This window comes from Rhea pennata, chromosome 7, assembly GCF_028389875.1.
Source record: "Rhea pennata isolate bPtePen1 chromosome 7, bPtePen1.pri, whole genome shotgun sequence".
In the NCBI taxonomy this organism is placed as follows: Eukaryota; Metazoa; Chordata; class Aves; order Rheiformes; family Rheidae; genus Rhea; species Rhea pennata.
The window spans coordinates 3,451,695-3,595,873 of record NC_084669.1 but is presented as its reverse complement, the minus strand read 5'-3'; the positions used below and the strand labels follow the sequence as shown (position 1 = coordinate 3,595,873).

General features: G+C 37.7%; 5 protein-coding genes across 10 annotated transcripts; 2 read left to right on the top strand and 3 right to left on the bottom strand.

Moving 5' to 3' along the window:
• Positions 1 to 36,594: 36,594 nt before the first annotated feature.
• TEX36 (testis expressed 36) lies at positions 36,595 to 41,810 on the bottom strand. Its single transcript, XM_062580376.1, has 4 exons — positions 41,592 to 41,810; positions 40,765 to 40,896; positions 38,115 to 38,195; positions 36,595 to 36,843 (listed from the first exon to the last, which is right to left on the bottom strand). The coding sequence occupies exons 1-4, from the start codon at positions 41,808 to 41,810 to the stop codon at positions 36,595 to 36,597; spliced, it is 681 nt and encodes a 226-aa protein (XP_062436360.1).
• Positions 41,811 to 46,652: 4,842 nt separating this feature from the next.
• EDRF1 (erythroid differentiation regulatory factor 1) lies at positions 46,653 to 75,229 on the top strand. Of its 3 annotated transcripts, XM_062580557.1 has the most exons (25): positions 46,653 to 46,737; positions 47,323 to 47,531; positions 48,934 to 49,000; positions 50,430 to 50,555; positions 51,109 to 51,233; positions 51,710 to 51,869; positions 53,743 to 53,844; positions 54,132 to 54,253; positions 55,263 to 55,374; positions 56,110 to 56,257; positions 56,341 to 56,449; positions 56,751 to 56,862; positions 59,452 to 59,712; positions 61,205 to 61,276; positions 61,398 to 61,548; positions 63,709 to 63,897; positions 64,984 to 65,184; positions 65,554 to 65,772; positions 66,911 to 67,134; positions 68,746 to 68,904; positions 69,160 to 69,309; positions 69,969 to 70,122; positions 70,326 to 70,441; positions 71,423 to 71,586; positions 74,385 to 75,229. In XM_062580557.1, the coding sequence occupies exons 1-25, from the start codon at positions 46,669 to 46,671 to the stop codon at positions 74,554 to 74,556; spliced, it is 3,693 nt and encodes a 1,230-aa protein (XP_062436541.1). In that variant the 5' UTR covers positions 46,653 to 46,668; the 3' UTR covers positions 74,557 to 75,229. The 3 variants fall into 3 exon arrangements, with proteins under 3 accessions (XP_062436541.1, XP_062436543.1, XP_062436542.1); XM_062580558.1 differs by lacking the exons at positions 46,653 to 46,737; positions 47,323 to 47,531; positions 48,934 to 49,000 and adding an exon at positions 50,162 to 50,227; XM_062580559.1 differs by lacking the exons at positions 53,743 to 53,844; positions 54,132 to 54,253; positions 55,263 to 55,374; ... (1 more) ...; positions 56,341 to 56,449; positions 56,751 to 56,862.
• A 5,399-nt stretch (positions 75,230 to 80,628) lies between these two features.
• On the bottom strand, positions 80,629 to 104,313 carry UROS (uroporphyrinogen III synthase). Of its 3 annotated transcripts, XR_009958895.1 has the most exons (11): positions 104,246 to 104,313; positions 97,891 to 97,980; positions 97,052 to 97,135; positions 95,001 to 95,097; positions 93,032 to 93,106; positions 92,283 to 92,357; positions 87,212 to 87,295; positions 86,623 to 86,708; positions 84,411 to 84,509; positions 81,901 to 82,587; positions 80,629 to 81,368 (listed from the first exon to the last, which is right to left on the bottom strand). XR_009958895.1 is itself a non-coding variant. In XM_062579589.1 (10 exons), exons 2-10 carry the CDS (start codon positions 97,951 to 97,953, stop codon positions 82,450 to 82,452), a joined length of 801 nt encoding a protein of 266 aa, XP_062435573.1. In that variant the 5' UTR covers positions 97,954 to 97,980; positions 104,246 to 104,313; the 3' UTR covers positions 81,774 to 82,449. The 3 variants fall into 3 exon arrangements, 2 of the variants coding, with proteins under 2 accessions (XP_062435573.1, XP_062435575.1); XM_062579589.1 differs by lacking the exon at positions 80,629 to 81,368 and having other exon boundaries at positions 81,774 to 82,587; XM_062579591.1 differs by lacking the exons at positions 80,629 to 81,368; positions 81,901 to 82,587; positions 84,411 to 84,509; positions 86,623 to 86,708; positions 87,212 to 87,295 and adding an exon at positions 90,861 to 91,028.
• BCCIP (BRCA2 and CDKN1A interacting protein) lies at positions 104,301 to 114,374 on the top strand. 2 transcript variants are annotated; one of them, XM_062579588.1, is made up of 7 exons: positions 104,301 to 104,464; positions 106,120 to 106,194; positions 106,858 to 106,938; positions 107,434 to 107,523; positions 108,070 to 108,257; positions 109,680 to 109,857; positions 110,973 to 111,274. In XM_062579588.1, the coding sequence occupies exons 1-7, from the start codon at positions 104,342 to 104,344 to the stop codon at positions 111,000 to 111,002; spliced, it is 765 nt and encodes a 254-aa protein (XP_062435572.1). In that variant the 5' UTR covers positions 104,301 to 104,341; the 3' UTR covers positions 111,003 to 111,274. The 2 variants fall into 2 exon arrangements, with proteins under 2 accessions (XP_062435572.1, XP_062435571.1); XM_062579587.1 differs by lacking the exon at positions 110,973 to 111,274 and adding an exon at positions 113,412 to 114,374 and having other exon boundaries at positions 104,305 to 104,464.
• On the bottom strand, positions 114,052 to 140,047 carry DHX32 (DEAH-box helicase 32 (putative)). Its single transcript, XM_062579586.1, has 11 exons — positions 139,778 to 140,047; positions 134,911 to 135,104; positions 133,058 to 133,430; positions 130,978 to 131,223; positions 128,632 to 128,731; positions 128,373 to 128,531; positions 120,588 to 120,779; positions 118,462 to 118,611; positions 116,350 to 116,540; positions 115,314 to 115,495; positions 114,052 to 114,244 (listed from the first exon to the last, which is right to left on the bottom strand). Exons 1-11 carry the CDS (start codon positions 140,045 to 140,047, stop codon positions 114,052 to 114,054), a joined length of 2,250 nt encoding a protein of 749 aa, XP_062435570.1.
• Between the last annotated feature and the right edge of the window lie 4,132 nt (positions 140,048 to 144,179).

Below are 144,179 nucleotides of genomic sequence, written 5' to 3'. Positions count from 1 at the left end.
TGACAGATCAGACCAGGCCTACAGAAACTCTGAAGACAGATACTGGAGCTTAGACCTTTAAACATTATAAAATCCCACAGAAAAGCCTAAATTCAGATCTTAACCTTATGAGGAGTTCCTTAGGCCATTTCAGATCTTGGGGTCTAATTTACAGCATTCCTTTTTAACACTATTTTGCTGCTGCTGCTGCAAAAAAAAAAACAACCCTCGAAGTTCTACTTTTAGACATGGAGTAAAGAATAGGAAGCAATAGGAACACATTTTAGCAGCTGGAAAAATTATGCTCAGAATTAAACAATAAAAGTGGACGACACAAAGCATGGGCTGTTCTTTTCAATATGCCTCATTTTTTAAATGCCACAGAAAGAGCCTTTATTGCAGAACCACATTCCACCTCCAGCAATGGATGTCCATTTGCATCTTTTAAGAAATATTGCAGAAATACATTAACACTGGGATTAAGTAACTGGCACAATTTGTTGCCCTTAATTTTTGAATTCTCATTGGTTTTCAGCATTTTCTCTCCCTACCCCCCAACAGAACAAGATAATTAGACAGAAGCAAATAAGATGTACAGAGCTAGAAAACAGAAGAGCCTGACATGTGTAGTACATGCTGTCAGCCATATGGCATTCTATATATATTGTTACAGATGAAAATTGCACCACACACTGCGCTGTACATTAACACTGGAATGGTATACAGTAATTCATGTGCATAAACTGATACTATCCACTGTGTTGGCTCATAGATTTTTGAAGTTTTCTGCACAGCATTTTATTTTAAATGACAGTGTTTTCTATTAATGGGTGGGCACTGTCAGTTACTTGACCCTGGCCAGGAAGGATGTCTTTTTGTTCAAATGGCAGCCATCATTTCTGTGAAGTGATGCATGTAAAAAAGCCAGTAAATGCGATTCACCTCACACGCGGCTGTCACTCAATTTGACATCTACATGTTGGAGTATTTTCTCAAAGTTTCCTCCATGTGACCCGCAAGTTAAAGATCAGGGAGGTTACCTTCATCCAGCCCATCCATGTGTCAATCATCCTCACCTAAAAATGAAAGTTGCAAATAAACTGCGGCTACTATTTATACTCTGCTGCCTGTCCCATCTTTTCTGTGTCAATCTTGCCGTTTCTCGTTTCTTATAGCTACATCATGCTCCCCCCCCACTTCTTTGTGTATCGCAGATTAAGTTTCTTTGTCTTTCTGCTGCTATCCTTTTGAGTGTGTAAAATCCTTAAAGCCTAGCTCTCTTTTCTTCCTCTGTGATAACTTTGAAAGGAAACTTAGACAGATATTAGCAGTAGTCTTTTAAGGAAATGCAAGGCTACAAGTCAAATACAAACTCTATCCTCCACCGGACGCACAAGGCGCCCAGTAAGGAAATACAACTCTGCTGCCACCTGATCGAGGACTATCCTTTCTGCCCAAAGCACGCAAAGCCTGTTGTCCGAGCAAATCAAGATATCTGAGAGCACACAGAGCCTTGGACCTATCAAACATCCTTGTGTGGGATACCTATGGACCTCCCATGTCACAAAGTCTGCTGCCTGTATCAGGGGAGATGAAACGGCTGTCCGTACCTTTTGAGTCCCTTTTCCCAGCAGCTCCCCATCAGGTCCTCACAGAAAAACCCACTTACAAAGGATCTGTGTAACAGGGAGCGGAGAAGGAAAGGCTCATCAGTGTAGGCAGGATAAGATTAAATTTGACCCTATGTGAGAAAACAGCCAGTTCTATCATTTGAGATCCCATGAGGCTTAAACTTTTTGAATTTTGAGGTCCTAAGTAAAAAAAAAAAAAAAAAAAAAAAAAAAAAAGTGTTTGCCTCTGTCATTGGTGTATTATTGTTCCTGGCCATTTGAAATGAGGCATCTTATATATACAAAAAGTTACAGTTGGAAGAAAATTACATCAAGGAAAAGAAAATGTTACTGAAGACTACCTCCCTCAAGGACATTTTATACAGCTTGGTCCGGTGTAATGTTAAATGGCTTATTATCAACAAAGCTTCCTTTTCTTCTCTTGGGAGACTATTCCAGTTTATTACCCATCACTGCCAGAAAATCCCTCTGAAAACTCAAAGTTCTCCCTGTACTCTCAAGTAATGTTTCATAAAAATATGACCTCTTCTAATTCGACAGTCAACTCTGTTCCACAACCCTTGAATAGTGAAACCCCTGGAATATATGAGTTGGCCTGATTTGTTCCCATTTACGGGAAATATCCTTAGAGGGTTAGCCTGAATTTTTCATCCCATTGCCTTTTATAGTGGGAAGAGCTTATCTATGGCCGAAGGAATGAATCTGCAGATTGGGGCAGACTACATTTCCATAGCCTGTGATAATAACAAGCATTCTTCTGAACCCACCTTTTAGGCTCATCTCTTGCAGGCTGCATTGATGTGTTGAACTTGTCAAACTGGACAGCAACACCAGCAGAAGATGGTAGAGGATGGTAATACTGAGGTTTGCAACCTTCCACTCCATTTTTGCATGGTGGTCTGACTGTGAAAGGCAAGAATGCTCCTGTCTCTTTCTCCTGACTGAGTTAGAAGTCCAGCGTCACCACCTGAAGTCAGGTAGAGACATGGATCTCCAGCAGGAACAGAGGAGGAACCACAGAAGGGCATTCTCATAGTATATGTGAGCATATCCAGCTAAAGATTGGAATTTCTATCTACATGCAACCTCATGACCCTCTGTAGTGAGAACAAATTATTTTTAAAAAAATCAACCTTTGGTTAAGAACATTGTCCAAAAAAAATTTAAGTCATATTTTGAAACATCAGAAATACTTGGCGAGAAAAAGAATAAGACTATTGTTGCATATGTTAATACTGTAAAATCTACAGGAATGAAACAGAGCACAACATCTAAAAAGAAAAAAAATCAACAGTTTTTAATTATCCAGAACCTTACAGGGCAATGTTTGCCTCTCCTAAAGCTGAGAAGAAAGTTCATCAACATTCAACTGCTATATTCAGTCCCCACCTATATTACGTCCCCACTTTCTTCTTTGCTTTCAAAGCATTCATTTAAAAAGGGGGGGAATGGGAAAAAATTTTGTTTGATCAAATCTAGTAATTCTCTCCAGCGTTTTGGCGTAGCTGCCAAATTTGGGGTGGGAGAGAAGATATCCCAGCCAGATGCACATTATGTTCAGTCTGCAGAGCTGCTCTGCTGCATGCTCCCAGTGGAGATTCTTCTTTAGGCCTGCCAGATGGAGCTTCAGATTGTCCACTAAAAACTTTCACTCTATATGCCAAGACTTACCCTGAAGCTGTACATGGCCCCAGTTCTGCTTCAACTCATAATCAATAGAAACACTTAGAATCATAGAATCATAGAATCGGTAAGGTTGGAAGAGACCTCTGGAGATCATCTAGTCCAACCCCCCCTTCCCCCGGCTCAGCAGGGTCACCTAGAACGTGTTAGACAGAGTTGCATCCAGGCGGGCCTTGAAGATCTCCAGAGAAGGAGACTCCACAACCTCTCTGGGCAACCTGGTCCAGGGCTCCGTCACTCTCACAGGGAAGAAATTCCCCCTCACGGTCAGGCGGAACTTCCTGTGCTTCAGTTTCTGCCCATTGCCTCTTGTCCTGTCACACGGGACAACTGAAAAGAGTTTGTCCCCGTCCCCTTGACACCCTCCCTTCAGGTACTTGTACACATTGATCAGATCCCCCCTCAGCCTTCTCTTCCCCAGGCTGAAGAGGCCCAGCTCTCGCAGCCGTTCCTCCTAGGGCAGGTGCTCCAGCCCTCTGACCATCTTTGTAGCCCTACGCTGGACTCTCTCCAGTAGCTCCATGTCTCTCTTGTCCTGGGGAGCCCAGAACTGGACGCAGTACTCCAGATGAGGCCTCCCCAGGGCTGAGTAGAGGGGCAGGATCACCTCCCTCCACCTGCTGGCAACAGTCTTCCTAATGCACCCCAGGAGACCATTGGCCTTCCTGGCCACAAGGGCACATTGATGGCTCACGGTAAACTTGTCATCCACCAGCACTCCCAGGTCCTTCTCTGCAGAGCTGCTCTCCAGAAGGTCAGCTCCCAGCTTGTACTGGTGCCTATGGTTATTTCTCCCTAGGTGCAGGACCCTGCACTTGCCCTTGTTGAACCTCATGAGGTTCCTCTCTGCCCAGCTCTCCAGCCTGTCCAGGTCTCTCTGAATGGCAGCACAGCCCTCAGGTGTGTCAGCCACTCCTCCCAGCTTGGGATCATCAGCAAACTTGCTGAGGAGGCACTCTGTCCCCTCACCCAGGTCATTGATGAAGAAGTTGAGCAGGATGGGACCCAGTACTGAGCCCTGGGGGACGCCGCTAGCCACAGGCCTCCAACTAGACTCCACACCACCGATGATGACGCTCTGAGCTGTGCCTTTCAGCCAGTTCTCAATCCACCTCACTGTCTACTCACCTAACCCACACTTCCTGAGCTTACCTAGGAGGATGTTATGGGAGACAGTGTCAAAAGCCTTGCTGAAGTCAAGGTGCACAACGTCCCCTGCTCTCTCCTCATCTACCCAGCCAGTCATTCCATCAGAGAAGGCTATCAGGTTGGTTAAGCAGGATTTCCTGTTGGTGAATCCATGCTGGCTACTCCTGATCACCTTCTTTTCCTCCATAAGTCTGGAGATGACATCCAGAATGAGCTGTTTCATCACCTTTCCAGGGATGGAGGTGAGGCTGACCGGCTCATAGTTGCCTGGGTCTTCCTTCTTGCCCTTTCTGAAGACTGGAGTGACATTGGCTTTCTTCCAGTCATGATGATGGAGATGATGGAGAGCAGCACGGCAACAACATCCGCCAGCTCCCTCAGTACCCGTGGGTGCATCCTATCCGGGCCCATGGGTTTGTGGATGTCTAGCCTGCCCAGAAGGTCTCTAATCCTTTCCTCCTCAACCAAAGGAAAGTCTTCCCTTCTCCAGACTTTCTCCCTCATGTCCAAGCTGCAGGATTCCTGAGGGCTGCCCTTAGCAGTGAAGACTGAAGCAAAGGCGGCATTCAGTACTTCTGCCTTCTCTGTATCCCTTGTCACCAGGGCCCCTGCTCCGCTCAGTAGCGGGCCCACATTTTCCCTAGTCCTCCTCTTGCTGCTGATGTATTTGAAGAAGCCCTTCCTGTTGTCCTTGACATCTCTTGCAAGACTCAGTTCCAGCTGGGCCTTAGCCTTCCTCACCGCATCTCTGCATACTCTGACTGCATTCCTATAATTCTCCCAAGCAGCCTGTCCCCTCTTCCACATTCTGTGTACTTTCTTCTTCTGTCTGAATTTGGCCAAGAGCTCCTTGCTCACCCAGGCAGGTCTCCTGCCCCTTTTGCTGCACTTCTTACTCAGAGGGATGCACCACTCTTGAGCTTGGAGGAAGTGATGTTTGAATACAAGCCAGCTCTCCTGGACCCCGCTTCCTTCTAGGGCCTTAACCCATGAGACTCCACCAAGTAGGTCTCTGAAGAGCCCAAAGTCCGCTCTCCTGAAGTCCAGGGTTGCAATCCTGCTTGTTGCCTTACTTCTTTCCTGCCGGATCCTGAACTCCACCATCTCGTGGTCACTGCAACCAAGGCTGCCCCCAACCTTCACACCTCTAACCAGTCCCTCTCCGTTGGTAAGGACAAGGTGCAGCAGGACACCCTTCCTTGTAGGCTCCTCCACCATTTGTGACAAGACATTATCATCAATGCATTGCAGGAGCCTCCTGGACTGTTTGTGCCTTGCTGTGTTGTCCTTCCAGCAGATGTCAGGGTGGCTGAAGTCCCCCAGGAGAACCAGGGCCTGTGATCTTGAGTCTACCTCCAGCTGTCTATAGAAGGCCTCATCAACTTTCTCTTCCTGGTCAGGTGGCCTGTAGCAGACACCCACAACAGTGTCCCCCATGCTAGCCTGCCCTTTGATCTTTACCCATAAGCTCTCAACTGCCTCCTCCTCCTCCATCCCTAGGCAGAGCTCGATGCATTCCAGTTGCTCTCTCTCATAAAGAGCAACTCTACCACCTCGCCTTCCTGGCCTGTCTCTCCTAAAAAGCCCATATCCACCCATGGCAGCATTCCAGTCACGTGAGCTATCCCACCATGTCTCCATGATTGCAATGAGATCATGGCTCTGCGATCGCACACAGATCTCCAGCTCCTCCTATTTGTTCCCCATGCTGCGTGCATTGGTGTACAGGCATTTTAAAGAGGTGGTCATGCCTACAGGTTTCCCAGGAAGGATGTGGGGGGGGGTCAGCCATAGCCATGTCCCAAATGCACATCCCCAGCTGCATGCACCCGTTGGAGGCCTCCCAACCCTACTTGTGTTTTGTTATCTACCCTGTCTGTATGACACCCTCCCTCCCCCCTCCTACCTAGTTTAAAGCCCTCTTTACGAGGCTGGCCAACCTGTTTGCAAAGGCAAATGTGCCCCGCTTGGTGAGGTGAATCCCATCTCTCCGCACCAGTAGTTAATCTTCAAACCATGTTCCATGGTCATAGAATCCAAAACCCTGTTGCCAACACCAGCAGCGTAGCTAGTTGCTGATTTGGAAAATCTTCCTACTCCTCCTCCCGTGCCTCTCCTTAATCGGCAGGACCGATGAGAAGATCACCTGGGCTCCCAGACCCTTGACCACCACGCCCAAGGCCTTGAAGTCTTGATTGTTTCTAGTTTGTTCTCTGTATCGTTAGCACCCACATGAAAGAGCAGCAGAGGGGAGTAGTCTGATCAGCAAACAAGCCTTGGTAGTCTTTCAGACACATCTCATATCCTTGACCCTGGCAGGCAGCAAATCTCTCTAGAAGAGGGGTCAGGTCGGCAGGTAGGCACCTCAGTCCCCCTCAACATGGAATCATCCACTACAACCACTTGTTGCTTCTTCCGAGTGGTCATGCAAGGCACAGGGTCAGACAGCCCAGTTGCTTCCCTTGAGGCCAGGTCTGAGTTCTCCTCATCTTGGAGTGCACTAAACCTGTTCTTCAACTGTAACTCCAAGTCTACAGGAGGATTAGGGGCCTTGCTTCTTTTTAATCCTTTTTCTTCTTAGAGGTTCTTCTAACTTGCTCCTACCCCAGAGCAGGAACTTGAGCTCAGACTTCCTTTCCTCCTCTAATTTATGATGTTCTGGATGAGGCTGAAGTTCCTCTGTTCCACTTGCTGATCTCAGAGGAGTTTAACAAGATTTCATCCCATCAGTGACATGGCTCAGTTACCTCGCCAATATGCATGCGCTGCTCCAGCCACACCAGAAGACAGTTTGCAAGGATGCAGACTGATTAGCCCATAATATTTCACATTCATGTAACCACACTATGCAGCAATAAGCTGAATAAATCAAGTCACCACTCCTTCTTTGGTCATTCCCACCTAGTCCAATGGGCTGCCATCAGACCTGTGGTTTGCAAAATGGTGCCAGGAACAAGCTGTCCTAAATCAGCTTCCAACTGTCAGAGAACAAGATACCTCTCTAGAATAAATGTATACAATGGACACCTAATGCCTATTAAATTGCAACACCCAATCTCACTTCTTCACTTGCTCAGTCCACTACCAGAATTTCTGTGGAGAAGGGAAAAGAGCCACCTGGCTTCAGCTTGCCTAGTGTTAAGGGTAAATCTCCTTCTCAGCTAAGCTACAAAATTTGAGGAATTCTTCGTGTTTTCTGGCTGATATGAAAATGCTGTCCTTATTGGTAAACTATAAGGTCATTTGTAGAAACTCTGACTGCCTTAAATGACATAATATTTATTTTACAGATATTTTTACTGCATTGCTGTTTACATTTCAGGCTTACAAACCTACATGAAATGTGCTAAATTTATCAGCTATTGAAAGATGGACCCTGGAAATCAAATCAAAATTTGGAAGACATAAGATTTGAGCTTACATTTGCAGCCTACACTCACTGACCAATGGGTCTATGCTCCCCTGTATTCACATGAAGGTTTAAGCACATAACTCGCAGTGGCTACCTCCATCATTTTCTTGTGCCTCAGCTAGAACACAGAGGGAGGGACTGAAAAAACAGGAGTAAAATACCGCAGTGAACTTTTAAACTAAAATTGCAATAGAGAGTTAGATAATTAAATGGGAAACCAGACCCAAATGTCAAATAAGGAGGGAGACACCAAAGAGAAACAGCAATCTCCGATAAAGATCAAGAGACAAAACGAAAATTTTTATGGCATATGCTGACAAATGGCTGAAGTAAAATACAACAAAGTAACTTGGTTTAGCAATATTCCTGCAGATTGTCTGAACTACACTGCTGCAGAGATCAAAGGATAGAGTTAGAAACAAAATACCAAAAGAAATGACACACTCCTCTTTTACCTCCCCCTCTTTTTTAAATTCATATTTCAAACATAAGACTCAGAGGCTGAAAATTTGTAAAAGTTTCTGGAAAGGTCAGCTGAACAAGTAAGAACTTTTTATTTGAAATTACTTTTCGGTATCTTTCTTTTCTTCCATTAGAAAGGTGTTCATAAGGCAGGTCTAGCCTCTATCTGGCTCAGAGCTGCTTTCAGCTAAATACCAGATTGCTTTCCAGGATGCACAGTTCTTTGGATTTTTGTGTGTGACTCAATCACGTCTTCAGCAGATGGGTTTTCTGTACTTTCCCCAAGAATGTTCCCATTGTTGTTACTGAAACTTCTTCTCCTGTGTTGAACATAGACCTCATTATTTGATAGTTCTGATGACTGCTCTTCTCTATCAACAGTTGCAATTCATGTGTACCTTCTACAAAGAGAATAATCTCTTATTTATAGTCTCTCTTGCTTTGTGGACTCATTTATCATTTAATTGTATATTCTAGATAAATATCTTTGTCAAGCAAGGCATTTCAAACATTTTATTAATAAAAAATCAATTTATAATTTCTTTAAAATTTATTTGCAATGGTTACAAATACATCACCACCTCCAATTATTTTTGTTCACCTTTTCCAATTATTTAAAAATTAAAACTTAGATTTCATGAAAGAAAAAAACCCTGGTTTGTTCTCTTTTAGTTGAAATTGAGCCTTCAAGATAGCCTTTTGAAAAGCAGCTAAGAAAGAAAGATTATCTGTGATTATATTTTCCTCCTTCAGGAGAACAAAGACTATTTTAATAAATGAAGCTCAGGCTCTTCCTCCCAAATGAAAAAAAGGAAAAAAGATTGCACTCAAAAAATAAGATAGCCAGGTAAAGTCCAGGAATTTATGTTACGTGGAAGACTAAACCAGCTCTAGTGACCTTTTCTGGCTTTAACAAAGTAACAGATTTGCAGGAGGCAGCATATGGGCCATACACTTTCTGCAAATGTATGATACTTAAAAGGAAATTGCATATACATTGGAGGGCAAGGTTTAGCCATTTGAGAGGAGGCATGACTGTTGACACACAAAGTGGTTTAGCTAGTTTAAAATGTCTACGTAGTTTAAATACAGAATTACTCTTCAGTCAGTTCTAGAAAGCTGGAATATAATAGAACAGCATTCTGCACCAAAAAGTCTGTGCAAAATCCTGCAAAGTCTCTGGTGTAGTATTTCTCATTTTCCACTGGACCAGTATTTCACCTTGTCTGGAGAGTTTTAGTAAATACCACTTCCTATCACTAACTACCCAAGAGGAAGGCAGCTACAAGTTAAAGACAGATTATGGGGCCAAACTCTGGAGAGCAGGAAGAAGATGTTTATTTCTACCCCAGGCATCTCCATTCACAAAGGAGATGTGTTCTAGGCAACTCAGTTCAAGATTAAAAGAAACAGCTACTCACTTTAAGGGGGCTGTTCGAAGCCACAAGTTTTAATTGCAGTTTAGCAAACGTATGTACCATGAAAGTAGAAGCAATAAATCGCACTGGTGGAAACTGACCACAAGAGTCGCCAATTCAACCTTTATTATCAAATGCTAACAGTGATGAAGCGCGTGCTACCTCTCTTCAAGTCTTTAACTTACACGCTTGCCATGAATAAAATTTAGCAAAATACACTGATAGCTTTAAAAGCTATTTGTCTGCTACATATAATATATGCTGACATTCCTTCCCTGTTGAAATATCTCTTGTCATTCAAAACACTCATCCCTGGTGTTTTCCCTCTGATGTCTTTATATACATTGTTCTGTTTTTTTGTTCTGTTTTTTTTTCTATTTTCTTCATTTTCCAAGGATCAAAAATGAAATGCACGGTGTCAGAAGTGACAACTGCTTTTGGGTTTCTCCAGGCCTTCCTAATCTGCCTTTGGATCCTCTTCACTTCCTGGCTAAACATCTCCCATTCCTTAATAGATCTAATTCCAAAATATGTCGCAACTTACATACCTTGGGTAAATTTGCATGATCTTAGCAGGAAACTGCAAAAACTTACCAATCAGTCCCTGTAACTGTTTGCAATACCACTTTGCACCACCCCGGTTACTTTACCTTCCCACAAGGAAGTGATCTGGTATACCCACTTTTTGCTTTTGAGAGAAGCTCTCTTCCTTCTCATTTAGCAACTCTATAATAAAGATCAGTGTTTTTAAATATTAGGATGCTTCTGAGCCTACTTATGTTATTGAAACATCCTGGTATAAATCCTTCTTACGTCACTTGACCAGTACGAACCTGGGTTTATACAGGGTAAGATCAAACTTTGGCAACATAGTGCTTAATCACAAAATAATAGGAGTTAGAGGGACCTTTGGAGGGCATTTATTTCACTCCAAAACTACAAACAGGATCATGATACGTAATAATTTCCGAGATCAAAAAATTTCCACAAATGGAGACACCACAACCTCTTGATAATATCTATTCCAATGCCTAGCATACCTTTCTGCCTGTACAGCCCCTGTACATTTAAAATGATTTAAAATAAAGCTTCAAGTGAAGTCCCTGTAGCCCAAAATAGACAAAACTCCTACAAATTTGAAAAAGACTTTGGTCTGTGTGAAAACTCTTCTCTCCACTCCTGGTTGTCTACTGGCAGAGATGTTCAAACTCTAAGAGCATGAAAAAGTTCTTTGTTACTGACGACAAGCAATGAGCATTCTTTGCTATTCAGAACAGCTATCTTTTTTTTTTTTTTTTTTTTTTAATTCCCCACGGTTCAAGACAGTATATCAAATGTTTCTGGTTTCGTGCTTCACTGCCATACTTTATGTGAAAACAGAAAAGAGGGCATGTAACAATACACAGTTTTACAGGGTACTTCTAATGGACACATGAAGCTAAAACAACTGTCTGAAACTCCATGGAATGTTTTCTACTCGATTTCTACACGGAGCATGGAGTTTAGTATGTGTTGTGCTAGGGAGGGATAAGTGGTGGGAAATCATTGCTCAGTTATAGTAATTTATTTTCTAGTTCATAAGGCAAGTCATTATCAAGTGTTGATTGTTGCCAGTGAAAGAATGAATATGGCACTGTATCCAACTGAGACTTTAGAAGTTCTAGTAAGTTCAAAACCTTATAAATAAACTTTTTTCTGTTCTTCTTTTCCACCTAAACATTTGGAAGAGAAGCAACACACCTGAAACAGATGCTGATCTCAGTTCCACCAACATAAATAATTTTAATATCAGTGTGAATAAATACAAGACAAATCTTGTTTTCTGATCAAATAATCACCACTGTGTGTCCATCAACACATTTACTCATCCAATTCATCATTGATTAACACTGTAGTCTCACCTCAGCTTTAGCTATTTTTTATTTTAGGCAGAAAAAAAAATTAAGCCGCTTTGTTTCACATACTAGCTATTCTTTGGCTAGATGGGGATTTGTGGTTTCATATTGGTGTCCTTCAACATCCAAGGCTATATTTGCATGAATTGTACAGAGTTTTAAAAAGGAAAAATACCTAAAAATGAGCACTGTGAAGCAGAGAAGGGAGAAAGGAAGAGAGAAAAAAAATATACTGATTTTAGGAGATTTCAGAAGGTCTGATATAAGGCTTCAGTGTTTTCCAGAGCTTTGCTCCGTCTGTCCTATGTTCAAAGTTCACCTGGGAACTTTCAATGCAGCCTGGCTGGCCGTACCTGTAACCAGTTATGAAAAGTTGTATCGCTGGTCTGCTTTCTTCACCGACTCCAACAAATTAATGATAAATACGAAGGCTATCCAGAAGCAAGAATTCTGACTCTTATATCAAGGTTACATTCTAGAGATCATCCCCAAGCCTAAAGATGAGGTATCTGGCACAAAGCAGGGCAGAACAGCTATCACAACCCCAGCAGCGTGCTTCTGGAGTGTAACCTCTGAAAGCTGCGTTTATGGGCCAGTGAGGGCAAGAGAGGCTGAATCGTCTTACATACACATATGCATACAGGTAACCTAGGACTCTGGCTCATGACCCTTTTAGTGGTTGATTTGCTACCCTTTAGGGTTGGATTTCCAGTACTACTTGGATCACCCAACCAGAGATGCTCAGACAAAGCAGAAAGGACAAAAAAAAAAAAAAAAAAAAATCCATGGAAAATGTTCCAATTTAATTTAGACAATATTTTGCTGGTTAATTTTCCACCAACCACGGTATATGATACAGTAGTCGTTCATTCAAGGCAGAGCTGGTTTGTGGTAAATAATTTGGGTGGAGCCTTAGGCTCAGCATTAAGAAGCCTGCTGGACAGAACGCAGCGTTGTCAAAGGGAAGGGTGCAATGAGCTCTGCTGGGGTTGGCAGGGAGGCGGGCTGGTTTATTGTGCAGCTCCTAACAGTCTCCTGGCATCTTATTATCCAAACAGGCAGACTGCCTTTTCAGAGGGCCTGACCGTCACAGGTCAGACACACAAGCAAGGGAGGGTGGGGAACTCTCCCTCTCCCTCCCTCTCCCTCTCTCTTTTTTTAAAAAAAGCCATTTATAACACTTGTGTCTATTCAAATCAAGACAATAATAAGTATTGAGTCTCATGCTCCAGATGATCACCTAGAGGCCTCAGAGAAGAATTTTCCCACACACCAAAGCACAGAACCGGTGAACAGCCTATCAACGCCATGGTTTGCCCGAGCTCTCTTTTCTCCCTGCGTGAGACACCCAACGAGAGCCCTGCTAGAGGCTGGTTAGCAAACTAGACAGACCTGTAGTCCATTGCAGTAGAGCTGCTGAAGCTATATACTGAAGTCAGAAATTTAGTATTGTATTTGATGTAAGTTACTCCAAAAAGCAACTCTGTTCACGAGACTGCAGAACAGCTGTTAGGTATTAATTACTGATTTGATAAACTCAATACATCAGGAAACAAGCATACACAGGAACTAAAGAGTAGTAATTAATTTCCAGCAACTCTCATCAGAACCACTAGCCAACAAGCAGTTCAGAGGACTTGGATACACATTTCCAAAGAGCACAAAAGAGGAAAAGCCGCTGCATGCGTGTGCCATGCATGCGCACACTCCACGTCCCTTCTACTCATAAGACAGTAAGCCTAAATCAGGTCCTCAAAGACACATGGCAGAATTTTTAGTTCTTTTATTTTTCTTCTGTTTTGTAGGCCTTTATGCTAGACCCTTCTCCACAGCCACATGGATTTTATTTCCTCTTATTTTATTGAATAAACATGGAGACTCTCAGGAATAAAGCAGAAGCGGCAGACAGTGCAAGGCTTGCAGTGAAATGTGCAAGCACTGCCAATACTATGATTTTCTTTGAAGACATAACGGCAGGCTGCTATGCAACGAAGAGGGCACTGAGGCAAAGCCAAGGGACACATTCCAATGGAAAAAAAAAGATATCCAAAAAATAACAATACAAGGCTTTAGGTTAAGAACTTCATCTAAAAATACAGAAAACACTTCACAAGTAGCATAAAACAAACACAGGATACAGATAAGCTTTTGACTCTGATTCTTACCATGGGTAAGGATTAACTTTGATTATATAATGGCGCCATTACTATTAGCAACTTGCTCACTCGCCAGTTGCAATAAAAACAATGCAAAAAATATTTAGTTAATTTTGACACCAGAAATGCAGCCACAGGGCAGATATTTAACAACAGCTATAGGAAAAGAGTCTCATTTTTTATTATCTTCCAGAAGTAGATGCAGAGTTCAGCTTGTACTAAAATCAATGTCGCTATGCACACTCCGCCTCTCTCTCTAACAGCTTCTAGACTGCCTTTAGATTCCTTCACCTCTGTACGTCAAGCAAAGCAGACGTGGGATTAAAGACAACCCATTTAGCACCTTCTCCTTCCAACTGAGCGTCCTACATACCCACTTAGAGACCTGCTTCTACTACTGTTCACTGGACTAATAAAACTTGAACAGGAAAAGTGAGTAATGCTCCTGTCCCACCCCTCTATAACTCAAATAATCTATTTGAGAAATGATATTTAAATTTCCATATTCAAAGGAGGAAATGCAACCTACATCTCTCTATTTATGTGACATTTCACGTTTATTGCATCAGTACTCCAACTACAGCTATTTGCAAGATATTTTGGCATTTAGATCACTTCTCTCCTTTTGATGCCCCTCCATCCTTCCCTGATTACAGCTCTGAATCTTTCTGAGGGATCAGGTTTGAGTTATGTTTGGAGCAGTTTACTCAGTCATGTCAAAGCTGATACTCAGATTAAAGAGAATTTTCAGACAGTTAGCAAACTAAGGTAAGAAACAGAAGCGTCTAAAGATTTGGGCATTTTCAGGTCTAAATAGTCAGAAAGTTAAAAGTTCTTGGGAACACCACTTTGGAGCTAGTCAACAAATTTCACTGAGATTAATTTTTAGGTGCCTAAGGGTAGAGTATGACAGCCAGTTGAAGCCAACTTAAGACTACAATAGCTCAGAAAGGGGTGATCCCAACCTTCTTTCCATCCTAAATGTGAATTTCCAGCACTTTTTTTCCCCCACCTTTAGTGGTCCGTGCAAAAATATTTTTCCTTTTCCTTTTTCAGAATGCGTTTTCAACAGAATCAGCTTGTTGATCTGAGCAACCGCATAATCATTCTAGCACAGTTGTCAGTGCTAGACAGTATAGGACCACGAGGCTGAGAACCAGGAAAAGGCCTAGACCATTCCAAGGCACCACCATGGACTTAAAACATTTAATTCAATTACAAAACCCCATTCTTAATTAATACTCTAGAATTAATTTCACTGAAGATATGCAGAAAGACACATTCTGCAAAGTCTCTCTTTGGTATATTGGCTGCGTAAATTTAAAGGAGTAAAAATCCTACAGGTTTTTCAACATGGGCAGGTCTCTGCTCTGAGGACTCAAGGGCCATTCAGTACAAATGCATACATTTGCCCTGATGGTCAGTACAAATACGTACATCTGTTCTGATGGAGCAGCTTGTAAGGTCAAGGTCTGAGGTGATACCAGCTTGTAACATGTGCCATGCTCTTTTGCCAGAATTTGATTACTCGTCATCAAAAAGCATCATGCAACGAAATTAATTTCTGAATAAAAGTCCATATTTCTGATTCAACAGTCTTTTCTCATCAGGCTAGTGCTCCAAATGGCTTAGCACAACTACACCAGTAAAAATGAAAGGACTGATTACAAAATGCCTTCTTAAGGCACACCAGGACAGATTTTGCTGGGGTTTTGTTAGAATTAAGAAGGAAAATACAGGAATATTCTCCAAAGAATGAATGGCAGAATTGTAAATCGGGAAGAAGGAGGTGAAAAATAGGATTGTGCTTTGGCTTTTTACTTAATTAGCCTCATTGGACTGGGCATCTCAGAAGAGGTGGGAGTCCAGCTGAGTTTCAGATAGAAGGTTTGCTAAAACTGAGGCATGACAGGGCCTTAGTAGTATTTACTTAAAATCTAAATATCATGCTAACTTTACAATAATTATGAAAGTCTGATTAAGGAGACACTTCAGTGTCTACTAGCTGATATATACTTTGCTCTTCCAAATACATCAAATTCTTTGAGGCCTCAAGGAAGAGCTGGATTATATTCTGCTGATGGAGTACAGTGTCAACATCTTCATTGACTAGCCAGAATTTTAAAAGAAATATTTAGATACTGAATAGACAGTTTAATTCTTTCACCAGGATTTTATAATTCTCTTTCCTTCCTCATTACTTGTGTGGCCAAGATGGAAATTGTTACTGTTAAAATATTCAGAGAAAAAGCACTCAGGAAGAGAGCTTGAACTGGTGTCATTAACCTCACATCTTTGCCTCAGACTGGAATCACAGAAGAGTTGTAAATAATTACCTTTACAGAAATCACAGAGGAGCACTCTAAGTACAGATACTCTTGAAGCCCTCTATGTTTTATTCTGCACCACACACTGAAGATATTCAGATACCATAATTAAGTGAAAGGGAACAAACATTGTCCTGTTTTTTCCCTGATGCACTACTATAGATTGATGAATAGCTTGTTTATATTGATTTTAGTGACCAGCAAAGGAAGTCTTTCTCTAAAGGCATCAAGACTCATGTCTTTCTAATCTCAAAGAATGGAGCTAGCTATATTCCTAAGTAACTTTCTGCATTGTTTCATTTATTAATTGGAATAAGTAACGGTAATTACAGTGCTCATAAAATATTTTGCTAAGCTAAGTAAAGGAAGATAATTGTGTCTGCAATCTCTTCAGGTTGAAGTCTCTCCTTTGGAAATCTCTGATAAACATACATGTCTTAAGACTGTGCATGTGTAGGCACAAACTGCCCTCTTTGTACCTACCAAGTGATGGCTTGAGTTATGCAACAGTTTACAGCAGCACCATCTACTGGCGAACTCATTAAATCATTTGTACTGGATTTCTTTTGCATATTAAGAAGGTAAAGAAAAGTTTTGACAAGAATTTCAAAGGGTAAACATTGTCCATGCTTGTAAGTGACACTCAGAGTGGTTCTCATGAAGTCAGTACCATGTAAGGATCTCCTCTCTCCTTGGTCTGCTACATGCCATTGGACTACTTCTTGGTCTTTCTGTTACCAAAAATGAGAAAACAGGCAAAGCTGACACTCCTCTCCTGGCAAGCAGGGTATGAGAGAGAATCCTTGCTTTAACTGCAAATGGATGTTGGCTGGGGTAGATATGGTCTCAGGCTATATATTAGTGGCAAGAAGAAAGTGATATGGAAACATCTGGTATTAGCACCTTGCAGATTTGGTTCATTAAGAGTTCATATACTGTGGCTTACCTTTTGTTAAACTGATATAATATCTACTTTTTTTTTTTTTTTTTTTTTCCCCAAAGTCACACTTGTAAAAGTGTATGAGACCTCAGATTTAAAAAAGACTCTGTGGAGACACCTTGGGAACAAGTAACAGACTTGGGTTCCATTCTGGTTTTGCCAAACACTCTTCTTTTGATTTCAGGACAATCATTGATGTTCTGTGCCTAAAAATTTACCTTGTGTTAAAGAGCATTAAATACAACCAGTAGGCTGCAGATCTCCAAACATTAAAACCTCATAGTTGAGCTAGAAAAAACAGGCTGCTAATAGTCTTCTTTTCCAAGATATCAGTCTAAGAACTAAGAGAGACTAAAGAATTTGCGATATAGCTATATCAAGAATTCTTATAATGTACACCTAGAAATGCATCTTCTTATTTAAGGGATCTAACCGTGCTGAAAAAGAAAAGGCATTCTTCTAGGACAAACTGTCCTCCACTTCGTATAAAGCTCTACTATTAAAGTTCAAAAGCAGGAAGGCTGGTCTTTAATCACAGATTAATCTATCTATTTCTCTGTTCTTAAATAACTGTTGAAATCTTTTTTCAGTGTGAACAGGAGCAGTCTATAGAATGTTTGTAACCTCACGCAAGCAATGTGATGCCTGATTCTTTTATATGCTTTCTAAAAGTGCAGTCTTTTCTGGTGAGATTACCAGGATTAATTTAAGGATCACTAAAGGACAAAGTCCTCCTTAAAAATGAAGCCAGACCAATTTATCTTTTTGCTGCCAAGAAATACGTTTAGGAAAAATCAGCTACTTTGCATTTAGAACATGAGATAATTTAGTAATGTCAAAATGCAGCAAAATGGGCAGAAGTGTTTAAGTGACTACTGCCATTGTGTAATTAAGACTCAAGTCTTACAGGTTATAAAACAGATATACCTGTATTCCACTGAGGTTGATTCTACTCCACTGTCTAATTATTTCCTAAGAACAATGGCAAACCCTGTCAGACATCTTGCTGCTGATTTAATAACATTAAGCTTCCAGGAGACAACCTCTATCTTTCAGTTAAATCTGAAATGGCAAACAGAGCATTTAGAGAAAGGAAAGAAAAAATTGCAGCTATTTCCCTTCCTCACACAAATATTTCAAAGTACATAATACAATCTACAAGACATCAAAGAATCAGTTTGAAGGAGTTTAAATATATATGCACTCACACACAAAAATGTCATGAAAAGTGCATGGTTCTTTTATTTACTAAATAAAATTTACTACTTTTTATTTGAATTATTTTAAAGGATTTTTGTCTACTTGAATTTGTAATTTATTATTCTAGCCCTTTGGGAAGTTTTTCCCAGAGCTGTAATCATGATAGGTCTTCTATTTCCACTAAATCTTCTCAGAAACAGGTTGATCAAAATCAAGTAAAGCAATTCAGGTAATGCTGTGCATGGAATCTATATGAGGATAGTTTAACAGTTTCATTTTACTTTTATGAATTTCTTGAAACAGCTTTGTATTTAATTGGTGCTGCATATTTCCAGAAAGGTTGTCCACTACTCTTCTTGCAGTGACCCCCAGATCCTTTTCTTGAGAGTCTGGAATTTATTTAGAAATTACCTCTCTCATGAGTTCTAATGATTCTTTTAAACACTTTCAATGCAACTTTGTCAACTCCCCCTTTCTTTTTTAAATGATACCCAAACATATGTCATTTCCTGCAGAGTTTCATCCATTTCTCTGCTCTTCAGTAATTTGCTAATTTGTTTCATTTGTAAATTTTGGTATCTTTTCACTGACACCTTCTCCTAAATATTAATAAATTGAGTGAGACGTGACACAAACCCTTGGGATACACCTGTGTTCACTTTTTGTCATGTTAGAAATTGACCGTTGTTCTGGTGTTCTTTTAGATTAAAAAGTAGTTAAGGAACTGAAAAAAGATATAGCTCTCTCCCTGACAATTTAGTTCTACTAGCTTATCAAATGCACTTGAAAGCCTAAATGTATTATCTAAACTAGTTAATCTTAGGAAAAAAAAATCTAGTAGACTAGAAAGGCATGATTTTCTAAGAAGTTATCATTTTTCAACCGCTCCTAAATATCTTATAGTACAGTTATGACTAACCTTGGTTCGAAGGAGGACTCTTCCACAATAATTAAAAAAATATATATTGAGAGGAAAAACAGCATTTAATTTTCAAAGAAGAGGACCCTGGCAGTGATACTGGGGAGCCCGGCAAAAGCTGAAATTTTTCAGTGGAGAATATACTGCTTCTGCGTACATATATGCAGAATTTCCTCAAAAAAAAAAAGTTTGAGTATTCATGAACAGACACCTCAGAATTTTATTTAAGATACGCAGAATTCTTCTTAATCTCCTCTCATATTGCACTCTACATAGTGATTAGGAAAGATCACTTTTTACAAAAAACAGAAAACAAAAACAGCTCAAATATTTAGATCTTAAATTCCATCTAGTTTTGCTTTCCTGTTGTTTTTCAATTTTTTGGTTTACTTCAAGCCTGTCATTTTTTCAACATATCAATATCCAGCACTGCATTTGTCTCTTACTCCCTGCTACTCTTACTTTTGGTATGTCTGAATTCATTTGTTTATCTTTCCACCTTCAGTTATTTGCTCTTCAATTTCCTCCTTAGTCTTGCTTGACTTTTTCCCAGAAGAGTATATTCTTTCTATTGGATCCATTTGGGCAGAATTTCCATTTTCTCTATTTGGCTTGAATAACCTCTTAAACTTTGCTAGCTGAAGAAAAATCAGCTATTCTGACTGAGCAATTAAGATTCTTTAGGCATGTTAATGAAAGGACACTGACAAGTGACTGAGCTACATATAATCATGGCCTTTTAAAAAGTGTCACCAGAAATCCAGTAAAATAAATTTACTAATACTAGGTCTTTTAAACCCCATTAGAGAGCAAAGTCTATGAGACAGTCTGAACATCTCATCAGGTCGTCCAGGTTCTTTTCTGGTTTTATTTTCATGATGAGCTTCTCATTGCCATATATGAACTTTCCAGACGAGATTCACTCATCTGATTATTTCCCTGAGGGATGGGAAGAGCATAGCCCTAATTAGCACTCTATTTTGATATGAAATAAATATTAATTGCCTTTTTTAATCTGAAGGTATCTACAGCCCTTGCCTTATACTATTAGCAAGAACTGCATATTTTTTTTGCTCATTTTTGACATCTTTGTTTTGCTTTTACTATTAAATATGCCTTAAACTTGACCAGGCAATATATTAGAGGTTTGCATTGTGCTATTATTGAGAAAGCACTGGGGTTTTTTTTAGTCCCTTTCAAGGTAGTTTCAACGCAGATGTGCCACTGTGTGCCAGCTTATGTCACTGGGCATTATATTATGTTTGCCTCATCCATTATGCTTGTTGTATTTCCACTAAAAAGATAGCTTATCTAGTGATGATAAATGGTCTGGTTAGAAGCAGCTGCAAAGACTAGAAAGTGTTCAGACTTGAGTCATCATGAAGCCTACTGTTCTGATCACCTGCAATTCAAGATCCAAAAATTCATCATGTATTTCATAGTCTACTTCCAGTGCCCAGTACAGAGTTTATTTGCCTGCTAACTACGTATTGGGAGGAGGGGGGTGAGGAGGGTAACAACCAAGAATATATCATTCAAAGTATGAAGTACATACACAAATCTCCTTCAAAAGAGAAATGAAAATTATGACAGATTATGCCAGTCATTTCACTTAAAGTGTGACTCAAAAACACTCAGATACTGTGGCTATAAGGTTGATACAAAATCACAAACTAACAAAAAATTTTATCTTCTACATTGTTCAACTAATATTTTAAACTACACTTGGTAACAAACACCTGTTACTTATTACTAAACAGGAAAAAAAAATCTAGAATCTCTCTAAAATATTAGGTTTTTTTCCTCCTCTTTCTCATTTAATACAACCCTAACATGGAATGATATTTATCCTGTATTTTTCAATTTTCTGATCTCCAGAAATAGTTGTAGGATTATATTTTTAAAATAACAACCAAATGTAAATATTCACTTGAATTCTTTAATATCCACTGTTCTTGGTCTCTTTTTAGATACAATATATATTTTTGACAGATTGTTAAATACTTCTTAAAATGTTTAAGAAATATGAGTTTACCCTTGTAAAATACATATCTGGAATTAATCTAACAAGTGGCTGTCACTACTGCCCAACATTTAAGTGATAAAGCATCACTTATCAGGAAGTCAGAAAGATGGCTTTCTGAGAAGGCAGTTAAAAGATATCAGTGCAGGGGAATGATTAATACTAAACACAGGAAATGGGGTATGGGACTTTGCCTTGGTGTGGGGAGTAGGGGTGGAGGAAGAAAAACATGCTGTATGCAGAAAATGAAACTTCTCATTTCCAGCCTGGTGAAGCTTTTTCTAAAGTGGCTCTGTTTTCTGTGCCAAGCTTTTCTTTTAAGAACAGTAAAGAAGCTTCCTTATACAACCTCTATGAAAATTGTCTTCCTGTAAAAAAACTCAGGAATACAGGATAAGCTTTTCAGCTTGCCTTCTTCAGTACAAAGGGAAATGGCAACCCAGCAGAAATAAAAGGCAGGCATGAAATTCAAGAGAGGATTTCTTTTGTTATTATCACACCTTCGCATCTGAAATAATTCCAGGATTCAAGCCAAGATCTTTGACACAAGCATTTATAATATTGAGTTAAAATACCAAACCAAAATGCAGTCAAGCTCTGTTTGCTAAGTCAGAAATCCTCCTTCTAGATATATCTGTCTTTAGAAGAAGAAAGAAAAAAAGAAAGAGAAGTTGTTTTTCCTGAACTGATTCTGTTTTAGGATTGAGTTTGATCTGTAGATAGACATTTTTGCAAGGCTTTTTATTCATGATATCTCAGCTATTTCAGTCATGAAAACTGTTTCACTTGAATGTTTTATTTATATAACCACATGGGATTTTAAAGTTTGCTAAAACAACCAAACACATTCTTCAAAACAATACAACGAGTCCTTCTTGTGAAAGCAAAGCTAATCAAATACAGCATCCTGTGCTATTGATGTCAGCCAGCAAGCCATTCGTGGCACTCCTAGATACTCCCTCTGCTTTTAGGCCAACAGGCATATCATGGACTGTTTTCTCCATCTGTTCTCAAAACAAATGCCAAGATGGTCAAGGTGTTAGAACATCCTCCTGAAAACAGGATCAAAGAACTGGCCTGAGCTGCACTGCCAGAACTGGAGTCTTTGCAGATGCAAAATCTGTAGATACAAAACATGACAACAAATCTAGAAAATATGTATAAGATACTTCAATAGGGAAAATTCTAAGTGAACTTTGAGACTTTCAAGCAATCCAAAGTTTGCAATGCAAATGCATCGATGAAAGTAAAAACAAAAAGCAAAGAGAGTTAGTCATTTTACAAGGCAAAGTTAAAAGCAGAAATAGTACACTTATCAGTGTAGTGATAAGAAAATTAGAGTTCTGAAAATATACCTTTTAGATTTATTGTTAGTCTGCTACGGAGACATCCAACTGTCCCAATGAGGTCAGAAGCTAAATGCTGTACTGAAAACTATGCCGTACAAACACCATTGACACTGTTCCATCTAAACACCTAAGTAGTCCAAAGACCCCTATCCCTCCACTAAAAAAACAAAAACCCGGGTGGCTAAGGAAGTAGGTAATACAATCGGAGAGCAACAGTTATTTCTCTGATAGATATGTTAGCTAGCTACATGGCTAATTAGCTCTTTTTAATCTAGCATTAAAGATTTTCTCATTATAGAAAGGAATGAGAAAGCTGGAAGGGGAGATACAGATAGCATGGGTAAACGAGGTGGCACAAACCCTGAGAGGAGGCAAGAACTGAAGAGGAGAGGCATGCTAAGGGAGGAGGCGACTGGCTTGGATACAGTACGAGGAAGAAAGCAGATGCCTGACAAAGAACATCCATCCTTTCCTGGAATCAAAATCACTCCCCGCGAAACCGCAATGGACATTAGATAAAACCTTTCTTGAGAGTAGCATGATTTCTTAAAGGCTGGCCAAAATTACACTTGGAATAAGAACAGGTACCTGAAAATAGAGCCAGGAAGTACTGAAGAGATGGACACATGCGGACTTCGTATGTGTACCTTTTTCCTCCATTTGTGTACGTGTTGTAGAGGCTGTTTCTTAACTGTGGGATGCTCCATCCTCTTCACCTGGTCTGGGGGACGCTGCAGATGGCGCAAAGCTCAACACCGAGCATTTACACTTCCATCTGTTTTGCCACCTCTAAGAAATCAGGAACTGAACAAGTTCTGCCTAAATTTTGCCTTCCTGCAGGAGCCTGGCCAGCTCAGCTGTATCTCATAGCTATCAGAATGGTCCTATCTTCTTCTGAACACAGGTATCTAGTGCAGCAGCTGCCAGAAGTGTCAAAACTGGCATAAGCAAAGGAGGCAGCAGAGCCCTTGCTAAGCCAGCGTTACTGACCGATTTCATCGCCTCAGGAAGAGGTGCCAGAACACACGAGGTGGAAGCTACAAGAGGAGAGGTTATCTTCCTCTCAGCAAAAGCAGATGCTACCGCACCACTCCTATCCCACTGATTACGGTAGGAACAGCAAATCCAAGTGTGTAGGGCTGTCCATCTCTCTCTCCTTCCTTTCACTTCCCTTACATAGCAGGAGAAACCAGTCTCTAACATCTCATTAGAGATGGCAAATTCGATTTTACCAGTACTGCTGAAGAAGGTGAATGAGCTCTTTACAGTGCTCAATAAAAGAGTTTAAAGAGATTGCAAGTCTAGATTTTCCAGGTAAACATTTAAGTTTTTAGTAAATTTTCCTCTGTAGTGATAGTCAGAAAATGCCTGTGGATTCAAAGCTTCCATTTAAATGTAAAGCACCATATTTCCCTGACTGACCAGAACAGGCTATTATGATTGGTGTATTAAAGCCTTGTGTTTTCCACCTATCGAGTGCATAAACAACAGTTTAACCTTTATCCCAAGGCATGTACACCCTTCTACTCCTAGAAAAATGAATTCATGTTAAGCAGTCAAATCAGTATCAACCTGACCTTTAAACACATCAGTGTTTCTTGGAAAAATATTATGGCTGAGATGCCTACTGCGGTAAACAATATTAGCTGCTCCAACCCATTGTTGAGTCGTGCTGTGCAGAGGCTTATCAAAATAAGGGGCTGGAAATCAGCAGGGACCAAGATCTTCTGACAAACTCCACAGGATATGAAGAACAATGTAAATGTAACAGCACTGGCAGATATATTTCTATATTACTGTTCCAGAGATAACAGCTAAGGTGAATCATTTCCCACCACCTACAGTACTGAATTATTTCAAATTCTGAAGGGACCATATTTATTTCATTGGTAGGTAGCAATTTACTTAGCTGAAGATCATTATATTTATGTGTCTGTGAAATCCTCACAATAATTATATATTTGAGATGTCTCAGAAGTGCTATATATATTCTCATTACTCATGTACTTCCAAGGATATTATCATTCTTTTTCCTTCAACAACCTTTGCAATCCGAGTGTGAAATACCGTACTGTATATGAACCTAGATTCTCATAGTTTTCTTAAACTCTAGTTTAATCAAACAGCAGGGTGGCCTATATTCAAATGCAAATGTTAAGCGTGCTATGAAGTATCTTCATTTCCTTAAATGACTGCACTGTAGAGCTTATTTAAAACAGATCACACTGTGCAACAAAACAGAAGAGGACATGGAAAAAGAGTCCTCTGTTCTACATTACTTTTGCAAAAGTTCTCTAAAAAAGGTCATGAAAGTGTTTAGAGGGGGGTAAGGAGATAAAGACAAGGGGACTATTTGGTTCCAATCCTACCTTTGCCAAGCAGTTAATTATCTGTCTCTAGGGTGAGGAGAGGTCTATTTAGTCTTCTCAAAGGCATTTTGGAAATCTCATATGAAAAATATTTTAAAAGCACAAAACATCGCTGTACTAGTCTAAACTAAATGTAACTTGTAGTCCAGGTAGCTAGAGATTAATGAAACCAGCTAGTGCAATTCCTTGGAGCTGCAGCACAGACTGATGCTGGAATTCACAGTCCTCATACCTGGATGGGAAGATCAGGCTTTCCTTCACCCCTTACCTTCTAACCTTCTGTAATGCTTCCTGGTCTCCCAAGATCACCAGGCAATTTTCTTATTCCCTCCTTTTTAAATTTAATTCCTGCTTGTTATTAAAACGGATGTGCCATATTTCTTCAGAAAGTTTTGTCCAAGAAACCCAAGAGGTTTAAAAATATTAGTCACTTAAATCATTATCCTCGTTCTGTCTAATTTCTTATTTATTTGAATACCTTCCACAAGTAATAAGAAAATGCAATTGGTTTTACTTTCCTCTTCCATTCTTGCCAAAAAACAGAAAGGCTTTGTAGATTGTTTTTCCTGATTTGACTGATGGATTTTTCTTTCCTTTCTTGAAGACACTTCAGCACAAAAAGATGTAGCAAAGGAAGGGTGTGCAAAGCACACCAGATCATGACAATTACTCGTTAGCCTTAGAACAAATGAAATGCTGAATTATGGTAAAAGTAAACAACAAACATACACAGAAGGCATAAAATTTTATCTCGTGTATATAATGTAACAAGTGACCCTGAACAAAGTAAACACAGCCTATTGTAAGCTTATTTTAGTCCAGCAGTAACGCTTTACTATAACCAAAATCAGGGAGGAAAAGGTTATGGGTTAAACTCTACCTCAAAGCATAGAAGCAAAGGTTGAAACAAAGATAAGCAGTTCGACCTCTTTTTGCTGGCTTAGGAAATTGAGTAGTGAGTGAGATGCTGAGAAGTGTATTGCCATGTTCTCTGGAGCGTTGCTAGCGCACACAGGTATCTTGGCAGAGCACACTGCTGCCAGAGCACACTGCTATTTGAAAAGAATCACAGTTAAGGCATAGACAGGTGGGCAAATGTGTACCAAGCACCAGGCAGCAGCAGTAATGCAATTTAAGTCACTTCTAAGTGAAGAAAGTAAGTTCTGCAGTGTCAAGAGACATTTTGGCTTGCAGCACTGGTTCCTTTTAATCATCTAACCTCTGCTGTAGTAAGCATTATTCTTCCCTCTGACAAATATGCTCCCTTGCACTGGCATTTGCCATAAAAATTAAAACTCCATCTTAAAGGAAAAGTTTTAGATCAGATCACTAAATAATCAATAAAAAGCCTATCTACAAAGTTTCCCTTAAATCATCCTTGTAGTAAACCTAAGTCAAGAAGTAACTCACTTCCTGAAGAGCTCAGTGCTCCCCTCAGTTTCTGTACATGACTTCAGTGGGGCTACTGCCACTAATAATGAAGCAGCTAGACATATGATCTGTCATTTCTTTTCTGGTGAGCACGTATTCCCATCAAAGGAATGGAAAGCTTTTTTACACTGACCTCCATGGTTATGAAAACAAGCAATGAGCAAATGTAAATAAGCCTGACTTGGCAAATACACATTTCCATTGTGAAGGCTATCTGCATCAAATACGCCTAAAAGACTCTCACAGTTTGAAACTATGCTTCCTAATCTATGATAGCTGCCACATTTATTTTATTATGATATAAAATGAACATCACACCTTTAAACTTCTCACATTGTTAATAAATCAGCTCAGAGGAGATGACTCTCACGAGAGGATCCTGTCAGTGCTTACCAGAACCACATAGATACACAAGAGATGCAATTATGCTAGAATAGCCAATTTTACAGTTCTGACACTGGTTATTATTTGACTAGCAAACAAGGAGAAGTCTCATTGGTTACATCAGGAACTTACTCAACTTAATTACAGCCTAGCTTTTCTATCTAGCTTTTCCTCCTCCTTTTCCTTAACTTTGGCTTTAACATAATTTTATCTTATCTCCTTTGGTTGCTGGTGTTGTTCCTGTTTTTTGGGTGTGAGTGTTGTACTTAGTATGGATACGCACAGTTTCAGAACTGGATAAGCAGTAGTTGCTGAAAAGATTTACTCCATTCCAGCTCACTTGTTGGAATTTGTGATTCAGATTAAAGGAATTTGCAGCCTTAAACTGAGCCATGCATTGAGACAGTTTAATTCTGTGAAATTACTGAATCTTTTGTTTTACTCTTAGCTATATCTTCAGGCAATAATTTTTCCTACATCATAGCATATGCATGTTTGATAAGGGATTTAGGGCAACACTAAATAAATTGCAATAACCATTTGTATGATCTGTTAGCATGTGAAACAAACTGAACTTCGAACAGGTTTAGAACCAGTGATCCATATCCTACCTGAAGAGATACTCACCCTGTTCAGTAAAGTTGAATATACTGATCACTAACTTAGCCATATATCAAGGACACAAACACATGTTGTCTCAACATCACTTTTGTCCCTGTGTAGTCCAACACTTTAACTGCCACTACACAAAACAAACAACCACTAACTAACAAACGGCCCTGGCACAGGGCCTGAGGATCCTGCTGCCTGTGTTCTGGTACCAGTGGGAAAGTGGATAGTGGAGCAATTGCTTTTGCCAAGAACAGGATCGGGCCTTTAAAGCTCAAGTAATTACTGGCCTTGCAGAATTAGACACTGCCTTTAAAGTCAATAAAGTAAACAAAAACTATCAGAGATCCATCCAACATTTATCTTTTAACTTGTCATCTGACACATGAACTCACACTGTTTATATAGCAATGCATAAAATATTAAAACTAAAAAGCTCAGGGACATTTGAGAGGAAAAAAGGCAAAACTATTTTAGATACAGAAACATTTCATCAATATGTAGTGAATCTGCATACCGGAATCAGAGATTCCTGATTATGCATGTTTACTGATTTTGGCTTTTTTTGATTAATGATAAAACTATGACATATCTTGAGAGGTAACAAGGCTTGGCAGAGCTTAACAAAATATGAAAGATTTGTATTTTTAAGAGATCTCAGTTATGCAAATATGGATACATTCACATGCATTTTACTCAACTATGGTTGTAACAAAGCTCTAAAAACATTCTCTTGTATGCTCAGGATAATGTAGAAGGCATGCTTAATACCAAAATGCTGCATAACAATTACTTTTTTCTTCATTATGAATGATTTCCATTACACCTCCTTGGACACAAGAACAAGCTTAAATTCCCACTGCATCTAATTTATTATTACTGCTGAACATATTGTCTTGTGTCAGGGTGCATGCAGTATTTCTAGAAATACATTGCAAAAAAACCTACTGGAGGGAGTTAAAGAGGAGTGGAAAGAGATAGGGAACAAATAGCAATATATAGCTGGTTATAAAAGTTTTTGCATCTTTGTAAAAGAACAATGTTAGCCAGTAACGCCATTCAGGAAGAGCTGAGAGGAGTTTTCATTATACAAAAAAGCTTCAGCTACTCTATATTATGACGCAAAGAAAATGTGAAGACAGGCTGCCTATATATAATGTACTACAGAAATCAAAGTTGTGACAGTTTTTGTTCATCTCTTGGTTGCTAACATTCAGATCATACACTAGAGAGCAGGCTGAGATTACTTTGAATACATTTAAAAAGACACATGCACACCAACACAACTAAAATTATCAGACCTGGATTCTGATGCAGACATTTTTCTTACAGATTTCAGCAGGATCTTTCCTCTCATGCCAGCTGCCGTATTGGTTTCTAATCTCTGCTTTGGCAATAAGATCAGAATCTAGGTATCTTAAATAGAAGAGCAGCCAAAGGATAAGGAAGAGAATGGAGGTGAGGAGGATGTCTTTCTCCTATGGGTATAAGATAAAGCATACTTTTTAGGAGAACTTGATAGCCTGAAGCTGCATTATGATACAAAGACACGGAACAAATGTTTCTGCTTCTGCAGACGAGGGCTGACCATCAAAAAGTGGTAACAGAGGGAAACAGACTCTCCACGACAGCTTATCTTTCAGAACTCAGGAGGGTTCACCTTCTGTGGTCTGTTGGGGCTGGGGACAAGAGAATATCATTCTTTCACGTCATGCTACTGTGACCTATGAACATTCACTTGCATATCAATTTAGAGCTCCCTCATGTTGCAGCAAATTTTGTCTAATCCCTTCTGCAGATGCTATTGTGTCTTTGGAGAGAGACTCAGCCACTATTAGAGGGAAGAGGTAGGGTCAGCTGAACAGCAAGCAAGGGTCAGGCTGCCACACAGTTATTCCTGGATCTGAAAGATTGGATTCTTCTTAGAAATTGTGCCTCTTATTGTCTTCACTGCTTAACAAGTCCCATTCTACTACAAGGACTTCATTCTGAAATGTTCACCTTACTCTTTCAGCTCAGGATGTTGGAAATTTTTCTCCGTTTTTAGAAGAAATGTTATTACCCATTGACAGCTCTAGTTCTACAATCATTAAGTGATAACAGTGAGGAAAGCAGGACTCTTAGATTTCAAAACAGTCTGTCTTTATGAACTCAGTTGTGTTCTGCCCTTTGGTTCTTTGGGGTTGGAAACAACAGAGCAAAACGGACAAACTAGGGACATCCCAACTATTTTCCGAGATGTCGTTTCTGAATCTAACCCTCTGTTCCTATTGACCTCATCACAAGCTCAGTGCTTAGGTCTTGTCCTGGAACCCATCATTGTAACGTGATCCATTCTTCTAATTACTCCGAGAGAAGTAATTTCATCTAGCCCTCAAGAGTCCACACATGCTTTTTCCTCTAATAGAAAAAGCTTCATTCATTTTTCCACTCACTTGAAAAGGCAAATATGCATTGAAAAGAGTTTCAAATTCTAGATTTCATTTAGCTAACCTAGAGGCTATTGGATATTTATTATCCAGAGGCTGGATATTTATGTCCAAATTTAACTTGAAGCATAAAGAAATGGTAGTGCAAATTACCACACACTGAAAACCTGAAGCTAGAAACATAATAAAATATTGAACTAAACCTTAAGCACAAAAGAACTAACTTCATTAATTTACTGGATATTATCATTCTGATTAAAGTAACTGTACCCAGATTAAAGTCTCTCAAAGGCAAAAAAAAAAACCCTGCAAGCTGAAAAGTCTTTGAACCTTGTAGCATCAAAATGAGCAACCACGAAAGATGCTTATACCCATAAAGACACGAGACCTACACATTTCAGTATGTGTCTGAATTAAATTATTGAATTTCTCTGTCATGATTCTGAGCTAATTAAGACCAGTGTAAATCAGGCATCATTCTACCCACTACAATAGATTTTACACTCACATAAAGCTTACATACTAAAATAAAGGCATTCCACAATCTGCCCTCTTATGGTTCCTAACTGTATTACATGTTACAAATATTTTTTAAGATGAAATGTTAATTCTATTCCAAATGATATTAACCTTGATTTAGAAAGAAAATTGACACTGCAACACAGAAAACTTTCATGGTAATCCTTAATAGATAGTATAATGTTTAAAGTCAGTAACAAAACAAGGCCTAGAAATAAATATTTTTTATCAAAAGTGTCATTATCAACAGTCTTTCCTCCTTTATCTCCTTTTTTATAATCTTTAAACCTACTACTTAATTCCATCCATGAAATATTATGCAATATGTTGATCATGCTGTTTTTTAATTTCAACTCAACTGAAAAAACACTGTTAAAAAGAATCACTATATCCCAGGGGAATCAGGAAATTAAACTTTATTTATTGGGTTTTGACTTTCCCATAAGTAGGTACAGCCATATACCATCTGATTACCATCTGAGGAGAGGCACAGCTTGAAAAAGAGCACTGCCAATGTGCCACTGGGCCATTGATTAATTAAGCAATAAGATGAGAAGGTCTGTCGCATAGGGTCATTAATGCATGCCTAAAACACCATTTGAGGCATGAATGTCTGGTTAGTACTATAGGGTCTGATCCCACAAGAATTTACTTCTGAGTATAGTATTTACTGCTTCTGTTGGTCTGTACACATAGTAGGCATTGCCATTTGTAGGTATCAGAATATGCTGGGTAATCTAAGTCAGATCTTTATTTTTATGGGGATAGGAAAGGGAAAGAGGAAGTTAATTGTAATTTGAAACACACTTCCATTATGGAAATAGCATACTTCCAGTTATAAAAATTGTCTCTCATTCAATATTGAAAGGCATCATAAGCACATACAAACAGCCATTAGTTTCTTCAAATAATAGAGTGGCAGGCAGTAAGAACTCTAATGAAGCTCTAATGGTAGTATATAGCAAATCTATGTAAAGGTAAAGAAGTGCTGGTTACAGCAAAAGTCTAGGAGTCTGGACTCCATTTTATAGTCATGGCTCTTGCTGCTGACTCTGAGTAATCACCATCACTATAGCATGCCACAATTAAAATATCTGTAAAATGAGTACCACTAAAGTACTTCATGGGGCTGGTGTAAGGATTAATTCATTACTATTAGTACAGCACTTTATGAGCATCATTTTACTATTTCTAGACATCCTACAGCAGGGGAAAAAAAGATATTCTTAAGATTCTTATGATTTTCTGAGCTGTTTTAAGTAGTCTGGAAAAGAGACCCCTCTGTACTCTTTCTGTGAAAGCTGCTACATTTTGTATGAAATGGTTAAACATCGATCGGGCTTCAAAGAAAGCACGGGGCTTTCTCTAGTTCAGTGGTTTAGGCACTCATATACAAGTAGACAGACCTGAGTTCCAGTCCTTGCTTCAGTTAATGCTTATTTTAAATTTAACAGTCGTCAGCCATACAAGGACCCTGACCTAGGCAACCCCTTCTCCCTGGTGGGTATCTTAACCCCTGGGCCGGAGAAGCATGCTCGTTTATGTACATATGTGCACATTCTCTTGCCGATCTAATGAACATCTAAATAGTCCGTGCATGTGAAACAGCTTCGATACGAGGAAAGAATAAACAAGTAAAGAAAACTTGCACCATCGTGTATTTATCTACAACCTTCTCCCTGAAACAATGCAAGAATAGAGGAAAGAAGAGAACCTATTTTAAATGGGCAGCCTGTCACGGCTTGAAGCACAGCTACAAAGATGATGCAGCCAAACTCTTTTTGGTAGTGCCAGATGTTGCACTAGAGAAGCTGTGGAAGCGCCCGCCTTGGAGGCTTTCTAGACTCAGTCTGACAAAGCCACAGCTTGAGCTGATCCTGTGCTGGCAATAGTCCCATCTGAGCAGGAGGCTGAACTAGATATGCTCCAGCTGTCCCTTCTAACATTTCTTTGATTCTACTGGACTGAAACTTACCTCTTATTTCAAACTACATTGCTTTCTGTATTCAAGATTTAAGAAAGGATAATTTGAGATATTTCACTTTCAGGTCAGTATTACTGAAGTAAAACAAACTGGGATCAGAGGAGAGGGCAAGCTGACAACACGCTTTTCATAAATATTACACAACTGCCTGACTGAATCATAAACTGGGTACTTTCACTCACACCCACTATTGCTAAACTTCCAAACTAAGGCCAGTTAGGATTACTTCCCTGCTGAATAGACTTCCCTTTAACTAAACATTCTTTAGATAATGTTTTAACAGCTCATTACATTAATACTTTTGAGGGAGGAAGGCGTAACACAAGAAATTTGGGATGAGACAGATTTGTACAGTCTCTTCTCATTCCAGTCAAATGGGTCTCTATGCTTTGTCAGCTAGTGCTCATAGATAACACAGCAGAAACAGGGAGAAATCAAGGACCAGGAAGGAAGCTTGCAAGGACTCCAATTTAAAGACATGCCTAATCCAGTTTTCCACTTATGTTAGAAATTCTGTTTCTATCAACCAGCACAGCCACTAGAGCAGCATACGCATTTCTATTAGATATAAGTCTATACTTTTGGTTCAACATTATCATCATTACAGTTACACCAATATTTTGTTTGGTTAGGGAAAAGCTAAACCAATATAAGAACATTTACAGAATTTCAATATTATCCACTCTAAAAGGACTGTACTTCTTGAACCATATCATGGTACAGAAATCACCACACGTCTTGGGTTTAGACAGATCTCCAGCAGTGTTGCTACTATATAACTATGCAGCTTGAGGATGTATAGGACTCATCTTCATTGCAACATCTAGATCAAGTTACTTCATTCAGTCTAACCTTGAGAGCGCAGGCTAAGAAGCAACATTGGAGCTACACAGAATGATTTGATTATCAACACGGAGTGATCAGATTAGCAGCACACGACTTGGAACTCAAGCTGTTGCACCCCCATTGAATTACTAGCGCCAAGAGCAGCCACCCACCTTTCCTCACAGGCCACGTAGCTCAGGCTTTCAGCATCCTCTTACCGTGAGCTTTTTCAGACTGGCGGCTCATTAAAAACTTAAGTTTTTTGCCTCACATGGTAACAAAAACAAACTCATCTTCTACTATACCATTTCAATAGCTTGCCCATCAGGGTCAAATGGCTGTTAGAAGTATTTCATAGGTTACAACATTTTCTATGGTGAAACAGCTAGAAAAGGAGAGTTGACATTTAGCTCACCAGGAAGCCATCTGGTCCAGGAGAAAGCAGCATTGAGTGAGACCATTTTCCCAGATGCAATGATCACCAACTAAGGTAGGGAGGAAAAAAAGAAAAAAAGTGGACATAATTATGCAGCTATAAATGTAGGACTGTATTCCAACTCAGCTGAACTAAACCTGAGAAGTAGGCTGTCTTAAACCAGGGCCTGGAGCAGTGAGTGGTAACAACGTCAGTCTTCAGCTCAGCCATATTAATTGATCTCTCTTAGCCTATTACCATGGTTCAGCTGATGAATATCAGCAAAGAACCAAAGGATCTGTCCATACCCTTGGCTTAAGTTTCTTTAATCAGTTTTGCTTGAATTTTGTAAATTTAGCTAACCTACTGAAACTGCTTTCAAATTAACAGGAAATAAACAACTTAAGAATTGTACAACTTAGCAAAGTTAAAGCTGTATAGACAGTCCCTAAATCAATGCAAGGCTCAGGAGGAAAAAAAAAATAAAAAAGAGCTAAGACAGCTGCTTGTTCGGAAGGACTACAGTATAACACCTGTTGTTTCTGCAAAGAGATTCTCACAGTGTACAAATTGTTGGGAACTCTGTTCATGGAAACTTTTGTAAGGAACTCATGTGCTTAAAAAAAAAAATCAAAAAACCCCGTCTTTATCACCAATTTTCCCTCTGTAGAAAGTCTAAGAGGTTCTGAATGGAAAGGGAGCAACAATTCAAAGCATGACCTAGAGCATGACATCTATTTTTCTAGAACAGTGTTCGGTTGTTTTTACCAAAGTATGCTTATGGTGCTGAGCCAGCGTACGCCCATGTGATCTTAACTAACTGCTAGCTGGGTGTGCTTTCCTATACTAACTCAGAAGCCTTTATGGGAGTTATTAGCCCTTTTCCACCCTATCCCAGAACCTAAAGGGAGAAAAAAAAAAGAAAAAAAATGTTTAACTTAGTAGGGCTTTCTCCTAAGAAACATTATTAATTCAAGATGAAATAACACTGATTCTGTCTATCCAAAGTATGTAAGGCTAAGACTTTCCACAAGACGTGGCTTTTTGTCATTCATTTCAAAATTCAATGTATTGTATCTAATGTTATTTACTAAAAAAGAAAAACAGCTGGAGTCTGTGATACTTGGGAATCACTTTTTTTTGTTCAACCCACCACAGTATATAGTATACATACACTATTTAGTATACATACTATATATAGTGTATATATATGCTATAGTATACAGTTTATATAGAAATTTCATCAGCTCTTCAGTTCCTCTAGAATCTTCATCGCAATACGGTTGAGAACATACAACTAATTAACCCACAGTTGCTTTAAAAAAAAGCATGCCTGAGTCAAAATGTGAGCAGAAAAAAAATGTGGAGAAGGCAAAAAAAAAAAAAAAAAGAAAAGAAAAGAAAAAGAAAAAGAAAAAAAAAGTAAAGAAATCTGGAATCTTTCTATTACTGTTCTAAAGCATAACAAACTAGAGCAATGTATTCACTATATCCAGCTGTAATGTTAAACCACAGATAAACATTACCAATGTAGCAAGAATGTGTTTCTCCCTTCTGATGAAGATCCAAGATTGCCCTCTTGAGTATGCCAAACAGCATGGGGTACTTCATTTACCATGTGATTGGCACACACTTTAGTTTTGATTCACTTTGGAGATGAAATTGTTGGCTAAAGCTTTGGAAATTCTGATTCTAGATCACTCAAGGCAGGCTGTCTTTACTTTGAAAAAGAGTAATTCTTTTTAATAACACTATGTTACTTGGCTTTATCTGTTTTTAACATTGTTTAATGATGTTTTGCATTTCTACATATTGTGCAACTCCCCAGGAACTTTAGTAGAGGAAACTTCATAAAAAATTGTTTATTATTTCAGCATGTGCTAATAAAATTGCTAAATGTTCAGTGAAGTATTCTAATATAATATCTTTTGAGGAGATGCAAAAAGGTCGCCTATTACATGCTGGTACAAAAATATACATACGTTCATTGAAAGGCAGAAATCATTATTTAACATAGTTCATTTTCATGGCCTCTCTGGTAACGCAGTGAATTCAACGGGGTTAGAGATTTATGTTGAGCTTATCTTGTAAGCAAAGTAAACTATCCCTTAAGCTTATGCTTTAAATTTTGTAGTCAACATTATTTTGCACAGCAACAAGTATATTTATAGTATGTGTCAAGATACAGAGTTTGGTTTATTATTTTACTTATATTAATGGAAATGATCTGGAAGTAGAAAACATTACTTTGAGGCCTGACTCTAATACCTTCCAAATTCTAAAGACAGTAAGTGTTCTGAGAGCAGAGTGCTTGGTTGATAGCTTCTGAATTCAGTTCCTTAGGGACACGTACTTATAAATCATTAGTCCTTTCTAGACCCAAACCACCTTAAACTCAGTCATTCACACAACATTCTGTAAGTTTTTTCTTGACTTACTACTATGCATGATGCAAACATACATAGACACACGCAAATATACACTTGAAAGATTACTGTACAGGCATGCAAAGACTGTATGCAGCATCCTTTCTTTGTTTATTTATACAACTGCTGTGTTATAACCAAACATTACAGTTATTTTGCACAGCAGTCTACTATTCAGCTGCTCTGTTATCTAGTTTCCCTAATGGCTAATAACCTGTGTTCATATCCATAAAATCTTTCAGCAAAGTTCATTCCATACCTGAATATGGCATTTTGGTAGTGAATCCTCAAGGATCCAGTTCAGTAAATATATCTGTCAACACAGACGCCGTCAACTCCTTAAGGCAACAGCCATGCCATCGATTCTGAAATTGGAGCTTTCATATCAAGATGAGGATCAACTAGGATCAACACAAGTATAATCACTACTTCTGTTCTTGTAATACAGCTATTTCTAAAAATATGTGCAAGCGTACTTTTCCTCATAATGCTCTTCATTAATTTTTGTTATTGTAATAGTTGTCTTCAGAGAAATCAACATGATTGCTAGTTTCAAATGAACTTTCAACTGCACTACCACATTCACTTTACACAAATGTTTATTTCATCATGTGTTTGAGTGATGAGTAGTTCAGATCCAAAGAAAAGGTGCTTTTGTAATTAACTTGACTTGTTTGGCTGCATGTTTTTTTCATCCTCAGTAATGGGTTTGTTAGTGTAACACTTTTCTAAGTGGTGTTTTGGATATCGCCTACAGAATGAGCACTCAGTATTTTGATCTTTAATGAATGACGTTTGATAAATGGTAAAGCCATCATCACTGCTAGGAACAGATTCATGTGCCCATAGGCAGAAGTTTTGTGAGTTCTGTTGCCTTCTCTCTGGTTCAACTTTCTTCCGTCCAAAACCCTACAAAAAAGATTGTAACAAAAATTCCTGTAAACATATGACTTAGGATGACAGTTTCATAGATGAAGCTTGCAACAGTCACTACCCCATTGGGAAGTTAATGAAGCTGTTACCACAGTGATTTCAAGAACTCATGGTCAATCTAAGCTAAAAATAATACTGCCTGACTTGCCTGTCTGAACATACATAAAGAGAAATATATTGACTTTTCACCTATTACTACTAATGAATCACTCATACTTAGCATCTCTGCAGCATGCTATATACTCAGAGTAACAGCTAGATTGATCTTCAGAGTAACAAATAATTAAGTTAATAATGTTATGTTTGGACTCTAGTAAAAAACTGAGACAGACTGAAAACCGGAATTTTTTAAAATATCCCTTACTTATGTGTCCAGTCACAGGAAGATGGAATCTGATTTTCACACTACGTAAGTTTCAGGAAACTTACTGGGAATTAAAGTTTATCAGTACCATCAAATCTATGAGACACTGAGTGTCATACAAAGTACACAGAAATTGAGGTATTCAATACTAGTGAGTAATGAATACCTAAAAATCTAGGTCTAAGGGAGCTCACATGTCAGACAGACATTCAATATGACAATTCACTTCCTCCTCCTCTATTCATTATCTTGTAAATTGTGCTATTTTTTTTGCTGCTTAGAAAGATGTCAACGATCTAAGAAGAACTGAAAAACATGAAACTGTTGCAAATACAGAAAAGCCAAACACAGTTTAAAAAAAATCAAAATTGTGGCTTCTGCTACATAGAGATAAAGAGATGTGTATTGGAAAATAATACATTCAGAAGATATATCTGGGATGTCCTATGGATTTCGTTAAACTTTTGAAAAAGGTGTATGAAAAATCAGTATGTGCAACTGACTTATGAGTGGCTGACAAAAGCTCAGTGCAAAGGCAATCACTTCTAGCAGAGTGATAGCACACGTAACTTAGTGCAAAATCTTAAGTCTTGCCCAACAGGAGCACTGGAAGATGCCTATCAAAGACCTAAATCACGGGCATTTTTGTTCCCCTCAAATTCTGCCCCTCTCAGTGACCATCTGTACTGCTGTATACCTACATCAGCCTGAGAGAAGTCACATCCCTATGCTAATAAAGGGTGTGTTTCTTTGTTGCTTATATTTCTCCCTTCTCACAGCTCTGAGCATCTATGATTTTTAGAAGGGAGAAAAATGATGTTGTCTTTAATCTCTAGCAGACTGAGAGATGCACCTTCTGATTTTCTCAGCGCTGGGTACTTACAAAATCAAAATATTCTCCTACATTCTGTAAACAATGTCTGTTGTCATGAGAAGAAAATGGGAAGTTGTTGTTCATTGCTTTCTGAAAAAAGAAGAGATGGGGGAAAAAATCTGAATTTTCATATACCCTGTCTTGCACACATACACACTAGTCTTAGTTCTTATATTCTGACAGATGCTGAAATTATAGTTGTATACCTTCTATCACTGGTATCATTTTCATATTTTTAATCTTAATTGCACATCATTTTACTGGGGCAAAATGGACTTTTTTCTTTTCTTTTCTTTCCTTTTTTTTTTTTTTTTTTTAACCAAAAAAGTCATCAGGAGGATGGGTGTTCCCTGACTAACTAAACATATACATGATTAATATAAAAGTATGAATTTTCAAATAAGAAATGCTGCATTCCATCTACAAGAAGCAAAAATTAGACATATGTCAGGATTGCCTTGTTTGATTCACTAGTAAGCCCAAAGCTAATTAAAATGAACTGCAAAAGGGGCCTCCAAACTGAACTAATCTATGATTTATGTACTAAATGTCATGTACACTGCTTGTTGCAGGGGAAGTGGAAGAGGTATTAATCGCATAACTAATTTATAATCTCATTTTTTAACATAATGTTCTTCCAGTATGTAAAATGAAACTACAGTTTTAGGAGAAAAGGGCATCTGCAAAAAAACCCTAATCGTTTAAAAAGTAATTAACATATTTAATTTTTTAAGCTAAAATGTGAAACACTAAAAACTCTTTTGGACTATTAGATTCCCTTGATTTCTCCTCCTGTATTATTTTTCTGTTTCACATTGGAAACATTTGGTTTTTTTGTAACTGATCTAGTGCTTTTTACTTTTAATATTGTGGAATAAAGTTTTCATCTTCCAGCTATGATATTCACCTCCATACAGAAGAACAAATTTTAATGTAATACAATTTTTAAAAACTGTTTCAAGAGTAAGTGGCTTTTATGAGATATACTCTGAATCAGTTCCAAAGACAAGATATCACAAGAGGTCTGATCCAGCAAGAATAATCAACAAATGAAAATCTGCCTGCATGCAGTCAGTTGCACAATCATATCCTACAGTATTTGGTACACTGGCTGAATTTGTTTCATTTTTGGTAGGTGCCCAGTTCACATAAAAATTCAGCCAGACTGTAGCCCAATAAGTGCAATGGATACATTCTTATACATGGGCTTAAAATTAAGCACCTTTTATGTTGCTAAAATGGTGATCTACTAAAGGACTCCACTGCAGTTACAAGCAAACCTTAACAACCTAGGAACGATGTTTATTACTAGTTCTTACATGTTGCAGGAAAATTGATAGCCAAGATGTTACATATTGAATACTCTCTTGAAATGATTCCATATATTAATTAATGTTTTTTAAAAATCTATTACATCATAAGACTATCACTAAATAAGAAATAAGAATTAATATAAGCTTAAAAAATACTACACTTCTGAGAAAATTAATTAACCACACCGCCAGGGGTTTCCTTTGTACAAGGAGATTAAAGACAGCTGCACATATAGCCAGTTTCAACAATTCTTTATCAGCAGTTTTTAGAAATGTCACATACACAAACCTTCTCAGATCGTTCATGTGACATCACATTTTAGCCTTTACTGCATCTTCATACTGTCATTGCAGACCTTTTACTTCTTCATTAATGAGAACTCGAAATTTCACTAGTTCTTGCTAACAGTGAAGGGTAGGTAAATGGACAGTGTAACACGAGATAACAGTCATGCTGGTGTTGATAAAAGGCCTATCTAACCTGCTTTTCCTTCTCAGAGGCTGAGGTCAGATGCTTTGCAGAAAGCTGTACAACCAACATAATATACTATAATCTCCTCCTTTTCACTAGCCCCAAGCTTCCATTTTAAGCATTCTTCCCAGCCAATTTCTGCTCTTGGTAACACCAAAATTTATGACATGAACTCAATATAATGTTATGCCTATTGGAAATGAAAACAGAAAATACTGTGTGCACAAAGTGTTTGGGTAAAGCAAAGCTCAGCATGACCACAGAATTAGGACACAAAGATATGCTTATGAAATTGTAATGTAATATATGCTCAAATTTTAAAAGTACTGTGTTTTGATTGTTTCCAAAATTGGCCCAATTTTCTCATTTTTAAGAAAGCCTTAAAGATATTTCAGATACGAAGTTTCTGATTTTTAAAGAAATAATTGTTTGCTTGAATATACAGAATGTCTGCTATTCAATTCAAAACAGCTGATCAACTTTTAATGGAATGCTCTTGCAGGGCTATTTTGCACATGTATTTTAGACTAAGATAGATCATAATACATTCTGACATACAGATGTGTCTCAAATAGCTATTACAACCAATGAAAGGGGAAAGTAACCGATACTGGAAACCAGCAGTAACTACAGGAGGACTTTGAGTACCCAAAATTATAACTGAGTAACAGTATATCATGAAGTACCTTTTTCCCTCATCGCAGCTGGCAATCATTTTAGACCCCAAGGCACAACGCCTGTCAGTGTGCTGTGACTGCTGCGTCACTGCCAAAAATGTAAGCGCTATTCTGACTTGTGTACCTTAGCAAGCCTTCACCCAGCAAAACCTTGCAAAAAGGGGCTTCTGTAAATTAACTGCATTCCCACAGCTCACCTGCTCCCGAGCTCTGTACCCTGGCGGCAATCTCTCCTCAATATACTGAACTTCTTTGGCGTTTTGCGCCTGTCTTAGCGCAGAGCCTGTAGCTGACTCAGGCTGGCTTTGACATAGTCCGATATGGGCGAACTGGAAAAACATAAAATTTTGATCCGTGAAAACAAATAAACCCAATCAGAAATGTGGACAGAAACTGTGGTTTGTCACTTTTTTTTTCATTGTTGGTGTTTCACCCCCACCTAGCGGCTTTCGGGAAAATCAGGCTCCCTCCGTATAAAACACAACCCCTGCCTTAAAAAACTTAGGATGTGGATGAATAAAACAGGTAAGAAAAACGGCACAGAATATTATTTCCCCAGGAAAGTCATTTGTATAACGGTAATTTATCTATTAGAGGCACTGATGCTGTAATCTCTTCTTTTTTCAGGCAGCTCCTGCTCCTCTGAGCGCAACGCCGCAGGCTTTCACGGCGGCCCCGATCCCCTGCCTCTGCGGTACCCGGGCAAGGACACCGACTGCTACCAGACTTCCCGGCTTGCTCTCCTCCCTCTCCCTGCGCCTCCTTTTTTTCCTCAGACCAGGAATGTGGAGCCTTGTTTTCCTTTGAAAATACCTCTGTCACCTACTGAAGCCTGGGGGCTTCCTTGGCAAAAGGAGCCTCTTCCCCCCACAGCCGCCTTTCCTCAGGAAAGGAGATGAGCGTTGGCAAAGTTTCGGGGCGGTTTCTTTGGAGGGTTGGAGTTTTAAAAGAGCCGAGTTTGGGACAGGAGCCCCGGGAGGTGCCAGCGCCGCGGCGACCCCTCCGCCCAGCCACGGGTCCTCACCCAGGCGCCGTCGCGCTTCGTGCAGGGCTTGGCCGACCTGCCCTTGGGCATGGCCGCACCGCCTCGCCTCGCCTCGCCTCGCCGCCTCGCCTCACCGCCTCGCCTCGCCTCGCCGCCTCGCCTCGCCCCGCCACCCCGCCGCGGTTGCCACGGTGGCTGCCTTGTCCCGCTCACAGAAGCTGCAGCGGAGCAGCCTCGAGGAGGAGGCGGCGCCGCCATTACGCGGTGGGACGAGCCCCCCACGGCGGGTGCCGGCGCCCTCCTCGTGAGGAGATAAACCCCCATCTGCGCGGTGAGACCCTTGCTTTGGGCGTGAAAAAGATCCCTCTGGAAATGCAGGCCTGCTCGCTCCTCCTGGCGTGGGGGGAGGCCTCCCCACGGCCCTCGCGGCCGCGTCTTTCTGAGGAGGGAAGGGAGAGGCGGCGGCGCGAAGGCTTCGCGCGGGGTGGCGGGGCCGGGCTGCCCGGGACCCTCCTTGCCCCCGCCGTCCCCGGCCTCCCGGCAGCAAAAGCTTTTCCCTCAGTATTACCCCTAAGCAATCAGCTCAATGACATTTTGCATTCTTGCTCTGAAGAAAGGATTTTTGACAAAGCCAAAAACGGGGACACCAGGTATATATATAATTTCTATTCTAAAATTCCTTTACGAAAACACACTTCTTAATTGTCTATACAAACCACGGTTATTAAAAAGGTCTGGCAATACCTTACGGATATTTTTGCTTTCTATTTTTGCACCTGTTGCACTTGTGTTTAAGTTGCTATTTATAAATAGGAAAAGGATGGAAGCAAGATGTGTCAAAAAACAGCATTACTCCAGGAGTTTAAGAAAAACACTATCACAACTGAAAACTGTGAGAGCTGGATATGCCTCCTTGGTAAAATAATAAACATTTGCAGAGTATTTTGCTATATTTTGGCCTACATACTCCATGCAAGTGGTGGCACAAGATGCTTAACACCTAGCACTGTGTTTTAAAATAATTATTATAAAAGCTGTCAATTAAGACTATAATTACTCCTCCTGTTAATATGGAAATACAGGGGTGTGGGTTGTTATTTTTTTCACAGATAGTTAAATCTAGGCAAACAATTATTTACACTTCTGTGCTGTGAGAATAACATTAGCAGGTTTAATGGCTTGGTGATAGCTACTATCATCATGCATCAAGAGCGATTACTGCCTCTTTTACATTAAAAGGTAGCAACTGTCTTCTTAGTGTGAGTGTGGAATGTTTTATTCATTGTTTGTTTAAAATATTTCTTTAAATATTTCCCATTTCTTTCTAACTTAAGAATGTTGTCCCCTACAAATTGAATTTTCATCAACCTACTTCTTCATTTTTAAGAATGCAAGTATATTTCAAGTATTTGAATAACATAAACACGAATCTAAAATTGTCTTAGTGTTTTTGATAGAATCTTTTGATTCACAAAACTAAAGTTCATAAAATTAAAGTTGTGATGCACATTTTAAACTTTATATTCAAATGTAATAGTCTTTCATTACTGTATAAAATCTGTTCCTGACTTACTAAATTAACTTGTAATTCTGTGCTATCAGCTATAAAAAGTGATTTCCTTGTATGGAGCTGTACGGGCTAGTATTACTAAAAGCAGAGAAAAAAAAACCCTGCTGATACGGTAGAACATCTTACAGTAGGCAATGATCACTGCCTGCAGCTTAAAGAAAATTGTCCCTACCTTAATAGCTCCAAGACTTAACTCCATCAGAGATGGTTTAAGATATAATTAGCATATTACTTGTGATTTAATTCCACCACTGCGAAAAATATGGAATCAAATTATGCTTCTGCCCTTTAAACCTGGTGTTAAAAACAAAGTCTTGGTTTAAAATAGCACTTTGTATTAGAAGATGGTACTTCTGGGTAAGTTACTCCTGAAAAGATACTAAATAAAATGCTAAAGACAGTAATTCTGTGGTAATACAAAAGGGTTAACACAAATACCCCTTTCTCTCCTAGGATAATCACCCGAAATATAAGTGCTAGATCCTGAAATTGTCATTTACCCTGTGCAGTACTATAAATAAGGCAAAATTTTCTCTTAAGGTTCTTAGTCAAAATTAATAATAGTTTGGGATAAAACCAAGAAATTATCCAGAACTCTTAACTACAAAACTGTACTTCTCTTCCGCCAAATAGTTTACCTGGTGTACGGCTTGCCTAAACAATTCTTACCCTACCCCTGAATATCAGAGGTACTTGTTTGTCCATTAGAATGTAAAGAATTCACATAATTTGAAATTCACAGTAGCTAAACTGTGCTAGACTAAACTAGGTTGTTAAGTAATATAAAACTAATTAAGGCTAAAAACAAATTCTATGGAAACTACAGTGAGACTTAATACAACTACATAAATAATGAATATGGTGACTTCAGTCTTGCACAATGTAAGCAGAAACACACCGTTACTCTGCACACTCCCTGCCAGCAAGCACGGCTCACACGATGCTGGGTATGGTCTAGGAAAACCTATTAGCAGTTCAGGAGCGGATACTGTGTTTGAAGGCATTCAGCTTTAGAGCGTGGAGACAACCTGCACTGTGTCATTTGCCTGTTGGTCAGAAAACTATTTGGTCTATAAATTCGTATTATAGATATAGTGCCTGAGATGGATATGGCAGCCATTTTTTTACAGTATTTTGTTAAAATTTTTTAATGGACAGGGGAGTGGAAAATGATCATTCTCTACGTATTTCACAGAAAGAAAAGCTGAGGCATGGTGAGACAAAGCCATTGCTTAAAATGTAACAAACTGTAGGCAAGACTAAACTTCCCCCTAATTCAAACAGAAACATTTGTTTTAAAGGAAATTTCAAAGCTCCTGCATGAAAACAATCTCTAGTTTACCATCTTACTATTAGACATAAGTAATGAATGGTATTTCAGAGTACAAGCTGCCATCAGGGAGTTTTTCAAGGCTCTCTTCTAAATGGCTTACTTTTTTTCTGCGGATATGTATTGGAAGTTTTGGTAATATATATAAGAGCAGTGGTTTGGATGCTGTTATTATTAACAATGCCATACTGTAAGTTACCTTCAAGTATAACAGCAGGTAAATGACTTGGATAAACTACTTTTAAGATGATTTACAGAGGCTAATATAAAACATGCTTATGAAAAATAAGCTGTTTCAGATAATGTAGTTTTGATTAAGAAAAAAAAATCCCAAACTGTAAACAAGCTCATGTTTTGAAATGGTTTTGTGACTGTATTGTCATCTTAGCCTTGAATGTGATGAACTGTACTGTCTAAATGTGCCAGGATCACTTCAGAAGGCTGTGAAAATAACTCATGTGATTTTTAAGATGGGGGAAGTCAGTGACAGAACTAGAGAAGGATAATAAAAAACATGACAGGCAAGAGGAACCTACAGTTTGCTTTTATTCCATTCTACCTATTTACAGATTCAATAACCTTGAATATATTCTTGCAAACTCAAACATCCATTTGGCTTTAAAAGTATTACATTTATAGATTTTTTTTTTCCCTGAAGGACTGCAATACTGTTTTGCGTTTACTGCTGTAAACAGACTTAGAAAGGTCCCTTCCTAACACCACAAAAGGATTCCAAAGGAACGCAAGCAATAACTAACTGAATCAAGATTTTGGCCAAAGTCTGCAGGGGCAGTAGGAACAGGTCCAATATAATAAAAGCTAGACTAAAAGTGCTTTAAAAATAGTATCATGTTTTTTCTTAGATTGTATACATCCATTTTCCTACCAATAGGCATTGCTCTATTTTCAATTTTGTTATTGCTAAGACATGCTTTATATTAGTAAAAATATGCAAAATTGGAATATTTTAGCTTCATTTACAAAGGAAACAAGGCCTGTGCAACTGCACCTTCTGTCAAGCCACCTAATGATTTTCAAATTTATAGACCACTCTGAATTGTGAAAAACAAAAAAAAATTGAAGGCAGTTAAGATCGTAGAAACTTAGTAAGAATCAGTGACAGGATAGGAAGTTGCCCCATTAAGAGAGGCAGACCACACTCAGTTGCCATATATTCAGCGCAGGACGATCATGCTGGCCAGCCTCCACTCGCAGGATTTCCTGGCTAGCCACAGATTGTACTGTCTCTCTTGGCACAGAGGTGTAACAAAGGAAACTTGTGGTTCTGAACAAAGGGCACCATGTCACAGGAAAACATTAAATGGTAAATGTTAAAATTAACTTTGTCACTATACATGGAACAATCTGTTTGCTTAAAACCACCACATCTGAGACTTTTGCCAAATTCTGTGCCTAACGAGGCCAGTATGCCCAAGGCATTTGTAACCCTGTATTTTAAGGTGCCCATCACCAAGTTTTTACTGTTGCAACCGCTCAGTATGTGTGAAAATCAGGCCAGTAAGCCCTACGGCCTGCTCCAGTATTCAATCCACCGTAGCGACGGGCTCCTCCCGGGTAGGGGCGCGGCAGCGCAGGCCGCCTCCCGGGGCCGGTGAGGCCCAGCGGCACGACGCCCCCTCAGTCACGCAAGGACGGAGCGGGGCGGGTGCTGACGGCGCAGCTCCCGGCGCCCTGCGGACGCCTCCCGCCCCCGCTCCGCCCTTGCGCCGGCGAAGCCCCGCGGTGCGCCCCGAACCGGGCCGGCAGCCACGGAGACAGCGAGGCGCGGCGGCCCGGCGGGCGGCCCGGCGGGCGGGCGGCTGCTCCACGCTCCCCTCAGCCGCACCGCGGCACCGCCCGCTGCCCCGCGCCCCTCAGCGCCCCCGCCCCGCCCCGCCCCCGCGCCCAACCCACCGCGCTTCCCCCATTGGCCCCCGCCCGCTGCGGGCCCGCCCCTCCCTCCAACTCGACCCACCGCGCTTCCCCCATTGGCCAGCGCCCGCTGCGGGCCCGCCCCTAGCGCCTGCAGGGACTTCGCGGGAAAGCGCGCGAGAGGTGGCTCTGCCGGCGGCTCCTCCCCCCCTTCCCCGCGCTTACCGCTTCCGCCGGCGCTGACGGCGGCTGCCGCCCCCCGCGGGCCCGGCGAGACGGAGCCTCCCGCCGCGGGGCCGCGGCCGCCGCCCGGCCCGGCGCCGCCGCCGCCAGGCGAGCGGAAGATGGAGGAGCCCTGCGCAGCCGCGGGGGCCGCCGCCCCGCCGAGAGGAGAGGCGGAGGAGCCGCAGCAGGTACCGGCGGGGCCGGGGGCAGGGAGGGAGAGGAGCCCCCTGCGCCGCGCTGCCGCGGGCCGGCTCTGCCGCGGGGCTGCGCCGCGTGTGGCACTGCTGCGTTTAAACGTGGCGTGCGGGAGCGTGCCCTGGATCCTGCGCCGGCCTCTGCGTGCTCTTCGTGGGTGTCCGCTCGGCGGCCGCGAGCGTGGCGGCCGCGTACCTCACCGCGCGGGGGTAAGCGTGGCCCTTTGAGGAAGGCGTGTCACTAGTTTTAACGTTGTTTTTCTTGTGCGCGTTCAGCTGCAGCGCTGGTGTGAGCTGTGCTGTAGTTTCAGGCCAAGGCGTGAGTAATCCCCGGTCTCGGGGGAGCTGGGCTGCCCTTCGTTTCCCGCAGCGCTGTGGCGCTGACTCTGTGTGGGAATTGAGGGGACTCCGTGCAGCGAACGTGTGTTAAGAGCGGTTGAGCAGAGTTGAGAGCGAATGCAGGGTTTTACCCTGCAAAAATGACTGATGTTAACCACAAGTGCACAGATATAAAACAAAATCTCGTAGCTTTAATTCGTATTATTATAAACAAAAGACTAATATTTCCTTGAATACCAGGGGTCGCTGTTGTTTCTCGGAGGCAGTGAAGTGAAGAGCAGCGCTGTGGTGAAATACTCCTCTGCCCCACCGCAAGCAGCGTTTGCCCGTCTTCAAGAGAAGACTGATTTGAAACTTCCACCTGCGAACTGGTTGCGTGAAAGTGCTAAGCTGGGACCAGCAGGTACAACTATTCTGGGCAACAACAAGAAAAGTAAACCCTTTTCAAGGTAAATGCGTCAAGCTCTATTTTTATTCCAAACTTTTAAGAATAAATTTAACAGTGAACTTGGACCCTATGTAATTCAAAATATTATACATATTTTGTATTATACCAAATATGTGTTACTTTTTCTTCACCATTCCCGCTTTTCTTCTTCTGTGGTTTTTGCCTGTATGTTATAGTCTTGTTTTCTATATAGATGATTAAGGATGCTAGTAATGTTGACCTTCATGTTGGTCTGTGATTGTCTGTTGTCAGTTGGTCAAAATCAAACCAGACTGGTTCAGCTAGCCATTTGGCTTTTGATAACATAAGAAATTGGAACAAACATAAATCTTCCTGACACTTCAGCAGCTGTCTTGGTAGTTTTAATCTTTAGAAATCAGAACTGGCTAACTAATGGAAAAAGAAACTTCACAGTCCTGTCAAGAATATGCATGGCAGTTAAAATAAGTGGCAGAACTAAAAAGCAGTAATATCTTTCAATATGGATGTTTGTTAATTAGTTGGATGAAGCAAATTCTGTGTGTTCCTAAATAGGAAATCTAGCTCCTGTGCTGAGCAAGCAAAAATCATACTCAACTAGTTAGTGAAATTTAGCAGTGTGCCAAAGGCTTGTGTTTAAATCCTTGTAATTGACAATAGGGGACATACTTTTTTTTTTTGAGTGGAGCAACATGTTTCTTCTCTGGGCTTTATCAACTTTTAAATACTATGTTTGTCAGATAGCAGCTGGCAGTTTGTTTTTGTCAATTTTTAAACCTAATAATGAAGGTATGAGTTCAGACATTTATATATCATATATTTGATTATGTTATGGCACTACCTGGTTTAATTTGAAAGAATGATCTGCATATTGAAGTATTCCGGTTTAAATAGCTTGTAATTTAGAGAGGCCTTAATAAGGGCAGATACAGATATAAGGATGTGCTTATTGAAATAATTAAGCCAGTTTTGTGTTTTGAAAAAAGAAGAAAAATATTGTTATAGAAGCAAAATAAAATGCAGATGCCAAAATTAAAGAATAAAATGTGCTTCATTTCTTTAAAGAGAGAAAACATTTGAAAAACTGATTTGCTCCTTTTTAGTAAAAAGGCAAGGAGGGGAGTCATTTCGTAGAATCCAGTTCTTCTATTGATGTGTGTGTTAAGACAGCTTATTTTCTTATTTCCTTGCTTTTTAACAAAAATTAAACTACTTTTGGGCATGTCTTGAACTTTGATCTAAATAATTCCAGTGGTATCAGTGGAAAACTTGTGGAACTTCAAAATGATTTTGTTAATTAAACTCAGATCTCATTATAGCTAGTAGGGCTTAGCTTTCAGAGGCTGAGCATATTTTGGAGAACAAGTAGCTGTATTTTTAATGTCACATTACATCTATCTTAACTTGTAATATTTTCTAAATAGCTTTGGAATGGCTTATGACTTCATTGACTCAATTGGAAATGATGTGGATGTTGTGTCTGATTCAGAGGTATGTATAACTTTCAGTTCCATGATTCAAACATTTATGGTGTATAAATCTCATCTTAAGACACTGTCAAAGAATGATCTTTGTGTCTTTTGAGGAAAAGTCCCCTAATGAAATACAAACAAATGATCTAATTTTTGCCCTGTCATCAAAGGGGGTTGTGATCAATGAATAAAAAATGTAGATAAAATCATATTTCCAGTGCAGTTTTACAAACAATCTTCAACTAAAATATGCAAGTCTGTGAATGTGATATATCAGTTTATAATGTAGGTAAGCCTTGTGTGTGTGCAATACAGTTATTTGATGCAAATTATTGCTGCTCTTAGGATTTGTTTTCTTCCTTCTCATCCGGAAGAGAGAGACTTCTTCCACCTTCAGCGCAATCTTCTTTACTTTTCTCTGACTTTACCAGCACCAGAAATGTTGGTGAATCTTCTGTGTTAAATTCAGATGAGATTATTCAGGGGAGGAAACATGCATATTCAGTTATCTCTATATTGATCTTGGACAGATTTTTACTAAACGTAGATTGATCGATAACTCTCTATTTACATGTGTGTATATACACACAATGTGTCACTTCTGATAATGGGTTGTGAGGATCCAAAGAGTGATCATGTTTAATCGTTGCATAGTATTTATACTTGTTCTTTTTTCTCCTTTTTCTTTTTTTCTGCTTTTTGATCAATATTGATCAATATTGTTTCACCGCTTGCTAATTCCTTCTGCTGTATCTGTCTGTTTCCTGTTTCTTACTAAGCTGCTTGATATAGGAGTGGTGCTCTTGTTTTCACACAACCTAATGCAATGAGACCTAATCAGTGACTGCAGTTTTACAGCTGGCTTTTTCTTTTTCAAATGCACTGTTTGTGTAGGAATGAGAGGTGTTTATATTCCGTAGTGAATGCATTTATTTGCCATTAGAGCAATACTGGAAAATAGTGAGTCTTCTGTTGCTGTATAAGTTTAAATCCAGTGGCTTTAATGACTGGCTTCAACAATATTAATGAGTGAAAACATTTTTAGGTGATGGCAGTCAGTCTGATGTTGCTTACTCAACTGTACAGATCCAAGTGTAAGCACGCATTTTAAAACCTGGCAGTGTTCGTGCAAATGAGTGAGGAAGAGAGAAGGAAGAGGAGAAAAATGTTGTTTCTTAAGATGTCTTTTGTCAGTGATGGATGTGAAGAAAATCACTATCTGAAAAACTAGCTTATTGCAGTTATGGTAAGGGAGTTGACTGCGCATGTTAAACATCCCTAAAGGCTGGAATGGCCTTCTTAAAAAGTCTAGCTTTTTAAGGTTTTATTTACCTGCCGGTATCTCTCTGATGTTCGTGCTGTATTCTTGATCTATAGCTTCTGAAGAATTATATCTTAAATCCAGTATAGTTATATGGAATGTAATCTGTTTTCTTTTCTGTTGTAAGAATATTAAAAAACTTCTGAAGATACCTTATAGCAAGTCACATGTGAGCATGGCAGTACATCGAATTGGGCGGACCCTCTTGCTGGATGAGCTAGATATTCAAGAACTCTTCATGAGATCATCTCAGGTTAACCATTTGTTTTTAAGTATGTCATATAGTCAAAATGTAGTATTTCAAGAATGGTGTAGGGGCAAGCATATATATATATATATATATATATGTGTATATATATATATATAAATAAAAATTATGTATATATCAAAGTGTGTGCAAGTACAGAAAATCTGCGTGAAGCAAATGCTGCTATTGTACAGCAATTGGTTTATCTACAAACTGCTACAGAGAATCTGATGTCCTTTTACTTACGATACTGTAGGATTGAAATTCCATGTCCCAGTTCCCTGTAACTGCTTCAGTATTGTTGTACTATTTTAGAAATTTTATTAATAATAAAATATGTAGTATTAATTAATCTCTCACACTCAACTTTTTGTGAGAAAAGATGGTAATGTAACTTTGTAGCTAAACTCTTAAATTGGTTATTTGTTGAAAACATTGATGCCTTCTAAAAAAACTTTCTGCCATTTGCTGGGGATGAGTATTCATAAGCTAAATTAGGGACTTGGTTTGTTTTGTAGATGTTTCTTCACATTAATTTCATATTTATGATATTACCTAGACAGGAGACTGGACATGGCTTAAAGAGTTTTATCAAAGGCTGATTGATCAGAAGTGGCAGCGAAAAAAGAAGAGCAAAGAGCACTGGTATCAGAAGGCTATACTTTCCAAATTTTTGTATTACAGGTAACTTCATGCTTTCATCAGTTTGAATTCTGTGCCACCTTATTTTTCCCTGGCTCCTTATCTTGAAATAAATGTTAGAATTGCATTGTGGTCTGTCTTATTTACTGCTTTATTCTTTTACAGAGGAAATTCAAAGTTGAGATCAGGAAGTAGCTAGACTATCAATGTTTTAATAGAAATTAAAGTATTTTAAAGTAAAGTGAAAATATAAAGTAAATAGCATGACTTAACTGACTACGTATCTCAATATTCCTCCAAAGAACTGGGCCTGAGGGAAGACATTAAAATATGCAAGATTCAGTAATACGGCAGATACCGTAATCGAAGAGTTTGAGCAATGAACAACTTGTCAATATACCAATCTTTTGATATATTAGCAAAGCCATTCTTTGCAAATAAAGTGCATAAAATATAATAATTCTAAAGCAGATTCTGATTGTATATTGTTGACTGAACCTTTGATATTGCTTTGTCAGTATTAATGGTGATGGAGCTGCTCAGCCTGTTCCTTCCACTTCAAAACAGCACCAGGATGGTCCTGTTTCAGGTGAGAGTGATGAAGCAGGAAGGGCCTCCTGGCCAGCTCCCTTTGAAATGCCTTCTTCAATATCTGAAGATCCAGGTGCCTCTAACCAGGTTAGTTCATTATATTTTAAAGGAGACCTTGGTGGGGAATATAATTACTGAAAGATTTGGAGAGGTGCTATTGAAGTAGTCATCTTTACTGGAAAAGAATGACCAAAAATAGAAGAACAACTTTGTGGTACCTGCATTTTAGCTCATGCCAGTGTTCCCTAGCTCCAAATTTCAGAAATACGTTTTTCTGTCATTTTAGTATGTACTTATGTGTTTTTGAGAGACAAAACATTTAGCTAAGAGTAATCTTCAATTATTTCACCTGAAGGAGCAGGAAAAATTGATATTCATTCAGATGGTATTTATGAACACTTAAGGCACTGGGCTTTTTCTTTTCAAATATGCCATTAAAATTAGGTGAAGATAGAACTAAGGATCTACTAAAATGAAGATGCAAAACAGTTGAGTAACACATAAAAATATTTGTCATGAGATTATACAAATAGAAAAGAGATGTTCACAAAATCACAGAATGGTTGAGGTTGGAAGGGACCTCTGGAGATCATCTAGTCCAGCCTCCCTAGGTCACCTAGAGCATGTTAGACAGGGTTGCATCCAGCCAGGTTTTGAAGATTTCCAGAGAAGGAGACTCCACAACCTCTCTGGGCAACCTGGTCCAGGGCTCCGTCACTCTCACAGGGAAGAAATTCCCCCTCACGGTCAGGCAAAACTTCCTGTGCTTCAATTTCTGCCCGTCGCCTCTTGTCCTGTCACACGGGACAACTGAAAAGAGTTTGTCCCCGTCCCCTTGACACCCTCCCTTCAGGTACTTGTACATATTGATAAGATCCCCCCCTCAGTCTTCTCTTCCCCAGGCTGAAGAGGCCCAGCCCTCACAGCCGTTCCTCCTAGGGCAGGTGCTCCAGCCCTCTGACCATCTTCATAGCCCTATGCTGGACTCTCTCCAGTAGCTCCATGTCTCTCGTCCTGGGGAGCCCAGAACTGGACGCAGTACTCCAGATGAGGCCTCCCCAGGGCTGAGTAGAGGGGCAGGATCACCTCCCTCGACCTGCTGGCAACAGTCTTCCCAGTGTACCCCAGGAGACCATTGGCCTTCCTGGCCACAAGGGCACATTGCTGGCTCATAGTCAACTTGTCCAGTTACAGTAATTAGGCAGCAAACTGATAATACCATTAGGCTCTAAACCAGGGTTTCAGTCTGTGGCTAAGCCTGTTTATGTGAAAACTGTTAATTCTTGTGGTTTTTTTGAGTAACGTAATACAGGAATTGAGTAAATCTTTGAGAGATTGAAAAATCAGTTATTTTCTGTCTATGTTAAGCATGATGCTAGATGATCATTATCATCTTAGGTAGTACTACCAAAAGACTTGGATAGGGAATTTGTGAAGACTCTAACTCGCATCAGTCATAAGATCGTGACTTTGTGGTATGGTAGTGTTCTAAAGTGGTGAAATAAAACTTCAGTACTTGAAAGTTTTTAGGAGGAGAACTATTTCTGTCTTACACTTTCTTGAGGAAGCATTGCCAGCTCAGACAGGCTGTTTGTTGTAAAGTCTTGTGCATTTGTATAATGTAACTCTTCTTTATAAAAAGCTTACAGGATAGAGGACTTCTGGGAGATGGATAATCTGGTTCTGACTCTGGGGTAATAAGTGATTTGTCTGAAAAGCTTCATTTTTCTTTCCAAATCTTGTGAGAATATAAAGTATAAAACTTATATTCTAATTGCAGAAAAGAAGCATTCTAGCACTGACTAGAGGCTTTTAATCACTTATTTAAAGATAGTAGAGATGAAGGTTTTAGCTTTATATGCTTTTTCTTATTCAGAGTATTATTTTTCTGTACATATGTTTTTGTGGCCTAGCTTTATCTCAGCAGCAGAATCACTCCTTATCCTTGTGCTTTCCACAGGGAAGTGTGCCTCTTGAACCCTCATATATAGTGGGGCATGTGGCTTCAGCCCCCAAAGAACAAAACCTGACTACTTTGTTCAATGACGGGGAAAACAGTCAGGTATGCTATATGTGAAATCTGAGCTCAAGCACATAACCCCCAATTTAAGACAGCACTTTAAAATTTGGTCATAATTGGAATCAAGAGAAACTTAGTCCCTTGTAGAAGTAGCTTTTGGCATCTGTGATCTCAATCTTTTAAGTTAATGTGATTATACAGCATAGTTCATTATGTGCTGTCTCTTATTTGCTGCTTTTGCATCTTGCTTTCTCGTAACTCTGCAGACTGTCACAGAGAATGTGTTTTTATAATAATGATTTATAGACTAATTTTTTCTCTTAATGAAGGGGCTTAAAAATGACTTTGTTCGTAACATCTTGTGGACCTTTGAAGATATCCACATGTTAGTAGGATCAAATATGCCTATATTTGGAGGTGGGAGATACCCTGCTGTGAGCTTGCGTCTCAGGTGAATTTTGAAGTTAATGAGATATGTATGTCTATGTCACTCTTGACTGACTTATTGCTTTGCTTTTCTATTCAGCTATCTGTATTTTGTTTTGTTGACTCTTACTTTCACATGCAGTTTAAAGAATAAAATTAATTCTCTAGACTTAAATGGCAATGGCGTTATAAAGTAGTGGAAGTCAGAAAGAAGCCCATAGCCATGCCACTGCACTAGTACTTGAGATGCTTTACTCCTTTTTTTGGCTCTGTGATTAACTCTTGATTTGAAGTACTGACTGTTGGCAACCTTTGACTTTAATGCAAGTATTCAGAGTTAAGAATCAGATTTCCAAAAGTTTTCTAATTAACCAGTACTTTATTTCTGTTTTTATAAAGGAAGGAAGTAATATTTCTTACTGGCATTCTGAATATCAGTAGCTGGTAGTTGGGTACTTCATAAAGACTTACAACCTATATTAGTTCTACATTCTGACAGTCCTACCATTCACTAATACTTCATGCTGATTATTTGGTATCAGTCTTTCTGTTTCTACCTATGTGTAGGTAAAGAATGAATAAAAACTTGGAGCATGTGTAATTGCTTGGTATAATTATGTCATCTTTTAAGACACGTCCAGGAATTACTAGTACGCTGCTTTGCAAGGAATTTTGGAAGTTCTGTGAGAAGCCTTGCATTGTACTTAGTTGCAGTTAAGGCTACCATTCCTATAACTTCTTAATTATTTGCTATTTTTATAAGCATGAGATGAAGCTTGTTAGAGTTTCAGTTAAGTGTGCAAAAATTCCAGTTTGCTGAGGGAATGTGAGTGTATTCCGTTGTAACTGGAGATATCAGTAGCGTACATCCGTTTAAAGAGGCAATGCAAGGTGTTGTATCAAGTAAAGTGTAAAAAATACTATTTTGGAATCCAAATACTCTCAGATGCCTTAAAAAATCAGGAGTAAACATCTGATTTTTTTATGAAGAGTAAATGAGGACTTAAAATAACACTAGAAACACTTGTTTTTAGGGATAACAACAAGCCAATAAATGTGTTAACAGGAATTGACTATTGGCTGGATAACTTAATATGCAATGTCCCAGAGCTTGTGATGTGCTTTCACGTTAATGGAATTGTTCAGGTAAGCCTGCCTCTTTTGCATTATGCCTATTTTATTGCTTCTTTAGTTTCTGAAATCTTTCCAGTTGTAAAAGATCTTTCTAATCTTACCTGTTTTGACAAAAAGACTACAAGAATTCTTTATTGTAGAACATGAAGCAGATCCACAACTTGTATCAGTCATTCAAAAAACATTGGCTTTCCTGTTTCTCCCTTCCATGCATGTAAGAGTCCCACTTCTCCTGAGGGAGACATAATTGAGATAAAAATAAAAAATTTATATGTACCAACAGAAATGTTTCTTGCATTTTAAAATCTGTAGTGTTTACTTGGCAAGATAGGTGCATGTGTGTTAATTTTTTGTTTGTATTTACCATTTTCCATATTGTATTTTTGTAGCTGGTAGCATATCGTTGTTTAGGTTGTTTCACTGAAATAACTATGCTAAAGATCGCACCTTCACCGTTTTAATTTTTTTTCTGCCATTTACTTTTATCTTAAGCTTGTCATAGTAGTGAGTCCTTCTTGAAACTTTTCAACGATATAATTAAGATACCCTTGCTTTTAAAATGAGTAAATCGTAGGAATGAACTCAGTCTATTCTGACAAAATTATTATTGTGTCACAGTAGTACATCCAAGAGTGTTTTCTCTTGGATGACAGAAGCTGCTTATCTGCAGACCTGGGGGGAGTAGGTGAGTGGTGAAAAAAACAAAACAAACTCCTTAACTTGGATTTTAAAATATGTTCCCTACAGAAGTATGAAATGATCAAGACTGAAGATATTCCCAATTTGGAAAACTCAAATTTTTCTACCAAAGTGATAAAGGATATTGCTCAAAATATCTTATCTTTTCTGAAATCAAATTGCACCAAAGAAGGACATACTTATTGGTTATTTAAGGGTAGGTAGATTTAGATCATTTTTTTTTAAAAAAAGAGATCAATGTTAATGTCATGCTGATTAATTAAAGGTCTTACCTTTCAGCAAGTGGAAGTGATATAGTAAAGCTATATGACCTAACCACTCTTTGTGAAGAAACGGAAGACAAATACCAAAACCCTTTTACAATGCCTGTGGCAATTCTTCTGTACAAGTGAGTTTTTGACTTGTGTTGTAACACTTAGTTCTTGAGTACAGTTGCACTTACCAGTCTAATATTTATTATGAAATGAATTTACATTCTCACATACAAGATTGGTAAACTGCAATATCAGTGAGTCAGAAAAGAACTTCCATTTTCACTGTTTCTCCATGTAAATTATACTTTTATTAATCATGGCTTGTAGACCTTTCAGAAAGTTCAGGGAGGCCTGCTTTTGTGGTAATTTTGCTTAAAGCTCTTTTTCTTCTAATCTGAATATGTTACCCAGGAATTTTGTTTAACTTCCTTTTAGAGTTGCTTGCAATATGATGCTGAAGAAAAACCAGAATAAGAAGCACTATGGCACTATCAGAACTTTGCTTCTTAATTGTTTGAAGTTACTGGACAATGGCAGGCATCCTCAAGTAAGAGTTATGTGCTTTCTTGTAGCTTTATGTACATATAATGGGAATGCTCGCATCGTATCACTCTGGTAATGTTCAGTGTAGTGGTTTTTCTCCCCCTTGCCCAACTAGCTCTAAATACCAAAATAGTGTTTTAAGAGTTAATGGGTTGATCTTGCTGTCGTTATCTGAGGTAACAGGTGTGTTCTTTATGTACCTGAAAACTTATATTTTATTTCTTTCAGTAGTAGCCTTCACTGATTCTCATTGTTGCACAAGTCATTTGCCCTAAGAAGAGACTTGTTGTTAGATATGCTCTTTTGGTCTTGTTCCCAGAGAGCCCTTTTGTGTTTGGAAGCTGTAGAAACACTACTGTGTTTCTGCTGCCAAAGGTTACTGTCTTGGTGGAAGTTTACTTAACATAGATACTAGTTCCTCACAGCAGCACTGCTATCACATCATGTAAGCTGTCTTCCATGTTGTATGAAACTGTGGACTAAATTCTGATCTGGTCCCAGTAGACTCCAGCAGAACCAGAAAGCCAGTATGTGCCTCTTTACCAGAATCAGAAGCTGTAAGTAAACATGTTATCACTATGAAGAGGGCTTCAGTTTCTAGCTCTGGTATGAACTGTAATCTTTCTTGAGACAATCAAAAATGAAGAGTGGGAAAATAGGAAGTGGAAGAAAGGTGAACACAGATTTTTTTTTCTTTTGTGTGTGTGTGTGGCTGATTTCCTCCAGGCCACCCTCTTGGTGTGTTTTAGAAGTTTATCTGGACAAGTTTGTTAAGATTGAGTTATTTAGAATTTTCAAGAAGTAAAATAAACAAGTTAATATCCCAAAGATGTAATCACTTCCCATGGAATGCAAGTCCTTTACTCAATACTCATGTGATGTTAGTAAAAAGTACAACTCAAAAGCAAAAGAGATCTCACTGCAAAAATAACTCGTGCTAGTTCTAGAAATTATGCCCCATCATATTTACTTTGTGTGTGTATTGAGCAATAATGAAAGTCTTTTTTTGGCAGTCAGATTTTACTTTAAGCACTGAAATCCAAAACTTCAAGCCTGAAAGCTATTACTTAGTGTTTCCCTAATCCTCGAGGTAAAAAAGCTTAAGTAATTAAAGGTGGGGATTGAGTACCTAAAACCAGATCACTTAAAGAGTTCCTGTTATTTTTTACTTGATCTGGTCCAAATTGCCTAGCAGTCTTGATACAGTTGGACTCATTGCTTAGTGTCAAAATTTCTCTTGTGATAGGAATGTGAGAGCTTTCCGAGTAAGAATTCAAGCTTGAAGTAAACTTGAGAGATTGAGAGAAAATGTCTTAAAACATCCCTTCTCCCCACTTTTTTTTCTAATAGCCCAAACTATATAGCCCTTCGAGTGAGAACTGAGTTGTGACAGCAGGCCTGCTGGTAGGGGTCAGCTTCATATGAAGAAAAGAAATAGCTAAACCTGATTCTTTAGAAAAATGAGCCTGAAGAAAGGTATGGGTTGAGGGGGTCAGGTATTTATCCTGACTTATTGTGTGGTTTTATATCTGTAACTCGCTACCAAAAGCAAGCTACAGTTACAAGTATGTGCTGTTTGTGCCTAGTCCTATTTGACCTCTGAATCTTAACTTCAGTCCTTTATTTGTTGACTTGGAGAAGTTGAAATTGACTTTATGCTCTAAATTTACAGCAGTAGTGTAGATGTAGACAGCTTAGACTAAGAGGATACTGAGGTTATTTTGTCTTTTTTATGGTGATGTTACCTGTCTTACCTGGATTGGGAAAAAGTGGAGAAGGTGGAAGCTTTTCTGGGTGGCGGCATAGCCTTAGTTTGGGAGAACCTGTAAAGCTTAAAAGAGGCTGATTAATAAGAAGTAGGTCAGAAGGAAGCTTGAAAGAAGTAGAAAGGGATGATGGAGAGCTGCCCTTGCTTTCTTTTTTAAGTTGGGATATGCATCTTGGGGCAGGTGGTCTGTATTCCCTGATTTGCACCTATGTGCCCTCATTTGCAAAACAAGAGGTGAAGATATTGAAAGGTCTTCTGCATATCCAGACACTCCAGAAGCCCCGAAGAGTCAGATTGTGCTCTAGGTTTAGAGGTGTTTGGGCTTTCATTTGCATCTGAGAGTGACGGAGCCCTGGACTAGGTTGCCCAGAGAGGTTGCAGAGTCTCCTTCTCTGGAGATCTTCAAAACCCACCTCGATGCAATCCTGTCTAACGTGCTCTAGGTGACCCTGCTTGAGCAGGGAGGTTGGACTAGATGAGCTCCAGAGGTCCCTTCCAACCTTACTGATTCTATGATTGTATGATTCTATAAGGTGGGAGGCTAAAAAGGCATATGGACAGGCGTAACTGCAGAGAAAGTGTATGCACAAATTATTGACAATAATCCTCAGTGATTCTTTTTTTTTTTTTTTTTAAACTTTGTTAAGAATTCAGCACTTGAGCAGAAATCAACGCATGTCTATAGACTATATATACAGGTTATCAAATACCTATGTGCGTATACTGTTTGCTCCTTATCCTAAGACAGTAAGTTGTGATGTTGTCACTCAAAAGAAAAGTTTAACTTGAAAAAAAATTTGCTATTTTTTTTTTTAATTTAAAAAGATTATTGCTTCAGCAAACTACATGTTATCAGAGCTCTTCCAGTTGGATGAACCTAAAAAAGATGATGGTACAGACTTCCCTATAAATGGTAATTCTGATGAAAGCTATAGCGAAGAAGAGGAAGAAATGCCAGATAGTGATGATAACGGTTCTTACAGTAATACTTCTGATCCGCCGGATGACAATAAAGCAGTCGCTATAATCAAATCAGTAGGAGAGTTATCAGTGCCAGAAAAATACAAGTCTGTTCATCGAATACGAGTAAGTGAAGTTGTGGGTTTGGAGGAGGTGGGAGGGATTGTTTTTCAAAGCTTCAGTTGAGTAGCAAGGCTTGTATTTTCAAAACTCAGTTATGTTATTTTTCTTCTTTAGTCTTTTGTATGTTTGTGTCAGGTTAATTGAAGCATCAAGAGCAGTTCATAAAATTTCATCTCTTTGAATTTTACAGTAGAGCAAATGTAAATTAATGTAACTTTTTCTCCTACTGTCTGCGCTTGTGGTTTTTGTGGCATGATTCTGCATAACTATCTACAGAAAAATCATTCCTGTAACAGCAGTAGAGAAAGGATTATTGATCGTGGCCATGTTAAAAGCTGCAGATAACCAAAAGACTGTGGGAACACCAAGTTCTTTTATTTGTTTTGCTTTTTGGTTTTGAGTCAATTTTTTGAGCAACTTTAACAATTGGTTTGCTGGAACATCACTTCTTTCAAATTCATAGACTTAGCTTTTGATTTTTCCCTCTCTGGTTTGTCTGTCCAAAATAACTAGTCAAAATTCAGTGATTCAGTTTAAAAGAAAGCTTGGTAGTAGTTAACTTTCAAAAAGTGGAGAATTTACTTGCTGTTCCCACATGTGTATGTTGTTTCTAAGGAGATAGCTGGGAGCATAAGCACAGTGTTCCTGAAACTTTGTCGTTATACATGTGCTTCATATGCAAGTGAACAGAAGTTTGACGCTACTACCTTCAAAGCACCTTCTGTTTGTTGTTACAATAACAAAACAGAGCAAAATGAGAAACTGGAAATCAATGATGAATGAATATCAATGATGAAACTCAGTATCAGTAGCACTTTGCTTTTCTTATGTTTTACTTGTTGTGTGTTGGTGAAGATTGATTGTGAAATGAAATGACTCTCATTTGTCAAAAAATAAACTTTTTTGCTGATCTTTGTTCTGAGTAACAAAGAACAAAAAGTTTAAATTCTGTGGAAGTCTTGCTATCTTAATCTTACTGAAGCTGAAAATACATTAACCTCTATAGATGCGGAACCACAACATTTTCACCTTTCTTCTCCCTGCCCTCTGCTGTCTCCTCACAGAAACAAAAAGCAAAAAAATTCCCAACCATTGAGCCATTCAGTAGTAATTAAAGGGCTATTTTGATGTGTAGATGGATGAAACAATTCCTGTATATTATTGAATCTACTTATTTTGCCAGATCTGCATTGCAGACTATCTGTAGATGCCTTTGCAATTACTGTTAGGGAGTAGAAGCTGCTGTTCTCCTTTGTTTTGTATTTTGAATTACTGTGAAAGACTAAGCATAAATGTTCAAGTAAATAGTACAGTGATGACAAATATATGAATTGCTCACTGAGATAAGGGAAATAAATACTATAGATCTTCTCAGTGTAGAGTTCAAATGTTTCGTTACGACTCTATAGCAAACTCATGTTTGTTTCTTTTAGCTGCTTATATTGAAATTCCATATTTTGAACTCATTTTTTTTTTCCCACTTTTTGCCGCTCAGCCTAGTTGTGCATTTCCTGTCTGCCACGGCACTGAAGAACGCTGTAGGCTAGTGCTCAGTTATGTCCTGGAGGTAAGTTTGTTGTCAACTATGTGATGATATTTCTCCTTGCTTGAAGTACCCAGTTTTTGTGTGTTCTGTCTTTGCTAAATATTGCTTTCAAGGTGAATTAATGCCTTTTGTCTTTCTGCAGGGCTTGAAATCTGTTGACAGCAGCGTTAAAAAAGAAGGTGACCTTCCTGCAGCAGACCCTAGCACCCCAATCCCATTGAAGTATGAAGATGACTCCACCAGTAATGGTCCTGAATGTCTGGAAAAACAGATGGCCTTATTTTTAGATAAAAGTAAGTTGTATTGTTGTGCTAATAAGACCTTCTCAGTTCTACAGTAAACTGCTGCGGCTTTATTTTGATTATTAGTAGGTGTATCTAACTTAGTAATTACTATCCATTGAAAAAGCAAAAATAGAGCAGACACGCAAAACTGGAGAGCAGTCTGTGGCTTTTTAAATATGAAAAGAGTAGCACAGTTGGAATATTTTGCATATCAAATATCCTTTTTTTAGTAAATACATAATGTTATTGCATTTTATTTAGCTATGATTTGCTATGACTTGCAAACAGCTTCCATAATGGTTTAATATTTGGAGTTTTGATAGGCTTATGTGGTTCCCTAAAGTTGTGGGTTGTTTGGGTTGTTTTTTGTTTGTTTGTTTTTAAGCAGTCTTCATTCTTTTTTTGTCACTTGAAAGTTTTGTGAAAACTTCTCACTTCTGGCAGTCTTCTTGCATCATGCTCACTGATGGATTGCATATTTGGAAGCCAGTGGTATGAAATGTTAACTAGGATTTTGTTCACCTGCTGTCCTTCCAAAACTGTAGAGCTGCAAGAAAAATAACAAAGAATGGTATTTTGTCTAAGTTTAAATACTCACTTAAATTCCCAAAATTTCAGACTTTACTGATTATCTATTTTATTTTGCTTTGGAACCCATTGGGGTGGGTGGGGGGGTTAGGAAAGACTGCTTTTCTGGTCATGAAAGGAATAGACTTCTCTGCAGAGTGATAAGCCCTATAAGCATAATCAAGAAAAATCGTGAAAAATTTGTATAGATTTCTAGGATTCCTTATTCTTCCCGTTTTCTGCCTCTTTGAAAATCACTAAATAACAAACATTTACTTTTGAGTTGGTCATTTAAGTGTTGTCAGGTTTCTCTTTTTTATGGTTGTCATTTGAATGCCAATGACCTGGAGATGTACAAATATTTAAGGTGGTTTGATTTTGTGGATCTATGGCTGTTGGATTTATTACCTCCATCAGAAAGCTGCATTGTGTTGAGCTAGTGTAAATTCTGCATAGTGCTGTTAATACAGGCTGCGTGAATGATTTTTGCTGAGATCTACTGAGAAACTTTATTGAGGTCAGCTCAGCAAGAGCTGTGTGCTGACTTCAGCTTTACTGGAGCCAGGCTCTGTCTTCTGCCTTCGCAACTTGGAACTGATGACACATTTCAGTTGCTTGCCAGCTGGCAAGCAGAATGTGCGCTTACTAACTTTTCTATTTAGAAACAAAAATATTCTGGGAAAGTGGAAAATAAAATGTTTTTGCAAGATCTGTGCAGTATTTACTTAGATATCTAGTTCTCTACTGAAGTTTTTTCCCTAAAGTAGCCATGTGATACTGCTTTGGGTCATAAAGATTGAATTCAACCCAGAGGAAAAATAAATGAAAGGGAGAAATTTCTGCTTTTCCGATGTGGTGGTTTTTTTGCTTTAATGTAAACTCTGTAGTTTTGGGGGGAGGAGGGAAGAGAGGGGGAATGTTTCTATACACAAAAAACCGAAGTGCTGTTAGTTGCTGAATTTCTAATCTAAAGAGAACTTCTGGCCTTTGGTATCGAGACCTACAAGGTTAAAGCTAGGGCCTGTACTTTCTGGTTCCATAACCTCTCTAGCATCAAAGAAGCAAACTTCTTCATCTTATGCTGAAGATACCTTAAGACAAATGTGAGGAAGATGGACAGACCTGAGCCCTGCTTGTAGGAGGGACTAGGTTATCCAGTTTCCTCTGTGTTGAGATGGCCTCATGCTGCACAAGCCACCACTCGTGGCTGTAATACAGAAACAGTATATGTTATATGGATTTGGTTGAAAGCAAAACTAATTATGTTTATGACTTTATCTTTTTTTTTTTTCCTACTGCTACTTAACAGAATAGTCTTGGCCATTGCACCAATGTTTCAAAGGTATTCAGAACACGAGAGGTTAGCCGCATTGATGTTTGTACTCACTTTATTCAAACGTCCTGCTATTGGGTGAAGTGTGTGGAAAAGTTCCAAGTAGTGCAGATGAAAAATGTAGTAGCAGGCAAGCTGGCATACTCTACTTGTGCAGAGCCGTAATAGTGATTTAAATACTACCTATAAATCAATGAAGTAGTTGGGTCAGACCTCTGGCGTAGGTTATGGAAAGGAGATTTACTGATGGGGTTTTGTTTATGTTCTAGTGGGCTCATTTCCAAAGGGTAAACATTCCAGTCTGTCAGGAATGATTCCTGGATCATGGCAATATAAAATGAAACTTCAACTCATTCTGAAGTCATCAAAGGCATATTATGTTCTATCTGATGCTGCCGTGAGTCTGCAGAAATACGGGAGAGCGTTACGATACATCAAACTAGCTTTACAGTGCCATGGTAAGTTACCGGAGTGTATTTGTCCTCTGTGCAGTTACCTATATATACCTTTGCTAATGTCAAATGCTGCTTTTATGTATGATTTATCCTACTGACTTGCAGTGAGAAGTCTGACAACTCTGCATTTAGTTAACCTCAATATCTAGTTCATTATTCAGAAGGGAAGTCTCTAGGAAGAAAAAACCTCTAGGACTCTTGTCTTCATTTGATACAAAGGTACTTCTATTTTGATAGAGAGAAGAATAAAATTTAGAGTGCAGTTCTGGTACTTCCCAGCACTAAAGCTGGGAGAAGTCAGTCCCAGCATCAAGTCATGTGTGTTCTAGTAATCTGTGTTCTCAGTACTATGCCTGCGAACGGATAGTTTTCTCCCTGGAAATGCCTGGTGGTTCCCATTTCATTTAAATATATTCTGACTTCAAAAATACTCAATTTGTTCACCAACTTAATTAGATACTGCTTTAAAGTGAAAAGCCTATCCAAGTATTACTGAAGAAAATTAGACGAAATCAGGCTGTTTAACGTATTAGTATAATGAGACTAAGTAACAAGAAAATGCCACTGGCTTAGTGCTATATTGCTGTGGTTTTGCCCCTATGTTTGTAGGGATTTTGGGGGAGGGGGAGAAGGAGGACAGAGGAGGGCTGTCTGTGAAGCAGTAATACTTTTAACACTATTTTAATTCACAAAGCATTTTTCTGCTTTCAGTCCTGTAAAGACTTAATTCTCAAGTTTAAGCTGTACCCTTTGGAAATTAATTTTTCGGACCGTATCTGGCTTCAGTTAATTTGTAGAAATCCAGTTGTTCTTAGAATCAAATCTGAGATTGGAATTTGATCTGTTCATTTCTAGGGTATCAGATTCACTACTTACCATGAGCAAAATACTTTTTTGAAACTATTAGCTGTGTAGAGCAAATATGTATTTTTTTTCAAGGCTCCTCTTAGAAAAGCATGTCTCAGTTTTTATACAGAGAATAAATGTGGCAAGTAACAAAAAAGTTTTATCAGCTTGTGTCAAATCTTTTGAAGCTTAAATCTTTTTCTCTCCACTCCCTCACCTATGGGATTTTTTTTGTTTTGATAGATACCTACTGTTGCCTCTGTGCCAGCATGCTTCCTGAAGTATTAGTATTTCTTTGTCAGTGTTTAACCCTCTGTGGAGATACCCAATTAATGCTTGCCCAAAATGCAAATAATAGAGCAGCGTATCTTGAAGAATATAACTACCAGACAAAAGAAGATCAGGAAATATTACACAGTCTTCACAGAGAATCCAGCTGCCAAGGTATGATACTGATATAAGATAGGACAGTCCTACTGCAGTTGTATGATGGACATAACAATGAAATTACTTTCCTCAAAACCATGCAGTAGTATCATTTTCGGAGGAGGGCTTGTTGTGTTTCAGTTCTGTTTGCTTTAGTGAAAGTTTATAGTACCTATAAACAGATCTTCAATGTATTGTGTGATGTACCTGAAGTTGTAAAATAACTAAAATTACTTAAATGATTATTATGGGTAAATTTTGTCTGTCTGGAGGAACTGGGGCAACCTTCTGGTGTAGATTATCTTATTAGACATTTTCCTCTAGACTGTTGTAGACTGTTGTTTTGGAAATACTTTTTGACATGCAGATTTGCATTTTATTTTCTAGTGTTTGCATGGGCTACTGACCTGTCTACAGACTTGGAGTGCCAACTTTCAGTCAGCTGTAAATGTTATGAGGCAGCCTATGAAATTTTACTTTTCAGTAATTTAAAAAATCAAAATCCAGAGCAGCACATACAGGTACTAAAGAGGATGGGCAATATCAGGAATGAAATTGGAGTGTTCTACATGAACCAGGCTGCTGCAGTGCAGACTGAGAGAGTGGGCAAGTATTTTTTTTTTTTTTTTTGACTTTTTTTTTAAAAAGAATTTGTGTATGCTATTTCACTGAAGTAAAACAATGATTATTGTTCCTAATAATGCAAGGAGCCTCTTGGATATTTCTGATTTGGGGGAGCAAGGGGAACATTTAAAGAACAGCTTAATAAGAGTTTTCGTTTATGTAATTCTAATGTATGTAAGTAATGTAAGTAATTCTCTGTGACGGATTACTGTGACAACGTTTGGCTGAGCATGAACTGAATAATGTAATCCATAGATATCTATAGCTTTGGAGAAATTGTTTTGAAGTGTGTAGAATATCCTCAAAAAATACAATGGAAACATTAAAACAGCTCTGTTCATACAAAGCAGGGTTATTGCACTCTTAGTGTGTTCTGCTTAGTTTTGATGAAGTCAGTGTCTGTGTTATTTCTTCCTTTCTTTTTTCTTTTTTCTTTTTTTTTTTTGATCAAGGTAAACCCTTCGTGGTTTTATTCTTGTTCTTTGTTGAAATGAAGGCTACTTAAGTTTCCTTTGCTGTAGGGAAAATACTCTCCCTTGGGAAAGTAGAAATGATTTGTCTGGAAGCACTAGTTATGAACTAGAACAAATTAGATGCCTGCGGGAGACATCGTATACAGCTTGGGTCTCTCAGATACCTGCTTTATTCTGTGACCTCTGTCCAATTAGTATTTGAAGAATTTTGGGTTGTACTTTTAACTGTGCAATTTCTTCATCTCTGTATTTTAAGAAAACTGCTATTTAGCTGATGCAAATCCTTATTATTGAACCTAAATTGTCTGTAAAAGTCACTTTCATACTGTATATAGAACTGCAATACCTTAAATATTACTGTGAAATACTTCGAATTGTCTTTTATCCTGTTACTACTTCTCTTTCTTTTTTGCATCCCAATTCTTATGAAAGTATGATAATGCGTAATAGTTTGGTTTTGGTACTAATTTTCATTCTTTTTTGTCAGAAAGTTTTATGTTTTATTTTTCATAAATTGAGTGTACAAAATTCCCATGTTTTGAAAGGTCATCTGTAGAAACTTGTGAAAAAAATAACATAATAGAAATACTTGCTTACTCAGTAACTTTTAAGAATTTTGAATGAGATAAGGCTTGTTTTGCTTCTAGTGAGTAAAAATGTATCGACAACAGAACAGCAACTCTGGAAGAAAAGTTTCTCTTGCTTTGAAAAAGGAATTCAGAATTTTGAGTCAATTGATGATGCAACCAATGCTGCTCTTCTCCTGTGCAACACAGGAAGACTAATGCGAATTTGTGCTCAAGCCCACTGTGCAACTGAAGGTGACTTCAAAAGAGAGTTTTCCCCAGAAGAGGCACTTTATTATAATAAGGTAACTTAACTTTTTTTTTTCTCTCCAAAAAAAAAAAGAAGCTGGTCCATACCATAGTATGCCCTTTATTGTATAATTCTGTAAATATCCTAGAGTATTACAAATAATTATGGTTTTGCAGTGCAAGGGTTTGCAATTTATCTAAATATAGGAACTGCAAAATTATAGGAGGTTCCAAAACTTCAAGTTAGCTAAAACTAGGAAAATATCAGTCTACTGGTAATGTTACCTTTGTACTTATAAGAATTAAGAGCAAATTAGCAAACTTCTGCCCCCAAAATAAAACAGATGGTCTCACAAACATTCTTGCTATGTAAGGCAGATATCTATAATAAGTTGTCATAGAATCATAGAATCATCCTTTGTTGTTGCACGTGAAAACCAAACGATCAATGGCAAATGTGTGTTTTTCAAAGTAATTTCACTTTATTTTAAAGATAAGTCATAATACATTGTGGTATCTTTCTTTTTTTTTCCCCCATTATCCTAATCCTAGCTAAGTAGGCTTGAAACTTAGCCGAAAAGATAACTACTTAGCTTTTTAAATATAAATACTTCATTTTAAATCTGCAGTTTGTTACACTGCAGTGTTGATCTGAGCACTTAAATTATTTTGTAGCATGTAATCATTCAAAAAACACTCTACAGGGAATTCTCCCCCCCCCACCCCGTGTTATAATGTGCCTATGACTTAAAACCAGGTAAGTTAACAAAGAAAACCTGTTTAAAATACCGTTTTACTATTTGAATAGCTTTAAATGGGCCTTGATGGCTTAGTATGGTAGTGAGGAGAGAGCAAAAACTAGTGTACCTGGAAAAGAGAATTTATAATAACAATCTAAAGTTGATTCTTCCATAGTGAAACATTAGCACTTCTGATATTTTCACTTGCCCAGTAACTACCTACAGTTACTTTCTTTTAATTAGGCAAATTGGACTTTGCAAAGTACATAAAGATCCTGAGATAGGACAGTGGTAGACATTTGGCTTGATTCTTTAAAATAGTGGGGGAGGAAGGGTGTTCCTGAAGCCTGAAGCAAAAGATCTACTTACATGCCCTCCTTATTCCCTTTCATCTCCACTTTATTACATGGAGTTAGCCCACTGCATTCTTTCTTTTGTAAATTAAGTAAGGCTTAATTTGCTGAAATGTTGATTAGAAATCTTTTGTCCCATCCTAGTTTTGCAGCACTTTTGTGTACTTTGATCCCTCAAAGTTCATGGTAGTTTACAGAGCTGTTCTAAAGGTGGGCTTAGAGTGGAGGGAAATGATCTGAAGTGTATCTTGTCAGTCATTAGGTATAACTACTTATGGTTTCACAAATATATATTTTTCATGGTTTCTTAAATTAAGAAGGTTCTGTTCAGGCTGTTGTTTAGGCCTGATTCCATTTCTCTGAGTGCTATGATTTAAGTCTTGTGTGGTATTGCCAGCTGATAAATGCAGGGGACTGAAATGCCTGGTCATGATTAACGTTATGAATGGATGTAAGGAAAATACTGAAGGAGGCTCACATATGGTTTGAATTGCTCCCTTAAGAAAGAGTAAAGGGGAATGGATTTCTAGTGGATATAAATACATGCAGTAACTAATTATTTTATAATCTATAGGCTATTGACTACTATCTGAAGGCATTAAGATCTCTAGGTAAGAGAGAGGTGCATCCAGCTGTTTGGGATTCTGTGAACTGGGAGCTTTCTACGACATATTTCACTATGGCAACTCTACAGCAGGATTATGCTCCGTTGTCTAGAAAGGCGCAGGAACAGGTAATAGAGGTTTTGTGATGACAACTGATTAAAATAAGCTATTGTCTTATTTAAAAAAAAAAAAAAAAAAAGACATTGATGTTTTGGCTCATGATACTGGGATAACTTGTAAAGCTTTATTGAGTAAAAACTTTTTGGAAAGTAATTCTTGCAAACTATAGAATGTTTAGTCACATATGTATTTTAGCTCTTACTTAAATGAAAAGCTAGTGCCACAAGTAGAGATTAAACCCTTACACTTTGTTTCCCATGTAGATAGAAAAGGAAGTTAGTGAAGCCATGATGAAATCTTTGAAATATTGTGATATTGATACAGTGTCTCCACGACAGCCTCTCTGCCAGTATCGGGCTGCAACCATCCACCACAGGCTTGCTTCAATGTATCATAGTTGCTTGAGAAACCAGGTATTAGTACAAACTGTTTTGTTCTTTCTATATAGGTCCCATAAATAAAAGGTTTTGATGTGTGGCAATTGATATTTATCCTTCTATCTATAGTTGAGATGTATTTGTTTAAATGACTTGACTTTTTTTAAAAAAATTGTGATTTATTTGCAAATCACTTTAAAGTACACAGTTAATTTGGAGAGCAGACTGTCTTTGTAAAGCATATTGAGCTTTATGATTCCATGTCTTTTAGGTACTTCCACACTCCCATAATGAAATGTTTGATGATAAATACTTAGGTTTATTTAGTTTTCATGCTACTCTTCTCATACTTCTGTGCATTTTCTAGCAGAAGACTGTTTGCATATAACTTTAACAAAGTCTTAGAAAACATGCAACCATGCACTGGTTTGTTTGGTCTTTTTGTAGGGTTTTCTAAAATCTTTTTGATTAGCTTAGATATACTCATAGCATTAGCTATGAAAATATAGTAGCTCTGGCAGTCTGGTGACATGTTCTAGAAATTTAGATTAGACATTTAGATGAACCATTTTCAAAGGAGCTATAGAGAGTGATTGTTGGTACCTCAAGTTCTCTGTAAGCAGGTTTGTTTATCTTAATGGTTCTCATGAACATATACATTGTCTGGAGACTTATGTATTCTACTTCAAATGCAGGTTGGTGATGAACACTTGAGAAAGCAACATCGTGTACTTGCTGATCTTCATTATAGTAAAGCAGTAAGACTCTTTCAACTCTTAAAGGATGCACCCTGTGAATTCCTTCGCGTGCAACTGGAAAGAGTGGCATTTGCAGAATTCCAGATGGCGAGTAAGTCTAACTCAGTCTTTCTACAACAATTGTCCAAAATATCATTAACCACTTTATTCTATTTTTAGATGATTCTTTATGAAGGCAGGAATTGTCTGCTTCTCAAAATACAGTTCTGTTTCAAAGAGAGGAAGGATGGTTTTCTCTACAGATTTTCAATGTGCAATCTGGAATGTAAGCTTTTTTTTTTTTTTTTTTTTTAGGTCAGATTAGCAGTGCTGGGAAATTAAAGACTTTGTTTGGAGCCCTAGATATAATGGTGAAAACCAAGTGTGCGTTTCAGCTCATCAGAAAAGAGCTAGCAGCAGAAAGTGAACAGGTAAGCGAAAGATAAGAGATCTGATTATCTACTCCCTTATCTTGTGTATTCACATAAAACTGGTCAGTTAGGAAGTAAGATGTCATTTATTTACTTTTCAGTAAAGCTAATTGCTTAAATAGTATGAGCAGGGTTTGAACATATTACAGTAAGTGAAATGGGATTTTTAAAAAAACTGAAACCTACCTACCTACCTTTTGAGATTCTGTTAAAGTTTTTGCCTCTATGTTGTTCTATGGTAACTGGACATGTAATGGAATTAGAAGTGTGCATCTAGCATTTTTTATTGTGTTGGATGTAGTGTTGTTTGTGTGTGTGTGTTTTTTTTTTTTTTTTAATGTAACCTTAGTATGCAACACGATTTTTTAGTAAAACTGACAAAATTTTATAGGGGTACTATTTGAACTTCTGAATTACGCTGCACTGTAGAGATTTACTGTAACATTTATATGTGGAGATATATTGATTGTCTTTTTGAGTAATTTGGGCTGTATGGAACTATGTTATCTCTTAAAAGTCCTTTTAAAGAACTTAATGCATATACAACATAAAAGGGAATTCTGTATGTATATGTTTTGGTAACCCTCCATATTTTCATATTTTAATATTACGTGTTAACAAATGTTAACAAACAGTGTTAACAAATGCTTGATGCAGAAATAAATAATTGCCTGTCCTCCTTACTGATGTATGTTCATCACTTATCTATTGAAGCCCATATTTTCCTGACTGAAACCTAATATGACAGTATATAGAACATGGGCAGCTGGTGTATAACTTCTAAACTTTTAAGTGTGCGATATGATGCTAATTAGCAAAGACTCTTAAAGAAGGCATCATAGTAATTGTGATGTTGGTATCCCTCTTTAGAAGTGTAAGCTAAACAGCAAGCATGATATTCCAGCTTGATTGAAGTACCTTTGATGATGGAATTGGGTGAAATGATTTGTTTTGTTTTGTTTTTTCCCTCCCCCCTTGTAGATAAGCAAGGATAAAAGTAATGCTGAGAATACAACATCTAGTGATTCCTCCACTGACCTTAACAAAGAAGAAGTATTGAAATTGCTTAGTATTTTTGAGTCTAGAATGTCATTCCTTCTCCTACAATCTGTTAAATTGTTAACTTCAACAAAAAAGAAAATTGGGTAGGTTGAATATTGATCGTATATTGGAAAAACTGCATTGTTTAGATGTGATTCTCCTACATAAATCTATAAAGTATGTACTTGGGCATAATGCAAGAAAATATGGTGTTTACTTCACTTACATTCTTCTGTCATTGACTCTCCTGTACGTAAGAGTGGAGATATGCCTTGATCATTCAAAGTCTGAATGTTTTGTGTGTTTTCTTGTGTGTAAATGGCAGCTCTTTTGTCTACCCTTCCTGATAGGAGTTTCAGGACTGAGAGGAGACAAAAAAAAAAAAAAAAAAGACTGACTATATTCAAATAGGAAAATAATAATTTGTTGTTTGAGATGTACATGTGCATGCTTTCCTTAATTTTGCTTATGTTGGTCTTTATCTGTAACAGCAAGTAAGAATTGGTGGGGGAGGAACTACTGCATGCATACTACTGTTTTTTTTTTTTTTTTTTTTTTGATATACCCTGATAATAAAATACACCACTGACAACATATTTTAGCATACAAAGTACCGTAGAATAAGCATAGGAATGTAGCTAATGCTAAGAATAGAGAAGGATGTATATGGGGAGAATACTCATTGGTATTAAAGAATTTTTCGTTGCGTAATGGAACGTAGTGAAGAAATCTTATGTCTTGCTCCTGGGGGTTCAGAACAAACATGGCTTTTTTTTTTATGTATACCTTCAAGTGCTGTGATTACGCATGGTAATTTAATTCCTTACACCAGGATTGCTTCTGTCGGATAGAGCTGAGTGGGTTGCTTTGGGGATTCAGACAGTACCTTTTATTCTCTCAGCAGCCACTGCTACTGACTGTGGAAGCTACAGCAACATCCTATTGCTGTTTCTGATGCTGTGTAAAGTTACATTTATGAAAATGTTGTATTAGTTGTAGTATATAGTTCTAGAGATTTCTTTTATTGCTGGAAGTTGTATTAAACAGCTTTCAGATTGAAGCACTCCTGCTGCCATGTGTAATTTTTGTAAAATTAAATTGTGAAATTAATTCATCATTCTGCACAGTGGGAGGAGCCTGGTAAATGGGTGAGCATGAGACTAAACAGAGAGCTTGTATGCATTTTTTAACAGTGGTTTAGATGCATTGTTGGGTATATTCAGCTTTAAAGAAAAGCTTCCACAAGGTGGCAATCTGAATATGTTAAATGCGGAGGATTAAAGAAGTATAATTCATTTCTACCTAAGTAGATGTCCCAAATAATTAAACAGTACTAGCAATTGTTTCAGTTCTATTGTCTTATAACCTGAGTATGTGTTGTATAACAAATCTTTGATTTTCTTTTTAATTATTTTTAAACATACCTTCCCATCATAGTCTCCCCATTGAATGGGGTTTTGTAATGAAGACTTTATACATAGGGAATGTATTTCAGTTTTAACATGAATATTACGAAGTAGGAGTGTTGCTGTAACAGCTGAACTTTTTTTCTTTTTCTTTTTTAACCACAAAGGTGATTTGAGGCTAAGCTTAGATTTGCTTTTTGTTTAACCTTTCTAGTATCTCCTGCACATGTCTTGTTTACATTTTCTCAGTTCTACTTTGTGGAAAGAGAAAATAATGTCTGCCTTCTGTTTTAATAACAGACAGGCTGAAAAGGGAGAAAATTAGAGCTTGCAAATGCTATTTCGGGATTTCAGATGTACTTTGGCAGAGAACAGAAGAACACGTAAAATGAATGTTCAGTAGTGAAACTTACATATCACGAACAAAACTGCATGAAATCGCGGTTTTACCACCTAAAAGTTAAATGTGCACCAGTGACTGAATTTGGCTATGTAAATCGGAGGAAAGCAGTGACTGGAAGTAATAGTTAGTTATGGGAATTCTTGTAATTTTTCCTTGAAATAACTTTATATTTCACTGTGGTTTTTTTTATTGACTACCTGCTCTGTATAATAATAAAACTTGTCTCTGATTTCTGCCAAGTGTTATGAATTTAACTACTTCATGGCTTCTTGAAGCATTTATAATTAAAGTGACTGCTGCTTTACACACAAGAACGCTTTATTTATAATACCAATGGCAGCACTTTCTTTCTAGTTTAGGGCTACTTATTTGTTAGACTTCTGGGGTGATGGGGGTAGGTGACAAGGTTGACGCAGTACGCCAGCACTTCTGTGGCAAGTGATGTACAGTGATATTTGTCAAATGGGAAGAAGTTGGAGGTTTGAACTGCAGACTTAAGTAGTAAAAGAGGAGAAGTTTTGCTTCTGGGTATTGTGTGCAGAAAAGTGTCTATCATCATCGGGGAACAGTTTACAAACCTGGAAGTTTAGAGAATGAGGCCAAATCGTGGGCTTTAGGCTTGAACAGGAAGGTGATGCCTATGGTGGTTTAGAGGGCAGAACTAATAGTGGGCACTTGTGCACGAGCAAATAAACTTATGGTTCTCCCTCTGGCATCTCATGGATGTTCAGGTGTCTGTCTGCGTTAGGCATGATCAAGATGGACACTAATTTGGACAAAAGTACAGAGATCTGTCATGAAGGCATTGACTGGAGGGTTTTAGGATATGCTTTGGGATTAGGAGTTGCTAATATGGCCAGAGTGGAGCTGAACAAAGTTGGAACTCATCCCTTCTGCAAGTACAAATGGAAACTTTGACTACAATGCTGTAAAATGGTAGGAAATAGGAACTAAGGGAGTAACAGACCCAGAAATCGAAACATCAATGATATTGTTCCAAAGAAATGGTCATCAATGTTGTTGAATAATCATTTTGATAATTTGCAAAATAAAACATGGTTCAGTAGCTCTGTTATCTCTATTTTGTTTTTAGGGGCATTAATGAAGAAGAAGAAGTTCTCAAAACAAACAAGCAAGTTTACTCCCTGCTGTTACGTGCAACTGCTAACAAAAACATGACTCTGCTAGAACGAATAGAGGTAATCTTAAGTTTGCTGGAACAACTGACTCAAAATAGTGAAGCCAGCAACATAGGAACTCAGTAACTTTATAATGCTGCAAAGTAGCAGAAACAGTGCCTTGCTATGCATGGGATCACTTCCCTTCCTCCCTCCTGCCCATGTGATGCTTAGACTTATGGAAGGCGAGAAAAAAATTGCCTGTGTTGTCGCACTCGCATCTGGAAAAAAACAGGAATTAATTATTGTTTTGTGGTAAGTCTGTGACAGTTCGGTTAGTAGCATTTCTTGGTTTGAAATGCTGAGCTGGGATTCTGGATGTAAACTTTTGGAGAGAGTCACAATTCTTCTCTTAAAGGTAATGGACTTTTTTGCAGTGATTAATATGTTCTGCATAAAAATGTAATTTCACAGTTGCTCTGGTTTGTTACTTAATGAAGCATACTTTGTAAGCAAAGCTTTGTTGGAACACTTTAACCAGTAATGTGAACTGAAGTTGTACAAGGAAATTCCTCTTGAATGTGTGGATGCACTTCTTTTACTACAGGTACTATACTGCACAAAAGTACGTGCCTTTCTAGCTTTGATGCAAGATTCTTGTGAATATTAGCCATCACTGGGATTTAATTTACACCAGAAAGTGAATGGTTTTAGCTGTGTTTGTTTGAATTGATCAAGAATAGTATTATCTTTTTCAGACTTGAAACTGTGAATAAATGAGAGCATATTTTTAAATAAATTTTTATTTATTAAATATAAACTCATGAATTGGTCTGTTTTTATTGGTTGCTGTCATCAGAGAAGCAAACTGCTCAAGAGAATTAAAACCTTTTAAGTGGTAGTGAGAGCCTCCTTCCTTGCTGTAGTGCATGAAAAAAATGTAAAATCAGGTTTAACAAATTAGTTTAGTCTTATCTCGGCATGTGAGGACCCTGCTTTTTGGAAATACATATGTTTAAAGATCATATTTTCACAAAATGTAATATCTGATGTCTTAGTATTGTTCTGAAAATAACTATGATTCATTATTGTGCAATACTCTTATAAAATACAGTGTATTTTGGTGACTAGATAACCTATTACTAATACTCCTGAATCCAAACAAGACTGGAAGCTCAGTTTTATAGCTTACCACTTCATTTAAATGTTAAACAGTACAGTGAAGTATACTGTACTGCTACGGTACAGTTGAAGGTAGTCGTGAGTACTAGCCTATGCCTCGCATAGCTGTTGTTTGCATTCGTATCTTCTTCAGATACAGTTATTTAAAATCTGGTTCTGCTGTAGTTCTGCTCTGGAAGGCCCTGAATTGAATGGTGCATTTACTTTGTTTTGCAAATTCACTGTAAAACCCATGGAATGCACATAGTTCTACTTCCTTTTTTTTTAAAAAAAAAGAAAAATCATTCTTCTTACCCAAACTGTCTGGTACAGATCATACATGGCATTAGGTGCAGTTGCATCTGCTGCTTTCACACTATCAGTTTCTGCCTTGCAACTCGGTTTTGGAGGGGCTCTTTGAATCCTACCAAGAAGGTAAGAAACTAATGTTCAGGTAAAAGTATAAAATATATATATAATATATATGTTATAAATGCAACTATGTTATAAATAAGTTGGATGTGTTTATTACAAACCCTGTGCAGATTAAGACTGACTATTAAATCTTGCAGGACTTGGTGTCTTCTGAAGTAAGATATAATGGGTTATGGATGTCCTTTTTTTTTTTTTTTTGACGTGCTTTTTAATTACACAAACTAACGTTTTAAGTACTCTTGTGATGCAGCAACACAAACTGCCTGCACTTTTCATACTTGAGAAAGCATTAGCTCCTCTACGTGAACAGAGTTGGAACACTAGTATGGTTCTACATTTGTGGCTTTTGGGAAAGCTGTTGCCTTCTTTCCTCCTAGTTTAGATTCGATTTTTAGTCCTTTTCATATGATTTGGTTTTCACTGCAAGTATCTTAGAACAGACAAATCCACCTCTGTACATAATAGTTCTGTCTGTGTATAATTTAAAAAATTAAAGCAACAGAAGAGGTATATGCCTCACTTTTCATTTCCTTCAACTGTAGCTCATAGTGCCTATTCTGAGGTTATTTTCAGGCACTGACACTCAAATATACAACTGACTGAAGTCCAGAGTGTTTTTTCCTCGTTTTTCTCCTTGAGTTTAGAGGCTGTGTGTGTGTACACACACACACACACACACACACACACACACACACACATATTTATAAATCCCATGTAAATCAGACCTTTTTAACTAAAAAGAGGCTGAGGGAGAAAACTTTCTTGCTTTAGTTTCTGACTTGAATTGCCAACTTGGGTTTAAAAGCAAATTGTTCCAAAGTATGTTCTGCTGAGTGTCTAAGCATGTGGGAGGTGGTAAAATGCTTAGTCTGATTTCCCTCTTACTAAAGAACATTTTAAGTATTTGACGGTGCGTTTTCAAGATTGATGCTTTGACACTCAAGATGTCTAGTTCTTTCCCTAAACTAGTAGATAAACTACAGTTTGCTTCAGGGCCTCAAATGATGAATCAGCCCTCCTGTGTCTCATGTCAAATACCTGACTTAATTCCAGAAGAGTAGCTTTTTTACATATTGCTGTGTTAGTTAAAAATACTTTTTTTTTTTTTTTTCTTCTTGAAAAGTGTGTGTATATCCTCCCCAGGCAGCTAAAGCAAGAGGAAAATGTACTTTCTTTTCCCTCTCCCCCCAATTTCTTATGTGGTCTAGTTCCCTTTTTACCCTGTCAAGAAACAACTAGTTCCTGCTTTGTTAAATACAGTGAGAACGTGGGCTAAAACCAGGAGCTAACGATGCCGGTCGCTCGGGCGGAGGCTGACAAGGCTCCTTCGCTGGTGAGCGATGGCTGGAGTAGGCGCCCTCCCCTACCTGCGTGTGGCTGGCGCTTCAGCCGCCCTTGTGACACCCGGGGAGCCTAAGCTGGTTTAGCAATTACACCGGGAACGCCCTGCTGCGTTACTTAGTGATGTGTTACTGGAGAGCAACTGGATTTTCAGGAAGCTTTTGAAAAATTGAACACCAAAAAAGCGCTTATACTAAGCAGTTTTGGCGTCATCAAGGCAAAGGCGGTGTTGAGTATCTCAGCCTCACCTATGGCACTGCTGTCGTTAAATCGCCATTATATAATATATATAATGATATATAAAAATCACCAGTAAATCAACATTATGAACAGCATCTTTCTATAAATACTTGCTTAAGTATTTAAGCTACTTATTTTAAGGAGGCAATTCTTCAACTGCCCTGCCAAGAGCTATGGAAGGAGGCTTTTTGTACTGGGCATGTTCTTCTAACACTGAAACGCAGTTTGTGGGAATCCCCGGTCTGACAATACAAATGTGCTTTTTGCAAGTGCCTCTAGATCTGACTTTCGAGCAAACCTGGTGTTTTTGGTGCGACACAAAGGACAAATACACCTGAAAAAAGTAAATGCGTCTTGTGAATGGATGAAAGATGACAGACTTGCTATCTGTCTGTTCTATGTGATTTCTAATTTGGAATGACTGATTTGAAGAGAGGGGAAGAAATGGGGGGAGGCAGACCTCTGGGCCTTCGGGTTTCTGTGACTTCTCCCCCCTTCGCTGGGGGGCTGAACACATGCAATACCACTTACGCTGTCCTAGCTGTTGGTGAGGTCAGAGACGCAGAAAATCGCACAGTAGGTTTCTGAAGTAAGATGCCTAGAAGCAATAGGCTTGAAATTGGTGTCATCAGGAAATCCAGCAATGGTGAGAGGTAGAAAAAATACGTTTGCGATAAAATTTTGTCTTTAGAGCAAAGGAGTTAGGAGTTGCTAAGCAAGACTACTGTTACTGATCTCCAGTCTGTCTAATCACTAGCACATCTAAGTGGGCAGATGAGACGAGTCCTTCAAGTCTGCTTGGCCATTAACAGTGGTACGTAATGGAGTCTAAGAAACTCCCGAGGTTATAACCGAGATGGCTGAGAGCGGGAGCTAGAGGGTGGAAATCGGAGTGATGCGTTTGGCTGCCCCTGACGGGCATTGATCTCAGTGAATCATTACCCCCAGCACGAGTAATGCTGCCCTGCTCTGACAAATGTTTTGAGCGTAACTTGTTGGACTTTAAACTACAGCTGAATCTGCTGAAAGGGGAGGTTTTTAGGGTAAGCAGCCACTTTTGTACGCACCAAGGCGCTCTGCAGACAAATCAGCTTGTTTCCCGTTTTATAACGCGGGCAGCTCAGTCTAGGCAGCTCAGTCTCGGGCCCGCCAGACCTCCTCCTTTTGGAGATGGCTGGAGGTGACGTCCAAGCCAACCTCTGCGGGCTCTGACCGCCTTCTGCGGGGCAGCGGCTGCGAGGCGGGGGCAGCCCGCAGGCAGCGCAGCCCGGCCGTGCACTGGGCCCCATCTCGCGATGGTCTGCGCTGCGGCTTCCGCTTACAGGCAGCGAATAGGGACCTGACTCGAGTCTCCTGGTCCAACTCTGTCACTGCTACAGTCTTGATGGTAGAGGGGAAGTTTTAGCTTGAAAACCCATTTATGATGCCTGATTTAGCAGGCTATCTTAAGGTGACAGGTCATAGCATACATGCTGCAGTTTGTACCTCAATAGGGAAAGTCTAAAAGATCTATGCCAAAGAAAAGTGTAAGCCTAGAACATAATCTGTGGTCTTCCTGGGACTGAAACAGGTGCTTACATGGGCTTTTTAGAGGAAATTTTTGTCTGCCAAGGTGCATTTTACTGGTATTGTGTTGCACAGATCCATGCTGACAGCAGTGCTCTAACTAGAGAAAAACTGATGTACAAGCAGTAATTTAGGAAGAGAGGAACGGAAAGGGGATGGGGAGCAGGGAGATTTTTATGTAATTTGAAAAAAAAAATGCTAAAATGAGAACTGTAAAAAATGAGTCAAAAGAAAATGCCATTTACACCTTCCCCCAGCCTGCTGTTTTTAGGAGTTACTATTATAGAAAAGAATATGTGCTTCTGTAGATTGTTAATATTTGGCACACAGCTATCAGCTAATTTAAGAGAAGAGCCTCAGTGTAAGCCTTGAGATCCAAGAACTCTCACTGTAATAAGTCTGTTAGGGTAAAATTTTTTTTTCTTTTTGAGGGGAAGTTGTATAACATTTTTTTTTTTTTTTTTTTACAACTAATTGGGAGTAATGTTTTATAGCGTTTCACTGAGTCATGCAGACTAGATCAGGTCTGTCATCTGCCAAATGGCTTACTAATAAAGTCTTAAGCCTTGTGTGACTTAGGAATGCTACAGCAGTCGGGTAAGAAGCATCCTCTACAGCAGAACATTGCCTGCTACGTAATTACGCAGCTATCAAACTCCAGCAGGTGGGAGATGGTTTATTCCTTATGTCCTTACGTTGGCATTTGTGTCTGCAGGGAACGGGCTTGTGCAAAGCATTCCAATGGCAGGTCATTGCTGTTATAAAAGGGAAAAAAAAAAAACGTAGGAAATATAGCATAGGTCTTCTAAGAGGAAAAAGAATTCCTCAGCCCCAACTAGGGGAGAACTCAGTGGCACCTTAGGTCCTGGAACTGGTTGTGCTTCACTTGTGGAAGGGTTGTAAGCTTCCTGTCTGGACCTGGTTAAGAAGCCACACGATCTAATGCAGTTCTGCTTGCTTTTCTCTTTTTACTGAAATACATTATTACAGGCAGATATATACACAGAGAGATACCTATATAGATCTCTCTCCCTCTCTATCTATAGCATCAAGCTATATAGCTGGTATGATCTGCTAGTTGACAAACAGTGAATGTGCCTGAATTACCGGTTCGGACGTAATGTCAGCTGAGTCGCAACAACTGTTTGTATGGCTTCCATATTCCATAGCAAACGCCAGGGTTACCTGACTTAGGTCTAACCTCTTTTAATGTAGGTCAAGTCCTCCGAGTTACCTTGTACTTGCCAATGGTCAAGAATATGCACACTATCTTCTGTCCTGGTAAGATGTAAGATATAATGCAACTCGATCTGTTGCCAGAGCCCTTGGTCTCATTTTTGTATTGTTTTATGAAATGCATCAAGTATCTGTCATTCAGAAACAATAACAACTGGTAAGTTGCTGCTGGAAAGAAGTATAGAACTGAGCCTAAACTAATGACTGAAACAATTAGATGCAACATACACTAGCAAAACATTTGCCATCTATCTTAAAACACGTCCCTGATAAGAATGAACTTTATTGGTAAAAGGATGTTCTGGTGGTATAATGGTTTCCACTTGTTCCTCTTGATACATTCTTTTTCTTTGTTTGTTTGAATACTTAACTAGTGCAAGGGAGCACAAGTAAATACGAACGGCTTCTGTTTCCAGTTCTTGCTCTTGTCGCCCCTTGACCCTCTCTCCCTTTCTTCTCCTGCCCCCAGGCACTAGCTTTCACAAATCTTCTCCAAGCTGTCATGTATTTCAGACTCTAGAGATATGAGTGGTACTTCAGGGGACTTGAAGACATTTCCAAATCTCAATCTGCTGTAGATTCTTTTTCGAATAAAGAGATGAACAACATTGCATGTTCTTTGTTAGAATGACACTACCCAATTCAATCTGAATGTTAAACTGCTTGACTTGCTGCATGTGCAGTTGTCTTAAAAACAAAGTGACAGAGGTCAGCAATTGCTTCCTAATCATTCTCTTCCTTCTCTCCCTGGGGACATGTCTTCAGAGTCCTGCAGCTACATCCGGTTGCCATAGTAATTCTAGTGTCTTAGAGGACTGACTTTTCTTTTTCAACTGATTAAAAAATCCATTATTTTTTAGAGCAACTTTAGGACTGCTCCTTGTGAGGCATTTCAGCACAGCAGGGAGGGGGAGGGAGCAGATCTGCCAGCCCTTAGTATACTTCTGAAATTCTATTTCAGCTCAAGGAGTTGAACCACTCTATAAAGCAAAATGGTAGTGTTATTGTGCTGTCTGGGTGACAAATCCACAAACATAATTTCAGATGACTGCAGTTTACATTAACTTGTTTCAGAGAAACTCTTGTTCTAGGTACGGAACTTCTCAACTAATTAGAAATTCAGGCCATATATTTGGAATTAAGCTAATAGAAACTTAGAGCAAATGAGGATTTCTCTGTTATTCTAGGAACCTCAGCACTATACTAACAACATGAATGATTTTCCTGAGGATTATAATTGAGAATATTACAATTTAAATCTTCTATGAACTACTTAGCATTAGCTGAAGGTAGCATTAGTGCTAAATTGGATTACTTTTTCTTCTTTCACACATAAACAATTAAACAATAAAGTACATTTAAAACAGACAACTCTAACACCACTATTAACAATGATGACAGCCAGTTTATTTCTGTGTTAATAATAATCCTCCTTTCTTACTGGAAGAGAAACAAAAACCTAAATTTTTTTAGGACTCTGCACTCTAAGGATATTCAGTGGCAGTAACTGACCTGTAAGTCAAGTGCTGCAAGAATTATCCTATTCCACTGCGAATCTATGATCATCATTATAATATAAATATCTGAAAAACATAACAGAACAATTAAGCTTTGCAACCACAAATATTTCCTTCCAAGTGTGGTATTCTTTTACATAAACCAGAAGACCTGCATGCAAAAAGGACTACTGAAAGATTAAAAAAAAAAATCTCACTTTATGTACTAGGTACCTGAGGTGATATATTGGACTTAATTTCATCATACTACCCTGATGCACATCAGCCTTTCACAACTAGTTTTCACAGAAATACCCACGTAAAGTATTTACACTCGCAGGCATTAGCAAAAGGGGAAAAGCTAGTTGCTTTAAGATACGCTGTACCAAAAAGACATGCTGCTCCTCTTAAGCATTTAACTGCAAGCTGCTTACACCAAGCCCTCACAAGAACTGTGCTGCGTATTTGTGGAACATACTTTCCAGCAGGACAGCATATCTGCAAATGAAAAAAGCTTTTACAGCATTATATTCAGTCTCAAATACATGCTGTGCTCCTATTTGGATTAACAGCAGTTCTGTTGGTGAAGTGCTCTTTGTATCCCAGCAGCGAGGTCTTGGGGAGTTGGATTCTCTGCAATACAGCTAACTGTGACTCCTGCTGCTTCCATTGCTTCAGCAGTTGTTGGACCTATAGCAGCAAACTGAAAGGACAGTGTTTATAGTTATGATCAGTGCAGTAGGTATGGCATCAGCTTTTACTAGCTACTTAGGTATTCATCCTTCATTCTTTAATGACATTGTATTGACTTGCATGTCTGAGCTTATTAAACCACATTAACTTTCTGAAGTTAATACTGAAATTTTTCAGTATTAAAACAGCTTATTAATTTAGCTATGTAGCAATTACTTAGGAAGATTATTACTTATCTCACCTGTTCAAGCATTTAAAACTCTCATTTCCACAAAAACAGGAAGAGGAATTTTAACATGCCTCAGGTGGGTAACTGACCAATCAAGCAAGAAGCATTCTCAACTATAGCTTGTACACAGAAGAATCTGAGCAAGATAGTTGGGAAAAAATTGTCAGCTGAAACCAACTGCTAAAAAAAAAAAAAAAAAATCCAGAGTACAAGCTTCTGATTCTTTTAACCAGCATAAAATATACAGATTTTTCTCCCTCTGCTCTATACAAATAAGTGTGATAGCATATGTGCAGACCTACTTCCTTGAAAACAAGAAGAATATGAATGTTTATATTTCAATTTTCAATGTATTGCTTCATTAGTCTAAGCTAAAGCATCTTAGCAATAAGCTGCTCGATGCACAAGAATTCTACTGAGACGATTATATTACATTGAACAGTGGCGTGTCTGATTCACTTCAAGAAATGCATTTGTAATATGAGTCTCTGACCTCATTTTTGAATGTTTTTTATGTACTTATAATATCTGTATTTGTATTGTGAAGAAGGACACAACAGAGCATTGTTTCATTCACTCTGAACGCAAAGTAAGAGAGTTTTCAAACATCTTCCAAGTTTTGTGTCCTGCAGCCTTCACCTAGGTTCCAGTAAACTGCTCTTCCTATATGGGTAAGTTTCACTCTTACAGACATCTCTATATACCTGACATGGTTTGCTAGACATTCTGCTTACTGGCCTAGAACATCCAAACTGCATACTGTCTAATTTTTCTGGTCTAAGATAAAGGGTACAGCATGCCAGGATTAGGCAAATTTAAAATAAGCACAGATTTGTCAAGATGGCTAAGTAAGATCTTCCCCCCTCCCCCCCCCCGGTTATTAAAACAAACAAACAAAAAAATCTTTTTTGAAAGAGATGATTAAAATAGCACCCTTCCTACCAGCCAGAATTCTGTGCCCCCTATTTAAGGAAAAATTCTATTCTGATCTGATCCTTTAAATCATGGCAGAAGTGTTCTCGTTCTGCAAGTTCCCTTAATAGTATACCCATGATAGAAAACACATAAGACCAACAAGATCTGTTGTCTTTTAAAAGTATTGATCTTCCGTAATTTATACTTGAAAAGCTAAGTAGTGTGTAGGTTAGTTGTTTTAGTTTATAAATGGATCTTAATTTACATGAAAGATACCTAATGCTTAAAGAATACCACTGTATTCATAAACATCTATGTAAAGCCCTATAACAGAAGTAATTTTTACTTAAGTATGTAAAAATGTAGAACTTGGTCAATAAACTCATCATCGTGATTGCCTTTAAATATTGATTTCATCGGGGGATGAAAACTACCGAAGCAGACAGTAAATAAGCAAAAAAAAAAATAAAGAATAAAAGAAGCTTTTTATTAGTTGCTATTTCTCAAACCAAGATTTCAGAATTTTGCAGCAGTCAGAACATAAGATAACCTGAGTTTTCAAAGAAATAAACACAAAAAGCCTGGAATTTCCTACATAAAATGAAGGTTTGTAAGGGGTATAATGGTCTTCTTAGCCATCTGTCACCTAAAGTGAACTATAAATTCACCGTTTTTTGAAAGAAAGGTACCTTCATGTGGCTGATAGAATCCCCAGAAAGCTTCTGAATGTGCTGGAGGCAAAACTTGACACCAGACGGACTGAAAAACACGATGCTTGCTGGAATTCCCTGTGTGAAAGTAATCACAGGTTGGACTAGGTTTCTCTCAATTCTAGCAACATATCAGTATACTTTCACATAAATCTCTTCAACTGTCTCTCTATGGAAATGCAGTGCTTTTGACTGATAAGAAACAGTCGTTAAGCCAACAAAAAGGATTTCCTGTGGTGCAGGTTGTCTGCCAAACACCCATTCTACCATGGAATGCTGAAATTCAAGTGTGCCTTTAAACAAGTATTTTGTTGCTCAAGCACATTTTGGTGATAAATGTATTGAAAGTGTTTTGGAGATGTCCTCACCTTTCTGCTTAGCAAGAAACCTGTACGAGTTATTTTCCTAAATCCATTCCCATCTATCTCAGTTCTGGGGACACTTCCTGTGTTTCCCACCTTATGTGGTTTACCCTAAGTTCTGCCCACGCTCAGATGCGCTGGCAAAGATAAGCTGCTGCCTTACACCTGCAGCCCACTGCGATGGCTTTCTCAGAATAAGCCTGCTTGAAGAAGCAGACAGAAACAGTCTGTAGCCAGAAAGGAAATCCTGAAAAAATCCATCCAGCGTGAAGGTCCAGGCTTCTACTGTAGACTCGAAGCACAGGCCTTGTTTTCATGGCTGTCTGTCTGAAGGAACAGGAGAGTGCGACCAGGAAGATACTCAAGCTCTGCTCCAACTACATCTACTGTTATATTACTGTGCGTTACTTGGAAGCTAGCCTTAGCTCATGGAGATCAGAATGCCAGTTTAATGCATTTTCTCACAGAGTGCTAAACACTATCATTTTACACTTATGCATAGTCTTTAAATATCAGGTCTCCATGCACCAAATATTTAGCCACAATACCATCAGTTAAGAGTAACTGAAAAGCTCAAGAGAAACGTATCTTTAGTGTTATGCCGAAGCTAACAGACATAACTAAATGCAGCAAATAATGAGTTCCATAAATTCTGCAGTGATTAGAACTGTAATACTCATCTAGAAACACCATGATACAACATATAAGTTAGACTGGCCAGGCCATAGCCTCTCAGGACCTCTTGAAAAAACAGAATTTTGAAATCAGAATGTAGTTTAACAAGAAGTTAATTTAAAGATTTCAAAAAGAGAAGCAATATGCTTCGGCATGTCAAGTGTCTGTAAGAAGCAGAGGTTGTATTTTGAATAAATCCTAGATATAATGTAGGCTCCTACAAATAGAAAATTCAGTAAGCTTTAATAAATGAAAACAATTATCAGTAGCTCCAAATCTTTTACTGTGCACTTCATCCTAGCTTAATGACATTTAATAGATGGTTTTAAAGAAAGAAAAACATGAATAACAATTCCAGCAAATACAACTCATTTGCTAAGAACATGTCACTAGGAATTTTAATACTTAAAATGAGATTATTACTATATTCATAAACAGGATAATCAGAGAGGGCACACTGAAGCTATGTAGGGCTGATTACCGAATTTTGATTCATAAGATATGGCAAACATGTTCAGTGACAATACAGTGACATCAGTAAATTTTAATAATTAAGCTGTTCAATGAGTATTCTCATTAAATGTATTTTCTAATATGGTATGACCTAAAAAGCAGTCTTTTCAAGACTTCAGTTTTGTCCAGCTCAAAGGAATAAATGGAATATGTAATTATTTATGCAGTTATTTACCAATCACTCTGAAACACATATGTATTCTGGAAGTTAGATAAAATATGAAAGGTTTTGTCTTCTTTAAACAGAGACATTGTGTATTTTAAACTGTAACAAATAACTGAGGGACTCATTCCCTATGTCTGAAGGTTTTGCTAAATGATTTTCTTGGTAGTCATCATGAAAACCATAGAATCAGTAAGGTTGGAAGGGACCTCTGGAGATCATCTAGTCCAACTCCCCCGCTCAGCAGGGAAACAAGAGGCCCATACAAGAATTGAACCCATGGCCTTGGCATTATCAGCACCGTGCCCAAACCAGCTGAGCTAAACCTCCATCCCAATGAAAAGAAAACAAACAGCCTATGCAGGAAACTGTTGTATGACCACAATCATATCATACAGACAGCTGAAAAAAAGGAGTGTATTTTACTAGGTTTTACCATGTACCTCAAAAATCCTCACACTATATCAGTGTCCAATACCTGTTGTGAGAAATAACTGCTCAGTGATTCTTGGAGATCAGCGTGTTGGGTAGTCTGATAAACAGTAAGACTTTCCAGAGGTATACCTGGAATCAGAACACACATTTATGACTAAACAGAGTTTCAATAATTTCTATTATTTCAACAAAGCACTCTTGAACATAATAATGGCACTTAAATGTGCTATTTCAGGCTAAAAAGATTGAAAAGACACAGAAACATTTCTGTGAAGGATTCCTAGCTATTTCTAGAGCTACAAGATACAGTAAAGCATCTGCAGTCAAAGAACCTCAAAGCATGTTCTCAAAACTGATAAGCCTTGCAACATACCTATGAATAAGTTATTTTCTATATCATAGATGAGAATGAAGGTGAAGAACAAAGGCAAATAACCTTCCTAAAGTCATATTATAGCTCAGTACCAGAAACGTAGACAATGTTCTATTCCACCAGTTTTTATTCCTATCCTCTCACTTCCAGCCACTACAATAGCAAATATAATTTTAACCTATTTGTATTTAGTTCACAATCTTTAGATACAACTTCTCTCACAACAGAAAATTAAAATGAGGCTCTAAGGGAGTTCAACCTTTTTCTTTAAGTACTGTAGGAAGTACTTCTCTTTTGAGGGCTCCACAAGGAAAAAGAAGAGATGATGAATTAGGTTTCTCTCCTGTAAATACACAAACAAAAACTTGTAATTAGTTTATGTTTCTAATAAAGACTACACAAGATTTTAAAGGTATCAAAAGCTGAACATTGCCACAAATGCCGCATGCTTCATCACAGACCGAGCCGTAACACAACTGCAAACATTTGCAGTGCAACTGCATCTGCTAATCAAAGGATAGAGGCTACTTAGCATGTAAATTAAAAAATATTCTGTAACGATAATATGAATACCCTGGCTAAAAAGATCTCACAGAAAATAAAATACATTCCCATTCCCCTTGCCATTTTACAACGGGAAAACAAGTACCAGGCAAGTAATCTCCCCCTTTTCAGAAATGCAGTCTTCCTCAACTTCTGTATGCAAACCTGAGTCTCTCTCAGTACATCCCCAGCCCTGTGAGCTGCACACAGCTCCCCGACAGCTCTCCCTGTATAACAGAACGTTCAGCCAGACAAAGAGGACAGAAATACTCCACTGAAGAGTTTCAGATCCGCTGGACATCTACTTTTTCCACAGGGGAAAAAGAAAATATTCTACTTTCATTACTAGAATGGAAGTAGACACTCCTGCTTGCTCTTATCCTTTAAAATGGTAGGCCTCTGACCTAAGTCATCCTTCCACTGCAAACAGCTGAAAGCCTCTTGGTGGTTCTGGAGACAGCCCTTTCTGACACTTGATTGCTTATAACTTAAGGGACGCAACTTCTCTAAGTTTTGTATGCTTCTAATACATTATCAGAGGAGTGAACGTTCCTCTGGAGAAATCACACGGTCTCTGGTGGGATCACATTCTCACAAGAGAAAAATGGTTGAGTGGAGACACTCAACTCTTGAATGCAGTTCAATTAATTCTTTTGATATTTTATGATTTTTGAATATCAAAGAGATTATCTCAATTTTTTTCTTTCAAAACTGATCTGAAGGATATACATGCTATTTAGTATCTCTTTAGTCGTACTAATTGCTATCACTTCTTATGGAAAACATAATAATGGTTGGCAGGATTTTAGTTAACTTAAAAAAAAGAAAGATGGGACAGTCTTCTCTACAGTATTGCAAACTAAGCTATTATACAACACATAATACAATATACATAATATAATAATACAAAAATATAATAAACACTATTATCTGATAACTCTTTTTATACAACTTTTTGCAGTTATTATCACTAGTGAAATTAGATGCCCACATAGCATTGGTCAAGTGTATTGTTGAATGCTTATTAAAGTCGAATGTTTTAACTGTTTTGTGTGAAGGCAGTCCTGATGACAAATAAATGAAACTGAACAAATAGTTTTCTTTAATGAAAGCGGAAATTCTCATTATCAGTAATCCTTTATCCTTAAATATGGCTAGAAACTGTGGATGATAGGAATAAAACAGCAGATATTTTATTGCATACAGTTTGCCTTTTCTGTAAATAACAGAAATAAAGAGAAAGTTCCAAAATTAAATACTGCACAGCTACACTCAACTTTGCATTCATCTTTCAAAAGAAATGGAAGTTCCTCAACATCTATTACTTTATTGCTAATTCAGGTATGTTAATTCACATATTGAATTGAAGACTACCAGAAAAAATAAATGCCTCTTTTAAAGTAGATTCTTGGTTTATAACAGTAGGCATCAGAGATGCCTCTGAGAAAAATTGAATAGTATAGTAGAAATCAAACAGAAAGATCTTATTAAGCGTCAACATGGATATATCTGAACATCCAAACAGTACACTAAAGTTTTATTAGGAACCACAGATAATGTTTCTAATAAACTATAGGAAGGAAGAAACAACTTGGGACAGAATGCAAGATATTTTAAAATAAGAAGATAAAGGCAAAACATTTCATCATTAATCCTCCTGCAACTCATGGCAGTTAATGGAAATGTCAATGTGATATCTGAAAAGAAACACTAATCCTTTTTGACTTGTGTTTACAAAGCACAGAAGAACAGGCTGATCACTCTGAACAACGCAACACGCACTGGCCCTAATCGTATCCCCTACTTCTGTAAGCAACATAAGTATTACATTCTAATAAAAGTAAAAAAATACTTGCCTCGAAAAGAAACTATCTATTTAGTTCAGGAGCCAATTCCTGTTTCCAATTACTTAATTTGAAGTCAGTGCCAAAGATAAAGGAAGTGAAAAAAAGAAATATCATTGCTTCAGATTTTATTTTTATTCTGACAACAAATTCTAATGATATAAAAATTCTGCTCTACTTAGAGCTAGGCTTTTCATTTACTTCTTATCATTTTATGAACAAACACAAATAAACATACAGAAGGGGGAACACGACTTTAATCTCTATTTCAGAGATTATTATAAACAATCTGATGAATTAACTATAAATATGCATAATCCAATAAATCATTGAGTTTGCTTATATTTGTATCAACAACAAGCAGTCTCCAGTGACTGCAGTTCCCTGGTTGGTTATTAAGCTGGAGAATGTTCAAAGGCAGTCATTTCTGCAGGGCTAATGGAAGTCTTACAGCTGTGGGTTTCTTTAAGCAGCCTGCGGGTGTTCTAGTGCGAAGCTGCCCTCTGCTCAGCACACTCCGTGTAAAATGCTGTAAAGCGCTATCTCCCTCCTTCCCACTGGTGGCTACCGGCAGCTGCGGCTGGCTCCGGACTGAACTCCTCTGCTGTCATGAAAACGTGCTGTTCCCTCTCTAGCTCCCACCTCTGCAGGAGTGTGCACTCCGAGCTGGGAAATAGCTATGGACTAAACAAGGTCAGAAGAACAAACCAGAGTATGGGCATCCCGGGGGAGGAGAAAGGCAGAGCCGGACTGAGAAAGCAACCAGGAAGAGGTTATGATGCGGCAATTGTGCAAGTCGCAGACTCACCAACAAGGCACTGGAAAGTTTAAAAATACACTCTATTTTAAATTCAATCTGATGTCTAGTTTCACTCAGTCCTCTCCACGCCTTATTAAACTTGTGAACTTACATAACAGTGACACTGTTTTTTCCAGAGGTATTGCTGTATCTACTGCAACAGCACAGGCATCTATCTGTGCCAGACAGACTTCTGTTTCTGAAATGCACCATTTTTAGGGACAATCAATACTAAGGACATTTTCCTTTAGGCTAGGAAATCTGGTAACAGAAAGAGACCTAAAGGTATCCAATTCATTTTTGATCCAGCCTCTTGGTACTACATGCATTTTTATTCCTTAGCTTTTACCTTATTTTTTTTTTCACTTTAACCCAACAGATATGACAGGTATTTTTCTTGTCTTCCTCTCTCCCCCTCCCCTCCCTCCAAAAATATTAATTCATATATTCAAAAATATTAATTCATGACCAAAACCAGATTTCATGGCATTAAAGAAAAGGTAACAGCTAAAGCCTGTCTTTGTTTTGAATTATTTGTTGAAGAGTAGGTATGGGTTATTCTTCACTTACGGCATTTTTGTGTTGAAAAATATTATCATTTCATTTTTAATTTTCAGAATCTACTATTTCTTCTTTTTTGACAGCTACCACTTTCATTATGAAATAGTCCATACAGTTAAAATATTGTATTCGCTAACGGCTTACAGATACTCTGCCTGTTAACAAAAAATACTTACCAACTCCATTCACATTGTTCTTTTGCCTATAAATCTGCTACTGAGAAGACTTTGCTAATGAACACCTCCCTCACATCTAATGTTGTGCTCAATGGCCAAAAGTAATTTGTCAGGGTTCTTGATATCCCTTCTACTTCTGTAGCTCAAAAGCACCTTAGTCAGAAAAGTGAAAAAGTGTAGTCAGCAGCAAGGCTTTTATAGCAGCAGATACAATAATTCATCCAACATCTAGAATAACTAACTCCACTGATTTTCATCAGGTTCTCTGAAAAGGGCTAATCAAAGGTGCACTGTTTGACTACTTGAATAAAATAGATTTTAAAAGTGTTGGTCTTCTCCGTTTAATTAGCGCACGAGTCTATAGATGAACGTTTCTCTTTCTCCTTGTAACTTTGGGGCAGAAAGTCATGAAGCAAAGGATTTATCTCTGGATCAGGTACCCTCTAATTTCACTGTGAGGCTTCACCACACTGTTCCATGCTCTCCCAGAACACTGGGGGTACACCCAAGAGTGTACGAAACTACAGAAGAGAATGTATCACTCAACGGGTTATTGCCAAGATACCAAACCTTAAGGAATGTTTTTCATCTGGTATAGAGAAGTTTGTAGAAACAAATTTCAATGCCCTTTGTGACTAATTCTGTTGACTTATTGTGATAACTGCTCCCCCCTGCAGACACTGATAGGACACATTTTCAAGGTGTATGCATGTCAGTCATCAGTTCCCTGGAACATTACGTACTTCAGAAGCTCTGAGGCCAACCTCATTGCTCTAGCAGTTCCCACCTATGGCATTTTTCACCCAGGTTCTACAACCCCAGCTGTACAAATGCAGTCTATTTTTCACAGCTTGTACTGACCCATCTACTCTAAAATTAACCAGCCCCTCAGCCTAAAAATGTTTCTTATTACCCTTGGAAATTTTGAATTTCTGATAATGGAGCTGTCAGAGTTCCCATTACTTATGTCTATCATACACAATTCAACAAATTACTGTAAAAAAAAAAGAATTAGGAAGTACATTAGCTAGACTTTTTAAATTAATAATTCCACTGACAATGCTTAACTGAATGTGGATATTATGTTGATATTAAGCTCTGAACTTTAAGTACACTTTGCCTACTGGATCATGTAATATTTTTCATTAATTGATGAGTCTAAGATTTCATGTAAATTAGTATTTTTTATATGCATTTCAAATTAATATCGTTTATCATCTTTGAGAGATATTACAAGCACTTCAAAAAGCTGAATTCAGGGATTCTGCATATAAGATGTGTATCATATATGAAGCACGTCTATCTCTGCTTCAGTGCACACAATGAAAAATTTTATTTATGGAGAATTCTGAAAAAAGCCCATAAGGTATATGATTTTAATTTAAGTCAAAGATTTTGGATACTTACTTGAGCAAATAAATTCAGCTAATTTTTCAGCATTTCCAGACTTTTCTCCTTGTGGAGCAAGGCCAATTTCTTCCACTATAACAAACAATAGCAAAGAAAAACGTTATTTGAATTTAATACAAACAATTCAGGTTTACTGTCACAGAAACATGTGAGTTGAAAAAGGAGACCTAACTTCATCCAAGCATAAATATATTTCTTAAAAGAGCAAAAAAAATATAGCACAAAGAAGTAATAACTTGCTATTCAAGATTTGATTTTGGCTCTAGAAAGAAAAATATGAGAAGAGTATAAAGGAAGAATTCTGGTAAGAGCTAAGCTTGTTTCGGAGAGTTTTTAAACTCTCTTTCATATCAAAAGTAAAACACTGAAGGAAGAATGGGCCAGTGCATCAAATTTCTTAAAATCAGACAACCACATTATAATTTTTTCATCCAATTTCATTTCCAAGATAAGTAAATAAACATATATACAAATTAAGAACTTTTTTTTTTTTTGACTAAGTTTTTAAAATAAAATAATTACTATTACGTTACAATAAAATTAATGGAAAAATAACAGCCAGATCTCTAGCTGAAGTAAATATATGCAGTTCTAGTGTGTATAAAATTGTCTATTTTGAAAATTATCCATTTATAAAATTTATCTGTACTACTTTTCTTAGCACCCTTGAATAGCAACTAACACTCCAGAAAACGTACTGAAAAGACAAATCTATCTAAGACTTTTTTTAAAAAAACTCAGCTTACCTAAAGAAGCTGTAGCTTTTCCTACCACATATGCTTTTTTGGCTTTCCATCTTTGTTTAAGAGATTTGGACCAGGCTGTAAAACATTAAATTAAATTTAAGCATGTGGCAACAAAATATGAATGCTAAATGAGTTTTTGAACTTGTTTAAAACGGAAAATACAGGAAAATACTAATAAATAACTTCCCAGTATATATTTTAGCAAATCTAGATGTATAAATTGAGTATTTATTGCATTTTATCACTGTGTAAACAGCAGCAGTCTACAATGTTTCAAAAAGCTTCATTTGAGTAAACAGTTCTTAGCTGCTTTTGTTAAGAAGTATTTTTAATGCATATCTGCCCTGTGCCATGTCATATACAACTTGCAAGGTTCCATTATATTTTGGCATTAATTAATAACTAAAAGAGCAGCAAACTTGTAGAAAAAGACAGCATACAGTAGAAAGTGATATTTAGACATATAAACTGGTGAATTTCTTATTGTGCAATATAACTATCCATGTAGATGTAAGTTAAAAATTGAAGACTTAACCAAAGAACAACTATAACCTTCTGCTGCTACAAATCAAAGAGATAAAAATCTGTATTCATGCACTGGAACATTTCATAAAACAACTCTTATTCTTACACCAGAGAAATTTAGAAACTGATTGTATATACACCAAAGATAATTTATCAGCTCAGGAATAAAATGTACCAGAGATCAAGCTAAAATTAATAGAAAAGTTTTCCTCCTCCAGACATTAAGCAAGTTATAGGTTACACCACTTGGATCTACCTTAACCCCTCTACCTGAAATCCTAATGGGATAGATATAGATACAGTAACTGTTTTATTGTCCTGTCTAAAACCAGTACAACATAGGACATTGAGTTCATTTCTAGTATTCTTAAAAAAAGACACTACAACAAGATCAGAGAAATGGAAAAATACAAGGAAAAATGGAAAAGGTAAGGACGGATTAGCTTTAAAAGGAATCCAAACAGGAACAGGAGGTTCATATTATTGACTAAACCATGCATTTCAGCAGCTCCAAAAAGCTCTAGTTAGGATTAGGAATCAATTCTGTATAAAAACACAGTCTGCCCTCAAAACCATAAAAGATGCTAATACTAAATGCTAAAATAACCTAATAGTCACAGTGTATTTACTGCTTACTCAAGTGTAACAGCAAGCATACAGTGTTACTCACTGCACAATCATCAGTATGACTATAACCTGCCTACGGAGCAGACAAAATAAGGAAAGAAAGTAATTTAAAATATATAAATAACCTTATGAAATCAATGCCAGAGGTTATCACTGAACAAAAATATTTAGGATAACTTAAAAATATTTGATAGATCACTGGTATGGTAATTTCTATTTAGCATTCTACAGTTGTGAAGAATCTGCAGGATTCTTCACAACTAATCTATTATACTTTCTTCACTGTCTTTTAGCCAACTTTTAATTTACTTGAGATATTTCATACTCAAGACATAGAGGTCTCTTTTTCAGTAAGGCTTCATAATAATTATATAGGCATAAAAATGGCACTGGTCAGTTTCTACAATATAATCCCTGACTTTAAGGGGCAAAAATGTTTAGTAAGGAAACTAGGTGTTAAAACTAGGTATTAAGAACAGAAACGGATTCCTGAGTTTCTGTTTAAAACTCTTTTTAGCATCAGCAAAAATAATGACAATTGATTCACGAGGAGAAAAGTTCACACTAATAATCTGAACCGAAAGCTTTTTTCTGTTATTTCTAACAGTATCAGTGGAAAGAAACCAACGCTCAAACCCCTTAAAAGCTCAACTTAGCAGCAGGAAACTTTGCATCCTTACAAAGGCAAAAGAACGATGAGATAAAACCTCCTGTAAAAAGGGATATCTCTCTGAACACCTACAGACGGGAGAGAGAAAAAACCAAACTTCCCAGGAATATGCCCAGGAAAGACCCAGGAATATAAATCTGCACTTACCTTCACTTTTACTGTTCTCTTTTAAACATATCTTGATGGCTTCTAATGCTCTTGGGCTGGTAAAAACTAGGCCTCCATAACATTCTGGATGAGAAAGCTACTCATCAACAATAAATGTAGGAAGAAAATTAAAAAATGAGTACAAAAATAAACTAGATCAATTCTTTAAAATCTTGTTAAGAATAACAACTCTTCAATAAGTATCTAAAACTGAAACAGGCAAATAATTAAATTGATTATTATCAGTAGCCAGAGTATTTGTAAAAGAAATGCATAACAAATACTGAATTCTGAAGACAACTTGCACATATGATATTAATTCTGAAAATCTGTGGAATGGTAAGCACTCGTGACACTGAAATGAGCTGAAGGGTAGGGGAAAAATATGTGAAGTACTTCAAATTCATACAAACAAAATCAACTGTTATTCCAAGCAGTAACTCAGAGGGTACAACCCTCATCTGCTGCCCATGAAAAGAAGAGCGAAAATTAATAACTGGTTCTTAAAGAAGGGGACAATAAAAATAGAAAAGATTTTTTGATGACTTCTAAATGCAGATTGTGTGACATCCAAACATCCAAAAAATTAAGTGCTATTGGATATTCTCAATAAAGGGATCCCCTTAGAAAACCTTTTCAACATTTAAAAATAAAATAAAGAAAGAAAGAGTAGGAAAAGAGCAGCAATTATGTAATTTTATTCCAAATAACTAGGAGATGCCATACAAAATTTTTGTGCAATGCAAGAGTGAATCTCTGCTAAATTCTATAGCTGTCACTACAGTCTTATTTTTTGTTGCAAAAGAAATGATAAAATACCTGTGATTCTCTACAGTTCATAAACCCAACTGTGAATTCTATATAGCCAACTTAACTCTTAAACAAGTATGGACCACATCATTTTTGTAAAAGTCTAATTCTGTATTGCCAAGCTTACAGAACAAGTACACACGATACAGGGCAGATCGTAGTGTTTGTTAATCAACCTACCTATTCTGTAGTAATTCCTAGAGACACTCAGAAAACACACTATGCATGCAAAATGAACATTTGGGAACAGAATGCTTCAGCTTAATACTTCCTTAAGTGACTAAAATCTCTTCTTTGAACCTGCAGAAACCTCACATGTTGGGGGGGGGTAAGATTTAACACCTTTGTTTTCCAAGTTTTAAAAAAATATTTTGATAAAAAAAAATCTTTTGCTTGTGGCCTATGATAGAAAGTAGACTCTCTTTTAATAATATTGAGGGTAAAATAACTGTAAAATCTATCAAAATCTGTTGATCTGAATCTGTTATGAGCCTCCTTTCCACACCTTACTCTTAACATGACTCTGCATGAATCCATCCATTAAGTTACAGCAACGTAATGTGTACAGGAACAGGACGCTTGTTCCATATTATTTTTCATCTTTTCCAAACCTGCTGCTGGGCTGACACTACCCATTCTACAGTAGATTTGTACATTCTAGATGTAACGTTTGATAATACAAAAGTCTAAAGTCAGCACCAGGATTAAGAAGTACAAAATGGCATAATGCTTCTAAACGATAAAAACTGTATTTGAAGGGATTCCCTCCCTGTGAAAGAACTACACTCAAAATACATTTTCTGAATGCATGTATGGGTTTTTCTTTCTTTTCCAACCATACTTTTATTCATTCTTAATCAAGGACTTGCACTTTGGAACCTTGGTGTCACATTTAGACACATCCCATAGTATCCCATAGTAGATCTTTTTTGTTCAAATTTCTGGAGTAACTTAACTGAGATAAAGGTGCTTAAAAAAAACGCAAAGAAGCCAAACAAAATCCCAACAAGGACTCCACATTACTAAGTTTTTTAATTAAAAGGTTTTTATTTGTTTTAGGCTTATGAATATAACAGGACCAAATGTTTGGCAAGCGATCTCACAAAAGATTTGTAAATAAACACAGAAATAGATATTATAAAGGGCAGCAGTATTATTAAATCAAAATACCGCACTGCACCTTGGTAAACGTGGCCTAATTTCTGTTAAAAATGTGACAGCTGAAATAATTTAAATCTTACCTTTTCAAATAAGCTTTCAAGCGATATGAATTCAAATGACAAAACAGGAATCAAAGTTGCTTCAAATCCATATAATCCTAACTCCTATAGAAAAAGTTTATATATTTACTGAATACATTTCAAACAATACTTTTTTTTCTGTTTAAAATAATGGAGTAGGTCTGTACAAATATTTCTCTTTTCTTCTAGAATAAAATTCAATGGCATATTATTTTACTAGTGAAACCAGTTTATTAGTTAAATTAATATTACTGCATAAGGCTGAACAAACAGCAGTGGAACTGAGGTCCTCTGTGTAGCTACTGAATACTTACAGTACATATCAGCACATAATCCTAAGTGACAAATGATCTCCTAATCCTGCAAATGTTCTCGTACATCTTAATGCTTTAAAGTCAATATAAGCACTTCTCCAAGTAAGAAATATTCACATGAATAAAGTCAATAACAGAAAGCACCTCAGCAACATGTAACCAATTTTTCACATTAAATTCCTACTGGATCACTAAAAATTTTTGTAATCATAACTATCTACATGAACATAACCAGCATTAATTAAAATGAAATTCTGTCTCTCTATCAGTACTTTGTTGCGAGTTATAACTCTGAATTCAGTAACAATACCCCATAACTAAAATCATTTCTTCAGTAACAATTTTTAGCATAACTTTTTCTTAGAAGATATAATCATTTCAGACATGCATTCCTACTTTAGATTATATAGGTTTTGCACTTGAAAAGTTAAAATCATTTATCTTCCTGAACTGCATGACACTATTATTTAAAAGCGAAATGACATAAATGTTTACTCTTTTCTTTTTCTTTTTAAGTTTACTCACTTTAATATATGGATCTGGTCCTGAATCTTTGTCTTTGGGATCCTTCAATAACAGAACCCTCATTGTTTACCTAAGAACTGCGGAAGAACCCTGAAATACAATAAATGAATTTATCTAAATTAGATCTAGAGGACTTTCCACTGAACAGTGACTTTAATAGTTCAGCTTCAAAGGCAATTGGGTTACTAACAGATGCACTGCTCTCTATACAATGAGTAAGCAGTTAACGAACATTCTCTGGGAGTGAATATCCACCCTGATAAGACCAACAAGTAACATGCTGGTTTTAGATGATACTGCATAGAAACAACATAAGGTGAAAGTCATTCAGGAGAATACATTTTAAAGGAAAATGTTTTGTAGAAGAAGTAACAACCTCTGGAATGCTCTCACACACAGCATAATAAACCACTATTTATAACCTTTCTGTTCTGTTCTGTTCTGCTCTATTCTATTCTAATCTGTGCTAGTTTTTACCTATGCTCATCATAACAGTATGCAAAGGTTTATGTATTCAGTGACATAATTTGATGCTTTTGGTCTCACCCTTTCAATGGGGGAAAGCATGTGCAAGGCAGTGTTCCAAAATTATTTTTTAAATCCAGACATATGTATATACACATTCATGCATTTAAATATAACATACATAACACTAATATACCTTCTTTTATATATTTATAGTAGGCAAGATAGAAAAAATATATCCTGCCATTAAAAGATAATAAGAAAAATGTAAGAAAATACTCAGTTCATCAAAAGTTGGCTCTGGTACTGAATTTGAAGACATTTTACAACACATAAGCAAATTAGTAAGTATTAAAATAAACAAATAGAATAATATAAACAAGCATAAAGCCATTCTTTAACTGCACATTTATTTTAATTATGTTTCCCTTATACATTACATCCCAGTAAATTCACTTAAAAATAAATAGTTATGAATATTCAAATGTACAGAACATCTTAAAATTGGTTCATCTGGATGAAATGCACTGCAATCCTCAAAACATCATCAAAGACAGAAGGAAGTTCAAATAAAAATGTTTTCTTGGAAAGAATTTTCAGTAACTTTCTTTAGACAGAAAAGGCAGCCTTAAACAGCACTGGACAAAACAGGATCTGTTACAAGTAACAGGAGCTCTGTGTCTTGCATTCTTCTACAGCCAGCACTGTGAAATGCTGGTGATGGAAAGGGTACCCCAAGCAATCCATCTCCAAGGCCTCAAGATCCAACTGTAATACCATTTTCACGTTGTAGATTTTAAATTTCTTTTTTTTTTTTTTAATCTAGAGGTTAAAATGTAGTTTCATAGTTGAGGTGTTTAATTTTTGTGTTTCTTATCATTAGACATTGAAGTGCTGATTTCCACAAGATTTTGAATACTCAAAATTGATACAAATGGGAACTGTTAGGACTTCACAGTTCTGAAAAATCAAGACCTATGAAGTCTATGGGATTGACCAGAAAAGTATATGTAAACGTAGAAACGAGGACTTTGTCTAAGGCCATATTCTCAATAAAACCTCCCTAATTTCACACTATAGAAGCCACCAAAGCAGATCCTATTACTTTCAAGATTTACATTCCCAAATATTTTTGCGTATGAGTATCTGGTTGCCAGTAATTTCAAGAAATCAGGCCTACATGATTTCTCTACTAGAGGAAGACTGAACATTAGAAACATGACTGAATATCATAATCAGCCAGTGCCTACTGTGAAGACTGTGGTTATTACTCTAAACCTGACTGTATTAAGAAATGCATTATATAGCTTAGTTTGATATTTCAGATTTTCATAGAGGAAAAATATACCTAGAAATATTTTTGTGATTAATAGAAACTGACAGCACATATTTTTGTAACTTACAAAAGTAAATCTTCTTCCTGACAAGTAAAAAAAAATGCTGTTGTGATTCCTTAGTCACTTTAACATTGTAACAGTCTTTACTGTAAAAATCCAGTACTCTTGTAAAAACAGTTTGGCTCATACCTTTACATAACCCACCACCCTTTCCTATTTCCAAAACATATTGCTAAGTACACAGTTTATGTAGCAGATGGAACATATATGACAATGGATAAATGACAGGTTTTTACATGAAACTATAATGGTTAGCAACATTATCAAGTCAACAAAACTGTAAGCGTCAGGATAAAAACAAAATCCTTCCAAACTGTACTACACAAGATAATAATTCTTCTTAGCAATAGCAAGTTCCCAAAGTATTCTAATAAACACTCCAAATGACATGACAGAGTTAATTCAAGTAGACTTGGGGAAATGGTAATTCTAATTAATTTCTTTAGGTAGTTAGAACTGAATTAACTTCCCATCTTATGCTTTATTATGGTGTCAAGTAATGAATAATGATAAGAAGAAATGGGTAAACATCCGTGCTTAACAAGGTGACTTACAATTACCAAATTAATTCTTTTGTTTAGATCATGCATGCAAAACATACACTGAAACAAAAAAAACTACAGATGAATAAATATCATGATAAATAAAATACAAGTAAATAAAGCTAAATAAAATATCTCAAAGTACTGCAAAATGCAATTATTTAGATGTCCATTTTATAAGGAATCATACAAGTTGTATTTTGGACTTAGCTATTTGGCTTACTTGTAGAAAGAGTAAGTTTGCACACCCCGGCACTTCTAGAAGCCACCGCCTTATTTTCAATTCTGCCAGAAGGAATCTAGTTTATTGACTTCTGAAAGGCACTGCAACTGTCCAAAACAGAACTTGACCGGGGGAATTGCTAAGCTTGTACACTAATGAATAGCGTTTATTTTGTCCTGCAAGAATCCTTCAAGAGCTTTCGGTATTACTGCTGTTCCAAAAATCAGTTTCCTTTTGAGCAACTGCAAATCTCTCAGACCACTGCGTCCTTTTTCTTTACAAAGTTCAGACAGGTTTACGTAGTAGATTGCGTGACAAGCGTGACCTAACAGAAGCTGGTGGAATAGTCTCTTTTCCAAATGCCTGGCTGTCATATGCTCACCAGACCTCACAGCACTATGGCTGCACCCCGTCCAAAGCACTGTGAATCCAGGCAGAAAGCCATCTGAACAGACGGGCAGGACAGCAGGCAGCCAAGATCCCAAACAGGGACAAACACATACAAACACAACACTCTCAAACCAGAAATACACCAATATACGTTCCTAGTGAAGAAGTTAAACTCAATATGGAGCATTATGAACTGGATTTTTTGCAGGGAAAAACATACACACAAGTTTTTATGAACTGCTGCAATGATGTGGGGGTACCATTGCACTGGGCATGTTAAGAGAAATACAGTATTTTTAATGGTTTACTTGTGTCCATGAGACTTAACTAAGGAATGCCCTGCAAATGGCTAAAATACATTTTGCAAACAGCTGAATTCTTGCTAAATAGACTTAAAGAGTAAAGAACCTTGAAAAACATTGCTGTTGAATCAAAGAGCATTAAGAGAAATTATACACGCAGCATCTTCAGTAATATCTGATGTACCTTCATGTAAGTATTTACAGTACTAAGATCCCTATATATTAGAGGTATGCACAAAATTCCAAACAACTATAAAAAAAGTTTCTATCTGGAACAATCAATGGACTTAGCAGAGTAGCAACACTGATCAAGCTACATATGGAAATGGCAATGTGCATGAATAACCTTAATAAGAAGTTTCTCACTGCAAAGCTTTTATTCATAGGATAATTTGGCCTCTCACTTTTGCCTCCTTGAACAAGCCTATTGTTCACCTGTATTCTAAAATAACAATGCTACAAAGATTGCTCTTTAAATGTTAAGAAAATACCATTTTAAACCCATTTTGCGTGCAAACAGCTACTAAGAGGACAGCAGATTTTCTACCTTGAACACACACACACACACACACACACACACACACAGATGAAAAAATACTTGAAAAAATACTTATGTCACTCTGAGTTTATGGAAACATGCAGTTAGTTCTGAACAACAAACTGCAAGTGACTGGAGTTTCTGAGGCATCACATTGTGACTGAAGGATAAAATTAGTCTGGGGCTATTTTTCCAAGTCAACATGACTTAATTTAGGAACTGGGTAAATTTGGGACACATTTTATGTTTAGAGTAATATTATGCGTACGGAAATGCTTCACATTCACAGCATTAAACATTAAAATTTAACATCCTTATGTCTTCAATTAAAATATAAAGCTGATTAGAATGTGACCTCTAGGTCCCTGATACTACAAATGAGCAATAATCTATCCTATTAAAAGCAGCTTAGCAAAATTTTTATAGATCACTGTACAGAAAACACATCTCTGTAGGTCATAAAATCATAGAATCAGTAAGGTTGGAAGGGACCTCTGGAGATCATCTAGTCCAACCCCCCTGCTCAGCAGGGTCACCTAGAACGTGTTAGACAGGGTTGTATCCAGGCGGGCCTTGAAGATCTCCAGGGAAGGAGACTCCACAACCTCTCTGGGCAACCTGGTCCAGGGCTCCGTCACTCTCACAGGGAAGAAATTCCCCCTCACGCTCAGGCGGAACTTCCTGTGCTTCAACTTCTACCCATTGCCTCTTGCCCTGTCACATGGGACAACTGAAAAGAGTTTGTCCCCGTCCCCTTGACACCCTCCCTTCAGGTCCTTGTACACATTGATCAGATCCCCCCTCAGTCTTCTCTTCCCCAGGCTGAAGAGGCCCAGCTCTCGCAGCCGTTCCTCCTAGGGCAGGTGCTCCAGCCCTCTGACCATCTTCGTAGCCCTATGCTGGACTCTCTCCAGTAGCTCCATGTCTCTCTTGTCCTGGGGAGCCCAGAACTGGACGCAGTACTCCAGATGAGGCCTCCCCAGGGCTGAGTAGAGGGGCAGGATCACCTCCCTCGACCTGCTGGCAGCAGTCTTCCCAGTGCACCCCAGGAGACCATTGGCCTTTTTGGCCACAAGGGCACTTTGCTGGCTCACAGTCAATTTGTCATCCACCAGCACTCCCAGGTCCTTCTCTGCAGAGCTGCTCTCCAGAAGGTCAGCCCCCAGCTTGTACTGGTGCCTGCGGTTATTTTTCCCTAGGTGCAGGACCCTGCACTTGCCCTTGTTGAACCTCATGAAGTTCCTCTCTGCCCATCCTTCCAGCCTGTCCAGGTCTCTCTGAATGACAGCACAGCCCTCAGGTGTGTCAGCCACTCCTCCCAGCTTGGGATCATCAGCAAACTTGCTGAGGAGGCACTCTGTCCCCTCATCCAGGTCGCTGATGAAGAAGTTGAGCAGGATGGGACCCAGTACCGAGCCTGGGGGACGCCGCTAGCCACAGGCCTCCAGCTAGACTCAATGCCACTGATGACGACCCTCTGTGCTCTGCCTTTCAGCCAGTTCTCAATCCACCTCACTGTCCACTCACCTAATCCACGCTTCCTGAGCTTACCTAGGAGGATGTTCTGGGAGACAGTGTCAAAAGCCTTGCTGAAGTCAAGGTACACAACGCCCACTGCCCTTCCCTCATCTACCCAGCCAGTCACTCCATCATGGAAGGCTATCAGGTTGGTTAAGCAGGATTTCCTGTTGGTGAATCCATGCTGGCTATTCCTGATCACCTTCTTTTCCTCCATATGTCTGGAGATGACATCCAGAATGAGCTGTTTCATCACCTTTCCAGGGATGGAGGTGACTTAACTTTCATTTGAAAAGCTGTTCCCAAGCTAATTGTGAACTATCTGTACACAGGACAGTTTCTAAAAAAAATTAAATGGGCCATTTCATTTCTTTCTAAGTCACAGTGACTGCTGTAAAATATATTAACTCTAATATTACTTTGATTACAAGCAAATGTATATGGGTCACACAATAACATTTGATTGTCAAGGGTAAAGGAAACTGTCTGCTCTATCACAAACATAAAGGGAGATAAATTATTACACACTGTATGTGAGATATGTTTAAAAAATCTTAAAAATCCTTCAGCTAGAGTTTGCGGTGCTAAGGATTTGTTATCAATATTCTTTTACTATTATTAGATGGGTTTAGGAAACAGAAAAGAGAAAGCGTATTTTGACCCACTGCAGCGCCCTCTCAGGAAACTACATTTCTTTTAAGGCCGGTCGCGCCTACAGCATGAAGTGGGATTCTCTTTATTTATTTATTAATTTCCTTTTCCGAGTGGCAGGTGGAGGGAGGGCCCCGCAGCCCCCGCAGCGGAGGAAGATGGCGGCGGGGGCGGCACCGCCCCCCCCACATACGCTAACGGTCCCGGCATTTGAAACCAGCCTGGGGCGGCCGCGAACAGGCACCGGCTGGTAACAACTGCGCTTCGCTACCCCCTTCCCGCTGCCAAAGCCCCTCTCCCGGCCCCAACTCCGCCGGGCCGCCGCTCACCTGCGCCCAGGGCCGCCGCCGCGCGGGCACCGCGCCTGTGCGGGGCCGCCGCGGCCTTCCGGCGCCGAGGCGCCTGCGCGCCGCCGCAGGAGCAGCATGGCTACGCGGGCCAAGCGGCGCCCGCCGCCGCCCGCCGAGGAGCGGGGCTCGGGGTCGAGCTCGGAGTCGGGCTCGGAGTCGGGCGACTCGGACTCCGCGGAGGACGAGAGGCTCGATGAGGTGACGGGGGAGGGAGGCGCGCTCGCGGCCGTGGCGCCCGCCAGCTGCGCGTGTGGTGCGTCGCCGCCGCCTGCGGGCCGCGGGCTTTCTCCGCGAAATCCTCAAATTTCCAGGAGATAATATATATATGTATATAATTAATGCAGCACAGTGTGAGTTTAATAAAATAAAAGGTAAAGGGAAGCTGGGTACTACAGTTACTGTGCTGAGGATATGGCAGTGTTGTCTGTGCTTGATTCACTAGGATTAGAATAGCTGGTAAAATTACAGGGATTTTTATTCATTTTTTTAAAAAGGTGGCTAAAATCACGAAGAGGTGATAGTGCCAGCTGGGAGTTATTGATAACAGGTTTCTAGTCCTTTGATAAAGGGGGCATGAGCAGGAGAAGTCCTGTTTTGACACCATCATGCTAAACAGACCAGGGCCTACCTTCAGACTGTTGGTTTCAGTTCCTGTGTTAAAGCATACGTAACATTAATGTATGTTGGTAACTTGTACTACGGTATATACTCAGTTAATTCTTACTAAGAGTCTTTTTTTATTATTGTAATCTCAGAAACTTTTCATTAGTTTTGCAGATTTGGCCCTTACATGTAAGCTGCTCGCATGAATTCTTGTATGGGGATAGAGGCAGTCACTTAAATATATATAGGTTTTGGCACAGAAGAATCCTTTAATTTTTTAATGAATATAAAAAATATCAAAGGAGGAAAAAAAAGATCCCTGAAACCTCAGGGAAATTGGCTGGACAGATATGAAAATGCGCATCACTATGAAACTCCTTGGGATTGGGGGGAACCCTTGTTTCTAGAGTGTGAGAAGGTATCAGTGCTCAGAACCACTGTTAGCTGTGTTTGGTTCAGCATTTATTGGCTTAACCATTCAGTGAGATCCTTGAATTTTAGAACAGTCAAAGTTCATGGAGGTCAGGTGGAAATGCTGTATACACCAAAGATGCAATCTCTTTTCCTATATAGGGAGCTTCTCAAGCAAATAATATACTCTCCTTGAGAAAATCACTTGTAACCTCTTTGTAGAGCTTTCTTGTCTAAGTCAACAATTAAATGTCAAGGTAAATTGGGCTGGGATGATCTCAGATGATGGTTTAGGGGAAAACAGGCAGGCAACCTTGATAGCCAGTACTGCTTGTATTAGAATACCAGCAAAAATGTTTGGCAGATACACAGTGTTTGTTCTGGACGGGGTTACAATTCACACTGGGTCTCATTTTGTGCTACTAAACAGGCTTCCAGAGTAGATTCAATGATATCATTAGGATTTGAGGAAAAAGCAGCAGAAGTATGTTTTTGGATGTAATAATTTAAATTGGTCTGCAATAAACTTCTTCAGCAAAGGCATTACGCTCCATTCTGTGTAGGTCAAGCCTATCCTAAGATGAAAATAAGATATGTTTCTGATGTTGAGCATTAATTGTCTTTATTATATAGTTTAACTTCATTTTAATACAGATTTGGGGGCAGGTTTAGCTCAGTTGGTTAGAACGTGGTGCTGCTAATGGCAAGGTGGCAGGTTCAGTCCCCGTATGGGCTATACTGAGGGTTGGACTAGATGACCTCCAGAGGTCCCTTCCAACCTTACCATTCTATGATTCTTGACAAGCATGTTTGATGTTCTGTATTTTGCTTTTATGTAGGAAGTGAATATTGAATTTGAAGCACATTCAATATCAGACAGTGATTACAATGGGATAAAGAAATTACTTCAACAGGTACTTTAAATTTTTGTGAACTTGGTTGATACTTTTGTTAATAAATATCATTTAGAGTTGTGCAGAATCATCACTTCACATTATCTGTATTACTGATTCATATTTCTGCAGTGCTTCAGCTTGTGAAGATGTACGTAATTACAGCTGCCATGAGCATTTGAATAAATGTGTCTCCTAAACCATGGTTTCAGAGACTAACCCTGAACTGTAGGGTGGTTGTTCCACAATATGCTATCATTTTCCATCTCCATTGTGTTAGTGCCTAGAAAACCTAGTTCAATGTTAATTAGCTTCTTAGAGGTTATTTTTTTAAAACTACAACTCCAAAAACCAGACAGACAAACAAGTAACATGTTCATTCAGTCTTCTGTTGACTGTTTTTCTTCCTGTGAATTTATTCTCAGCAAGCATTCAGATTATCCCAAACTTAAAAGGACAAGAGATACGCAGAATGTCAGTTTGTGTAGGGTCAACTGCCTATTTTTACTATTAGAGAATTACATTGAAAGGTGTTAAATACATATACTAAACTGAAATTTAAAATGGTACAGAACATTGAATAACAGTTTAGAGAAATTACTGAATTTTAGTTCTTCTAAGTGGCCCACAATATAAAGAAAGTTTGACCTGATACTATTCTGTAATTTTTGTTTTATTTTCCAGTTGTTTCTAAAAGCTACTGTTAACATTGCTGAATTAACTGATACATTAATACAACAGAATCATATTGGAAGCATTATCAAGGTAGGAGAGCTAAGCTTCTTTTGAAAACTAAATACAGTACTTTTTATGTTGAAATAACAGACTTGGAGCAGAAGTAGATCATTGCTGGGATTTTCTTAAGCTTTCTCTTTCCATTTCCATCAAAACTCTGCCCTATGGGATTTTAAAATTTCTCAGGCTTACTTCTGTGTATCAGAAGCTGAAAAAATGGTTTTGTTTAAGGTAGGGCCATCACTTGTACTAAGATGCTCATTTCTAAATATGAACTATCAAATTTTAGTGCCTTACAGTAGATCCTGTTGTAGAAGATGACAGGGCTCTCTGTAAAAGTGTCTCTAAATACACTGAGACATTTAGTGATGTGGCACTTTCATAACCTTAACCAGAATTTGTAGGTGTTGTGTTTGTACAGATTACCTGGATGCTTGTCGTCTTCTGGAGGGAAAAACATTTCTTGTTGGAAGAAGGGGAAGTAGAATGTCAAACTGAGATGTTGCTTTTTCTCTTATTAAATAGCAAGCAGAAATCCAAGAAGACAGTGGTGATGATGATGATGAAGACGAAGTCTTTGGTTTTATAAGCCTCTTAAACTTAACTGAAAGGAAGGTTGGTATTCCTCACTGACTTCTCAACAGTAATAAGTGAGACTATGTTCTGCACTTCTGCCTTGTATAACCAGTCTTAACATCAGGATCAGGAATCTGAATCCCACCATAGAGGGCTGTGGTCTTAAAAGTTCCACGTCATTTATTCTTTCTTTTGGATCTAGTCCTGTGTAACTGACTGAAGGTCAAACATAGCTAAGAGCAGAATGCTTGTTAGACCTAGTTTTGGCTCTATACTGCCAGAGTAACTGATAATTCTAGCATCTTGTGTTTCCTTACTTTCATCTCTCACAGCTTTTGAATTTTGCTGTTAAGCATACTAGAGTTGTAGTTCTTAGCTGCATTCCTGTCAGTTAAGAACCTTTTGTTTACCCTCAGCTTCAGGGCTGGTAAATAATAATTTCAGAGAAATTGTTCAGTACTTTAGAGACTATTTAAGGAAATCGCCTGTTGACTTGTTGAGTATTCCCTTGAAATTCACTTTTGAAGGTTTTCTTGTGTAAATAATTGTTCTATAATGAAAAGAAAATATACCCTTTGATTCTAGGATACACAATGTGCTGAACAAATCAAAGAGCTGATTTTAAGTCGATGTGAGAAGAACTGTGAACAGTGTGTAGTTGAACAACTAGAGAAGATCCTAAATGACAATACTAAGCCTGTGGGTCTCCTACTGAGTGAGAGATTCATTAATGTACCACCACAGATTGCTTTGCCTATGCACCAGCAGCTTCAGTAAGTCTTTCTGACATGCTGTTAAACACTATTTTTGTTCAGTAATTTTATTTAAATAAGCGCATGAAGAGAGTGGTATTATATATTGAAGACATTAAAAATATATTTTTAAATTAACCTTGGTAATAAATACAAAGGACCTTACATGAGATGAAATTTTTTTCAAGTCATTAGGCTTTTTATACTCTTTATACTTTAAGACAGAAGAAATCACTTAAAATTATGTAGTGTGCTACTAAAAGAATAACTATGTTTATTGTAGTTTATTTTCATGTTGACTTAGGAAGACTGAAAATGATAACTTCTGTAGCATACTGATAATAAAGCAACTCGAATATTTCTGCTTGTGTGTTAATGGCTGATTCTGGAAGGAAAGATTTGACTTGAGGAGTAGACTTCTAAGGTAGATGGACTTAGGCCTATAGAAACCATTTGCAGTATTTTTAATTGAGTTTCAGTTAAATGACTGAAGCAGGCTAAGTGCTGCTTGATCTGGATTTCTGTTTTGATTCGTGGATTTACATCCTAGACTGGGTGACAGTAAATAAATTAATCCGCTGGGATGCAGTGCTGTATGATTTCACTGCCACACTGAGAACTAGAACATTGTATTGCATAGGGAACTCCAGTAATCAAAAGAATCTTTTTTTCTTGTATGAGGTGGGATTAAAAGTCAGATACCATTGAATACTATCATCTCACTCGCTTGCTCATTTAAACAATAACATATAAATAAACATAATAACTAATAAACAAAATCATAAACCAAAAACAAACATAAAAATCTTACTGACCAACCATCTATGTGTGTTCTTTGGTATCATCATAGTAATTCCTTAAAGATCTGTTTGTTTTTGGTTTATGATTTTGTTTATTAGTTTCTTTGTGTCCAAAAAAAAAAGAGAAAACATTCTTGAAGTTTAAGCTTTGAGATTTACCATTATTACAACATCTGTCACGACTCAAATAAGTCTCAGCCTCATTACCTTAAACGTTTTGGAGTGTTGCAGTGATAATGTTTAACCTGAGGATGCGTAAGAGTATCTTCTGGCTTTTCAGTGATAGCTTCTCATGGAAGTGATCATGTGATGTTTTTCCAAGAAATCTGCACTTGGTATCTTTTTATAGGCCTTTTTGCTGTAAACAAGATTCTGCAAAGAGCAATAGTAAGAGAAAAGCAATGGGGGAGAAGAAGGTATCCCTATTTTTAATGTTGATTTAAAGTATAAGTATCATGGTTAAGTACTATATGAATGCATATGCAAAATTTTTTTCGAAGTACTAGTAAAAGAATAGGATGCAGTACTAATATCCTTTATATATACTTCATATGTATCCTGTATGTGATGTTATACATTATGACATTTACTTTTACACTTGAGGGAGTTTAAATTGTATAGGTAAATATTTATTTGTCTTTAGGAAAGAGCTGACTAATGCACAGAGAAAAAACAAACCTTGCGGAAAGTGCCACTACTATCTTCTTATCAGCAAGACCTTTACAGAAGCCACAAAGAGCAATTCTAAGAGAAGGGAAGGGAAAAATCAGCAAAAGGAGGAATTAATGTTTGCAAATGCAGAAGAAGAATTTTTTTATGAGGTAACACACTTGATGCAGAGAACTCAAAATATTTGCTTTTCCTTACAGCGTTATCAAAAAAAAAGGTTTCTCCTTAACCTCAAAAAAACCCTCTTAAAAGATGGTTCTATGATTCTATGGTTACATATCTTTTAAATTAAATCTCAATAGTGTTGAGAGATGAGCAAGCAAACTGTTTTTGTTTATTGGAGACAACACTTTTTAGAGAACCACTGAAAGATGCTCTCAGTAAGCACAAATTATTAAATTAACCCTCTCTTTTGACTTTTAATTTACCAGTGTGTTATTTTGTATAAGGTCGCAATTAGTGTGACTATAAAAGTACTGTTTCCTGGGCTCTGCCTGCGTCAGCGTTACTACCTGACGGATTCCTCAACGCTATGAGAATAATGGGAAACTTGATAAGATACTGGGAATAGGCAGAGACTTCAGAGGAAAGATCAGGTGTGATTTTCAGTGTGTCTTGGCTTCAAAGAATTAACAAACTTCCATCTCTTTTGCTTGCTCATATAGCAGTGCTAAAGAGAGTGAATTGAGTGTAAAAGCTGTCAGTCTTACTTGAAATTGTCTTTATTGTTTTATTGAAATTCTGTAAATGAAACATCTACGTTTTTAGGATGAATAGATGATAACAAGTCTGGATATAGCAGCAGGTCCCAGCCCTTCTTATAAGTGTTTCCTTATAAATGTTTAAAATTCCTTTTTACTTTGAGAAACAGCGAAACAGAGCAGTAGTCATCTTTCACATCTTATTATTCAGATTAAAGACATGTTAAATTGCCTTGTCATTTGAATAGAGAAGACGGACTGTAGGTATGTAAATTGCAGGTATTACATATTAGCTTAAATATCTTAAATATCTTTCAGTAACATTCAAGTTGACATGATTTACATCACAAGTGGGATTAAAGAATAGCAGCTCAAACAATAGATAGTAGCTTGTAACAGTGCTGTAACTGAATCATGTACCACTGCCTTAAGCGTGTAGAAGAATAAAAAATTCAAAAATTGCAGAGGAATCCTTGTTTTTGGAGTTTCAGTAAGCATCTGCAATGCATGCTAATATTTAAATTAATATTTAAATGAACAGATATCTTTTCCTTCCCCCTACATAGCTGGATTGCTGTCACAAAAGCAGATGCTGAGGCTTCACTGAAAATTTGGTAATGCAATTGAGTGTATTGCTCTGAGAGTTCTTCCCAAGAAACTTAACAGAGGCAAAGCTCTACTTCTGTGCTGCTGTTGGTATTGTGTGGAAAACTATCCTATCTATTTTATTTTTGAATACCTGTTATTTTCTAAAGCTGTTTAGATGAAATTCTCTGAAGACCCAAATAAGTAGATATTGTCACCTCACTTCTGTATTCTACTTGGAGCAGGTATATCAATAAAAAGTGCTGAAATGCCAAGATGAAAATATTGCTTCTGATTTCCTAAGGGAACCTATATACGCAATTTGACCGATCCTAAGTCTGAGAGGGGAGGATGCAGGAAATCAGATTAAAAATGTAATTTGAAATGCATAGGATTTTTCAGGATTTTTCTTTATTCTTTCAATGCTTTAAAAATATTATTCCACAATATTATTACTTTGTCAAGAGCCCATTATTTTTCACTTCTGGCAGTGCCTACAGGATAAAGTATTTTCACATGCATCATATGGTTACTGGCATGGGTTCCTCTACGTAATCATTCATAACAGTCTTTGTTAGAGGCTGTGATAAGCCTATAATACAATTTCTTAGGAAGAAGACTGTAAGTGGGTGCATCCATTTTTAGCTATAGGGAATACTGCTTCAGCCTTTATTCAGGAATCAGTTTGGGGTTTCCTTGTTTCTGTCACAGCAGCTTTAGCACCTGAGTTTGAACTCTGTATAAATATGTTACTGAAAAAATGGAGGAGAGGGAAGCTTTTGGTGATCCTGTGTCCACGGATATTACATTTTAGAGGACCTATTTTGTATTTACCACTGTTTTGTTATTTTGAATGGCTTTTTAAGGACTAATTGTGTGGGTTTTTTTTATCTAAATTGTAATAATTTTCAACTCAAGTGGATAGATTCAAACTAAATATGCTTTGCTTTTTAGCAGTCTTTCTATTATTATTAACAAACTCATTTTAAACATTACCGAGGATATTAGATTAAGTGAGTCTCTGTACTTAATAATGTATATGTGCTACATAAATTAGTACTGGAATGTATATCCTTTCCTGCTCAACACATAATGTTAATTAGAGTGCCATAAAATAGCATTAAATGCAGTGAGGCAGACACTTAGAGCCAAATAAACCAGAAAGATGTCAGCTTACTGTGCTTTATTCCACACCTTAAAATGTTATTGAGTGAGCAGAAGAAAAGCTCTGTTATAACCAGACTTGGAATTGATTAAAGGCTTAGGGCCTCCATTCCTCAAATTGTTTGTTCTTGAACAAAGCCACTCAATTAATTTGATGGTTCTTCCAAAATTCAATTTACAACCTTGAGATGCTGTTAGTAAGTAGCAAATCTACAGGGAGACTGGAACTTAACTTCCAAAGGGAAGAGGTTAGATTAATTTTTCTACTTAGGAGTTTAGTTCATACTTCTTAAATCAACTGATGTGAGAACTAGAAAGATAAGTTGGGTAAGTTTTTCCTACCACTAGGCATTTTAGCTGGGAAAGCTATTAAAAAGAGACTATTCTATCTATATGTAATACATTTTACAGAAAAGATAAACAGTAAACATTATGGAAGCCACTTGATTGAAGAAGCATCCTTTGTAAATATGCCTTTCATTGGCTACTGCCATTCAGAGACCTTTCTAAGGGCTTCGTGAAATTCTGCTCAAGGTTCTCAGTAGTGCACATCACTTTGCTTTATTCAGAGTGCTAATATTTAAAATCCCTACTGGCAGTTTGAGAGAGGAAATTACTACATATTCTTACAGGTATGTTAAACAGCTCAGAGCTCTAAAACCTTAGAGTAAGCCAGGAGAGCAGCAGAGTGTAATCTGTCCTCTACAGGTCTTCTGTACAATACTCACACCGAACTGTCATCTTTATTGCAGGCTCTAGTCTATCTGTAGACTCTCGCTGTTCCTCTTATCCAGGTTTAGGCTCATCTGCTAGTTCTCAGAGCTAGTGTTTTTACTCTAGAGTAAGAGCCTGATATGCCTGTTCTTGTCCAAGGATTCCTGCTTGTTGGCACAATAGCTTCTAAGGCCTATGGTTCTTGCTGTGATGGCAGGGAAAGAGATACTGTTTTAAAACCTGTGGCAGGGGGGAAGGCATGATAAGCAGATAAAGGGGGTATTGATTTTTCTTCTTTGTTTTTTCTTCTGGTTTCTTGAAATTATGATGACTATTTTAGAATGAATACATAAATTCTGTAAAAAGAAAATAGGTTAAACTTTAGTGAATTGTGTTATAGGTTGTTCTGGAGGACCTATTGAAAGAAAATAAAAGATTTTATTTTGTGATACACATGTGCATGATAGGGTCATCATTTTACCATGTTAGGATGATATATTATCATCATGCTAATTAAAAAATTAATGCATTTATTTTCTTAGAAAGCTCTTCTGACGTTCAACTATTCTGTGCAAGAGGAGAGTGACACCTGTTTGGGCGGCAGATGGTCCTTCGATGACGTACCAATGAAACCTTTGCGGACTGTTATGATAATTCCAGCTGATGGGATTAACGCAATTATGGATAAACTTAAAGACTATCTCTCAATCTAAACTCTCCTGTGAACACCGTTTTTTTTATAAAGCAGTCATGCAGAACTATGACTTCCCAGTAGCTTCAGAAGACTACAGTTGAGTTCACAGTTTTGTACTGTTCAGATATTTCCTCTGTACACTTAGGAGAAAAGTAGGTGGTGCAACTATCAATAACAATGAAATTAATATTTTAAAATATTTTATCGTTAAACATTCAGTAAGAATTGCAGAGAGTAAGAATCCAACGTTCCAAGGAACTTCAAGAACTGCTCAGTGTTTTTTAACAGTCTACATCATGTGCTGTCACGTTGGCAGACAATTCATATAACTCTTTAAGAAAAGTATTTTTCTTATTTTCATGTGAATTTCTTCTGTTAAATGCATTTATGCCAAAAGCTCAAAATAATTACATGAGTTAAAATTGGGGTGTATATTGCGTATTCTGTTTTTATTTGTATTCATCCAATTTATAATACTTAAATCTAAGTCATTGAATAATACATCTTTGTTCAGTGGGACTTTGGAGATATTTCCCATATTCTTTCACATCATAGTTAGTTTTCTGTTCCTCCTTCGTTGCTGAAACAGGTGACAAATGATTGATCACTTCCTGAAGAATATCCTTACTTTCACTAGGAGGAAGATTGGTAAAATAATACTGAGGTGCCAGCTCCACGAATCTGGTGAGGAAATAAAACATTATTATATTTCATTATTACACAACATTATTATTTAATTGAAATTTGAAATGTTTATAAAGCTATTTCCAGGCTTGTGCGCAATAAAGCCAGCAACATGCTGATGCGGACACCTACAGAGTGGTTATTTAAACTTAAAAACTCTCTGCAAGATGAAGGTGCTGATTTGTTCTTTCAGTAGGCTTGCAGTTAATGCCCTCAGCCTATATTTCAGGTGATTTTTAGTTTAATTCTCAACATTAAATATACATTAAATAGTGATTTTTCTGGATTTGAGTATCTTGCTGGCTCAACAGAAGAGTGTATTAAAAGGGAATTCTTACAGCCACTGGAAATAGAAATGACATTTCCCAGTGAAATGTAAATTCACAGTGCAAAGAGATGTGGGCAGAAGGAAGACTAGTCTTTTCTTGAATCCATAAACAGTTGCATGGGTTGATCTGTCTGGTTGGACACACAAAACATTGAGTTCTGGTTTATAATACATATTCCCTTGTAAGACACTTTTGCTACTAGTAAGTGTTTTTTTAAATGGATGAATTGATACAATTAATGACAGACATTGAGACTGAGTACCTAAAAAGACTGGCATGCTTTAGGAAATATGAAAGGCTGACTTCAGTGATATTTCTGTTTTGCATTAGGAAAAAAGATGTACACAGTGACAGAATAATACTTAGCATCAAGAAAAAAATATTCCACATATACTCATTAGATTTAAGTGTGCAAAACAACTTTCTTCACCACTCCAGTGTTGCCAACTGTATCTTCCTGCTTGATATAATACAAAGTTTGTTCTTTGCTGCTATGACCATTTTACTGCTTTCCTTGTAACACCACCACCCAGAGTGAATCAGTTAGGCTTGCAAGTATTTCTCAGTAGAACCAGAAGATATTTCCTGTTGTCGTCTTTTCGTTTTCCTCTGTCACAAAAGTAGCAGACTTCTGCAAGCATTACTGTTAATATACGTACACATCCTTATTCTGTGACTTAAATTATGCTTCAGTGATAAAAGTATCACTGAAGAAAGCTTTACCATTGTTAACTTACAGATGAGGTGATATCTCAGAGACGACTCTGATAGAATTGTCTTCTGATATACTAAACTCATGGAACAGAACCCACTCAGGAATCCTTCTGGTGTTATAATACGTTGAGAAAGGAGGAAGCTGAGCTACTTGTCTGTGTGTTAGCATTAAGTAGTTTCCTGAGCCGTCTACATCACGAGCAATCTAAAAGAGGCAAAGGGTTATCCATTACTTAATACATAAGATACACGGATCAGTTTTTGCCTATTAAATTAAAACTAAAACTTGTATCCATATACTTTCATATACTAAATTTCTGTGAGAAAGCTAGGGCTTGAATAACATGAAATGGGGCTTACTGTTAAAGAAAATGCTTGTCTGTATATTTGAAAGGACACCAACTGGGACAAATGAGAGCAGACTTATCAGTAAATATTACCTGAACCTTGGTGGTAGGTTTTGAAGGGCTACTTTTAATTAATAAAGTTTCTTTGTGTCAGCAGCAAGATTCTTAAAAGAGTTACAGGACTTAAAATACTTTGCATCTATGAGTACATGAACTAATGTTGTTTGGAGGGTCATTTTTGTGTTCAGGTACAGCATACCACTATAAAGAAAAGTGTGCTTTCAAGTAGGAATAGACAGTGAGTGCTGTTTAAAATATGTAGAGTACCTCATTTGGTTGAGATGAAGAGAACTGTACACCTAAACATGAACAGCGGATCACTTTTCTGTTTTCAGAATATTTTCACCTAAATATCTTCAAAGAGGTCCTAAAATAATGCCTGAGAGAACAGTGTAAGTTAAGAGTTTTCTTGAGTTAAAAGTTATTTTGATGGAAAGGCATATGACAAGAGTTTTCCTGTCCCAGTTAAGTGTGGACTTCATGCTGTGATAGTTGAAACCCAGAGAGAAGACTAGAACTGGCAGAAATGTTTGTCTGAAGTGTCTTAACTTTTGTGATGATCAAAAGATTTCATGACTTTGCTTAAAATCTCTGGAAGTGTTCTATTTAAATTAACAATGCACTAAGATAAAACCACAGTAATTTCCCTTACGTGCATAAAGTAACCAGATACAAGAGATTTCTTTATGTTTAGTATATTTCCTTCTGATCCAAAGTCTGGTTCTGAAATGGGAAGTTCAATGCGCTTCATAATCTCTACTAGTTCAGCTCTAATAGTTTCTGCCATCCTCAGTGCGGAACAGTTTAGAAAATAATCACGACACCATTTCTCATTACTGTAGTCTGTGGAGGGAAAAAAAATAATTGGCTTAAAGTACAATCATACTGATAGGTACTATTCCCAGAGATACAGCTCTATAAAATGTTGTTTGGCTGGTGAAATTAAAATCATTTCAGAATGAGTAGATGTGTCAGAGCAGTCCAAATTCTGATAGCAAGAGCCATATGGACAGCTTAGAATTACTAACGTTGCTTGTAAAGGGAACATTTGTAGGCAAAATTTTATATCGTTAATTGGTTTTATTGAATATTTTTTATTCAGAAAGGTATTTTAAATTCAAAATCCCTTACTTGGTGTGTAAAAAGTAGTAGCGTCAAATACAGTAACTAACAACTCTATTTTCAGACTTTCTAGATCCAGGCCAGAATATGAAACTGAAATCACTTTTATAGTGCTGATGATTGATCATACTGTTGGGTAAAGACTGAACATGAAACAATCCTGCTGTCCTGCTTTGGAAAGGAGCTGGTGCTCAGGAACATCTTCTAGTGGCAGAGAAGCTGCACTTAAAAGATTGATTTTCTTTTTAGCATTCTTTTAATACCTATACATAATCATAAGGTAAACTGGTCATACAGTATAGAAATCAGTAACTGGTAATCAGATGATGCTCAACTTCTGTCATTATTTGGAATATATAAACATACCACTACACTGTCTAAGCATTGGGCTCAGACTAAATATGAACCTGAGCAAGATCAGTGAGCACAGGAAAACACTTTGAAGAACTGCTGTCTGCTCATTTGGGTGAATATAAACATGTGACTCATTAGTGCAACAGTGAGCTGGCCTGGGATTCTTCACAGATACAGATCAGTAGTTAGGTAATGCTCTCTACCCTCAGTGTGTGGCTGGGAGATCTTGTCACAACAGTGATCCTGTCCAGTATTCGTTTGCCTGCTGGGTTGTGCTGCATCAGAGAAATCTCTCTTGTATGCAGAGTCTTTGATGTTTAGGAAACTCTGACTAGCACGGAATACTGTGTGCTAAGCTGTTAGTACAAACTACTGCAAGAGCAGTAAATCTGTCTTTCTTGAGGCTCTGTATGAAAAGTTGAATCAAGGTCTAACTTCTTATGTCCAAAGCATTGCATGGACTGAATCCTGAATGCCTTTACTCATCTTTAAATGGTAGCACGAAGTGGTAGCTGACAAGCTTGACCTACTGGCATTGTGGAATGTATTGCAACAGAAGTAAAGCCTCTATCTTCAGCAAAAGAATGTTACTGAGAGTTGATCATAAGTTGCTGATTAATTTCTTCAGGACTTAAAGATCATTTAAAAAATCTAGAACTTTCTATCTTTTGAAGTTACTACTTCAAAGAGCGTTTTCCCAGTCCATGCTGTACTTCTGTAAATACTTCTTGTATCTCTTTGTCTACACGTTATATGTTCAAATTAGTGCCTTGTTGCTTTCTCCTGTTCTGGCTTTTATTTCATTTTCTGTAAATTTTGTGAAGATTGCTTCCTATCTTCCAAATTCTTTTTTAAAACTTTCCTCTTACTCTGAACCCTATCAAAGAAACCCTAACAATTATATGGCTGCTGAGTAATCAAATGCCCCCACAATTGTGGATCTTGTGTGGTCTTGTGTTGGCTGTTAGAGGAGGAACCACGTTCTGTTTTTGTTCAATGTCAGTTCATACGACAGCTGTAATAGTGCTTACATATCCACATTGGATGAGGTCAGGCTGTCCCAGGTTACTTATGTTAGACGTTTAGTACTAAAATTGTAATGTCTGTTTGCAATGGCTACTGTCTTAGTACTTCCCTCTGAATTAGCAAGTCTAGAAAGAATCATTCACAAAGAGTTCATGAACCAAATGCTAACAATGAGTGATCCTTTATTTAAAAAAATACAACATAAAACCTTGTAACCAATGTGAGTTTCTTTTTTTTTCTGTCTGACGTATGTTATACTTACATTGGTTTGTTGAGTTTCTACTGACTTCCTTGAAAGCGTTGAAGACATTGATAAGAGTAAAGTGATCTCCTGCAGGGTGTGAGAATTTTCGCCAGCAAGTAAGAGCAATCTCTTCTGTTCCAGGAGGTGCATGTGAGAAGCAATTGGGAGCTTAGGAAAGAATCAAGCCAGTAGTTATTAAGATACTTAAGTGCATGACACGAACAAGGCACTGTGGTCAGTAACTGCAACAGATTTTTTTCCTTGCTCTTAGTCCCCTTTAATCTTCAAAATTGGATCAATGCTGAAAAACTGAATATATTGTATTCACTAAGCTTTTTATTAATACAAATGTTCCTTCTATCTTTTATTTTACTTTATTTGTGCTGTGAGCAGAAAAGAAGGTAAGTGGTTTTCTAGACAGATGCCGAAGATGCTTCATAATGGCATGGTCCCATTTATCTAGAACCCAAGCATATAGTTTCTTTAACATACAAAAGAATTTGAATCTGTGCTGTGAGCAGAAAAGAAGGTAAGTGGTTTTCTAGACAGATGCCGAAGATGCTTCATAATGGCATGGTCCCATTTATCTAGAACCCAAGCATATAGTTTCTTTAACATACAAAAGAATTTGAATCTGTGCTGTGAGCAGAAAAGAAGGTAAGTGGTTTTCTAGACAGATGCCGAAGATGCTTCATAATGGCATGGTCCCATTTATCTAGAACCCAAGCATATAGTTTCTTTAACATACAAAAGAATTTGAATCTATGGATGAAATGCGTGAATTTGTTCCTATATGTTAAAGCTCATGCCTTCTAGTACATTCTATGTATGTTGTGGTATTGTGCTACGTAATTGTGTCTTTTGAGACATCTGAGCTTTTTAAAAAACAAAATATGTCTATGCTCAATCCTTCATATTTGTTCTATGGCCTTAAAAATTGTATCAGAAATATAGGTCCACTATTAAAAAAGTTTAGACAAGAAATAAAGTGTTCTGTAAGCAAAAGAACTAATGAAGCTTAGTTTCCTGTGGATTCATTTCCTTGCAGACTAAAACCCCTCTGCAATTTCTGGGCAAAGGATGTTCCCACTGAGCAGAATATAGCAATGCAGTATTTTCTGCAGCTGTGGTTAGAGCTGTAGATAGCTCTCAAGCATTGGTTCTGTATTAGAATTAGGTCATAAAAGCAGTAGCAAATAATACTGTATGGGTAGGAGGCTGCTGTGGAGAGAGGAGTGAGACAGCCAAACATTACTGAAGCCAGTATTACTATCTAACACAAAGACTTAACAAAATTTCAGGATAGTCTTCTCCTATGTTATTTGGTGGGATCTGGAGAAGTCCGTGTCATTTGCGATTTGAACTTTTTCTAGAATCACTTTTTCTGTTATGTTAGAATCTTAGATTTTGTGCTTCTTTGACACATTAAGACTTAAATAGCAGCTTTGTATTTTGGAAACTATAGCCTACTATCTAACAGAACCATTTGGCTTTAAATATCTGGGTTTTTATGTGCTGACTTCAAAGTTCTGTAACATCAAATAAATTGTTAACAACCTTTAATATGAATGTTCTGTCTCCAGATGCCACATGTTCAAGGCTTGGGGCCAGCTGGTTTGTGTCACGTTGCCATGTAGGAGCAGAGTAATCCATCAGGACAGGCTGGTATGAACACTTACAGTTATGATAGTGTTTTAAATTATTATATTCAAAGTGGAGCAGTAAGATCACAAAGTAATTCTTTGTAGGTCAACAGTTTAATATTGTTTATAATTAGAGCTTCCCACTAATTTCCTGCTTTAGTCTGTAACAAATGTATGAATATAATGAGATAAGAGTTCATTTTAAAGAGATGTTCTGTGTCTGCTTTTTGGCAAAATCTAAGCTAATGGAGTATTTGAAGCATGGAATTGGAGCACAGGCAATGCTATTTATGAACTTCAATGAAGTTGCACGTTACTTGTATTTCATTGCATATTCAAAGCAAGATTTAAACAGCGAAAGATGTTCATTTACTTTAGGTAAACCAGAACTTGAATAACGAAAGTTTGGCTATGGGTTGCCCTCATGAGTAGACTTCGAAAGAGTCTGTGAGGATTTGGGCAGGTAACACAAACAAGCACTAAGACATTGTTTAGGAGTACCTGTTACCATGGCTGCAATGGTGAGCATTTCGTCAACACATTCAAATTCACACGAAGCCAAAATTGACTTTGACAATTGTGGATCCAGAGGAAATTCTGACATGATAATTCCAAATTCTGAAAGGTTTCCATCATTATCCAGAGCTGCTAGATAATCAAGATCTTCCAAAGCCTGCATCAGGCTTTCAGGAGCTAATAAGAAAGAAAAGATAATTCAGAAGTCTTAAGAATGGTTCCATGTAAATGAATGTCTTAATTCTCATTACAGTATTTCAGTTGGTTTCCTGTGTAAAAGTGATTGAAGTCATCTACTTGAGGTGAGTAAAAAGAAGTAACAAATGAGATAGACTAAAGGCTGAGAACATACTGGAGGAAACTGGAAAAAGGGAAATAAGATGTTAAGAGGTCTACAAATAATTTTGTTGTTCGTTCTTCTTTTCAGTCAGAGCAGTTTTTGTAAGAAGTCAAGTCATGGTGAATGCTGAACAGTATATTACACAATTTGTGCAGAACTCCTTCTGTCTTCGTCTAAAAGAGCACTACTGGCAGTCTTCAGACTCGTAAATCTTCTGGGTGCATGTGCTTTCACTTTAATGAGAAGTTATCAAAATACAGAACAGGTCTAAGGAGGAGGATTATAACCATGAAATGAGGGAAGAAAAAAGACAAGCATTTACAGACGTTCTGGCTCTGTTATCATTTTTTGGTATGTCCTATAATTACAGGTATTTGGAGTTCTTCTGTTGTTTGTTTTTTTTTTTTTTTTAAACAGTTTCTCATGATGAATGTGGGAACCTAGTAAAAGAAAATGTCTCCCTAGCAAATGGCCGTACTTTCTGACTGTTTTCACTAAATTAAATGCACCCTTATTTCAGGCTAGAATTTCCTTTTACTGTTTACATTTTTTTCTCCTGATACCTTCCTTTTTTCCCTCAGATTTTAAAAAATCAGTGTATTAAGTGACTTTTAAGCAGCATCTTTTTCTGGTGAAAAAAATAGTGTAATAAATTCGGACTCTCAGTGTTACAGGTGATAAGAAAACATATCTAAAAGGAGATGATTAAACAAATCAGTAATTAAAACAAGAACCTGAGAAGCTTTCTAGAAAATCTGCTCTTCATGAAAGCAGTTCCTTTAGCCTGCACAGGCATAGAAGAGTTTTATGTGCAGCCGTGCTGATTATAGTTCTAGGACTAAAGAGAGTGAACCTGAATGCTGATCAGAAGCAGCCAGGCCTACAGTCTCTGAAAAGTAGTTGCTGGAGCATCAAAGACACTGGTGGAAATTTGGGAACTCTTGCAGTATGAAAAACCTTTCTTCCCAACTGATTTTTTAATCCAGCTTTTACTGATAGTAGTCATTGTCACTTTTTTTTTATGACTGCCAGTTCATTTAAATGCATAACTGCCCTTCTCTCACTATAGCAACTTTCTTCTTACTCCAGTTTAAGAGCCTTTTAATATTTTTCCTTTGTTTTTTGTGGATGACAAGTTAGATTCCAGTCCCATTGAACTTGGTGGCAAAAAATCCATTACAGCAAGATTTGGCCCTCTTCCCCAGTAAAATGTGGCCAGCTTAGAGAAATTAATGACTGGACTGGTAGTTTTTCAGACTTCTGTGAGCTACTCTCAGCTGTTTGCATACTAACGTCCAAAAACCTGTAAATCAGGGGAAAAAAGCACATGTAGTATATATTTACACCTCTGTCTTCATTAATAGGTGACTAGAAAACATCTGTTGCTTGAAAACATTAGTAATGGAAACCTCTCATTGACAGACCTGTTCCTCACTGTGAAGATTAAGAGCAAAAAAAAAAAAAAAAAAAAAAAAGCCTGTAAGAAGGAGGTTGCCTTTAGCCATAAGGCCACATGTCAGGCACCCTGCCTTCCTGCAAGAAATTCATGAGTTAATCACACAATCAGTAAGGTTGGAAGGGACCTCTGGAGATCATCTAGTCTAAAGATTTTCTAGTGCTGGTTCCACTGGGGCTTGAACCCTGAGCATGTAAAGCAGATATGATAACCACTAACCACTAGGTTTTTTCTTTGTTGGTATCATGTATTTATTGCCACCACTCAGCTCTGTAATTAACAGCCTATAATGAGTTAAAGAATAAAGTAAAATGAGAAGCAAAGAAACAGCTGTTATTTTTATTTTTTTCTGTTACTGATGTCTGAAGGAAAAAATATTTTACTAATTCTCCTTATGTGAGCTTTTACAGAAATTCTCCAATGTGTAAATCTGACACGGTGTTTTTTAAAAAATTAGTATTCATTTTCATTAAAATCCTCTCAAGAATATATAAATTGCTGTAAAAAAACTGTAGACTTATTTTATTTTAGTATTAGAATTCACATGCCTGACTGTACAACATGAAAGATTTCTACCCAGATAGAAACATTTATTATCAAGCATACGAGGTTTAATGTGAGAGAAATTAAGCTCTTTCAAAAGCTAAAGCATGAGAAGAAAGTATGTTGGGCATTTAAATAAATGAAAAGTAACAGCTGATGATGATGAATAAAAATCATTGACAGGAAATAGATGCATGCCAGTGATTGAAAATTCTAGGAAAATAAAATGGTCATTCAGATATGCACTAATTACTAGCAAATCATGGAAAATTTCTTTCCAGAAATCAACACAAGTAGTTTGTGTTACAAGTTACAAAATATCTGGTTATATGGCAGCTGATTTAAATCCCTGATAACATCAGTAATTTGCATTTTTATGCCCTAGACTTAGCTGCCTTGAGATTTACAGGTACAAATTGCTTCCTGATTTTGCTTGGAGTGTTATAAAGAAAAAAGGTTTAATTGTATTGGAAAGGACAAGATAGTAAAGGTAGATTAAGCAGGTGAAGGAACAGTAATAAAATGAAAAATAGAATAGGGTTTACAGATATTAGTCTGCATTTTGAGGCACACACTCGATCAGTAAAAAGCCACTGTAAAAATGGCAAATGTTTGTTTGGGAATTCTTTATGGTTTTGTTCCTCTTTAAATAAAACCTACCATAAATAAGACAAAAGTAGTATAAATGTTTAAATACAGAAAGCTGCCCTTTAAAGGATAGGGACTTGCACTGTCTTGCAATGATTTTTAACAAGCAAGTGTCATTATTTTCAGGGCTGTTTGCCAGTGTCAACTGCTGCTCCCATCAAGGCAAAATGCAAAGCTTTGTGACTCAGCTGCTGCTTTCACAGAAGCAAAATTAGGAAGAAGTTTGCAAGATATGTTCCATACTTCCAACAAGAAAACTTACCATACATCCCTGGAAGTTTGAAAGGTATTTCCTTATCTGATATTTCCTTTCTATAGCTTATGTTCTTTGGCTGCTTAATACTCAACTGCTCTGGACTTAAGGAAATCTTGCCAGTGTTATTTACATACAGATCCTATTCCTGATCATTTGTGGCCTTTATAAAGCAAATACATAACTAAGTATTATTCTTAGAGCTTAAATCATTTATCTGAGGATTTCATGCCAGCTTACAAGATGATATCCTTAACTTTTTTTTTTTTTAAGCAAACGGTTTAGTGATTTACCCAACATTCCATATTAGAAACAGGAATGAAACAGTTTTTCCACTTTCTGTTAGGCTTAGCAGTATGAAGAACTGCCAAAGTCATTACTGCAGCGAGGCTAGTTCTAGAGTATGGTGTTTCCTTTTGTCATTGTTTTTTAACTTTACTTTCAAATTATGCAAAGATTTTTCTCTTTTTGTCTTTTATGGGGCAATTATAGCAGCTCCCTCCTCTAAGCAATTGGCTCCATGTGACGTGCTCTGTGCTGGGCTACACAGACTGCCTTGGCACCTGTTTCTGGAGCCTCTTCACCCATGGTATGGCCAGAGCTTAAGAGCTGCAAAGTGTCAGGTGTGCACTGCTTCCCAGTCCTTGTTTTACTGTGTTCCTGTGTTTGTGTGTTGTTTGGTCCTTACCTCCTCCTGTCCCTTTTATGTTTCTCCACTGATTTATGTAGTACAGAATTTTAAGTGAGTGGGCATGTCTGTGTTATCTATCAGAAGGCTTTTTGTTATGAGACAGATAATGCTGTTTAGTTGAATTCAAAAGTTAAAACATTAAGATAATGAATCTGCCTTGAAGATATCCATCGAGAAGACCTTTACAGGAGTGTCTTTGACAATTTGCTTTTAATAAAAAAAACATGCAAACTTTGTCTCTGGAATTGTCTAAAATGATATTGTGGATACTCTAGAAATATATTCCCAGCGTACCGGGAGTTATAATAGTATAGCTCTCAAATTTCATGGCATCCATGACCACAAACAAAAATTTTAATTTGAAAATTGTTTGTGATAGTTCTGCATGAATGCAGAATCTCCCATCTGCTCTCACCTTAACTATTTTTTATGAAATTTTATATGACTTAGTTTTTATACTGATTTGCATAGTTTAAATGTTACAAAACATTTTTCCAATGTTTTACAAAATGATACATAATGTTGCTGCAATTTATGGGGAAGGAGTTCTTTTGTCCCATTATATAACACAATAAAGAACTAGTTGATTAACTGATAAAAATGTAAAGACCTCACTATTGTAATGGCATAGGAATTCAAATAATGCACTTCAGAAGTGCAGTGCCAAATCCATTTTTATGTGGCTCATGAATTCTAAAAAGAGTAACAAGTCTCCTGCATTTGCTCATTTCGATTATAGCATGAGTTACATGCAGCAGCTGTAAGCCTGACGTGTTTGTTGCTTTCATAATGCAGTAATGAGTCAGAGTTAATCCCTGCTTTTATTTTTCCTCAAAGAACAGCAGAAAAAAAACCTTGTGCATATTGTTGCTGAACAGAAATAAAATGCTTTAGTGATGTAATTTCTGTTTCTTATCTGCTATATATTCTTTACTGTCATGTATAGGAAATGGACTATGAAGTACTACTCTGAATTCTTGCTATATTATGCACCTTGCTTTCTCTTTTACGAATTTCAGTGTACTTTTGATTTTTCTGTTAACCAGTTCATGTCCATACACTGCTCTGGCACCTCACTGAAAATATTATTTTGTTTAGGAGAAATTAATCTGAGATTAAAAAAAAAAAAAGTCAAAAAACCTCCATCTGTTTTGATTGCAAGGAAAACTTCAGAATGTTAACTGAACAGAATGATTCATAGCAAAGCCTGTGGCATTTTGTTTTGGTGCTAGTAGCATATGGGAGATGCTGTTATGTATATGATCCCTTTAGTTAAAGAGAAAGCAGGTCCAAGAAGTTGAAGAGATAACAGAATAGTCAAATCCAGGACAAGCTGCGCTGCAGAGAAATGTAGCTGCAAAGCTGATTGTTTTTAGTATCTGTACATTCTGAAGAGCAACTTATTTGGGCAAGTCAAATGAGTAGAGAACACAGAACTTTTTTTTTTTTTTTTTTTTTTTTTTCCTTTTGTCCAGTGGATTTCTACTACTTTTGGCTGAGGATGGACAAATGGGCTTTGCATTCATTGGTCAAAAGCAAATCCATGCTTTTCATTTCTAATAGCTCTTTGCCTCCCCTGCAACTCTCCTCTGCAGTATATATCCCAAGGTGATTTTAGCCTTACAGCTATTGAAAAGTAAGTCAGGGCTTTCTTTCAACTGGGTATCAGCAGTAAATGGAGTTGGGCAGCAAGGATGATGTGACCAGTCACTGCCTGGTTCTGCTGGAGGTAACTACTGCTGATCTGCATAGAATTGAGTGTGTGCAGCGAGTCAGGACTGTCTCTGTACAGAATAAGAAAACATGGACTTTCCAAGTCAAGATCATTGATCAGGTGGTCACCAGGGGGGATGCAGGGTCAAAAGATTATTTTATTTGCTTGAACACTTGGCATGTGTTAAGTTCTGTCAGCTGGCCTAGTAAAATAACTATCTGCCTTTGTAAATATGCCCACTGCAGTAGTCCTATTTCTGTCAGACAGAAGTAGTTTACGCTAGGTATTTCAAGCTCTCTGTATTCAGATAGTTTGAACATTATAGTTGTCTCTGGAGAACTGTCGTAGGAATATTTTTTTAAGGTTTAAGGTGGTTGGTTGCCCACTCAGAAGTAAGAATAAGAAAGCCACAGGGCAATGCACTGTGTGATCTATCCTAGGATAAACTGAAAGAGCTATACTAAACAATTAAAGCCATGTTTAAAATGCTTAATTATGTAGGGCCTGAGGACAGGAAGGTGGCCAGGAAATTCTACAGACCTTCTCACCTCTTTCCAGTTAATTCCCACAATGTTTGGGGTTTTTTTCTTTATTCCAGTAATTTATCTAACATTCCTCACACTCTTACAATAATGCCTCAAACTTTACAATACCTTGAACTTGCACTTGTCCTCTAGTTAGCAGTAACTTTTTCATATTTGATGCCAGTCCAAGTAAAATTGATGCATTCATCAGATGCCTTTACGGTTTTGTTCTCATCAGTAATATCTCTTCTTCAGCACCATTATCTCAAATATATTATCTCAAATACAGACAAAACTTAAATTCCTGTATCTGTGAAATCCTTAAATGCTTCTAATTTTTTATCCTGAATACTGTGTCTCCATTGTGCCTTTAATCCAAAAATAATGCTTTCCCTAAAGAAACTATATGAATTCATTCTACTGCTCAAGAACAACTTCCGTCATATCTACTGAAAACATCAGTGTATTTTCAAAGAGTAGTTTAGTATTTTTTTTTTAGATCTTTTTATTTTTATTTCTTTATTTTTAGTGAAACACTTTCTAGATTTGAATGGAAGCCAACTGTATTCCATAACCATTTTCCGCAAAGGTTTCCTGAAGTCAGGAGTGGAGGTAACACCTGGTTCATCATCATGCATTGGTTACCAGTCAGATTGGCAAAGTTACTTCTATTAGACATGTTTCTGTTAGGCAGCCACCCAGGGCAAAGTAGAACAAACACCACTTAATTAACTTAGAACCTATCACAGCACCCAACAGTAGAAATCAAACTTTTTGTTACTGATTAATTATGATGCACAAAACATGATGAGCACAAGTGATTGTTCTAATTTTGTGTATATGTATGAGGAAAGGGAGGACAACATAAAAATTCTTCCTCTTTGCACTGGAAAATTATCATAAATAAAGCTAGCAAAAAAGGCATATGATCCCCAAACCAATGAAATTTGTGGTATTATTTTTCTGACTTTAACTGGCTTCAAATCCACAGCAGAATTTGCAGCGTTACCTGGATTTTGTGGTAGGTCAGAAATGGATTTTTAGTGGAATAAAAATATGAAGTCAGTAAAATAAAAAGCAGCCACATTCCTTGTATTCTGCCTCAAATTTAAGAGTATTCTCTGCCTAATATTGAAAGTTATTTCCATTTATTTTTATAAATAATAATAACCTGAAGCAACAGCTTATTTTAAATTTGGGAAAGGCGATGCTGGAGGATCAGAACAAAGCTGAACTCTAAATGTATCTCCTAGGTAACAATAGTTTGTTTGGACTGTACATTTTTGATTAAAGGAATATATTTTGTTAGATATCTGCACAATGCTTTGTAAAATGAGACCAAAATTTTCTTTGTAGGCTCCAGGAAAATAATATGAAAACTAGATGAGAAGATATTCAGAATACTGATTTTTTTTTAATTCAGTTCCATTCAGATACTTTCTAGTATTTTTCAGAGCAAGCAGTTCACACACTAGCACCTATTGCACTTAGAACTGTTAGTTCTAACAGGTAAGTGGTAAAAGCAGGAGCAGCAATATTGTAAGTATGTCCTATTTGTTAAAATCAGCATAAAATGTGCAAAATAGCTGCTTCATCATTACCTGGGCTAGTTATGAAGTCACAGTGTCCTAAGCCAGCTATATCCATCCTCTTTAGGAAAAGAACCATGCTAGTTAGGTTAGATTCCTGTATTTTGGCTGTTAGATGTGGTTTCATTTCTTGGTATGTAAATTCTTCAGGGTACAAGCAGAAGAGTTTTCCTGGAAGACATTTTGGAAAAATTACCTTATTTTTTGAATTGTTTTGTTGATTTTATTATTACTTTGAGCTAATGAATTTAAACTTTGAGCTAAATTCTACCTGATGGAGACATCCCCAGAATTTGTTTGTGCATCTCTGCTTGGCTTTGGCTGATAGGCTGCATTATATCAGAGTCTGCTCTGATTCTAGGATTGTATACCTTTAAATGAGAGAGACATTAAGCATCAGACAACACAAATATTAATGGTTTGTACTGAATTTTTGTCTAGGCTATTTTACAGAATGTGTAGTAACAGTTCCATTTCTTTTTATACTCTATATTTCAGTGGCTCTGAAATGGTATCAGTCAGCACTTCAATAAATTGACAACCTTAAGTTTTTCAATAACTGCTGTAAATATATCCTAAGATGAATGTCTTTTTCTTAAGAAATGCACTTTGCTAAACACAGAACATATGCATGATATCATCGAGAAAAGTATCTAGCAAGATCATTTGTTTCTTCCTATGACTAAGTCCTGACACCGTCTGATAACATTCTGTTCCATTATAGTTTCAGATTTTTGTCTTAATACCGAAATCTATCAGTCCAGCATAGGAGATGGGGACTGTAACAATGATGTAAAGGGATACAGTGCCACATTGTAATTTTTCTTAATTCAACCTTTATTTTGTTTAAATTAAGGAGCTAGTGGAGTTACTTTCATGACTAGCAGAGGATGTCCGTAAGTTTCTGTGGTATATAGCAAGACATACAACATCTAGATAAGGCAACTTTTTAGTTGTTTTATCTGAATCATCCTTGTCTACTTTAAGCAGAATTTTGCTCAAAAAGATAAAATGTGCTTCTGTGCGGGAGACAGATAAAATTTCTTCTCCACTGGGTAAATTCAGTGTACATTCTAAGTACAAGGCTTACGGGAGATTTCCTTCTGCATGTAACTTCATCTGTTCCCTCTACATTGAACTGATTTTCAGCCATATGGGTTGAATGTCAATTTGAATCACTGAGGAATGAATATTAGATAACTAATTTTCAATGCCTGTGACGAACTAATTGAATTAAAGGGTACAAATTGTGTTATTGATAGAGGCAATTTGAAGGCCATCAGGAATGTATTGAAACAATTTAATTTCCAGCACTTCGTATTTTGATTCACAGAAGTCTGCAAACACTGAATTTCACTTTGGACTACAGATAAAAGAGGAAGCGAGATTCATTCATTCATCAAAGACAATTACAGTTTCAGCAATAGTTTAGGTTATGCATTGTCTAATTTAAAACTACTTTTAGTCTTTTTTTTTCCTTTCAGAAAAAAAGATGACAATTTTTTTTTCTTGACTTGTGACTGAGTTAATTCATAACATACCCCAAAATAAGAATCCTTAAAAGTGACAGTGCAATACACACTTGCGTCAAAATGTGAGAAAGTATTTTTTCCGAAGTTTCTCCCTAAACTAACCCTCAAGGCTAATCAGGATTAAAAATCCCTAATCCAAAATTTTAGGAACTGTTAAATTCAGTTTTTGTGATTCACTCATGGGTTACATGAGGCAACTGTATTATTTTATTTTTGTTGCCTACTACTGCAAAATTTGACTATTAAAAAAATAGGACATTTACAAAGCCCGTAGTAATGCAGTTTTCCAGTTTGTGTAATGATTGTTTCTACACAATCACATATTCCTGAGGACTTTACGTAAGTTTTTTACAAAAGAAACAAAGAAATAAGAGAGAAACTTCTGCTACTGAAAAAGCCCTTCCTTTGGATAGGGTAGAAAACAAGGACTGAGGATTTAGTTCATTTAAATAAGTATGGTTATAGATTATTTCAGTGGGTTGCAGCATTTTGAGCTATTTGGACATTTAGTATATGACCTAAACACCTTGCAAGCACATACGCGGAAGGAGCAGAAGCACCTTTAAAAACAAGTGGGTCCCTATGTGAATGTCATCTGTGTTACGTGAACTGTGACACTTCACTGCCTGCAGATGTGTTAAGGAAAAAAGCAATGTAGTTAATCCATAAAGCTATGTAATCCACCAATAGATAGCCAAGAACTGATTGTATTTCACTCTTAGTGAGACTGAAGAAATGATTAGAACTGATAGGGTAAAACCAAGGCCTAATATACGTGATACGATTGGTTTGGCGCCCAGGTGATTGGCAGTTTTGGCAGTGAATGTTATTCTGGTTTTAGAAAATTTTGAAAATTTTGCTGACTGAATTTAGGAAGTGACTGTGTTCTCTTACTTTGTTTTTACATATGATGTCTGTGAAATAGTTATATATATTTTGGTAATTTTAATGTGGAAAGATGCTGTGGGAAAAATACTTGATCCCTTGGAAACTATCCGCAACAATTTATTACCTACCCCTTTCCCTTGCCCTGAAAAAAATCACGCATAGTTCTTTAGCTTACTGATTTTGACTATTTTACTAACCTTTCTTCTTTCAACTCCGACTTCAATGACAAATGTTACATTTTTAATCCAAACTAAAGATTCTCCAAAACTTGTGGTTAGTAACACTTTTCTTCTATACTTTTTGCAGCATTTCTGTTTATTTTGGTTTGGTTTGGGAATGAGGCCTTTTCTTGTGGGATATAAAGGAATTGGGATGAGTTCTCCAAGGTCAGGATTTAAATTAGACTCTTCTCGCCTGATAATTTGATAAGCTTTCTCAATTTCCTGCAATTAGGAGAAAAATTCTTATGAATATTAACAACAAATATCAATAATAATTTTAAACCTATTTATTTATTCTGAAGTGAACTTTAACTAAGTATCAAATCATAGCAACAACTAAATCCAGCGTGAATTATCTAAATTAAAGGAAAAAATGAAATGAAATGGAGTGGATTTATATATAAGAACCTAACAACTGTATCACACTATATATAGACCAGAGAGTGGCTGTTTTTTGAAATGTCTTCTCTTGAGCAATTTTCTAAACACTTTTCTCTAGCTTTAATCATGGCTAAACCAACCTCTGAGGAAAACAGAGTTACATAAATATAGTATTGTAACAGCAAGGCTGAGAGCTAAACTTTATGCATATAGGACATTTAAAGTGCATCCACATCGGTGATTTATTGCTAAGAAGGAGTTCCTTTGCTGCAAGTTTGTTGTGTTTGTAGACCTGAGAGCGCTGCAATACCCACTAAGGTGCTGCACTGATGTCCTCAAAATGTTTTCTTGGAGAGCTGCAGCAGAAGTTGTGCAAGTGGGGTGCCCTCGGTGGCAATGTCCTCCAGCCCTTAGCTCTCTATGAATGCATGGTGCACACCTGAGACTGGCAACTGCTGTGAACTGCATCACTGGTAAAGATGCGCTATGGCCATGTGCTCCCAGAGTCATAACGGATCACAGCAAATCATTGCTCCAACCCCTTTCTGCTGTAGCAGTCAGCAACAGAGACATAGCTTTACTGTCCCGACATTGGAAGGACTAAACTGGCAGAGTCTCTATGTGAATCACTTTGGAAAATGCTGTTATGTTCCTAATCTGCATAAAAATCTAAGTGTGCAGAAACTTGCCTACTTTACCTTAACTATTATATTGGAGGAGATATAAAAATTGTGAAGTTATTCTATTTTTTTTCTTGTGTTAAAAAGTTACGTGAAGCTTAATAAAGTCAAGAAAATGTTCTTAAGCTGTGTTAGTGGAACACCAGCTTTGAAAACTCAGTCCACGAATTCAGCCACTTTGTTGTTCTAAACCAAATGTAATGGTACAAAATGGAAGGATAAAGGCTGCTCTCAGGAAATAATAACAATTTGTAATTACTCTGAGTCTTAAAATGTTTATTTGAATACAAGTGATAGGCAGATTGGATTGGCAGCTATAGAGCACTGAAGTTTCTCTGACAAGGACCTGATTGTGAAAGCCTGACAGCAGTAAACTTGAGTATCACTGCTATATGCAGGGATTCAGAGATGCCATTATCCAGAATGGACATATCCATGCTGACACAAGGATTATTTGTAGCACCTCCAGAGTGACATTTGAGTATACAAATGGTATATTTCCAAAAATTGAAATGCAAAGGGAAAGAAATTGTGGGCAGGTTTAGCCAAAAAAAAAAAAAAAAAATGTGAAATGAGACACTTATGCAAACTGGACATATGTCCATTACTGCAAAATAGTGATAACATGATAACATTGCGATATACCCAATGCTAGAATAATTTGCAATGTCTTAGCTCCCTGCATTGATGGCTCTTGTCATAGTACGCTGCCTTTGCTACTTTTCATGTCACATATCAGAGAACAGTGATGGCCTTTCTCTCAGCCACAGAAAATCTGGTAGTTCCTTGCATTAGTCTATGTTACATCTATAGTAAAGCAGTATGCAAACCACAGTATCTGTGTAGGGTAATAGGAAGAACCTGAAGTGATAAAAACTATATGGCAATGTCTGGTGTCTTAGATACCAGCAACAAGATATTTATAGGCCCTATAAAAACTCAAATGTAAACTGTTTCTTGATTAAAAATCAGAGTTATTGGAATCAGAAACTTACTTGCTCACATGCCAGGAAGATCACAATATCACCCTTCTCTTTTGTATGGTGTATCTCAAAGAGTAGTCTTAGTGCAGACAGAAAATGGTCTTCCTGAATGCCACAAGTGTATACAACCTCTGTGCAGTGTTTGTTTTCCACTCTTATGAAGGGGACACTGCCATAATAATTCTGCAGTTTGCTGGACATGTGAGGAGCAGTGAGTATTACCAGCCTCAGTTCTGGCCGTGATACCAAGACAACTTTAAGAAGGCCAATTAATGCATCAGTTGGAACAGTTCTTTCATGCACATCATCCAGGATGATGACTCCATAGTAGTTCAGAAGAGGAACAGACATCATTTCCCTTTGTAGCATATCATCTGTACAGTATCTGCAACATAAAAGCAGAAGACTACAAAACGTCTTGGAATATTCAGATTTGATTGCACAATATTAATTCAGGGTATTGGGGACAGCAAAGATCTTGTTCTTTCTGTTCTAACAAGAAAAGTTGGATAAGAAAAAATACAGCCTATTTTATAGTTACATTTCAAATACAGTCTTAAAAGAAATATGACTTTAAACCTATTTTTGAAAGGCTAAAAACTCAGTGAAAGTGTATGACCGGAAATGGCACTATGCTTTAAAGTATGCTGTAGGCAAAAGAAGAAATACTTGTACCGTAAGACTGACTTATGTTGCTTTTCATCTTCCAAACAATCTATGCATATTGCATACAGTAACTAATCCTTGAGCTAGGAACTAACACTTATAGGTCGGTAAAAGGAAGTGTACACACACATGCTAAGACAGTGTCAGAACCAAGATGAGCTCTTAATTCATACTGTTATGCCCTCTCCACTGTTGTTCATAACATTCTTACTACATAAACACTTTTAAAGGGATGTTATTTTTTGCTGTGTTGCTCAGTAGGACTGTGAGTCTTCTTGAAACGTGTTTTGACACACAAGAGACGATGGGATTCATCTCCTTTTCACACCACGCGCAGTTTCAGGAAGGTATGCTGCAGGAAGAGCGTTACACAGTTCTCCACGAAAAAGATAGGACATCCAAAATGAAGAGCCGTTAAACTGGATTTTCAGAAGTGGTGAGTACCCTCAACTTCACTGGAAATCAGTGTGAGCTCATGTGGATGGGACCGACGCTTGTGATCTAAACGTTATTGTTTGTTTCTGCCATGTTAAGGAGCCAAAGAAAGTAGTTTGGTAGAACTCCACTAACTTCTGGAGTAGTTCGAAGTTAGAATCCCTGTTTTGCCCACATTTAACATGTTAGGTGTTTTTCTTAAAAACCCTCCTAAATGATTTCTCTTTTGTTACTTTTGTAAGTTTTCCTAGCCATGATTTTTTCTCTCTCAAGGAGACAGTACTTTGATTGCTTTTAAATTCCAGCTTTATTCTGTGATAGATTTTCTCACTTTCTCTTATGGTTATGAAGAGAAAGCGAAGGAAAAATTAGAATAATACAGCGGTTATTAGGGTGCCTAATTAAGTGTTGCACTGATTGTAACATTACCATTTTAACATCTTTACTGTACTTTAGCACATAACATGTCCTTCAGGCCTTTTACAGTTTGATTGATCACATAATCTCTTAATATCTGCATTTTATAATATTAGAAACAACTTTATAAAGCAGTGTTACTATTTTTGTTTCTGTAATTAAGACAAGAGTCTTTCAAGACCAGAGCAATGTTCTCATGTGGTTGTTAGGTTATCTGAGCTAACAGCGTTAGTAATGTAATAAAGAGCTAAGGACTTAAGTGCTGTCAGCTGCTGACTTTTGCAGCTTCCTTGCAAAATATGGTAACATACCTCTTAAGTTGAAGGGAAAAAGAAACAAATACAAACCTCAGGATAGTTTCTGCTGTACAACAGCTTTCAAATGGGACAAAATACCCCACTTCATGGCCAACATTGACATCCATTTCATCAGCTACGCGCAATGCCAGCCACACTGCTGTCTGCTTGTGCACTTGGGTGCACACGACTACACCGTGTTGATAGTGGACAGAAAGGCAATACTCAGCACACCACTGAGGAATCTTTAAGTAAATAAGAAAACAAATAAATTCAATATTTAACACATTTAGCAGAGACTGCAATGCAAAAGAAGCAGACAATTTAGAATTTACATGGGGGAACTATATCAACCTGAGCACCTGGTGCTTACCATCTGCCTGACTCCTGGCAGCTGAGCTGCACCTGTCGCAACTTATCTGCCTGGATTCAGGACCCTAAATCTCTTAAACAGTCAAGAGTTGGAGTGACACCAACTGAAAGATTGATTTGGGAGTTTCTCAACTAGGCTCAGATTAGTTTGAATAGATTGCAAAAGAGACAGACTTAGCCCCTGGGGAGGAGGTAACGCCAACAATGTCATTCTTAGGTATTTCTGCTGCTTGATCCAACAATGTCAGTGTGGTTGCTGGCAAGGGCTTCTCAGCTGGCTCAGCAGTAAACCTGTCCTTGCTAAATCATACACAGATAGTTGACATAAGAAATGTGTTCCAGGAAAAAGACAATTTCAAAGTGGTAAGTACTAGAATAAATATATGTAATTTCAGATTAATTAAGTCTGTAAACAAAGCTAACTGAAAATGAACTGCTCTGAAGAGTTACGTAGTAGTGCTCTAATTTCTGTGTTTACAGTAGGAAATCAGTATTGGAAAATATATCAGTGCGTTATTGTCGTGAGAATGTAAAATACCATTACGAATATCATTTTAGTGAAAATATTAAGTTTCAAATCCTCCTACTTTAATTAATCACCATATGTAAACTAAGTGCAGCAACATCAGCCACATATCATTTTTCTTAGGCTTTTAAAATTGTTATTTATTATTTGTTTTTAAAAATGCTTTAAAAAGAGCTGACAAAATGTTAAATCTTCTTAAACTTGTTTTTGAACTATTAAAAGAGTTGGCACTCATTAATAAGTAGTTTATTATCATGCAATGTTTGCTTTGTATAAGTTACAGTCAACAAGAGGTGGAGAAAGGACCTAATACTCTTTAAAAAAAAGGCCTTAGGCAGTGGGTATCCAGGATGTACATTACAATTCTTTTGTAGGGACATAGGAATTGTCAATTAGAAGAATGATCTCTGTAGTTCAATATCTGATCTCTAGCAGTGGCCAGCATCAAAGACTGAAAAATAATAAGAAGATCGGCAACAGTAAGTTATCATCTAGCTTTACCTGCAGTGAAGTTTTCTCCTAATTCCCAGTCATGAACACTCATATTTCAGCATATGATATTTGTCAAAATTCTTCCCTGCTTACTGAGTAACAAACTTAGGTTGTTACATATATATTATTACAGCAGAGTCTGACAGTCCTACTGGGTATTTGTGTTTTGAGTCAAACTGAGATCTTGGCTTCCGTGATACCCTTTGAAAGGAGTTCTGTAAATTAATTGTGTATTGTGCTGAAAATTATGCTTTTACCTGAAATGAATGATTATCACTTTTCTCTGAGAAACAACCATTCTTATTTCAGTCCTGCATTCCCTTAGAGGTTTTTCACCTAATGTTATCACTTGCCTGAAAATCCACTGTTTTTCTTTCCTGATACAGCACTAATCAGAACTAGACCACAATTTTCCAAGTAAGATTATGCTCTGAATTCCACATAGACATTGTAGAATTTAACCATCTCTTTCCTTATTACCCTAATGATTTGCTTGCATTTTATATTGCTGCTACACATTGCCCATCAGTTTTAAATAAAAGTTCTGGAAGAACAGTCCAGAAGTTAGAATGTTAGTTTTAGATGGACGGACTTAGGTTCAAGCCATTGCTTTGCTCCACCACTTGGCTTTCTATGCGCTGATGAACAAAATATTCAGGGAAAGATTGAGTTGGGGGGGGAGGGGAGTTGAGGGCTAAATCTGCAATTAAAATTCTGAAATTATGCCTATTTTGTCTTGCTGTAACTAAATTGCATATGTTTCTCCTTGTTTGCTGTCAGAAATTGTGCCTTCGTGCCTTGAATTTCCCACAGTCAAAAATACTGAGAAAAGCAGTGCATAGTGCATACCTAAGTCTCATGCAGCCCAAAAAGTACCTTTTTCAAGACCATGCTTAATATACTCTCAAGATTAAATTCACATAAAAATGTCATTTTAGACATAACTTTAAAAATACATTTAGAGGAGGAGAGATCTTGCTTTCTCCCTTGCATGCAAGTGGAAGTAGAATACCTGTACTCCTCTGCCTGAGGGAGTCACTTCTCCTTCAAAGAGGAATACCATAATGCCAAGATTAAATGCAGGGCACCTTCCTGCTCAAGTTGTGTGGCTATGCAGAAAAAGACTGAAGACTGATTAAGCCAGATAGTAAGAACACAAGTGACAGCATTAGTTGGTGATGAAAAACACATGGGAAGTAGCAGTTCTGGCTTCTGCTTCCTGTACTAAAAATGTTATATTCCATGAAAGAATGATAGTTGAGAGCTGTGCCTGGCAAAGCAAAGATGGGGAGACTAAAGCAGTTAGGCTTAGAGGTCAAGGAATCAAATACTGTAATAAAGAACTGAGAGAAGGAGGAAATTAAGAGACACTGGATAAGTACGCTGGGGGAGGAGGTTGACTGAGATACAGCAGACAAGGAGACAGGTCAGAATGTGAGAAGGACTTGGGAGTCGGAGATCATAGATGGAGGAGAGGCTAAGACCACCACAAAAAGCTAAATTTGTGAGAATTAGATTTGGACAAAAACAAGCTGAAGAAAGTGGCAGAAAGGAACGAGCCTGATCAAAACAAGGAGAGATGTCTGTGTCCATCAAAGCATACTCCCTTCAGTGCTATCATTCCTGTTAGCGTGTGTGTTAATCCCCTCGGGAAACCATGTGCATCTGCCCACTCTAGTGCTGATCCACACAGGAAGTAACTAACTACATGTTACCACTTCCAGTTACGCAGCTGGAAGTGCAAGGCTGGATGTTGAGGTAACATTCCAGCCCTTCTGAACTGTTGATGCTTGTGAAGGACTTTGTTTTCATTCTGTGTCCTTAGAAAGCACGGAAGTTTTATGTATGTGTATATAGACTGCAACAACATGGGGAACAGATGTCTCTGTTTTCTTTTTTTCTGAAGACTCCATATAACTATATGTCAAGGATGGACTGTACTGCAAGGCTGTATCTGTGCGGTGAGAGTTTGGGGGAGAGTGACAGCCACTAACTTCAATTAACCTTCTTCTGTGGCATCTGGTACGTATGTCATGAAAGCAGAAAAGGCTGCAATGCACCACTGAAAACTAGGAAACTTGGAACTAATCAAAGGGGATCCAGAGAGAGCAACCAATTTAATGCATGTCGTTTTCAGTATGCAACACTTGACATGTATTTTAGCTGAGCGCTGAAAAGATAGGAGCTGCAAAAAGCAAGATTTCTTGTGCATCTTTGTTTTCTTCCTTTTTTAGTATGTTTAGGGCTGAAGTGAAGCTAAAATCCAAAATAAATCAAAGTGCAAATAAATGTGTAGGTCCCTATGTGGAAAAACATTGTTTGGAAAAATAAATAATAAAAAAGTGTTTTAACAGTTTAGAATAAGGATGAATTGAGTAAGGACAATGTGTATGACAACAGGATATAATGGCAAGGTTAGCCGTGACTGTAGAAGAGCCAAGAAAATTCTGCAGTTGAACAAAACGGTTACCAGCAAAGTGTAAAAGGAATGATTTATTGATAAAATACTAAAGTAACTTGAAATAATTTACAAAGTATTTAGATTAAGCCCTGATGTCTCTAAAGTCGGTGGACATACACCCATACCTTCAGTAGGCAAGGATTTTAGCTGATATATTCTATAGTAAGTTTGAAAAATATCTAGTTGAGAGACAGGTTTTCAAGTTGAGATATGATGTGATATACAAACAAAACAGAAATTTACAGTGCACATATTAGTAGATATAAGAATATTTCATACAGTTTTTCTAAGGTTATGTGTATATTTGATACGGTAGATATTCATGAATGTGTTTTTCATTCAGTGCTCAGAGCTTGACATTTATAAATCTAGTATGTAAACAGAGGTAGTTTTGAGGTTATTGTTAGTTGGTTCATAACACTGTATCAGACAGTAGCAGGTTGAAATGTGGTATTCTTTAGTGCTCAACTTGCCCAAAAGCCTAAAAGAAATCACCTAAGTAATAACAGTTTGTAATCGACACACATGAAATGCGTCAACTGTCGTTAAGTATTTGAACAGAGTAATTGAAATGTGTAAGCATATATATATACATATATATATATATATTTATAGTTGACTGAATTAATGTTCTGCCACCTTTTGTATTTTACTCCTCGTCGCTGGCCGTAGCACTTTGAGTTAGAATACATAGCTGTACATCTGTGTCTGCTCTGAGAATCGCTAAACATTAGTGGAACAGTATGTGCATACACTGCATCTCAGCTCTTGAGAAATGGAAATTATTATGTTGCAAAGCAATACAGCACTCAACATAAAAACAGCCTACTACTTATTGAAACCAGATACTGGCAATATATGAATCTGGATGTTAATGTGCCTAATATAAATAAAGGACAACAGCAGCGAACAGTAAATTAAATGCAATTTTTGGTTTTAAAAATCTGTGATTTTAGTAAAATAGTAAGAGAGTATATGATATTAAATGCTCTAAAATATATATATATACAGACACACACACGTATGTATATATATATATATATATATATATATCTCCTAATACTCACCTGAGAGCTTTTGCCAGTCTTAGCCTCTCCTGCCACAATCACAATTTGATTATGAAGCAAACTTTCCATAAAAGAGTATTTCACTTGCCATACTGGAAGTTCTTCTCTTTCTTTCCTAAGTTTATAGTAACGGGAAGAATAAGGCAAGCCATCAAAAGGATTAAGTTCTAAATCTTCTTCACATACTAGCATTTCTTGTTCATCACCATCACTAGAGTCAAGCAATTCTGAAAAGCAGGGGATCTCTGGAGAAGGGGTTATAAACTCCATCCCTCTTTGCTATGTTATTCCCAGCAATAGCCCGCTAAGGAAGGAGTCCTTGTGGCGACAGCTCATTCGGGCCCCGCAAACGGGAGGAAATCCACTTCTGCTTGCTCCAGGAGTAATATTTCCCAGCTCGGCAGTTCAAAAGTTCAGCAAACATTCAGTCTTGGGGCTGCGGTGCCGTCTTTGTTTGTCACGCTGCGAGCTGGTTAATAATCCAGAGGATCCTTGAGAAAATACATTTTAAAAGCAGTCCGAAGAACAAAACTCCTCATAATAATGGTGATTAAATCGAAAGATATTTAGCAGAAACCGATGACCTTTTGCATTTTAACAGCGTGGTAAAGTCAAGCCACTAGTAACAGCTAATTTGTTTGCTTGTGCGCCCGTCTGCTAGCGCTAGGCCGGCCGGGAGAGTAATCGGGGAAGAGCGGGCTGCGCCTGACCTTTTCCGCACGCGTCCGCGCCCCGACTGGCTCTCCGTAGGAGGCTACGGGGCAGTTCTTGGGCTGCTGGGGGCGGTCGTGTGGCCGGCTAATCCCCTTACAAAGGGGCTCGCCGCAAGAGCCGGGCAGGGGCCCGCGGCAGGCAGCTCGCAGGTGCCGCAGCTCCTGCGGCACTCGGGAACGGGGCTGCGGCTGCCGGCCAGCGGTTTCGTTTTGTTAAGTTGCAGCGTGTTAGCAAGTCGGAGTAGTAAAGAGTCTTATGTACACGGTGTATTAAAAGTAAACAAAAAAGTAAACTTAGGAGGCTTTAGCCTCATACGGCATTTTTTATTTTAGCTCTGGAGGCAACTCTCGCGTTCAGCAATGCTGCTGATGAAGCCGTGGTGGAGAGGCTGGGAGCACAGTGCTTGTGTGCCTTTTCTGTACGAAGCTTTGTCTGCCTCATGTAGCCTAATAAAAAGTATTGCCTCTTCTCACAAGTTTTGCAGGTTTCGTAGCTTTGGACTATATTGGCCACAACACGAGTGCTGCGTTCTCTGATGACAGCAGCGTAAAAACCAGAAGACAAAAAAATCCCAAAGAAATAGGAGAAAATGTTTTGTTCAGCAGTCTGAATATCTCAGTCCAAGTGAGATAAGTTTAATTATATGCTGCTCACAAAACAGGCTGATTATTGGCACTTAGAGTGGCTGGCAGCAAAGCCTGACAGACCGCCCGGTTTGAGGGCCAAAAGCAACTGTGAGCTACCAGGGAGCAGCTCTGAAAGGCAGAAGGAAGTAGGCACTTCATACAGTGGAGACCCCGGAGATCAGCACCTTTCCCTTGAGGAGAAGCAGTTTTATGAACAGCAGAACCTGCTTTTCCTGTGACCCTTCCTTGCTGAAAGAAGTTGTTGTTTTTGTTTTACATCTGCTCCCTGCTTTTGTTCGCAAAACCTTTGTAAGCTCACTATCGTTGAGGTCTTTGTCTCTGTAAAATGTGGCTGAAATCACTCAATAAGCATAAATGTCATGAGGGAACTGACATAACACAATCCCACGGCTATATCTTTGTGAAATGTAGATAAAAGTGCCATGAAATAAACAGATGAGTTACAATTGTCCTGCATTTTGCTCATTTTTCATATGAGCGGCATCAGCAGTATGTGCTTTCTACTTTCCTCAATTTCAGTATAGACTTACTCTCTTTAAAACATAAACATTGGGGCAGCGATGTTGTCTGTTTCATTGAACAAATACCTGAATATCTGGTTGTACCTCAGCATTTCTTTTTTTTTTTTTTTAACTTTTGTACCTTTAAAGGAAGAGAGCAAATTTAAATTTAACATAGCAGGCTGCTGACTGGTGTGTGTTATTTATCTTTGCTAAAATGGGGCTCGTAAAAACATATCATGATGTGCAGCCAGGTACCTGATTGATTACTTTGAGTCTCTTTCTGGAGTATCAGTCTGACTGCTGCCAGCTGCAGCCAGCTTTTCTGGCAACCAAATAGTCTAAGAAACACAGCCAGAGAAGGGCTGGCTTAGGAGCATGATCGAAGGTTACGTTTGCAAATTACGACATCCAAGCAGTTGCTTGTTGCTGCTCAGTGTCTCATTGCTATAGCTCTGCCTTTTTTTTTTTTTCCCAGCTTATTGGTTTCTGATCTTTCATCTTTAGCCCTTGGTTTTCACCTGATTCCTGCTGTTGACCAGTCTGTTGAATGCTTGTAGTACAGCCTTGCTTGTTCTCTGACCTTGCCACTGAGCAGGAGCATCTTCCCCTTGCTTGGATTGCTGCACCCTTTTCTGATACAGCTTCTTGATTGTCACATCCGATTGCTGGCCCTTAAAGGTTTACAAGATACACTTTTAGCATTCTACAGTGGAATTTAGCTCTAATAAATGACAGAAACACCCTATGCAGTTGAGTGTTTCTGGTAAAGTAAAGCAGAGTGTACACTGCTTCCAAAAGATACTGAGAACTTTGCTATTGATTTAAACTGTATGTTACTGTGTAAGTGCTTATGATAACGTGCTGTAGCAGAGCAGTAAATACCACATAACATATTCTGTATCTTTAATGAAACCTTATTAATATGAAAGTACTTTGCAGCTTTGCTATTAAATGCTTGAGAGGGGTGGAATTTTCTGAGCATAAAATTCGAGAGAGTGTGAATTTGTAAAATCAAAAATATTAGTGTTCTTTTTTTTTCTCTCTTCTTCCATTTGCTTCTATTTTGACTGCAATAGTTTGCAATAGCAATGGAAATTTTACGGTGGTCCCCTTTTCTCCGAGAATGTTGTTTGAATATAGGGTTATGGATTAAATCTGGTTTATAATGAAGCAAACAAAGCCTATGGATGTCGAGTAGATCACATTTTTAAAAAGCATTATTGTAGTTTATTCTTGTTAGATGAATACTAGAACATGGTATCAAGAATAGTCTGTCTTTCCATCCTGCTTTCCAGAACAAAATCTTTTTGATGCCAAAACCCTCCAGCACCGCTGTGCGTGTCAGTACCAAGATGTGGAACTGCCTCTTTGCAGCCAGAATCCCTGAGAGTGGGGAGCTGTTCCTAATCTAGATTTACATTTGTCCTGAAGACCTTGCTAATTATCCATTTTAACATAAAAAGATTTATGCCTGGTAACATATTTCTGTCTCTGTGCCTGGTATAAAGCCCACTGGCTTCACTGTGCTTTGGATCAGGGTCTAAATGAGCTGTCATCTGTCTGAACCCCAAACACTAGTATGTCCTGGGGATGGAGCTTCCCAGACTCAAAAGAACATCACTGTGATTTATGGAATCCTGTTACTAAAAAATGGCAGTTTAATAGTCTCTGCAGGAATGTTTTTGATTTCTTTTTATACTCACATGAATATGGAAGTTTGGTGCCTGGCCAAGAGACAGCAAACAAACATTGAAAAAATCCCTTTCATTTGAAGACTATGTCAGCTTCTCTATTGGCCTAGTGACAGCAACATTTAACTTTGGTTATGGTGTAACTATATTACTCTTTATTGAGTAAGCTATAACACTAAAACAGAGAATTTCCCTCATATAAATACGCTTCTGTGCTGTTGTACCAAAGAGTTGTGGTTTTTGTGTTGATTTCCACTTAAGGTTTTGTTGGTTGATAAAATATTATTAGTGCTGTATTACTGCTCTTAAAAGTAGTGACAATTAGGGATAGATTGGTTTAGAACAAAGTGGTTTAAGTAAAATCTAGATTTAAGTCATTGGTTCCTCAGTCCTGAATGAGAATGTGAGACAGCACAGTGCCTGTAGAAATCAGTACTGCTGGATATGTCCTGATTACAGTAGAGCCTGCTGAGATGTCTGTGTATCGGGCTGTCATAGTCGTAATAATCAACATAATGCAGAGACCCTGGCTGACACTGTACATGAACATTTGCATCCATCCCATGACTACTAGGAGTTATTTGTTATTCAGCTAAGCAGTGCCCAGATTATTTTTCTGGCTGAAAGTATACCATATAGCATTCCTAAGCTTGCATGTTCCTGAGGTTCTTCAAATTTATTAGGTTAAAACTGTGAATGACAATTTTTTTTAATGGATGGAAATTGGAATTCAATTAAAAATCACAAAGTAATTGTTTTGCATATTCAATAATACTGAAATTAATGAAGAAAGAACATAACATTTTAAAATTCCAGTCAGTTATTTTTAAAAAAGGAAGTTTGGCAT

Excerpts from the sequence above, each read along its gene's own strand:
- TEX36 (XM_062580376.1), bottom strand. The coding sequence starts at position 41,810 with ATGGCGGCGCCGCCTCCTCCTCGAGGCTGCTCCGCTGCAGCTTCTGTG. Across the intron at positions 40,897-41,591 it reads CGAAGCGCGACGGCGCCTGG|TTCGCCCATATCGGACTATG; the intron begins GTGAGGACCCGT and ends ATGTTTTTCCAG. Across the intron at positions 38,196-40,764 it reads GGTACAGAGCTCGGGAGCAG|AAAGCAATGAACAACAACTT; the intron begins GTGAGCTGTGGG and ends TTCTTTTTTCAG.
- EDRF1 (XM_062580557.1), top strand. The coding sequence starts at position 46,669 with ATGGAGGAGCCCTGCGCAGCCGCGGGGGCCGCCGCCCCGCCGAGAGGA. Across the intron at positions 51,234-51,709 it reads TCCAAATTTTTGTATTACAG|TATTAATGGTGATGGAGCTG; the intron begins GTAACTTCATGC and ends TTGCTTTGTCAG. Across the intron at positions 71,587-74,384 it reads TCAACAAAAAAGAAAATTGG|GGGCATTAATGAAGAAGAAG; the intron begins GTAGGTTGAATA and ends TTTTGTTTTTAG.
- UROS (XM_062579589.1), bottom strand. The coding sequence starts at position 97,953 with ATGAGGGTTCTGTTATTGAAGGATCCCAAAGACAAAGATTCAGGACCA. Across the intron at positions 86,709-87,211 it reads TACAGTACTTAAAGAAAAAG|GTATACCTCTGGAAAGTCTT; the intron begins GTTGAACTCCCT and ends TTCTGATTCCAG. Across the intron at positions 84,510-86,622 it reads GCAGTTATTTCTCACAACAG|GGAATTCCAGCAAGCATCGT; the intron begins GTATTGGACACT and ends ACTTTCACACAG.
- BCCIP (XM_062579587.1), top strand. The coding sequence starts at position 104,342 with ATGGCTACGCGGGCCAAGCGGCGCCCGCCGCCGCCCGCCGAGGAGCGG. Across the intron at positions 106,195-106,857 it reads TAAAGAAATTACTTCAACAG|TTGTTTCTAAAAGCTACTGT; the intron begins GTACTTTAAATT and ends TTTATTTTCCAG. Across the intron at positions 106,939-107,433 it reads ATATTGGAAGCATTATCAAG|CAAGCAGAAATCCAAGAAGA; the intron begins GTAGGAGAGCTA and ends CTTATTAAATAG.
- DHX32 (XM_062579586.1), bottom strand. The coding sequence starts at position 140,047 with ATGGAGTTTATAACCCCTTCTCCAGAGATCCCCTGCTTTTCAGAATTG. Across the intron at positions 120,780-128,372 it reads TGACTTCATAACTAGCCCAG|CTCCTGAAAGCCTGATGCAG; the intron begins GTAATGATGAAG and ends CTTTCTTATTAG. Across the intron at positions 118,612-120,587 it reads CATTGCAGCCATGGTAACAG|CTCCCAATTGCTTCTCACAT; the intron begins GTACTCCTAAAC and ends TTCTTTCCTAAG.